Here is a 102,988-nt window from a genome sequence, read left to right as displayed (position 1 = left end):
TGTTCATATGAATGGGGATTTGGCTTTGTACATGTTAACACGTGCCCGTGTCGAAAATGATGTCCGATGCAATTTTGACTTGTACCATGTGTTCCCATGTTTTGTTTTGTTTTGCAGGTGAACAATTGATTTGCCTTTTTTGTGTTTGTGACGAGTGTCATCGGTAGGACAGGATACGCTCACCTCTTCGCGAACACATGGTATCATTACTAACTGATAGTGATTCATAAACACATGCTCATGATATAGTCGGAATTGTACAATCGACTCTGCTTTATGCAGCGATTTCTAGTGGATATGTGAAGGGTTTTGTCGCTTTATTTATAAGAACAGTAGGCCTAAGATGTGAGGATTCCATGGAGAGCTGTTTAAATATTTGAACATGAGCAAGTCTTTGACCCAGGCTAATTACCTTAGTACATAACCACTAAAGTCTAGTCTACCCACTGTGAGTTACATGGTTACAGGATTTCACCAAACGTCTCAGATCAGCCTCACGATTTAACTGAAATACTGTTCAAGGTCGTATTAAACCAAACGCATGTACTCACAACACAGTTATTGAGGTATAGCTGGACCAAGTTTTGAAATGAAACAACATAAAGATAAAAAAACCACTTTATTTCCCTTTGTGGAAACTGACAAACATATATAAACATATATAAGAATAATTATGACACATATAAATTTACGTCTCATTAAATTATAAGATTCAAAGGTCACCGTTTTAAAGTCATAAAATAAAATTAACTGTTGATTTACCGAATACTTTTCTGTGAAAGCATCGACAACTGAGTAGTCAAAGCATGGCACAAAAGGTTGTTTCTTTACTTGATATTACAGCAAAGATGATTCACATCAAGGTGCTAAATGAAGGAAAAAACTCTAAAATAAACGGAAATACATTTGTATAAATACACAAACAATTCAATAACAAATTTGTTAACCAAACAGTGGAAAGAGTAGAGTTCCTCCAAACAAAAGTAGAGTAAAAGATGTTTGCATCTTAAAGTTACTGTCAACGACTGTAGTGATATATAAATGTTTATTACCAGTTAGTATATATGAAGGTGCAAGGATGAATTCTCACTTCATATAACAGCTGCCATGTCACCTACATGTGACCACACACAGCCTTGCTAACTGCTAATTGTTTTCACAGTGATAATTATGTAGCTCTAACAAAAGAGTAATAAAAAATTTAAAAAATAAAAATATTTGTTAGTTGAAGTAAACCTGTTACCTCATCTACATATAACAATAATTATTAATCATATAAGAGGATGATGCTGTATATCCCCAGAGAAGATGTGCATGTATGCAATACTACATGAGTCTTTTGTACAAAATATAAATGGACGGGTTCAAACGTGGACAATGCTGTCGGTGGACGATGACAGGGGATATACATGATGTGTATAATGGAATGTATTGGATGATTAACTGTATCTGGACAAAAGATTCACAACACTTCAGCCCTTCTCTGATTGTTCGTGTCCATTATCACATGGGTGACATGGAGAATGTTTTATTGTTGGAGAAATATAATTTGAAATGTCAAAAGATTTTTGGTCCAATTAGATATTTAAGTTTACAATGTCTATGATGCATTTTCATGAAACATCCCTGTCAGACATGGTTGATGATGGAAGGAATTCAGATTTGTTATACATGTAATGACAACTGAGGGACCGATTTAAGTATGAATAAATATTTTGCATCAAATTTAATTTTTTGGGCAAATTCTGAAACAGGATAAAACAAGAAATACAATTAGCGAAGAATTCCTTCTCCTTTTTAAGAAATAAACATAGAATCTAGTTTTTATGGAGCTGAGCTTGATACAGAGTGAGTGAGTTTGGGCTGACGCCACTTTGAACAGTATTCCAGTTATATCACAGCAGGTCAGCTTGATGTGGGAGGGAAGCCTGATGTGATGCAGGCCTCAGACATTTAACACTACCTAATGTAGGAACAAGATTCAAACATACCTTTCAGTAGTGATAGGATTAACAAAATGGAGAATCGAAAAATCACAGTTTTTGTCATATTACATTATGATATGGTTGCATAACTTGAGTATGACGAAGGTTAAAATGTAATAGTGAAAAGATGGCAAATTGGTTAATAAGTTTAATACTAATAACAGTAAGTTTATGTTCCTAAACAACATCACAATGATAAAAAAAACAATGAGTGAATATGATGAGGGTAAAACTGTAACTAGTGAAAAGATTCAGTTAATAATACTAATAACAGTAAGTGAACAATATCTCAAATAAGAAACCCACGTGCATCCATCCTTATAATATTTTAGATATTTTAGATTTTAGATATTTTGAGTAGAGGCAGGCAAGTCGTTTGATGTAATATCCCCAATACAAAGATTCTTTAGACATTAATGAAGATGTGAGTCAATTTTCAATGTCAACACATTAAACACAATTGAAGGAATATTGATATTCGACACAACAAATAACAATAAAATAAATTTCTACTGAAACATTTCCCATACTCCCAATGAAGATATGGAAGTAAGATTCTACATACTAATAGGAACTCATTTTGGCAATTTAATAGAGTCGTTCAAAAGAACAGAACACGTGTTTTCGTACAATCCTTGTTTAACAAAGTAAGTAATGTCATCATAAGATTCTGAGTTTAGGGACAGAGTTCAGGGTCCAACATCAACATAGTTAAAATATAAATGAAAATATATACATATACATGTTGCACATGATAAACTCAGTGAGACACATCTAATATAATACACTGTGAAAGACATGCAAGTTGACAAAGCACACAAACATTATTGGCACATCCGAAGAATACAAACAAACATGGCACTACAGAAATAGTGATTATTTTATGTTGCTTTTAGCAAAAATCCAATCAAATTCCAGCACGGGACACCAAGAATCAGCTTCAAACCCATGGGAATCAAACTCGGACCCAGGCCATATGAGCATTGCTTGACCCATCATCCTACCCCAGCGCCTCCACAACAGATGTAAGTGCATCAGCTGCATGTATCAATATTATTAAATACCGTTTTCGACGTAATAAGCGTCCAGCTCTAATAAGCGCCCATGGCGATATTTGCTAATATATTGGCTAGTGAACAATCCAAATTAGCACCCCTTCCGATTGATCAATGTACACAAGACTTATTTATTCTTGTATAATACGCATTCGTGTGTTCCAAATTCTTGAAACATATATCTGTCGCATATAAACATTTCAGACTGTCAGCATAAACCACGAAATTTATCTTTAAACTCTGGTTTTTTTCATCAAAATTATATTCTATAAGAGCCCCCTATTTCTAATTTTGAGAGCGCCCTGGGCGCTTATTACGTCAAATACGGTATGTATGACACATGTAAAAGACCTTTTACCAGACTGGACTACATAAGGCTCACATGCAATGAAGATCGATATCACAGTTATGGCCTGTTGATATTATAGTAAAACAAAAACATAATCATAAAAATTCATGTTAAGACCAGCACTTTTTAAAATATAGAAGTTGATCTTATAAGACATTTACATCACACACAATGGCATACATATGCTTCACTGACATGTTTCTTGCTCCAAATTAGTTGTGGTAGTTTAGAATCTGGTCACACAAACATTTGCTATCTTCAAGCTCATCCAGTGCAACACAGCAATTACCCATATTGAAACCCAATCTCGGTTTCACACTGGACACATAATGCAATGCCTACAAACAAAATTGTTTTTTTTGTCATTCTTTTTATTGGGATGCCAGGAGGAAAGAATGGTATCTGTACTGCGAAAAGACTTTGTCATTGGATATTTTACAAAAAGGGACATTTTTTTTTATCATTTTGTCATGGATTAGAACAAAGAATGAGTTTTGTCTTGCAGTGAAAGCATTATCATACATGGTGATGGACACACTGAATGCTTCACACTCTATATATTTGTGGCAAGAGTGAGTGAGTGAGTATGGTTTTTGCAATATTCCAGCAATATCACGGCGGGGGACACCAGAAATGGGCTTCATACATTGTACCCACGTGGGGAATCGAAACCAGGTCTTTAACCACCTTTGTGGGAATAGAACCTACACGTTTGATATGTCAAGTCAACCACAAGGCTACCCCACCACCCCGAGGGATGCTCATTCGGTACAAAATGTCTTTACGTCATGATTGAGATGATCACTTGGTACAGTGTATATATTTACATTTTGAGTGAGATGCTACAAAGATATAGTGAATATATTTCGGTACAAAACTATAAAAAGGCTCTGGAGGAATATACATATCTTTGTGCAAGATTGTTCATAGCAGTGTATGAAAACTATAAAATGTGGCCTTGCTTGAGGGGCTGACCATTTCTCAAGGGAGATTACAAGTAGGGATGTCACGATTCACCGATTGTACCAATGCATTGGTAGATAATTCTCACGATACGATATGAGATACATGTAAATATATATTGATACAAAATTTTATTGAAATCAGTATCCATTTGTTCGCGTATCGATTGATTTTTCTATTCGAATCGAAATATCATCATATTTTCCAAATTTGACACATACGAAAATTTGTTAGTTTCTGACACTTGTTTGAATAAACAGAATCAACCTTTTCTAAGTATTATTATTTTACAAAATAATCAACTGATAGTGGTTAGAACACATAATTGTGAATGTGATATGTAATTAAAAAGGTTGCTTCTAAATATACTCATATAAAGTCGGTATTGCTGTATTGAGATACGTATCGTATCATGGGGAACCTGTATCGTGACACCCCTTATTACAAGGACGCCAAGAGTCGTAACAAGTACCCACTGAGAACAGATGGCAAGATCCAGTACAATAAGAAACATATGTCAAAATTATGTACAGTTACATCATCATGTCAACCAAATAATAAATGGTGTGACATCCATTTTCATTACAAAGGCTTTATGGTGTTATGGTGTTTACAAAAAGTTGGAATACATACATGTGTATATTTATATAAAGAAGTATTTTACAACAAATATTGGCCCCAAATGCATATGAAGATTCAACATGTCTAACAAAAAAAACTCAATCAATGATCCTGACGTAAATATTTCAGTCTAAATGATCAGTCATGCCTTTGAAACATTCTTCGGAATACTACAGAAAATAAGGGAATATTTAGCACAAGTCTGATAATGTGCCAGTAGATTATTGACCCATCTGCGTGTGTGTGTGTTTGTGCGTGTGTGTGTTTGTGTTCTATTCTGGTTGCCAAGATACCTGACATACATGTGTCTACCATGTTCTCTAAATAGGCAAATGGGGCAGGCTTCTACAATACATCAAAGTTTACTCACAAATGTACATATTTACACAACAATAATAAAAATTAAAATAAGTAAAATATATATTTTACAAATTGCATTTTGGACCCAAAACTGTCAGATGATATTCAAATCACTTGACATTCACTAGATATTTAAAACACAATAACAGTGCATGCAGATGTTTGTAACGGTAATAGAAATAAAACAAATAGCACTAAAATGTTGAATACACTAAGACAAAAATGTTCAGTCATTGATAGCAGATTCACAACACAGCCATGAAATGAATTCTTATTCATTTTACAACAGGACTGTTTGAATGTTCAGTTGCTTCAGCAAGTGCAGCACTTAAGCTGTTTTCCACTCCAATCCTGGAACCGGAGGTCGTCGTCTTTGATGATCTCGCCGGTATCTCCGCGGAAAGTCGCTGCCATCTACCAGACATCCCTGTTTCTCGTACTTCTCGATCAGTCTCTTGAAGATCTTGTCACTTCGCAGCAAGTTCTCATTACCTGTAAATGAAGAAATCCCATCATTGTCTTTACATCACCTTGTGCATCTACTACATCTACTACAACTACTACTACATCTACTACAACTACTACTACACCTGCAATTACATTTTCTATTTACAACTACAACCATATCTATTGTGTAAGATATAGGCTATTTGCTTGTCTCAAAGTATGTGATTCATTCATTGACATTGAGTTCATTATGTCAAAACATTCCTTCAAGTTTGAGATTTCATCCTTACCAATGATGATGAGTCCTCTACGAGATCTGGTGAGCGCCACGTTAACCTGGTTGGCATCAGTGATGAAGCCGAGGTTGTGTTTGCTCCAGCCCAGTGTAGGGTTCTTCTCTATCTTGTAATGGGGCAGAGAGCGTACCGTGCTGAAGATCACGTAGTGCCACTCGCCTCCTGTGGGACAAATATGGAATGGGTGAGTTGGGTTAAGTGCTGTTTTAAACAGTAAGGGATGAGGAAGTCCCAAATTGTGGCTTCAGGTTAGAATAATGATGTTTATGCTTCTGAAAGCAGTAACCTTGACCTTGCCAACACCATCACTGTGCCTGTGCATGTCCATGTTGCTAATGCATGTGCGTGTGCGTTTGTGGGTTAGATACCATGCCAGTTCAACAGGGATACCCCACTCAGACACAGAATACCGACTCCGAGCCGACCAGTTCTTGCATGTTTCAGGCAGGGTAACAACAGGGCACCATACGCATTGCCACTCTATCCACTGGACAACAGAGGTGGCCTTCTTTCATTTAACTTAATATTGCAACTGGAATGGCCATTGATGGATTCATTTGATAGTGATTCAGAAACGCATGCTTATGATATTGTCAGAATCATACAATGGACTCCTATTAAAATCTTATGATTTTGGAAATTGCACGTACTAGGTCTGGGACGGGTAGCTCGGGTACTTGGCTCAGGTGCGTCCTGAGTAGTACCAACAGTACTACCCAGACCCATGTGATATAGTATTTAATGACAAAAGTTACCCAGAACTCCATAGTTACATTACAAGTCACTTATGAGACTCTTTCTGACGATGTACACATTAGTCAACTTCACTGTATGCATAACCAAATCGTTTATACATGTATCTGAATACTTTTTGGAAAACGATACCCAAGCATACACTTTGAACCCAACTCTTGAGACCTACAGCGGGTACCTGGGTAGGGTCAGGTACTAGGGGGTAGGGTACCCAGGTAGGTTCAGGTACTAGGGAGTAGGGTATCCAGGTAGGTGCAGATGCTAGGGGGTAGGGTCCCACGGGTAGGTTCAGGTACTAGGGCTAGGGTACACAGGTAGGGTCAGGTACTAGGGCTAGGGTACAGAGGTAGGGTCAGGTAGTAGGGGTAGGGTACACAGGTAGGGTCAGGTACTAGGGGTAGGGTACACAGGTAGGGTCAGGTAGTAGGGGTAGGGTACACAGGTAGGGTCAGGTACTAGGGGTAGGGTACACAGGTAGGGTCAGGTACTAGGGGGTAGGGGGTAGGGTACACAGGTAGGGTCAGGTACTAGGGGTAGGGTACAGAGGTAGGGTCAGGTACTAGGGGTAGGGTACACAGGTAGGGTCAGGTACTAGGGGTTGGGTACACAGGTAGGGTCAGGTACTAGGGGTAGGGTACACAGGTAGGGTCAGGTACTAGGGGGTAGGGTACACATGTAGGGTCAGGTACTAGGGGGTAGGGTACACAGGTAGGGTCAGGTATTAGGGGTAGGGTACACAGGTAGGGTCAGGTAGTAGGGGTAGGGTACACAGGTAGGGTCAGGTACTAGGGGTAGGGTACACAGGTAGGGTCAGGTACTAGGGGTAGGGTACACAGGTAGGGTCAGGTAGTAGGGGTAGGGTACACAGGTAGGGTCAGGTACTAGGGGGTAGGGTACACGGGTAGGGTCAGGTACTAGGGGTAGGGTACACAGGTAGGGTCAGGTACTAGGGGTAGGGTACACAGGCAGGGTCAGGTACTAGGGGGTAAGGTGCCCAAGTAGTGTCGGGTACTGGGGGTAGTGTACCCGGGTAGGTTCAGGTACTAGGGGAAGGGTACAGAGGTAGGGTCAGGTACTAGGGGGTAAGGTACCCTGGTAGTGTCGGGTACTAGGGGGTAGTGTACACGGGTAGGGTCAGGTACTAGGGGGTAGGGTACCTGGGTAGTGTCAGGTACTAGGGGGTAGGGTACCTGGGTAGTGTCGGGTACTAGAGGGTAGTGTACACGGGTAGGGTCAGGTACTAGGGGGTAGGGTACCTGGGTAGTGTCGGGTACTAGGGGGTAGGGTACCTGGGTAGTGTCGGGTACTAGGGGGTAGTGTACAGGGGTAGGGTCAGGTACTAGGGGGTAGGGTACCCGGGTAGGGTCAGGTACAAGGGGGTAATGTACCCGGGTAGTGTCGGGTACTAGGGGGTAGGGTACACAGGTAGTGTCAGGTAGTAGGGGGTAGGGTACACAGGTAGTGTCAGGTGCTAGGGGGTAGGGTACACGGGTAGTGTCAGGTACTAGGGGGAAGGGTACCCGGGTACTCTCAGGTACTAGGGGGTAGGGTACACGGGTAGGGTCAGGTACTAGGGGGTAGGGTACCCGGGTAGGGTCGGGTACGAGGGGGTAGGGTACATGGGTAGGGTCAGGTACTAGGGGGTAGAGTACACGGGTAGGGTCAGGTACTAGGGGGTAGGGTTCCCGGGGAGTGTCGGGTACTAGGGGGTAGGGTACACGGGTAGGGTCAGGTACTAGGGGTAGGGTACACAGGTAGGGTCGGGTACTAGGGGGTAGGGTACACAGGTAGGGTCAGGTACTAGGGGGTAGGATGCACGGGTAGCGTCAGGTACTAGGGGGAAGGGTATACAGGTAGGGTCAGGTACTAGGGGGTAGGGTACAGAGGTAGGGTCAGGTGCTAGGGGTAGGGTACACGGGTAGGGTCAGGTAGTAGGGGTAGGATACACGGGTAGGGTCAGGTACTAGGGGGTAGGGTACACGGGTAGGGTCAGGTAGTAGGGGTAGGGTACACGGGTAGGGTCAGGAACTAGGGGTAGGGTACACGGGTAGGGTCAGGTAGTAGGGGTAGGGTACAGAGGTAGGGTCAGGTACTAGGGGTAGGGTACACGGGTAGGGTACACAGGTAGGGTCAGGTACTAGGGGGTAGGGTACCCGGGTAGTGTCGGGTACTAGGGGGTAGGGTACCCAGGTAGTGTCGGATACTTGGGGGTGGGGTACATGGGTAGTAAGTTTGGACTAGCCCCAGCCCCAGTATTTACCTTGGCTGGCCACAACAGTGTTGACGTTGAGACTCTGATGGTGGTACTTGGACAGAGCCTCGCGTATCTTGGTACACTGGGCGTTGTACTGCGACATGATGTTGATGTAGCGAGGGGAGATTCCACCCTTCTGAACCAGCCAGCTGAACACCTCAACCTGAACAACCAAGGCAAAGGGTTAAGTAAATAGTAAGTAATTCACAGACCACTTCCTACGTTCTTAGTTTACACATATATGTAATTATTAGGTCAGAGCACTGACCACTTTCTTTGTCTTAAGTTTATGAATAGTAAGTAATGCACTGACCACTTTCTTTGTCTTAAGTTTATGAATAGTAAGTAATGCACTGAACATTTTCTTTGTCTTAAGTTTACATGTATATAAATAGAAAGTAATGCACTGACCACTTTCTTTGTTTTAAGTATATAAACAGTAAGTAATGTACTGAACACTTTCTTTGTCTTAAGTTTACATTATTTAAATAGTAAGTAATTCACAGACCACTTTCTTTGTCTTAAGATTATAAATAGTAAGTAATGCACTGAACATTTTCTTTGTCTTAAGTTTACATGTATATAAATAGTAAGTAATTCACAGACCACTTTCTTTGGCTTAAGTGTACATTATCTAAATAGTAAGTAAAAAGTAATTATGTAATTATTAAGTCAGAGCACTGACCACTTTTTTGTCGTTAGTTTTGTCTATGAAATTATTGTACTGACCACTTTGTCCACCTCTGCCTTGTTGGACTTGGACTGTTCATTGCCCTCCTCTGTGGACACACTGAGGCTGTCCTCCACCCCCTCCACATGGCACAGGACATGGGGAACCTCCGGCACCGGCCACACGGCCAGGGGCTCACACTTCCATGTCCAAGATGGACCTGTGGTAAGTTTACCATCGTAGAACTCTTCTGATGGGAAGTCACAGAGGCGAGGGTGCTGTAACAAAACAAACACTCCTTGAGGGCATGTGGACAATATGACATTCTTTGGTTAAATATATATGAATTATGACTGTTTCAGGTTCAAAAAGGGTAGGCCAGATGATTCTGTGGTCAAACTATAAGGGTCCAGCACTATATTTGCTAAGTTCCATTTCTTAATAGGACACAAAAATATAATAGTCTTGGTTCTCAGGCACCGCCTGCATTAAAACATTCACCGCACGTTTAGTTTTTATTTCCATTTTTTTTTTTTTTTAAACAAAAAAATCCTTAAATATTCCAAGTCTAACAGTGGTCAAATACTGAATTCCAGTAATATACTCATTAAGGAATACATCTATGTAGGGAGGCCCTTTCCCAGTTAATTGTATTTGGTTACACAACTGTCTATTTGGTTACATTAAAGTTGAATAACTAAGAAAAAAACCCAAAAGCACCGCCTGCCCGCAGTATGATTTCAATAGCCATTGCCGAAGAAGCAAGTCTTTTATTTTTTTAAGCCTTATTTCAGGATGTGCTGGTCATTGGTTTAAATTTCCGATGTAAATTGATGTACAGGCATCATTTATGGTTGTGAGTTTCACAAACCTCTACAACCTGACAAGTCATGACATGTACCAGACATAGTTGACACACATCTTTTTATGAGACCGCCCCCGTGGTCTAGTGGTAGAGCGTCCACCCGGAGAGCGGAAGTTCCGGGGTTCGATCCCCGGCCGAGTCATACCAAAAGACGTTAAAAGATGGTACTTGTTGTTACCCTGTCTGGCGCTCGGCATTTAGGGGCTAAACAAGGACTGGTCGTCTCGTAGTCAGTATACTGTGTCTGAGTGGGGTATTGGCTACAATAAAATAAGTTATTCAATTGTTGCCATGATGCAACTGGAATATTGTTCACTGCAGCGTAGATTTAACCATTTCTGACTCACACAGGTAAAATGACAACTTACCATCCTGTACTGAGTGTTGAGGAATGTAGCCTCAGTAGCAAACCTCTCAAACAGCGACTGATCCAGCCCCAATTCTGCAGCCTGCTTGCACTGAACAATTGGCCGCAGCTGCTTGTGATCTCCTATCAGGACAACCTGCTTGGCCTTGGTGGCAATGATAGGAATCATGCTTTGTGGTTCTGGACTCATGGCACTCTCATCGATGATGAGCTGGAAGATGCGTGTTGACTGGACCACCTTCCTATTCCCACCGACTGGGCAGGTACAGAGGATCACATCGCACTTCTTGAGTTCTTCACATGAGGCCATGTACACCAGCTTCCCATACTTCTTGATGTGGCCCGGAGTGACGGCTTCTGGATTGGTCTTGAACAATACATCATACATCCTTATTTCCTCGGCATGAGGTTTGCCTGACTGTCGTATCATGTGGTGGAGAGACACATCGAAGAGTCTGGGGTCAGATCGCAGGCCTCGCATGCTCCTCTTGGACATGAAGTTGCGTTTGGGCACAGGGTAGTCCTGAGCCACGATGTTGCTGCCGTAGAGGCGGATGATGTTGGGACAAGCATCTCCAAGTCGACATAACAGCAGAACTAGGAATAAATGTTTCAATAAAATACTATTTGCACTGTTAAACAAGATATCAACAAAGAAACAACAAACATTTCCATTGTCATAAGAAATCTCTACTTAAAAGCAGAGTCAACTGTAGAATTGTACGACTATAGATCATAACATGTGTTCAAGATTTACTATCAAGTCATGAAGAGTTTCAAAATCATGAAGCCAAACATGAAAATTTGATATTTGTTTTCAGATGGAAAACTGGCAAGCATACACCTGATTTTCAGTGGTCCATTCATATAATTTTCACAGCTTTTGTGCCCTTAATGCCAAACGGAATCTGTTTTCGGCAGATAATCTAGGCTGGTTATTCTCTTGCATTGACAACTGATATTACCCAACATCAAAAGCATTAACTCAGTGCAAACTTCTCCCAATGCTTTATTAAATGTAATACCAGCATTTCACCTTCCATTAAAGAGTCAGTCTCATTAAGAAACAATAAATATATTTTTAACATTCTGACTTACATGCTACAAGATCCACAGCTTTGTTGGACGGCCCACAGAAAAGCACCTGTTTCTTCTGGTCGTCTACACCCTCCAGGTGAAGGAACTTGTTGATCTTGTTGAAGAGGTACACCAGCTTGATCCCAGTGTATGTCTTACCTGTACCTGCAGGATATATAGCAACGCATGATTGGAGAAATCCAATGGTATGATCTGCTTTTTAATATAATGTGCTGATATAAAAAATATCTCAGAATCCGGTGGCAGATTGAGACAAAGACAGAAGTGACAAATAATGAAAACATGACAGCAAATGATGCAATGTCAGGAAGTGAGACCAGACAGGAAGTGAGACCAGACAGCAAGTGAGACAAGAGAGCAAGTGAGACCAGACAGCAAGTGAGACCAGACGGCAAGTGAGACAATAACAGGACGTGAGACGAGACAGCAAGTGAGACAAGACAGCAAGTGAGACCAGACAGCAAGTGAGACCAGACAGAAAAAGAGATAACAACAGGACGTGAGACCAGACAGCAGGTGAGACCAGACAGCAAGTGAGACAAGACAGCAGGTGAGACCAGACAGCAAGTGAGACCAGACAGCAGGTGAGACCAGACAGCAAGTGAGACCAGACAGCAAGTGAGACAGCAAGTGAGACAAGACAGCAAGTGAGACAAGACAGGAAGTGAGACAAGACAGAAAGTGAGACCAGACAGCAAGTGAGACAAGACAGCAAGTGAGACCAGACAGCAAGTGAGACCAGACGGCAAGTGAGACCAGACAGCAAAAGAGACAATAACAGGACCTGAGACCAGACAGCAAGTGAGACCAGACAGCAAGTGAGACAAGACAGCAAGTGAGACAGCAAGTGAGTCCAGACAGCAAGTGAGACATTACAGGAAGTGAGACCAGACAGCAAGTGAGACAAGATAGCAAGTGAGACAAGACAGCAAGTGAGACAAGACAGCAAGTGAGACCAGACGACAAGTGAGACAATAACAGGACGTGAGACCAGACAGCAAGTGAGACCAGACGGCAAGTGAGACAATAACAGGACGTGAGACCAGACAGCAAGTGAGACAAGACAGCAAGTGAGACCAGACGACAAGTGAGACAATAACAGGACGTGAGACCAGACAGCAAGTGAGACCAGACGGCAAGTGAGACAATAACAGGACGTGAGACCAGACAGCAGGTGAGACCAGACAGCAAGTGAGACCAGACAGCAGGTGAGACCAGACAGCAAGTGAGACCAGACAGCAAGTGAGACAAGACAGCAAGTGAGACAAGACAGGAAGTGAGACAAGACAGAAAGTGAGACCAGACAGCAAGTGAGACAAGACAGCAAGTGAGACCAGACAGCAAGTGAGACCAGACGGCAAGTGAGACCAGACAGCAAAAGAGACAATAACAGGACGTGAGACCAGACAGCAAGTGAGACAATAACAGGAAGTGAGACCAGACAGCAAGTGAGACAAGACAGCAAGTGAGACCAGACAGCAAGTGAGACAAGACAGCAGGTGAGACCAGACAGCAAGTGAGACAAGACAGCAGGTGAGACCAGACAGCAAGTGAGACCAGACAGCAAGTGAGACAGCAAGTGAGACAAGACAGGAAGTGAGACAAGACAAAAAGTGAGACCAGACAGCAAGTGAGACCAGACAGCAAGTTAGACCAGACAGCAAGTGAGACAAGACAGCAAGTGAGACAGCAAGTGAGTCCAGACAGCAAGTGAGACAATAACAGGAAGTTAGACCAGACAGCAAGTGAGACAAGACAGCAAGTGAGACCAGACGACAAGTGAGACAATAACAGGACGTGAGACCAGACAGCAAGTGAGACCAGACAGCAAGTGAAAAAAGACAGCAAGGGAGACAGCAAGTGAGACAATAACAATAACAGCAAGTGAGACCAGACAGCAAAAGAGACAATAACAGGACGTGAGACCAGACAGCAAGTGAGACCAGACAGCAAGTGAGACAATAACAGGAAGTGAGACCAGACAGCAAGTGAGACAAGACAGCAAGTGAAAACAGACAGCAAGTGAGACAAGACAGCAAGTGAGACCAGACAACAAGTGAGACATTAACAGGACGTGAGACCAGACAGCAAGTGAGACCAGACAGCAAGTGAGACAAGACAGCAAGTGAGACCAGACAGCAAGTGAGACAATAACAGGACGTGAGACCAGACAGCAAGTGAGACCAGACAGCAAGTGAGACAATAACAGCATGTGAGACCAGACAGCAAGTGAGACCAGACAGCAAGTGAGACCATACAGCAAGTGAGACAGCAAGTGAGACAAGACAGGAAGTGAGACAAGACAGAAAGTGAGACCAGACAGCAAGTGAGACAAGACAGCAAGTGAGACCAGACAGCAAGTCAGACCAGACGGCAAGTGAGACCAGACAGCAAAAGAGACAATAACAGGACGTGAGACCAGACAGCAAGTGAGACATGACAGCAAGTGAGACAATAACAGGAAGTGAGACCAGACAGCAAGTGAGACCAGACAGCAGGTGAGACCAGACAGCAAGTGAGACCAGACAGCAGGTGAGACCAGACAGCAAGTGAGACCAGACAGCAAGTGAGACAGCAAGTGAGACAAGACAGGAAGTGAGACCAGACAGCAAGTGAGACCAGACAGCAAGTGAGACCAGACAGCAAGTGAGACAAGACAGCAAGTGAGCCAAGACAGCAAGTGAGACCAGACAGCAAGTGAGACCAGACAGCAGTTGAGACCAGACAGCAAGTGAGACAAGACAGCAAGTGAGACCAGACAGCAGGTGAGACCCGACAGCAGGTGAGACCAGACAGCAAGTGAGACCAGACAGCAGGTGGGACCAGACAGCAAGTGAGACCAGACAGCAAGTGAGACAGCAAGTGAGACAAGACAGCAAGTGAGACAAGACAGGAAGTGAGACAAGACAGAAAGTGAGACCAGACAGCAAGTGAGACCAGACAGCAAGTGAGACAAGACAGCAAGTGAGACAGCAAGTAAGTCCAGACAGCAAGTGAGAACAGACAGCAAGTGAGAAAAGACAGAAAGTGAGACAGCAAGTGAGCCAAGACAGAAAGTGAGACCAGACGACAAGTGAGACCAGACAGCAGGTGAGACCAGACAGCAAGTGAGACCAGACAGCAAGTGAGACCAGACGACAAGTGAGACAATAACAGGACGCGAGACCAGACAGCAAGTGAGACCAGACAGCAAGTGAGACAAGACAGCAAGTGAGACCAGACAGCAAGTGAGACAATAACAGGACGTGAGACCAGACAGCAAGTGAGACCAGACAGCAAGTGAGACCAGACAGCAAGTGAGACAGACAGCAAGTGAGATCAGACAGCAAGTGAGACCAGACAGCAAGTGAAACAAGACAGCAAGTGAGAACAGACAGCAAGTGAGACAAGACAGCAAGTGAGACAGCAAGTGAGCCAAGACAGAAAGTGAGACCAGACAGCAAGTGAGCCAAGACAGCAAGTGAGACCAGACAGCAAGTGAGACAATAACAGCATGTGAGACAACGTAAGGATGTGAGACCATAAAGCAAGTGAGGCAATAACAGGACGTGAGACCAGACAGCAAGTGAGCCAAGACAGAAAGTGAGACAATGACAGCAAGTGAGACCAGACAGCAAGTGAGACCAGACAGCAAGTGAGCCAAGACAGAAAGTGAGACAAGACAGCAAGTGAGACAATAACAGCATGTGAGACAACGTAAGGATGTGAGACCATAAAGCAAGTGAGGCAATAACAGGACGTGAGACCAGACAGCAAGTGAGCCAAGACAGAAAGTGAGACAATGACAGCAAGTGAGACAATGACAGCAAGTGAGACCAGACAGCAAGTGAGACAAGACAGCAAGTGAGACCAGACAGCAAGTAAGACAAGACAGCAAGTGAGACCAGGCAGAGAGTGAGACCAGACAAGAATTGAGACCAGACAGCATAAGTAAGTGAGACAGCGTAAGGATGTGAGACAAAGCCGCCTACCTGGTGGCCCCTGGATGAGGGTGAAGCTGGAACTGAGGGCCCGGTCTATGGCCTCGTGCTGCTTGGTGTTATTGAGAGGCAGACCCTGGACTGGGACCTCTTTCTCCATCTTCTTGCCATAGTCCAGTCTGTCCTTGTCTGTAGTGATAAGAGTTACATATGCATTACGATTGGTTGCAAAAGCAGCTGGAGCCTGATAGCTAATGGGTTACTGGTTACCATCAAGGACAGTTGTATCTGTGATATACCAATTGTAATAGTTTTCTTCTGTTTTTTAAAAGAAAATATTTATGTTTAATATTTACTCACCCAGTTTAGGAGGCCTCCTGTGCAATGCAACACAGCTTGCTAAATCTAACTTGTCTCCACTCAAGCTTTGTATCATTCTCATTGTACGTCTGAAACAGAGTTAACATTATTACTGACCATTACAGTCACTTGGTCATATACCTTAACATGCTGTGTGCATGTCACTTGGTGTCACTTGGTCATATATACCTTAACATGCTGTGAACTGAGAAGATTGCTGAGGCAGAGTAAAGCAATAATCACTCACTCATACACCCAAAGGACACTCCTGAAAAAGTCAGATACTGAAATAATTTATTGTGAAAACTAGTTACTGTTACAAATCAGAACAACACAATCATATTCTTACCTGTCAACTTCTGACTTGAAGATGACCTCTACAGTGCCTGTACTCTTGGGATAGAGTTCGTCTGGCACAGGACCACTGTTGGCATTTAAGCTGAATGTGACCGTCACATAATCTGATTCCATGTCCTTGTCTTTCTTTCTCCTCACTTTCATGATCTGAGCATGACCGACCCACGTGTAGGTGTCTGCCTGTGAACAGACATCAGCTCCACATCCTTCAGACACCTTCCTCTTCTTCAAGGCACACTCAACAGCCTCTGCTTTCCTCCTAGACCTCCTCCTTTCTGATGACTTACTCCTCTTTGAGGATTTCGTTTGCCTTCCTTCTTTTGTCAGTGGGCAAGGGACTTCAATGACCTTGTTTGAGATCTCCTCATCATAGGTTTCCCGTGACTCAGGTCTATTTTGGTCAATCTTGATTCGTATGCAGAGATAGTCAATTGAGGAGAACTCCCTTCGCCCAAAGTTGTCCCTTTCATCATCATCGTCGTCTCCCTCTTCTTTCAACTTCTCCAAAGGTTTGCCTCCAAACTCAATGCACCTTTCATGCACAAAACTAGATGGAAAAGTGAATGTCCCTTTGTAGAAGGTTTTTGTTTTACCTTGGTTGCGTTTGAATTCGATGTTGACATTGTTGATGATGATGTTCTCTTCACTACGAACTGCAGATGTCGCAGATTCCATTTCCAGAAGAGGCAGCCATGTTCTCTGATACTCAGATATTGACTCAATGTTCTTTTTGGTCGATTCTGTAGCATACTTACTCAACACACCAACTGGATCTTCCATGTGACTGAGACACAGACTGAGGTTCTTGCAAACCTGAAACAATCTCACTTGTGGAGTGAGTAAACCCTTCTCTGGATTAGCAACCATCTGAACTTTGATGACACGTCCGGGTGTAAAGCAGAGAGTAAACTTGCAGTGGTGGAACTTGATGGAACCATCTCCATGCTCTGAGGTGACCATGTCCCTCACTGGTGCTCCAGTGGGCAAATCTTGTCCTTCTCTGGGTTGACTGTTGACCATTTTCTTCAATGCTTTGTGGTCCTGGCTGAACAATGCATTCAACATCTTTGCCCAGGTCTGTGTGTCCACAAAGTACACATGCTGATTAGGATTCACAATAGACACGACTTGTTTTGGCCGTTGCTTCTGTTTGAATCCTTGCTGCTTTTCCAGCATCTTTGAATACATCAGCTGGCTTGGACATCCAGTACAGTCATACAGCCTTTTCTTCCATTTTCCTGTAACGATTGTCTTTGTTGACCAAGGATCTTGTTTCTCCTCTGGTTTCTTACTGAAGTCCATCAAGTTGAAGGGTAATTCCTTGCTTCTGCTGGACAAATGCTTCAAAGAGGGGATACAGAGCTCTGCTCCACTGTCCGAGACCTTGTCCACCACAGCATTAAATACCATTGGCCTCTGCGAAATCTTTGCAGCTCTCTTCAAAGCCTGGCACCCATTGCTGAAGTGTTTCTGTCTGGAAGTGGCATCATTGATATAGGCACAAATGTCAGCTATTTCTGATGATGAGTAGGGACAGGATTTCCCATCAAGAGCTGCATGCACCAGTCTGTGTACAATAAGGTCCACATATCTCCGGATAGGGGATGTGAAATGTGTATATATCTTTGTATTCAGAGAGAAGTGATCCAGCTCTTTTTCAGAGAGCATTGAACATTTGTATTCTGCAGATTCCATATGTCGCCAGTGTTGAAGAGCAATTGTTTGGAAAGGGTGGACCTCATCTTTGCACATATTCCTTACAGCTTTAGTCAGGGTTTCATCATGAACCCCATCAAGAATCTGAAGCCAGATGTTCTTCTGGACTGGCAAAGGCTCTTTTCTCACTGTGTTGCCCTTGGCTACCCAGTTTCCTGATGCCACCGTCCTGCCAGGTAAGACTTCTCGTCCCTGCAGGTTCACAACAAGGTCCAGGAACTTATCCTCATTCTGGACAAATTTTTGGATATCCTCAATAGATGGTGGAGACTGACATCTGATGGGGATGGAATTTGGGAACTTCTTTCTCAACCACTGAGCAATGGATGTATTGGCTTTGATCATGAACTCTTCAATGAGTGCATGGGCTTCAATATTCTGCTCTATGATTTCAGTCTCAATAAATCTTGGATCTTCAAATGGAACAGCAAACCTAGAATCTTTAAGTCTGTCCTTTCTCAAGTTCTGGGCAATTTCATGAAGCAGTTTGATATTGTCTTTCAGAGTTTGTGAAACATGATCCACTTCCTCATTTTCAATAACTTTCTGAGCATCTTCATATGACAACTTGCAGGAAGATTTAATCTTTGTTTTCATGACTGTTGGTTCCTTTACAAGCTTTCCTGATTTTTCAATGTGAAAGAAAATGGACAATGCAAGTCTTTCTTCATTTGGTAGCAGACTACACATGCCCTCACTCAATGGTTCAGGCAACATGTTGTGAGTCCTGGACTCGCATGGATAGAAGCTTGTGGCTCTCTTCTGTGCCTCACTGTCAACAGGGTCCCCTTTCTTCACCACTGAGGCCACGTCAGCAATGTGGACTCCAATCAGATAGTGGTCATCCTTGGCAGAGATACTCAAAGCATCATCTAAATCTTTTGAATATGCAGAATCTATTGTGAAAACTTCAAGCCCTGTGCAGTCAACTCTGCCGTCAGCAAGAACAGTGTCTCTCTTCTTCAGAATTTTACCAATATGAGCAACTGTGTCTTGAGAAAAGTAGGTTGGAACCTGATATTGCATTTCCAGGATCTTGAGACCTCCATTGAAGTCGGTGCCACACTCAATGATGTCTACCACTGCTCCAAGAGGGTACACATAGTGGATGCCCCAGGTGAGATAGACGACCAGGAACACATACCTTCCTCTAAGTCCTGGTTTCACATCAAAATATTTCTTGTATCGGAGTCCACTCTCATTGATTTCATATGTATCAATCCTGTATTTGGACAAGGAAGGGTATTTCTTCTTTGTAACACCATTCAAGGCATGAATCTTTGGCACAGTTTTGCAAAGGGGATGCATGAGAAACCCTTCATCATCATCACACGTACAGGCCATGACTGTATGGCTCTCTTCCCTGAAGTTGCTTTTAAGGACACCAACAACACGTCCATACGCCTTGTCATCTTCCTCAGTCACATGACCAGACGCAGGATGGGAGTGAGGCTCTGACAGAACCTCCACACAAACCTCATCATTATTGAACGTCTGGCCAAACTTGGACCTCCCGTGAATCTCAATATCATTGTAGGTTTCCCCTCCTGACAACACTTTACACACAGCCTTGTGAGATGACTCAAACCGTATCTTACACTGCTTGTACTTCTCAGGCATGGCTGCCATGAGTCGTCTCAACTCAAAGTCGGGTTCCAGCGGCCTATAGAAAGGAGCCCTGCTCTGTTGCTTGGCCTCGATGCTCTCAGTCTCCACATCCATCCCCATGCCACAAGTAATCTTTGTGTCCACATCACCATTGTCATACATTTCCTTACTTTCTTCAAACCATGTCTTGTCCGACTTTTCAGCCTTGACTTTGGTCACCTCTGGCTCTTTCTCTTCATGTTGAGAAGAGGGTGATCCTCGAAGCTCGAAAGCATCCTCAAGATCCGATCCATCATCCCCACTCGATGTGTCCCAGGCTGTGTACTGCAGAAGAGGGTTGCTGTCAACATTGAGCTGTGAGGGGTCCTTGCCTGCTTGTCCAGCAAAAGGAAGTGACAAGCCATTAGACGTTCGGTATCCTGGTTCACCCTTCTGCATTGCTCCACCTTTGAGCCAGTCAGTGTGACTAACCTGGATGGGTTCCACGTGTTCTCGTCTTGCTGTTAAAACAAGAAGCGGAGAGTTGTTTGTGAACCAGGAGCAAATCTTGTTCTAGTCTGCAATACTACAGATATATCAATCAGCCTATTACTTATTTCTTAGTCCTACATCAAATTTTACCAGCAGCATCATTTTTAGTCTTAGCATACACCAAAGTCTTCTGATGGCAAGCAGATAATTAAGTCTGGGGAAGGCAGATATGGGGTTGATAACATGAGCAATAATCACTGAGTTCAGTTCAGATGGCTCACTATCAGACAGGAATTACGTTGTAAACACTAAATACTTATTATGGTTGGCTCCTACTACTGTCATAATTCATACACTTCTACATATATTTGTGATTGTCATGTTGCTATGACTTTGCAAAAGTGGGCCCCATTCCAGAAACATCTTACAATAAGCATGGGCAATACAAATATTATTCAACAGAATCTCACATGGGTCCATAGAGAGTCCATAACTATACTATTTAAACAGAGTTAAGGACTCATTCATATAACTATAACTAACCTGTAATGACATCACAGATTAACTATAGTTATTTGAAAGAATTGGGTGGTCCTTAACTTTTTGTTTGTCGTATAGATATAAATCTATCTTCATTGTGACAATATCTTATTGACAGATTATATGGTCCATGTGTCTTCCTTGACAGGTCATAAAATACATAGAAGATACAAGGATAACAGTATGACTCTAAAGTTTCAGTACATATTTAGATCACAAAACAGTTTTAAACTTACGTCTGGATTGCCTTTTCTTCTTGACGTGAGCATTCTTTGCCTGTTGCGCCCGTGCTTGCTGCAACTGTAACACAAGTAGGTTCTGGTCATGTGACAACAATAATGACTTCGCAGATCCACAGGGGGTGCAGACACATGCAGACACATCATAGGTGAGCAGGTATCCCATATTTCCTCCATTAAATGCCCAATCATATATTTCTGTCAGACACTCCTTACCCCTGCTCTTAATCAAGGCCTGCCATCTATTCTGGGACCGATGTTTATCATTTTAATATCCAACTAAAGATTCACCCAGACCCATCATCGGTACTGTACACTTCTCTGGAACAAAAGAAGAATCTGTCAGCTCTAGACATTGAATTTCCACGTGATTCTGTCAAGGAGTAAAAGTATAGCTTTCAATCATTACTCAGAGATTATAATGGGGAGAATTCATGCCAAAAAATACCCAGCCTTTAAACAAGGCCTGCCCTTTAATCAAGCTTGGAGTTTAACCGAGGAAATACGGTACTATGAGTAAACATATAACTGACTGACTAACACATATGTTGACATCTTTTGAACAAACTTACATGGTTACTGAATGCAAATTATCAAAATCACAAAATGCGTGCTACTCCATGTATAACTCTGTAATGTCATATACTGAATTGAATAAAAAAAAAAATTTAAAATAAAAAACACACAAAATGCAACCCTCTTTTTCAAATAAAGTCGTTCCTATGCTTATAATAGTTAAAACATCAGCTTAACCTGTCAAGAAACTTACTGTTTCTATAACATGAAATACTGCAAAGCAGTTTCAACATGACCACAAGGATTACCGACAATAGTGTGAAACACGGAGTATGGATGATGTAGTATTGACTGACAGAGGAGGGACATCAGGTGGACTGACACCAGTTCATCAGTTAATGGCTCAGCTGGTCATACTATTGTAGCAATGCTACTCAACGTTTAATAAGGATATTGAGATCCTTCATACCACTAACAAATACAGTCTTTGTTAGGCATTTAAAAGGAGGGAGAACATGAACATTGACAAATATATATAAGCAATCAGTTTGATGTATCAAGCAATATCCTTATCAATAGTTGAATGGTATATATCCAGTATACTACATTCATTATTGCCAAACAAAAACAGAATTACTATTCTTATTTGCCACAAGAAGATGAGGTCAATAACTTGAGCATCATCCAGGTCAGGATTACGAATTAATTCATGTGTTTATCATCTCATCACTTGATTGAGTATTTAGAGACTGTCGTCAAATAGCCAGAATTGTGCTAAGTGATACACATTCATTAACATGTAAACATGTTTGTAAACAGACATGAATACAATCAGATAATTACGTAAAATGTGACGTTGAATATCGATTACCTGTGTGGTTCTGATGTTGGTCCCCGTCAACAAATCAGCATCTGTCTCCATCGTCGGCTGCTGCGTAGAGGTGAACATCTCCTGGTGCAGCTGGTCCATGTACTTCTGAAGATACTGTTTTATTTTCTCCTCCTAAATAAATGTTAACATGCATTAGTCTCTTAAAGAAAAACCTTCAGATTAAACATGAGCAGAACCTCCATATATTAGAGAACATCCAGAAAATCTAAACTAACCTCAAAAAACATTTGTATGTGCGGCGCCAAAATAATTTTTTAAAACCTCAGTAAGACACATGGTTGACCAAGTTGTCTAAGGCCCTGTAATTCACTGTGCAAAGTTCTGTCCGTTTGGTGTGCCAGAACACTATGGTCATGGGTTCGAATCCCAGATAATGTTTATAAGTTTGTCTTCCCCATACCCGAACTAATAGGTTTCCCTCAAATATAAAGACGACATATCATGACATAACTGCAATACTGTTCAATGTGCTAAGCCCAACTGGCCCACTCACTCACTCACTCACTCAAACATCAGTCATTCATATGTAGTTTGAATCTATAAAAACATAACTTCAGTAGGAAATTGCGATATCTGTCATAGAACTACAACAACAACCTAGAAGTACTTATAGTCACACAAACTTGAAATGAACCTGAGTCACAATGTCAATTTCCCATATATTCTTATGACAACATCCCCAAGCAATAAGTCACTTTCACCTTTACACCGAATATCTCTTTTAAATTTGGAACATATCTGAGTAAGGCTTAAAAAAATAAAAGAACTGGCTCTCAGGCAATGGCTTTTGAAAATATAGTGCAGACGTGCAGTGTTTTTTGTTGTTGTTCAAACTTGTATGTAACACATAAACAGCATGTAAAGGGCAGTAACTGCACGCTATATTGGAGTAACTTGTTTTTAAGTATTGTAGCATTTCACTGCTGGGGTCGTGCGTTCTTAATACGGAATAGTTAAGAATGTTTTATTGTTCTTTTAAGATTAGAAATATAAATGAAACATGCGGCAGACTTCATGATAATGCGAACAGTGCCTTAGAACCAAGACTATAATTTGTTATACCTAACTTATGATGTAACCATACCTGAATACAGTTTTTAGCCCAATCCACTTTGTCGAGTGCCGCTCTGTATTGTCCGTTCTTGTGAAGAGCTCGTGCCCAGAGCTCGTAGGGAATGTAGCTGCCGCAGTCAAAGAGCTCGCAGGCTGGAAACAGAGGACACAGGTGGAATAAACATGATATAACCTGCATTACATTACACAGGGATGTGACACAGCTCGCAGGCTGGAAACAGAGGACACAGGTGGAACAAACATGATATAACCTGCATTACATTACATGGGGATGTGACACAGCTCGCAGGCTGGAAACAGAGGACACAGGTGGAATAAACATGATATAACCTGCATTAGATTACATAGGGATGCGACACAGCTCGCAGGCTGGAAACAGAGGACACAGGTGGAATAAACATGATATAACCCTCATTACATTACAAAGGGATGTGACACAGCTCGCAGGCTGGAAACAGAGGACACAGGTGGAACAAACATGATATAACCTGCATTACATTACATGGGGATGGGACACAGCTCGCAGGCTGGAAACAGAGGACACAGGTGGAATAAACATGATATAACCTGCATTAGATTACATAGGGATGTGACACAGCTCGCAGGCTGGTAGCAGCGGACACAGACAGGACGGACAGAGCCCAAACCTATATCCCCCTCCCACACTGTGACATGACATACACCGATACAACCAGCATACCACTGCATTGGTATGTCACACAATGGTGGCTCTGATTCTAGTTCCACCAACACTTATGTTTCCCCTCTCCCTATGAATAGAGACTGGGGAGTCTCAGTAACAAGCTGTCTGGTACACATATGAAGAATAGCCTCCTTAAACTTGGTTTTATTATTAGTCAATATCCTTTTCTTTTTAAGGAGACATTTTTGCACACTTAAAACATGAGCGATTGAGTATGGTTTTACGCTGCATTTAGCAATATTCCAGCAATATCACAGCGGGAGACACCAGAAATGGGCTTCGACATTGTAACAATGTGGGGAATCGAACCCGGGTCTTCGGCGTGACGAGCGAATGCGACAACTAATAATAGACATGCTTATCTTATTTAATATACCATACAAGTACATATGTCTCTGTCTCTGTCTTTCAGCATTACCAACAAATTATTTGATGTCTAATATAAAATCTGAATGTTTTAGCCATTTGTAACTGTCATATTTCTTCCTCAAAAGATTTGGCCTAGTGGTATATCAAAACGTTTAAAGACAAATTATCCTTGATCAGTTACAAGGGTACATGATAAATAGCTGTTGCAGAAAATATATATTTGTATTAACAGAACAGCACTTTGTTTCTCTAGGCCGAGTGCACTAGCATATGAGGTACAAACTATTTTACATGGCAGGTTAACCGGAGGTTTTTATAATCTTTATTATAATGTTAACAAATTTACATAGTTTCTCTGGGACAGCTATCTCATGGCAGTTAAACAATTGCTGCAATTGTAGCATATTTTGGTCTTCTTGAAAAGTGTTTTGAGATGTACATGTCCCTTTGTTCATCGAAATATTTACATTTGAAGATATAGTGGAATTCATCTCCAATGTCGAAACTGTCACACAACTTGCATAAACGTTCATTCAACTGAGTTTTATTCCATCTTCCGGTTTCTATTGGCATTCGAAACAATTACAATTTGAGAAATCAGAGACTTACTAATAGGAACTTACCCTCTTTACAGTGTCTGGTACAAAGTCTGTACTGCCCCTACAACAGGCAAACCACATGACAAGTTACTAGTTATATGTCTATCTTATAATAAACAACATAAATAAATGGGGAAAAATCATTTGATCATTTCTTTAGTAAACATTAGATGATTTTATTAATGTAATCAGTATAAAAGTAAACACTCTATCAAAGATTTGCATCTATCCTAAAATTAGCTACTTGTATGACATCTGCACCGTCACATAACATCCCCACCAGCAATACTAAATAATTTATCCACTAAAAAGGATTATTTCATCTAAAAAAGCTGCATCAGAGGGACTACAATTATGGATATTAGGATGTAAACATAAGTCTGAAGAAATTTTTTTTTAAATGATCTAACACCAACTTACACAATATCCGTGACTTACCGCTTGGTAGCAGCACTTGGCCAGCAGGTGAATAAGATCGCCTCTTATCCTTGTCTTTTGTTTTTGGGAGAACCCTCTTCCAATGACCGTGTATGCTCGGAGAAGGTCGAGGCACAGAGAGTAGGAGAATGCTGGATTCTCCTTCGTATACTCGAAAGCTAACTCTCTCAAGTCCCGCAGCAGCCCTTGTGTGCTCTGTTCAGTAATAATAATAATGATGATGATGATGATGATGGTGGTGGTGGTGGTGGTGGTGGTGGTGGTGGTGATGATGATGATGATGATGATGATGATGATGATGATGATGATGATACGAAAATCACAATCAGGGTGACCTGGGACCAGGAGTATGGATCGCCTAGGGACTCAACACTAGATCTTGAAAAGCAGCACTTACTACTACCTCCAAACAACATTTATCATTTTTATAACATGGTAATTATTCAACCTAAATCGTAAATATATTAATGTTAATTAAGCATGTGATGAAAATGTAAGGTGAAGTATTGTATATTACTGATTGATTTATGCTGCATTTCCGGGTGGCAATAAACAGAGTCTTCCATAGGGAGGCTGCAGAATTGGCACAGTCGACGTTTAGAAACAGTGCTCGGCCAGGCAGTGTGCCATCAAGGCTAGCAGTGATGTCCAGTAGAATCATGACTGTAACACAACACACACAGAGTTACTGCAGTAGAATATTAGGGTGCCTGAATTAAATAGACGATTCTGTCCTGTCAATGAACTTGACACTAGAATGTTTTCAAGCCAAGAAATGATGCTGTATACAACAAATAAACACCATTTACTTACATGTACATGTTGTACATACTAACCAGGAATACATGTATCTAAGCCAAGTGACTAAAATCGGGTTTTATCACCTTCCAGACCAAATAGTTGAGTCAATGTACACACAAATTAAAGAAATCCTCATTTTTAAGCCCATGGGCTAAAAGGTGAAAGGAACCATTTACTTTTATAGTTTTATAGTTTTATAGTTATAGTGATAGCAAGGTTAACTTAGACTTAGAAATCTGTGGCTACAGTATTATACAATGTTACTTACTTCTATAGAAATATTGGAAGGCTTGAAACATGTCACACCTCTGAAAACAACACAAATACATTAGTTATCACTAATACCATAAATATGATAAACAAACCACTCAACACTTGTCTGCCACAAAGTAATGTACATATGAATAATACATAAGTATCCTAAAAGCTGAGTAGTATATAGTCACTTATTTTGAACATATAATCCTAACAACTCTGAGATTGTTTCCCAACTTCAGTTTTTACTAATAAGAAAAGGCATGTCATGTTTTCAAGTCTGTGGCCACGATAACATACCTGTGTCAAGGCAAATTTGGTGAAGTTGCAGGTGAGTCTGATGGCCTGAGTCTGGAGTTCCGGGGATGGTGGAGTTCCTGTTGGACTCAGACAGAGTCTCATGGAGGTCACCAGTGTATTGCATTCTCCCGGGGTGAACTCTGAGTTTATGACCTTCTCTATCCCCTCCTGCAGGAGGGCGTTCATGTCCTTGGTCTCCGACATCATGTGCTGGATAGCCTGGCCAATAGAGGAGTCCAGTTAGTAGATGCCTTGACACTATTGCAGCAGCTATTGACAACTGTTAATATTTCAGCAATATTAGGCAGGGGATACAACAGTGGGATTCACATATGGTTTACATGTGGAGAATCAAACCTGGGCCATTAGCTGAATGAGGGAACACTTGAACCCCTAGGCTACCCTATCCCCTGACAAATGACAGGTGTGTCACAGTGAGAGAGTTCCACTTTGTATATTCTATATGACAGTGGGAGATGTGTTTGGATCTTTACCATGTTATCAGCAGCCCAACACAACATGTAACTAAACCTGTGGCTGACAAATAAAGTGAGAGCATGTGTCACACTACGTCATCCAGAAGTGAGTGAGTGTGTTGGGATTAGTGGTTCTTCGAACAGTTTTTCAGTTACAGTATTTGAAGGCAGCTTAATGTGGGAGGAAACCCCAAAGGGATACACGAGGTAGACCCGTGAATAGGTCTTCAGCAACCCATGCTTGCCGTAAAAGGCGACTATGCTTGTCGTAAAAGGCGACTAAAGGGATCGGGTGGTCAGGCTAGCTGACTTGGTTGAAGCATGTCATCGATCCCATTTGCTTGGATCGATGCCCATGATATCAATCACTGGATTGTCTGGTCCAGACTCGATTATTTACAGACCGCCGTCATATAGCTGGAATATTGCTGAGTGCGGCGTAAATCAACAAACAAACAAACAACATGATATCTACTTGGTGGGCAGCGACCCAGGTATAGTAGCTGATATTCATAGATTAACATTGTGTAAAGCCACTGAGAGACTCGTGATGCTGTCACAGACAGCTGCTGTCTACCAAGGTTCCGTTCTTTTTCTGCAATCATAGTGACCAACCAATCCACATCTAGGCTCGCCTTATGACAAGTATACCAGCTTGGTTAGACAACAGCTGGGAGAGTATAACCTCAATATAGCTTCACAATGCCACAAACCTTCAAGAACTCCTGTTTTCATACATTTATTTTGTAGAATAAGTAAGGGATCTACCTGTCCCATGATGATTCCTTCTGGTGTGGAAAGAAAGGAGTGCAGCTGCTCACAAAATAATTAAAATAGTAAAAATAAATTAAATATAAGAATTATAAACAAGAAAATATTGACATCCAATAACTAGGTGAGGTAAACTGAGGTTTAATCTCGCGGGCAAGAGTATTGCACTTATTTTGGGATGTGTATGCATGCATGTGTGTGTAGGTATGTGTGTGTGTGGCTGCTTGTACTAGCCTGGAATAATGCCGGTTTTAGAGTACTATCCCACTGAGATACCATGTCGCTGTTTAACATGGATACCTAACTCACACTATACCGACTCCTTGCCGACCAGTCCTTGTTTTATTTCCTTAATGCTCAGCACCATGGAGGATAACAAGTACCATATTTTAACATCTTTTGGTATGACGCGGCCAGGGATCAAACCGCCAAGCAGACAGACTATCCACTAGACCACAGGGGCAGTCTATTAATTAACTTAACTGCAGCAAAAATACAACTAAAGCGAAACATTAAAGTAGAATGTACATACGATTTTCATTTTTTTTTTTTTTAAATAAAAATATTTTATAAACTTAAAGTGACAAACAACATTTCCATAATCCTAAGAAATCTTACAGCAGAGTCCATTAAACTGTTACATGAAGAGGGCAATATCATAAGTATGTGTCTATAAATCGCTATCAAATAGGCATGATGCCAGGTGTTCTCAAACAGGTGGAAGTCAATGGCTAAGGCAGGTAATTAGCCCGGCTATGTTACGGGTATAAATCAGGGGCGTGGAAAGCAGCTCGTCTCTCTCGCTTGTCAGCACGGCAGTAACACTGAACATAAGTGTCAAATTCTAATATGTCTCAAGACAATCCATCAACAGCGGGAAAACTTGACGCCATTTTGAAAAAAATTAAACACTAATCAAAGAGATATTGAGAGTGCTGTGGAAGAAAAAAATTCTCACCTAAGAGAAGAATTTATTCAGCAAGCCAAAGTTTTGAAGAAGTTTAAGACTGAAACAGAATATTCTTGGTCAAGGGAAGGAAATCGAATTCAGTTTAATGTTAATTCGGAAGTTTGAGAAGACTTACTTTATACCAGACAAGCCATTCAGAATGGGAATTATGATATAATGTCAAGGTGTGTGGAAGAAGCTATCGGAAAATTAGAGAAAAGAAATAAGCTGATAAAAATTGCAGATTCGTCGGAAGGCAGTTGGGAGACCGTTAAACATTATGTTTCCAATGAGTTAGCAGATGATTTGGATGATGACAAGAAAATTGAGAAAGCGGAATCAAAAGCTGTCAGAAAACTTAAATTGAAACAAAATCGCAAGAACCCTTATGGATCTCGTGCTTCTCGCAGGTCGATCTCAGCACAGCACGTACAATGGGCTCTGCCCGCTTCTTCTCCTGTTGATAGCGTTCCTATCATGCAGCCCTTTCGGGTCAAAGGTCCACGACAAGGATCGTGCCAATTTTGCGGCGAGTTCACGCACTACACCCGGGAATGTCCCAACCGCACAGGCAGCACAACCAGGGCGACAACAGGTGTCAACGCCACAGCAACCAGTGCCCCTCAGGCGGGATACAGACTTGTCAGTTAAGTGTAGTTTTCATAATGTACATTCGGAAAACAATATGCTTGATGATTTTGACATTGCCCTTACTAATGATTATTATGAATATGAACAGGGAACAGCAGAAATTATAGTGAAGGGTCGATTAAAGTCTAGCATTCAATTCTGGTACAACGTTGGTGCGTCTCAATTAATAATTGATATTATAGACAATGGATATTAAAATTCCTTTTATTTCCAGGCCTCAAAAGATGGAGTTAAGAAATAACAGGTCGGCGTTGACATGCAGAGTTTGTTAACCAAGCTATTTTAGAATTGTATAAGAAACAATTAATTATTGAATGTGAGTCTCCACCGCCATCGTTAACCCTCCTTTGGTATCTATACAGTCGTCGGGGAAAAAGCGTTTGATTTTAGATCTGTCCAGAGTTAACAATTACGTTAGCAAAAAGTCAATCAAATATGAAGATTGGAAAATTTGATATACATTCAGCATATCATCATATAGACATATTTGAAGGCCATACTGAATTCCTAGGTTTTTCATGGAAAAATGCTTCGGGTGTTAATCAATATTTCAAGTTCGTAGTCTTACCTTTCGGGTTAACTTCAGCACCTTATGTGTTTACGAAGGTTACAAGCCAGTTAGTCAAGAAATGGCGTTCTGAAGGGAAGAAAGTGGTCACCTTTTTAGATGACGGTATTTTATCAGCTCAGTCGGAACTTATTACACGTTCGTCTGGCGAGGCTATAAAAGAAGACTTGATCAAGTCTAGATTTGTACCCAAATGCGAAAAATCACTATGGTTACCTTCGCAGTCTATTGAGTGGCTAGGTCTTCACATAGATACAAACACCCTGTGTTTATAAGGCGATTGAAACTATTACATTTATTTTAGCGAATAGGCGCTCTTATCAACCAGTGCGGCGTGTTGCTGCGATTATCGGACAAATCATAGCAATGAAACTAGTTATGGGAAATGTTGTACAATTACTGACTATGTTTCTCAGCATTGATGTTTTGACAGCGTCATCGTGGAACAGCAACGTTATGTTGTCGTCACAGAGCATTGAACAGTTACAGTATTGGAGAGAAAACATTGCTCGTTTGTCGAGGACAGTACTGATAAGGAGTACAGTTGTGAGTCCAGTTGTGTACAGGGACGCCAGTGATACCGGATATGGAGGGCATTGTGTTGAAATGGATGCTGCTTATTCCCATGGTCAGTGGTCAGAGGAGGAGGCTAAAAATAGTTCAACATGGAGAGAACTCAAGGCCGTTTTTCTCGTTCTGCAAAGTTTTATCTCACAACTGAGACATCGTAGAATATTGTGGTGTCAGACAATCAAAATGTGGTTACCATAGTGGATAAGGGTGGTATGAAACCGCAATTACAAAGAATAGTTATGGACTTTTTTTAGTTGTGTTCAAGTCAAAATGTAAATCTGAATATGCAGTGGATCCCGCGTTCAGAGAATGAGACCGCAGATGTGTTGAGTAAAATTGTTGATTTCGATGATTGGTCCATTTCGAATCACATATTTAAGCATATAGATCCTAGATGGGGTCCTCAAGATGTAGATAGATTTGCATCTTGGTGGCTAATTTAACATGTTTTAATTCCAGGTATTATAACCCGGGATGTGTGGCTGTGGACTGTTTTACAGTCGGCTGGAAGGGCTTGGTAAATTGGGTTGTCCCCTCTATTGGTATGGTACCAAGAATGTGCCCGAATGGCATTCCGCATGCTTTTGGCCGCTTATCACTCGCAATTCTTCGTTTATTCCACAGGTGATAGAACACATGTACTTGCCAAATTCCAAAAAAGCTTATGTACCGTCTGGGGTTGGAGGTGGATTGTTTGGAGAACACGACTTGCTGTTTAATATGCTAGTTCTGCGTGTTGATTTCGGCATATGTTGAATGTGCAATTTCTGTTTACAGATGTGATAAGTTGTGCTTATGGAGAGGAGTTAAAGGCGTTACCTCCTGGTGTGAGGGGGTTGGCAGCAGGTTTGCCTGATCTGCTGGCGAATTGTATAGCAGATTCCACTACTAGGAAATACAGATATGGTTTTGATGCGTGGAAACGGTGGGCACATTCTTGTTTAATGGCTACGAGTTTACCGAATTCACCTTTGCACTGCGCATTATATTTGCTGTCTGTTGTTCAGCGTAGTGAATCGTTTGCCCATGTGCTAACTGCGTTTTATAGTATTCGCCATGCTCATGTGATAGTAGGATTGCAAAGCCCAACTGAGAATGGATTAGTCTAAAATGTTTTAGAAGCGGCAAAAAGAAGATTGGCCAAATGTGTTAATAAAAAGGAGCCGATTATTAGAAATTAGTTGATGTAACAATGCTTAATCCTACACTTTGTAATTTAAGGATTATGTGTATGTGCCTTGTAGCATATTCAGGATTCCTGAGATCTGCAGAACTATTATACATTAGACGATCTGACATTGTCTTTTATGAGAGTCATATAATGTTATTTATTGAACAATCAAAAACGGACATATACAGTGATGGTGTATGGCTTGTCACTGGTAGGACAAATTCAAAATTATGTCCCGTTACAAGTTTGGAAAAATACTTTGCCTTATCCGGAATATTGACTCATTCTGATGAATATATCTTTAGAGAATTGTTTATAGATGCTTTTACGCCATTTGTGTGCAACATCAAAAGTTATGGACTTAATAGCTTGCGTAGTGGTGGGGCGTCAGCAGCGGCAAACAACGGCGTACCAGATCGAATAATTAAAAGACACGGACGTTGGAGAAGTGAAAATGCCAAGGACGGTTACGTAAAAGATCATCTTCAGAGACGATTGTCGTTTCCCTGTCTCTAGGGCTATAGACTTTCTTTGAGTCTCTGCCCGTGTCGACACTGCGAACGGGCCATTGTAAATATTGGTGTTATGTTGTATTTATATATGTCTGGGTATGTGGCATTGCATAGTATGGAGAGAAGAAATGATGTTTCTGTCGGTTGAGTGCATTATGAATAAGAGAGAGACTGCTTTCTCCTTAGCGGTATGCAATGGCTAAGGCAGGTTATTATCCTGGCTATGTTACGGGTATAAATAAGGGGGGTGGAAATCAGCTCGTCTCTCTCGCTTGTCAGCACGGCAGTAACACTGAACATAAGTTTTTTGTAATTCATTATTAATATGTATGATTGAACAAAATATTTATGTATGTTTCTGTTTGCAGAATTTCAATTCTGACAAGAAAGATTGTGCGATCGGGGAAGATGTGAAGTGTGGGAATTTTCATTGAGCAGTTCCGCCCCTGTCGAGTTGGTTTATATATGTACCTAGAGACCCAATTATGTGTCTAAGTTGGCTGACGAGTCGTAAGAATACCTGAAAAAGTTATTTGTAATCCAATCAGTTTTGGAGTTTAGGCTGGCGAGCCGTCATAATACACCAACATGTGGTGTCCTTAGTATTTAGTGAAATAATTTTCTTTGCAAGGGAAATATCAGGTTAATAAAAAAGAGCAAGAAAATAGTATCTTGATTCACTGATTTTGCTTATCACAGCTAAAACAGGACCAGGCAATGACAGAGTTGCGCTGTGCATGTCAGTAGTCAGTCTGGCTGATAGAATATACTGAAGTATGCGTAATTGCTATCCCAAACACACATAAACCACAAAGGCAGTCATAGCGGCGCTTTCCAGCCTTAATTACATCATGTATATATTCTTACAGTTTTCACTTACGCTGTTTACAAAATGCCTGAATATTTCAGTCATTTTACAAATTTGAATGAAAAATGGCCATTTATTGTATTCCCAAAAAAATTTTTTGACGATTAATTTGAGCACACAGTGACTGAAAATGATAGGATTTAAAGAAAACGAAAGTCAATGACGTATATTTTTCTTCATTTTTTTACTTTCTAATCTTAGCATTATTAGTCTTTAGTTATGTTTTATAGCCTGTTTGGCCTTCTCAATACTGTCCTGTCAAACTGTCAAATAAATGGACAGTTTTCTCTGTCGATTTATAAAATGAGAGAAATATTTAGGTATTTTGTAAATTGACTAAGTGAATCACACTTTATACATTAGGAAGAGAATTTATGGATGTCATCTTCCTTATTATGGTGTTCCTCATAATAAAGAAGTTGACGTCCATAAATTCTCTTCCTTATGTGTATCACTTCTAAATGCCTTTCAAAGACTTGACACATTGACTGTAACAGCCATGACATAGACACCCTGTTCATGAAAGGAATGGACCACAGTTCTCCCAGTTAGATGACAATTAAGAATCGAAACAGTAGACAAACTACAGTCGGAAACAAGTATGATTGTGATGAATAATATCATTATACACAACACTTGCTATTATATATGTATGCAATCAGGTTCAGGGAATTAACACACATACATCGTTCCTGTCTTACTTACCCAGTGCGTGGTGGGTTAATCTAGGCTTTTCATGCAGCTAGTAGTTGATGCTTACAATACATAGGTATCCAACGAAAAACCAAACTCTCTCATTCAAACTGTTTAAGTGGCCGCAGTTCAGACGACTTAGCTTATATATATACAATGCAAATGACATCGTCGCTATAATTATCTCACGCACCACATATATATATATATAACGTTATTTTGCTTTGTCAAAAAATAAATGTTCAGTGGAACCAGAGGCAAAAATAGAAATACGGAAACACGGGAAATACCAGGAAACGCATATATTCGAGGGACACACAATGCAAGGCTATCAGCTTGCTGGAATTGTGTTGTTCGTCATTTGAATGAAAGCGAAAGTAGGGACCACTCCTCATCGATTGCTGACAGTATGGACAGGAATGTCTAAGTTTTCGCCATGTCAACACATGCGGAGGGAATATACGTGGCTTATACTACCTTACTTTGATCGAGCCTAATTTTGAACTGCCATTTTGCATGATATCCATAACAGAATATTTCAAGTTGAATGCACTTCCTGGTATCGCGTAAGAAAGGCACCTGCTGCTGCTATTTGCTTCGCTGCGTATTTTATATCTTCTGAATCCACTCCTAGTAATATCTTAGTCAACGTCCATATTGTTACTTGATAATTTTACTAATTTTCCTAGTTCCCTTTTTTAAATTTGTAGAAGTATGTACTTATATGTTTTTCCTTTAATCAGACGATAACAGCGTATATATAGTATTTTAGGGATTAGTTGTAGACAAGTAGCACATCAAAAAGGTAAATATTTTGATTGCGTAATGTGAGTGTTTTTAGATTTCTAAGAAAGCGTTGTTTATTCATGAGAAATATGTCAACACTATTAATACTCGGGTATTCCCTACAGTTTCCGTCAGGCTACAGTGGAATGCACCTGACAGATAATGTAGATCTAGGTTTTGTTTGTTTGTTGTTTAACGCCGCACTTTATGTAGATCTACATGTACAAGTAGGTTGGCTGCACAGTGAGTGAAAGATTTTTTAATACACTGCCAATGCGAAGATCTTCCTTGAAATAGCAGAGAGAGGTTAAAGGCTGAATTACTATGTAAGCTGTGATTTATTATATGAGTCTTTCACTGACTGATATCAAATTTCGAATTACTGACATGTAATTGTCGCGGCCATAAAATTCCCGAGTCCTGTGATGGGATTCGAACCACGGACCTTCTGATCCGAGGTCGGACGCCTTGTCCACTTGACCAAAGAGGCTAACCCTGTCAGCAAGCTGACACGGTAAGGATGTCATCTGAGGGATGACTCCACGCCCTGCTACATAGCAGGTTATGTGGACAAGGCGTCCGACACACATACGTATCAACACACCCAAAATACACAGGGAACTGCAATAACACAGATCTACTGAAATACCGTGTCATCCAGGGCTCCAAATACCTTTCTTGATGTCTGTTAGACCTTTTAAACTAATCCTGCATAAAACCTGTTTCAGATTACTTCTAATTTGCTTTTGTGAAATACAATTATTCTGCAAAGAAAAAAAAGAAAAGAAATATAGGTACGCAAGGTGAAAAGGCCACATCAGGTAATTACACCCAATAAGTACTTTCAATAATTAGAAGCTTATTTGGTCCATTTTCTATACAATTTAACACAGATGTCTTAAGCCACGTAGAAAAAACCCAGAATGATAACTAAGAACACGGCGACATTCTATTTAGCCTAAATTAAGTTTAATAAGCGTATAATTAAAGATAATTGGCATTGTTCACCCAACCTAAATGTAGTAGTATAAGACTTAAGGAATATGCAATAATAATGCTAAAATTCTTCCTTTGGCCTTCCTTTTAGTGGACTAAAAACGGGTTATTTATGAACAAAAGTATTATTGTATAGTATGTATATATACATTCGCAAACTTCCTGGGATAGTAAGGGAAAGTGGTTCAAGACTTTACCAATATTCCTGCAATATCTCGGCGGGGACTGGAAAATTGGCTCCACACATTTTACCCATTGCGGAATAGAATATATCGGGCCTTCGTGGTGCGCGGATGCAATAACCACGAGGCTACCACGTCGCCCTTTCTGGGAGAGGACTTGTGGACTTGAAATAACCAAATGCAGTTTACTACTGCCGGGCAAAAGAAAGTACACACCCATGTGTGATGGTGGCTAAAATGACACAAACAAGAAAAGGTCAGAAAAGAATACCGTTTAAAGTTTGTTTGCTGTCTATGTTTATGTTTCAATTGAACAGCAAACATGATAAAATCAACCGAGAGACATAGTTTCCTTAGTTCCTCAGTTTATTTGAAATGAATTAAAGTTGCGTTTCGGACCTTAACTTTGCAGTGTTTTGTCCGGCAGTTGATGTGTTTAATTCCTCAGTGTCTCACAAATAGAAGTACGCGAATCCTGCACCATGACTGTGGAATATATTTATTTTATGAAAAAAGAACAATTAAGAAACATTTACAAAAGCAAGTCTAGTCAGCTCTAACTAGCTCTATTCCACATATGAATTCAGCACAGGGATATTTTATTTTTTTATTTTTAGAGTCGAGAAGGTGATTTTGTGTAATATAAGATTTCACAGACTAAATGTGAGTCTAACTGTTACCACTGCTACTGATAATGTAACTCAAGCAAACAATAGACATTAAGAAAAGATTAGATTGTCATATTACAGTGGATGATTTAAATTTTAAAACTCCAATGGCCATCTTGTATTATTTATTCGTAACGATGACAGGAAGGAAGGTTATTGTGGATGGCCAATATCTGCTTGCTGAGATCATGGTGAAACAGTCTGGCTGTGCATTGTCATGTTACGTGTTATTTATAGGCCATAAAAGATCTATGTAAGGCCAAAACAAACGAATGACGCGTTCGTTAGACTGGTCTGTTCGTTCCCCTGTTCGTTCAGGAACCTGTTCAAGTATTCATAGCTGCTTGACAACACACTTTGATATATTTGCTTTTGTCGTGTTCCAAATAGGGATAACTGTCGTTAAAAACCACTTGATACAATTGCAGTAAACTACGGTTATAACGAACTCAAAGGGACAACTAAATTTAGTTTGTTATAACCGTAGTTCGTTATAAGCATATATACAGCATTTATACAACAAATGACCGGGACTAAAAATCCGGTCTTTTCGTTATAAGCGTGTTCGTTATAAACGTATTTTACTTACACAAATTCAATTGTCTAGCTGTCCACATGTAAATTGTTGCTGCTCGGATATTAGAGTGAATGTTGTTTTACATCACAATCATCAATATCACGTACATTATCCACTATAGGACGGACAAACCAATGGATGACGACATGGCCAACAGTCAATGTCGACAGGTAAGAGTGCGTTTTGTTTGAACTGTATTCCAGTTACATTACCGCGTGCCAGCTTGATGCAGAAGGAAAGTCTGAAGTGATGCAGGTCTCAAACGTTTACCATTTTGGTGAAACCCACGAGCTCGGGTATGATGCCATCTTCCTGAGGCAAGGGAGTTAACTGACTGTAACAATCTAGTGGAAATATTCAGTTAACTCCCTTGTCTCGTGAATATGGCATGGGGCTTACAAACTCAGAAACATAATCGGGGCGAACCAGAATTCGAAACAACAATTTGGGCTTACTTACTCAGTGGGCTGAGTGGGTTAGATCGCTGACTTTGTGTGCTGGCGATTAGGTGCCTCACACTGGCAGTGTGGTTTCGAATCCCAGACGGGACTCAGATATTTCGGTAGGGTATGTACAGTGACCGGCCAATATGACCTATGAGCTCGAGACACTAGCGTCTTTAAAATAAAAAGGAAACACTAAAAAATGCTTTTAAAACCTAATTAAAAATATATCAATACAAGCACACCCAATCACCCAACCCAAAGTCAGCACGTCCTCCCATTTATCCAAACTCGTACTAATCAAACAGCAAACTAAAACTGGGGGTGAGGGGGTGAGGGGGTTGAGAGTCCACTGTAGGTCGTAGGACATCACTTTCATCAGCTGTCTGAGTTTTAAGTCGTTTCCTTAGGGGCCTCTCCATTATCAGGGCACCAGGACCTGACATGACGCTGGAGGTCATCACTATTTTCAAACACACATTCATCACAGGAAGGCATAGCTGTATCACTTGTGTCGTCCTCTGATTCACTGTCCACTGGAGCGGCTACTTCTGAGATGTGATCTGTTCTAGGGACTGACTTCAAATGATACTTGTTGACAGCATGCTCATCTTTTAAAGGGTGTGGGGTGTTAACTGCTTCAAGTACAGTAGGTTGTAGTCTTACAGATTCTAAGGTAGTAGGACGCAGGTCGATTGTCAGATTACCATAGGGTTTTTCATCAGCTTCTTTATACACTGACATAAACCGATCAGTATTGTTTGGATAGATGCGCCTGGCAAACATGTTGACTTGATGTCTGTCCACAGGGGAATTAAAGAGGGTCGCATAATGAGAATTCAAAGCAATATCACGTGACTCCTTGCCTCTAGGAAACAGATTTTGCAACAGTAGGAAGATGATGACATTTTTATTGTGGGAGGTTCGGGTAAACAGTTGAGAGATACGCTTATCTGATGAAAGAACATTGGGCGTTCTGCCCCAGGATCGCACCCATTGACCCGAGTCACGGAGGTATAAGAATGACGTCACGCTAAAAATAGCTTACCAGCGTAGTAGATTACAGGTTGTGTTGCAATCTGGGAAAACCTTGGCTTAAGATAGACCAACGGTTATACATTCAAACATAGCCTAATCAGTATAATTAAAACTAAACAATAGTATTATAAAAATTCCTTTAAAATAGAAAGGGTGCAATGTTGCCAGTTCTTCTATGTTTACATTAGTTGCATAGGTAAAGGAGAATTGTTTTGTTACTGTAAACACGAGGACGAACTAGGTCACATAACAGTCTTCTCCACTGAGGCAAACAGTTGTGTAAACAAACCTTGGAGGAAGGCAGTCCTCTGTATCCACGGGTTAACATAAACACACAAGCACGTTTGTTATTGAAGGTAACCTAGGCCCGTCTCTGTAGTTATGATAGGCTATGAAGTGGATAAACATATAAGCTCTATTTACATCGTGTAGGCTTCATTTCTCGTGTAAGAATGCCTGCTGACGGATGGAAAGCATATTTGTCTAGTATTTATTTGAATCCCAAACACCCAGCCTCCTTTTCTGGGCCTGCTAAGTTGTATCACATTGTGAAAAAGGAGAGGAAATTTGATATTAGTTTGCATCACATAAAGAAGTGGTTGACATCCCAAGATGCCTATTCGCTTCAGCGACCTTTAAGATACAAGTTCAAGCGGAACAGAGTGGTGGCTTCAGGCCTCAATGCTCGATGGGATATTGACTTGGCTGATGTATCTAATATAGCCTCGGACAATGATGGTGTGAAATACTTACTCATAGCTATAAATGTATTTACACGTTTTCTGTGGGTTGAGCCCCTTAAAAATAACACACTAGATGCGGTCATTAAGGCCTTGGAGAAGATATTTTCCCGTGCTACCCTGCCACAAATTATACGATCAGACAAAGGGCGAGAATTTGAAAATAAGAAAATGAGGTCTTATTTAAGAAACAAGGGCATCACTTACTATGCCACACAGAATGAAACCAAGGCTTCTTATGCCGAGAGAGTGATACGGACCCTCAAGACCACGATGTACAGATATTTCACCTACAAACAAACGTATCATTATTTGGATATTTTACAAGACCTCGTCCGGGATTATAACCACAGACCTCACAGATCATTGAATGAAAGATCACCCTCAGATATTAATCAAACGAATGAAGCTCTGGTATGGAAAGAACAATACATTGACACTTTGACGAGACCGGTCAAATCAAAAGCTGAAATCAAACAGAAGTCAATGAAGAAACCCTTTAAATTTAAAGTGGGCGATCAAGTGAGACTCTCTCATTTGAGACATACATTTCAAATAGACTATCAAGAAAAATGGACTGAGGAAATCTTATTATCAGAAGAAGGTTCTATCGTGATGGTATGCCTATCTATCTGTTGAAAGATATGGCTGATGATCCGGTTCAAGGCAGTTTCTATGCAAATGAACTACAGAGAGTAGACAAGCCTGCAGACACTGTATGGAGAGTGGAGAAGGTTTTAAAGAAACGGAAGCGAGCTGGTGTTAAAGAGATGTTTGTGAAATGGATGGGCTATCCTAAAAAGTTTAACAGTTGGATCCCAGAGACTGACCTGGAAAATATATAAGGGTCTTCCTCTTATTCCAGTGTCAGTTGCATTTCTATCGTCATGGAGTCCACATCGTGTCCTGATTGTGGGAGACAGTTCTCTAGAAATGATAATATGCATAGACATAGGAGACAGATGCATTCATATCCTCCTCCTCCTCCTGGAACCTCACCTCCTCCTCCTCCTCTGGGAACCTCACCTCCTCCTCCTCCTCCTCCTCCTCCCACGTCTCCTCCTCCTCCACCTCCTCCAGCACTAAAAGAACAGTTCTACTTTACCATTCCATCCAATACTGTGTTGGTGGGTCCAAGTGGAAGTGGCAAGACTATGTTTGTGTACAACATTTTACTACAGAATCGCATCCAACCTGTACCCAATAACATTATCTGGTGTTATATGGAGTGGCAGCCTCTGTATCAGATAATCAGTGAACAGCTACCCTATGTGACGTTTGTGAAGGGGATTCCTTACAACCTGCACGAGGATAACTATCTGGATGCACGGAATAACAACATGATTGTACTGGATGACCTCATGTCAGAGGCTAAAGATGATAAACGCATCTCCCAACTGTTCACCCGAACCTCTCACCATAAGAATGTCATTATTTTCTTACTGTTACAAAATCTGTTTCCCAGAGGTAAGGAGTCAAGTGACATTGCTTTGAATTCTCATAACGTGACACTGTTTAATTCCCCTGTGGACAGACATCAAGTCAACTTGTTTGCCAGGCGCATCTATCCAAACAATGCTGATCAGTTTATGTCTGTGTATAAAGAAGCTGTTGAAAAACCCTATGGCAATCTGCGATCGATTTGCGTCCTACTACCTTGGAATCAGGAAGACTACAACCTAATGTACTTGAAACAGTCATCACCCCACAGCCCATAAAAGAGGAGCAGGTTGTCAATCAGTATCATTTGAAGCCAGACACCAGAAGAGATCACATCTCAGAAGTAGCCGCTCCAGTGGACAGTGAATCAGAGGACGACACTGCAACTATGCCTTCCTGTGACGAGTGTGGTATTGTGTTTGAAAATAATCATGACCTTCAGCGTCATGTCAGATCATGGTGCCCTGAGAATGGAGGGGGACCCCTAAGGAAACGAGTTAAAATGGAGACAGCTGATGAAAGTGATGTTCTACAGCCTACAATGACCTCTAAATTCAGTGAAGCTGATAAAGAGTGAGAGGTGAAAGGCTTAGAATACATGTGGAAACACACTCTAAAGCACTGTCAAGATGATGTCTTTAAGAAGAAAGAGGAGTATGAAGATCAGGGGAAAAGTGAGAGATGGATTGAAAACAAGCTCAAGAAATGCTGGGAAGCTACCTTTCTAGATCGAATGGCAACAGCTATCCGATATGTGAGTTACTTTGGATATGGACCCCTCTTCAAGCCTATCCTGGAGAAAGTGAGAGCTATGGATCCCGATATTGATTCCAAAGGATTGTCTGCTAAAATCAACAAGTGGAGGAAACCTGTTGTCAAAGACATTCTGTCTCATGTAGATCTTTCTGAGGCTGAAGATCAAGAGCGTGAACAGTTAGATGTTGATGATGATGATGACACAGACACTGAATAATCACTCCATGTACATTTTTACTGTTATTGTCTTAATATTTGATTTTTGTGTTTTAATGAAATAAACCGTGTGTTAACAGTTTTACATTTCTGTCTGTTTTTCATATGTAATTACATCAATCCTTGTGATGAAACTGATACAGAATAGCTGTAGGATTATCATTGCAGTAAGAAATTCCCTCAGCAAGTGTTCAACAACAACAAAAATAACAGACAATCGACGTTTAATGTGTATATTTATTCACATATAAGTCATTCAAAGGTACAACAAGCAACATAATGTTTTAATCACATAAAGTCCATAGACCCTCAGTACAGTAAACGTTACCTTCCCCAGTAACAGCATTCACAGCAATGTTGACACAGTACATAGTTTTATTGCAACTGGGGAAGGTAACGTTTACTGTACTGAGGGTCTATGGACTTTATGTGATTAAAACATTATGTTGCTTGTTGTACCTTTGAATGACTTATATGTGAATAAATATACACATTAAACGTCGATTGTCTGTTATTTTTGTTGTTGTTGAACACTTGCTGAGGGAATTTCTTACTGCAATGATAATCCTACAGCTATTCTGTATCAGTTTCATCACAAGGATTGATGTAATTACATATGAAAAACAGACAGAAATGTAAAACTGTTAACACACGGTTTATTTCATTAAAACACAAAAATCAAATATTAAGACAATAACAGTAAAAATGTACATGGAGTGATTATTCAGTGTCTATGTCATCATCATCATCAACATCTAACTGTTCACGCTCTTGATCTTCAGCCTCAGAAAGATCTACATGAGACAGAATGTCTTTGACAACAGGTTTCCTCCACTTGTTGATTTTAGCAGACAATCCTTTGGAATCAATATCGAGATCCATAGCTCTCACTTTCTCCAGGATAGGCTTGAAGAGGGGTCCATATCCAAAGTAACTCACATATCGGATAACTGTTGCCATTCGATCTAGAAAGGTAGCTTCCCAGCATTTCTTGAGCTTGTTTTCAATCCATCTCTCACTTTTCCCCTGATCTTCATACTCCTCTTTCTTCTTAAAGACATCATCTTGACAGTGCTTTAGAGTGTGTTTCCACATGTATTCTAAGCCTTTCACCTCCCACTCTTTATCAGCTTCACTGAATTTAGAGGTCATTGTAGGCTGTAGAACATCACTTTCATCAGCTGTCTCCATTTTAACTCGTTTCCTTAGGGGTCCCCCTCCATTCTCAGGGCACCATGATCTGACATGACGCTGAAGGTCATGATTATTTTCAAACACAATACCACACTCGTCACAGGAAGGCATAGTTGCAGTGTCGTCCTCTGATTCACTGTCCACTGGAGCGGCTACTTCTGAGATGTGATCTCTTCTGGTGTCTGGCTTCAAATGATACTGATTGACAACCTGCTCCTCTTTTATGGGCTGTGGGGTGATGACTGTTTCAAGTACATTAGGTTGTAGTCTTCCTGATTCCAAGGTAGTAGGACGCAAATCGATTGTCAGATTGCCATAGGGTTTTTCAACAGCTTCTTTATACACAGACATAAACTGATCAGCATTGTTTGGATAGATGCGCCTGGCAAACAAGTTGACTTGATGTCTGTCCACAGGGGAATTAAACAGTGTCACGTTATGAGAATTCAAAGCAATGTCACGTGACTCCTTACCTCTGGGAAACAGATTTTGTAACAGTAAGAAAATAATGACATTCTCATGGTGAGAGTTTCGGGTGAACAGTTGGGAGATGCGTTTATCATCTTTAGCCTCTGACATGAGGTCATCCAGTACAATCATGTTGTTATTCCGTGCATCCAGATAGTTATCCTCGTGCAGGTTGTAAGGAATCCCCTTCACAAACGTCACATAGGGTAGCTGTTCACTGATTATCTGATACAGAGGCTGCCACTCCATATAACACCAGATAATGTTATTGGGTACAGGTTGGATGCGATTCTGTAGTAAAATGTTGTACACAAACATAGTCTTGCCACTTCCACTTGGACCCACCAACACAGTATTGGATGGAATGGTAAAGTAGAACTGTTCTTTTAGTGCTGGAGGAGGTGGAGGAGGAGGAGACGTGGGAGGAGGAGGAGGAGGAGGAGGAGGAGGAGGTGAGGTTCCCAGAGGAGGAGGAGGAGGAGGAGGAGGTGAGGTTCCAGGAGGAGGAGGAGGATATGAATGCATCTGTCTCCTATGTCTATGCATATTATCATTTCTAGAGAACTGTCTCCCACAATCAGGACACGATGTGGACTCCATGACGATAGAAATGCAACTGACACTGGAATAAGAGGAAGACCCTTATATATTTTCCAGGTCAGTCTCTGGGATCCAACTGTTAAACTTTTTAGGATAGCCCATCCATTTCACAAACATCTCTTTAACTCCAGCTCGCTTCCGTTTCTTTAAAACCTTCTCCACTCTCCATACAGTGTCTGCAGGCTTGTCTACTCTCTGTAGTTCATTTGCATAGAAACTGCCTTGAACCGGATCATCAGCCATATCTTTCAACAGATAGATAGGCATACCATCACGATAGAACCTTCTTCTGATAATAAAGATTTCCTCAGTCCATTTTTCTTGATAGTCTATTTGAAATGTATGTCTCAAATGAGAGAGTCTCACTTGATCGCCCACTTTAAATTTAAAGGGTTTCTTCATTGACTTCTGTTTGATTTCAGCTTTTGATTTGACCGGTCTCGTCAAAGTGTCAATGTATTGTTCTTTCCATACCAGAGCTTCATTCGTTTGATTAATATCTGAGGGTGATCTTTCATTCAATGATCTGTGAGGTCTGTGGTTATAATCCCGGACGAGGTCTTGTAAAATATCCAAATAATGATACGTTTGTTTGTAGGTGAAATATCTGTACATCGTGGTCTTGAGGGTCCGTATCACTCTCTCGGCATAAGAAGCCTTGGTTTCATTCTGTGTGGCATAGTAAGTGATGCCCTTGTTTCTTAAATAAGACCTCATTTTCTTATTTTCAAATTCTCGCCCTTTGTCTGATCGTATAATTTGTGGCAGGGTAGCACGGGAAAATATCTTCTCCAAGGCCTTAATGACCGCATCTAGTGTGTTATTTTTAAGGGGCTCAACCCACAGAAAACGTGTAAATACATTTATAGCTATGAGTAAGTATTTCACACCATCATTGTCCGAGGCTATATTAGATACATCAGCCAAGTCAATATCCCATCGAGCATTGAGGCCTGAAGCCACCACTCTGTTCCGCTTGAACTTGTATCTTAAAGGTCGCTGAAGCGAATAGGCATCTTGGGATGTCAACCACTTCTTTATGTGATGCAAACTAATATCAAATTTCCTCTCCTTTTTCACAATGTGATACAACTTAGCAGGCCCAGAAAAGGAGGCTGGGTGTTTGGGATTCAAATAAATACTAGACAAATATGCTTTCCATCCGTCAGCAGGCATTCTTACACGAGAAATGAAGCCTACACGATGTAAATAGAGCTTATATGTTTATCCACTTCATAGCCTATCATAACTACAGAGACGGGCCTAGGTTACCTTCAATAACAAACGTGCTTGTGTGTTTATGTTAACCCGTGGATACAGAGGACTGCCTTCCTCGAAGGTTTGTTTACACAACTGTTTGCCTTCAGTGGAGAAGACTGTTATGTGACCTAGTTCGTCCTCGTGTTTACAGTAACAAAACAATTCTCCTTTACCTATGCAACTAATGTAAACATAGAAGAACTGGCAACATTGCACCCTTTCTATTTAAAGGAATTTTTATAATACTATTGTTTAGTTTTAATTATACTGATTAGGCTATGTTTGAATGTATAACCGTTGGTCTATCTTAAGCCAAGGTTTTCCCAGATTGCAACACAACCTGTAATGTACTACGCTGGTAAGCTATTTTTAGCGTGACGTCATTCTTATACCTCCGTGACTCGGGTCAATGGGTGCGATCCTGGGGCAGAACGCCCAATGTTCTTTCATCACTTATCATCCTTAGCTTCAGACATCAGATCATCCAGTACAATCATGTTGTTATTACGAACATCCAGATAGTTATCCTCATGCAGGTTGTAAGGAATTCCCTTCACAAACTTCATATAGGGTAACTGTTCACTGATCATCTGATACAGTGGCTGCCACTCCGTATAACACCAGATAATGTTATTGGGTACTGGCTGCATGCGATTCTGCAGTAAACTGTTGAAGACAAACATAGTCTTTCCACTTCCACTTGGACCCACCACCACAGCATTGGAGGGAATGGTACAGTATAACTGTTCATTTAGTGTTGGAGGAGGAGGAGGCGAGGTTCCCGGAGCAGGGGGAAGAGGGGCAGGAGGAGGAGGATATGAATGCATCTGTCTCCTATGTCTACGCATATTATCATTTCTAGAGAACTGTCTCCCACAATCAGGACATTACGAGTGGAGAGTAAATGAACATTTTCTCAAGAGGAAGATCCTTATATACCCTGAAGATCAGTCTCTGGGATCCAACTGTTAAACTTTTTCGGATAGCCCATCCATTTCACAAACATCTCTTTTACGCCAGCTCGCTTCCGTTTCTTCACAACTTTGTCCACTCTCCACACAGTGTCTGCAGGCTTGTCTACTCTCTGTAGTTCATTTGCATAGAAACTACCTTGAACCGGATCATCTGCCATAGCTTTCAACAGATAGATGGCTATACCATCTCTGAAGTTTCGTCTCCTAATAATAAAGATTTCCTCAGTCCATTTTTCTGATAGTCTATTTGAAATGTATGTCTCAAAGGAGACACTCTAACTTGATCGCCAACTTTAAACTTAAAGGATTTCTTCAATGACTTGTGTGTGGTATCAACTTTCGATTTAACTGTTTTCGTCAAAGTATCAATGTATTGTTCCTTCCATACTAGAGCTTCATTAGTCAGATTAATATCTGAGGGTGATAGTTCATTTAATGATATGTGAGGTCTGTGGTTATAATCCCGGACGAGGTCTTGTAAAATGTTCAGGTAATGATACGTTTGTTTGTATGTGAAATATCTGTACATTGTGGTCTTTAGGGTCCGTATCACTCTCTCGGCATAAGAAGCCTTGGTTTCATTCTGTGTGACATAGTAAATGATGCCCTTGTTTCTAAAATGAGACCTCATTTTCCTATTATCAAATTCACGACCTTTGTCAGATCTTATAATTTGTGGCAGGGTAGCATGGGAAAATATCATCTTCAAGGCCTTGATGACCGCATCTGGTGTTTTCTTTTTAATCGGCTCCACCCACAGAAAACGTGTAAATACATTTATAGCTATATGTAAGTATTTCACACCGTCATTGTCCGAGGCTATATTAGATACATCAGCCAAGTCAATATCCCATCGAGCATTGAGGCCTGAAGCCACCACTCTGTTCCGCTTGAACTTGTATCTTAAAGGTCGCTGAAGCGAATGGGCATCTTGTGATGCCAGCCACTTCTTGGTGTGATGTAAACTAATATCAAATTTCCCCTCCTCTTTCACAATGTCATGCGTTTTTACAGGGCCAGAAATGGAGGCTAGATGTTTGGTATTAAAATAAATACTAGACAAATATGCTTTCCATCCACCAGTAGGCATGGTTATATGAGAAATGAAGCCTACACGATGTAATTAGAGCTTAAATATTTATCAACTACATAGCCTATCATAACTACAGAGACGGGGCTGGGTTACCTTCAATAACAAACGTGTTTGTGTGTTTATGTTAACCCGTGGATACAGAGGACTGCCTTCCTCAAAGGTTTGTTTACACAACTGATTGCCTTCAGTGGACAAGTCTGTTATATGACCCAGTTCAACACCGTGTTTACAGAAACAAAACAATTCTCCTTTATCTATGCAAATAATGTAAACATAAAAGAACTAACTACATTGCATCCTCACTATTTCAAAGGAATTTCATACATACTGTTCTACAGATTTCATACTGGTTAGTGGTTAGGTCACGTTTGAATGTATAGCCGTTGGTCTATCTTTAGCTCGGGATTTCCCCGATTGCACCACGGGCTGTAATACATGCTTACACTGGTGAGCTATTTTTAGCGTGACGTCATGCTTTAGACCGTTTAACCAATCAGAACCTTCGGATCCTTCGGCTCCTGGGACATAACCGGCCTTCTTATATCATCAATTCGGGAACTGAACCCCCATGCTATGACACTTCGGGAGTGAGAGGGCGGTCGTTGTATTCAGTGTATACAAAATGAATACTTTAATCTTTAAAGGATTTTATTTAAGGATTGACTGTATTTTTTCGGTTCATTGAGGTATGAATCGAAAAACCGATGTGCAAACTGTATGAATCCGCGTAGCGGATTCTTACAAAAGTTTGCACAGGCGGCTGTTTCAAATACAAGGCGGCTGTTTCAAATAACATGGTCATTTACTTCGTGATTCACACATTACTTCCCTGATTACGTAAAGCACAGTTGGAGAAATGCTTGTCAGAAATGAAACCCAAAGACATGAAAGTTGAACCGAGGCGAGCGGGAAAAAAACATGCGAGCGAGCCTGCACGTTTGCTGTTTCATTCATTCTCGGCCTTCGGTTTCAAAGGGTAGTTTGGACCATGAATATGCATGAAAGTCGCATGACGATCAACGTAAGCAGAAAGGGAATTCCCTCGACTGTGATATTGGGATTCCCCGACATTCCGCAGTAATAAAAGTAGTGCGCCGCGGTGGGCGTGGCTTAATTTTTTACATTCATTGGGAAATGAATGCAATAACACGTGACCAATTCAGCTAATCAGAATGCAGGATTTTCCATGAACATAACGAAAATTTAATTATAACTACATAAACCACTGATGCCACAAAGAAGTCAGCGTGATATGTTAATGTTTATACATGGTATGTGTGTGTGTGGTGGAGGAGGGACACAACTGTAGTGTTGTATTGAGACTAGATATATTGTTCACCCGCGAGTTCACCAGAGAGTCTTTTCAATTAAAACAAAGAGCCTTAATTATTGTTTGAAAATCAAACATCAAACAACTATGTTTTTTTGTGGCTGACAAATTCCCTTTTCGTCAACATTATTTTTATTTTAGCATTTACTGGCACAGTTTATTTCAATGCCACCCTCGAGCTCCTCAGCGCAACCCCCAGCCCAGCACAATCCCCAGCCCACCTTAGAATATCAAATGGTAGGTCCCTTGGTGATGACAAAAAATAAGACGTACCCGTAATTGTAATTAAACCTGCTTTCCAGCTATAAGGTAAGTATCAGTGACAGCTTCTGCGAGATGTGCTGCCGTACACCAGTGATCCCATGGTCATATGTCAAGAGTGGACATCACAGAATATATCCGTATCGGAAATCGAACCAAGTGCGACAGCATCTGATGAAGCAATCAACCATTTAAGTGCTTCCATTATCTTCAAAAAAACGTTGTTCGGTCACACCTTTACATGTTGGCAACAAAAGCGAATCTACTTTTCGGTTCACATCAATAACGCAGAAACCTGTCAATTATAACCAAAACTTGTAAGCAGTGCCTTGGAATTTAAAACGAAAGTAGAATTAAATAGTCTAAAGAAACACTTCAGTTCAACTGTTTGAAAAGAGGCGTAAGTGTGTCAGATATAACAGACGTTTGTAACGGCCCCTAGAAAAATTGGTCCGGTTAGTCAAATTGGTCCTCTACAGTCGTGTGCATACACAAGCCACGCCCACTCATGAATATTGTAGACTTAAGACCATTGTAGGTTTAAGGGCACAACAGACGTTGATATTTGTATCAGGTAATGCGTTTCCATTTGATAGTGACTCATAAACACAAGATTATGATACAGTCGGAATCGTTCAAGGGACTTTTATTGTAATTTGTCAAAAGTCATTCCTGGTTGTATCCATCTATAACGCTTGCATATGGGACGATGGTGAAGGTGTGGTGATGTTACTGTCTGGGCAACCAGTCCGCACATACAGATAAAAATACTGATTGTATCACATATAACTGTACCTTAATACCGGCATGTACAATTAATACTTGTTTGTAAATCAAAGAGTACCTTAATGAAGCGACAGCCATTCTAAAAGGGATCCTGTTTGTAAAAGGAAGTCCTGGGCCCACTTGCACAAAACGATCTTAGCGCTAAGTCTATTGTAAGCCTATGTTAAAGTATGGGAGTTAAGATCATCTTAGCACTAAGATCGCTTTGTGCAAGTGGGCCCTGGTTGACTTTAACAAAGCGCCTACGTTGTCGCATAAGAGCTATTTTTAGCCATGACTATATCTGTATCACTTATTTATCTCGTGATTGGTCTTTCAAATAATTCAAGGCGATCAGGTGAAAAGTCGATATTGTTGTCTTGTTGAAACGACAGTAGGAACGCGAGCCTTTTGTAAATGAATGTGAGAGGGTGACTTTGAATCAGCTCTTTCTTGCTTAACTGATTCCTGCCATAATGATGATGTACGCCTCTCCGGGGGGCCTAGATGGGGAGGATTTATTCCCCTGAACTAAATGCACATCGCCATGTTTGGGCTGAACCACGAAACTGGTTCAAAAACTGGGTTACAGAAAGCCAAGGAAAAAATCAGCTTTCAACTCAGCCCAGTCAGCCTCCCTCCGGTATACAAACCAACCAAACTAGAGATGGGACTTGCCCCAGGGAGAGGGGGGAGGAGGTGCGGGGGGGGGAGGGGGGTATGGGCACAGAACCTGCCCAAGAATATCATAGACGCAACAACTGAAGTCCATATCTCTTGAGTGTGCAAAAGCAACAGGGTGGCCAGAAATGCACGTGTAAACGGCAAATTGTTCAAGCAGCATTGAGACAAAGCCATGCCAATGTATGCATTTCTAACAGTACAAAACATCCGTGACCAGCTCCGGCGCTCAAAATATATATGAACCTGGTAAGCTAACAGCCAACACTCGTCAGACGCCTTTGCATGAACCATCAGTTCCAACAGTAGCAGGCCCGAAATTGCAGATGAACGTTGCATTATTCTCCCTCAATTGCCTGATGCTGTTGTCACTGACACATAGGCTCACAAAATGAAATTCCTGATGGTGGCTTGGAAGATTTTGAGTTTCTCCCGATTCTGACCTCTCTTCTGGCAGTGATCTGTCTGATGATACCTTGTATATTTTGTTTATGTCATTCTATTATCAAATCTGTGATTTACCGGTTGAGAAACGGAGACCCAGTCGTCCAAGGCTCCGCGATTCGCTGTGCAGAGTTGCATCCCTTGGGCACGCCAGAAACCTATGATTGTGGGTTCGAATCCCGGTTTGTCCCGATTATGTTTCTAGGTTTGTCAGCACCTTACCCTTGCTCCTGGGTGTGACCAAATTGGTAAACGTCTGAGGCCTGCATCACTTCAGGCTTTCCTCCCACATTAAGCTGACATGTCGTGATATAACTGGAATACTGTTAAAAGCGACGTAAAACCGAACTCACTCACTCCACAGAATCAACTTGATGAATTAAGTGACATTATTTCTGTCACTATCAATGCGGACTGTTCTTTGCAGGACATTAACTGTTGCGTGTATGCTGCTGCTCGAACATTGGAGGAACTCCACACAGTTCCAAAGACAATGAACCACACAAGGGTAATAAACAAAATTTTATACCAAATAAACCTTAATGAACCAAGGAAAAGTCAAAGCCACAAATACGTTTGCTTTACCCATCCTTTCGTATTCCTTTAGTGCTGTTGATTGGATGAAACAAGCATTCAGGGTACTGACACCCTCACACGAAAAATCATGTCAGACAATAGATCCCACCACCCTCGTTCTTCCCTCAATCGCTTTTCTTTACTAATCGTAATGGGAGGGCGCGGGGGCTCTTCGTGATAGAATTCGTGATGTACACTTTTGCATGCATTTATTTGTCTGAAGATCCTCTTGTGAAGCATGTCAAGACTCATGATGAAAACAAGGCATTCCACAGTTTTCTTAAACGAGCCACGGATGTGGGACCTAATCTCAATCTCAATGTAAATTTTGTTGATGGTTCTGTACTGCTGGAAGGTACAGAAATGAGTGTCAACCAAACCACTGAAGCGCCAAACCCAGACTCAGTTTTTCAAGGAGAGGCAATCTGAACGACCACTGCATCGAGTTTATGCGCAGTGTGTTGAGAAGGTCAGCAACCCTACAGAGTCCTTCGCTTGGATGAGGTCGGCTGGTCTGCAAAGTGAAACAGAAGGCTTTCTGTTTGCTGCTCAGGAACAGTCACTTCCCACTCGAAACCGTCAGTGTGTGATTTTGCATCAAAATGTAAATATGAAATGTAGATTATGTAATGAATTTAATGAGACTGTCCAGCACATTGTCATTGGATGCACAGCTATGGCACAAACACAGTATCTTTAGCGACATGATGGAGTGGCTCGATCATTATATTACCGTCTTCGCCATGCTTGTTGTTTTGACACAGAGGTCCATCCATGGTACGACCCAGAATATGTGGAGGGCGTCATGGAAAATGATAAATACAAAATTCTTTGGAATAGGCCCGTATACAGCCTCAGATGTATCCAGGCCAACAAATCTGATCTTGTCCTTTTTGATAAATCCAATGAAATCATTTGAATTTTCTGTCCTTTTTTACACCAATGTCATTGCCAAGATTCAGGAAAAACATGGCAAATATGCGGACCTCGCTTTCTAAATGCCACGCCAATTGTTGAGAATCGATCCACGCAATTGGCACACGATGACAGGCATCAATTCAGTCAGTGAGCGTGACCACCCAATCCATAAGTCGCCTCTTACGCCATGCACAGTCGGCTCTATGGCTGGCATGGGTTGCTGAAGACCTATTCTACGCCGGATTTTTCACGGGTTATCCACATACAACGAGGTGCCTCACAACTAGGCTCTACAGCTCAAATATCCCTGGTCGCGATGACTGGGGCTGACACATAACAGTGGATGTCAGAGGACTTGAAGATATATTAGGCAGAGCACATATTCCATTAGTGTGAAAGACACTTGCCCAATTTCCAGACTCAACTTGATTTTAATCAGCAGCTAGCGACCCCAGTGCCAGTTTACGTCCCATCACGTATTGTGTAGGCCTTAATAGATTATTTCTTGAAAAAGTCATGCAATTTTATAGGTTTGTATGCACAATATCCCACTAGTTATTTCGGAGCGTGACTGCATATTGTAGGGAATGTGTGGTACGTGCACATATAGAGGTTATCACGCGAGTGTGTTTGGGGATGGGAAATATCCTGCATTAGGGACGTTTATTCCTAATACAGGATATTTACCACCCTCAAACACACAAGAGTGATAACCTCTTTATCATCTAATGTCATTCTTTAACTCTGTGCCTTAAAATCGCTTTCCCTCTCTCACAAACATTACCGAAACATTGCGTTTTTCTGGAATGCGCGCATTAATATTTATTACGTCATAGGGTAAGTGATGTGTCAGTCGGACAGTGACAATAGCCAATATAGTTCGAACTGAAATCTATTTCTTATCCACTGGCGAAGCCACTATACGCAAAACAACAATTGCTTTTTATTGCCTTTCGCGGCAACCCATCGGTCTGTCCTCTAGAGTAACTGCCCTTTGTCAAAGGGAAGCTACTCTAACCCTAGTCTATGAGACGTCACGGACACAGTCAGACGTTGTTGACAGTCGGTCTGTCCTGTCATAACGTTAAGAAGTGCAATCAGATGTACACACAGCGACAAAACGAAACAAGGTAACAATTCAAATATATTTCGGCCAAATCCAACTATTTTAATTTGTGGAGAAGGTTTCAAGCCGCAGAGGTCTACAAGCACAGATATGGCTACTGATCCCGCTTGGCTAGGCCTAGCGCCCTCGCAAAATTGTTTCGAAATTTATATCTCCAAACTTGCCAAAACTTATGAAATGCCTTATCTACGTCACAGTTAGACACGGATTTTCAGTATATTAGACCGTTCTCTTGATAATGATAGCAATTATCCCTGTAGTTTATCCAGATTCACGATGGTTAATTCTGACTCGATCGCCGAATGACAAGGGCGACGCCATGTTTGTTTATAAACAGTGAAAGTAGTCCCTACTTGAACTTTTGATATTTGCATCTCTATCCGCATATGACCACAACGGGTATCGTTTTTATCCGTTGGCTTTATCCTGCCGAGAAACCTACCCATTATATGATAAAGGTTTGTAGCACAATATCTCACTAGTTATTTAGGAGCATGTATATTGTAGGGAATGTGTGGTACGTGCACATGTACTGATGTAGCTATAGACACCTTGAACTGAACACAGGCGTTTATTATCTTTCTGTTTCTGTCAATCAAATCGATACTAGATCATAAATATCAATATGCCAACACGCTGTTATAGGGGCGGTCGTGTAGCCTAGTGGTTAAAGCTTCGCTCGTCAGGCCAAGACCCGGGTTCCATTCCCTACATGGGTACAATGTGTGATGCCTATCCGGTGTACCTCGCCGTAAGATTGCTTGAATATTGATAAAGCCGGCGTAAAACCATACTCATTCACTCACATACTGTTATACCAACTGCTCACTATTCAACACGACTGCTACGTTGTCACAATTGCTGTGTGAACACCTACGGTTATAGTTGATATTTTTAAAGATGCACTTTCATTGCTTTTTCTCTACCCAAATTCCAAAATATACTATGTAAACAAAACTAATCTATCAATAACTGATTATCCTCGTTACACAGACAAAATATCATCATCTCATACAAAGTACTAATTGACGTCTAAGCCAGTATGAACATACCGTGGAGAATGTCCCTTTAACAAAAGCCCCACGCTCTCATCTAAGGGTTCACATTGTCAACCGCCTCTGCATGACATGTGTTGTAAACAGCCATGACGTTAGGGGTAAACATATTGATTATACAATGAGCGTGATATTTTAGATGTACTAGCAGCTGAAGCTATTCCGTGAACCACTATAATTGACTGAGAGTTCAATGACAAATCTATTTATCATTCTTTTGTCAACACAACACCTTTCACAACACGACCAGTTTCTAACAGTCAGATAATACACGACAGCTTGCAGTGTATTTGGAATGTAGGGTGCGCCAGTCATGCAGGGGTCCAGTCTGCAGAAGGTTCGAATCCCAGGATTTCAGATTTGGTTCATGCTTCTATCTTTGGTTTGTTTGTTGATTAACACCGTACTCAGCTATATTCCTGCTATATGACGGCGGTCTGTAAATAATCGTGTCTGGTCCAGACAACAACAAATCAACAAAAGTACATGCACGTGACAACAGTACAAACATGTAAGCAATCATTGGATACAGACTTGCTCACACTTGACAGTTTCATTCATTTCAGATACACTTATGTAAATGTCCAAAAACTGCCAATTGCAAGAAAGAACAACAGCTGCTTGTCATTGAACATTTCTGATTATTTTCGTCTGAACATTTCAGTGTTTTGCAACTTTAAACGTTAACATTTCCAGCAGAATGAAAGACGCCCTCATCCTACACCTACTCACTGAGTGAGTGAGTATAGTTTTCCAGGAATATCACGACTGGGGACACCGGCAAATGAACTTTACACATTGCACCCATGTGGTGAATCAAAACTTGGGCGTGACGAGCCAACGCCTTAACCCACTAGATCTAGTCTACCCACTGTGAGTTACATGGTTACAGGGTTTCAAAAAACGTCTCAGATCTGCCTCACGATTTAACTGAAATACTGTTCAAGGTCGCATTAAACCAAACACATGTACCCACAACACAGTTATTGAGGTATAGCTGGACCAAGTTTTGAAATGAAACAACATGAAGATGAAAAAACTTTATTTCCCTTTGTGGAAACTGACAAACATATATAAACACATATAAGAATAATTATGGCACATATTTACTTCTCATTAAATAATAAGATTCAAAGGTCAATGTTTTTAAGTCATAAAAGAAAATTAACTGTTGATTTCCCGAATACTTTTCTGTGAAAGCATCGACAACAGAGTAGTCAAAGCATGGCACAAAAGGTGGTTTCTTTACTTGATATTACAGCAAAGATGATTCACATCAAGGTGCTAAATGAAGGAAAAAACTCTAAAATAAACGGAAATACATTTGTATAAATACACAAACAATTCAATAACAAATGTGTTAACCAAACAGTGGAAAGAGTAGAGTTCCTCCAAACAAAAGTAGAGTAAAAGATGTTTGCGTCTTAAAGTTACTGTCAACGACTGTAGTGATACATAAATGTTTATTACCTGTGAGTATATATGAAGGTACAAGGATGAATTCTTACCTCATATAACAGCTGCCATGTGACCTACATGTGACCACACACAGCCTTGCTAACTGCTAATTGGCATAATTGTTTTCACAGAGATAATTATGTAGCTCTAACAAAAGAGAAATAAAAAATAAATAAATATTTGTTAGTTGAAGTAAACCTGTTACCTTATCTACATATAACAATAATTATTAATCATATAAGAGGATGATGCCGTATATCCCCAGAGAAAATGTGCATGTATGCAATACTACTTGAGTCTTTTGTACAAAATATAAATGGACGGGTTCAAACGTGGACAATGCTGTCGGTGGACGATGACAGGGGATATACATGATGTGTAGAATGGAATGTATTGGATGATTAACTGTATCTGGACAAAAGATTCACAACACTTCAGCCCTTCTCTGATTGTTCGTGTCCATTATCACATGGGTGACATGGAAAATGTTTTATTGTTGGAGAAATATAATTTGAAATGTCAAGATTTTTGGTCCAATTAGATATTTAAATTTACAATGTCTATGATGCATTTTCATGAAACATCCCTGTCAGACATGGTTGGTGATGGAAGGAATTCAGATTTGATATACATGTAATGACAACTGAGGGACCGATTTAAGTACGAATAAATATTTTGCATCAAATTTAATTTTTGGGGCAAATTCTGAAACAGGATAAAACAAGAAATACGATTAGCGAATAATTCCTTCTCCTTTTAAGAAATAAACATAGAATCTAAGGCAGTCATTTTCAACACAACAACCATCAAGTTTTTATGGAGCTGAGCTTGATACAGAGTGAGTGAGTTTGGGCTGACGCCACTTTGAACAGTATTCCAGTTATATCACAGCAGGTCAGCTTGATGTGGGAGGGAAGCCTGATGTGATGCAGGCCTCAGACATTTACCACTACCTAATGTAGGGAACAAGATTCAACCATACCTTTCAGTGGTGATAGGATTAACAAAATGGAGAATGGAAAAATCATAGTTTTTGTCATATTACATTATGATATGGTTGCATAACTTCAGTGTGACGAAGGTTAAAATGTAATAGTGAAAAGATTCAGTTAATAATACTAATAACAGTAAGTGAACAGTATCTCAAATAAGAAACCCACATGCATCAATCCTTATAATATTTTAGATATTTCAAGTAGAGACGGGCAAGTCGTTTGATATAATATCCCCAATACAAAGATTCTTCTGACATTAATGAAGACAATTGAAGGAATATTGATATTCGACACAACAAATAACAATAAAATAAATTTCTACTGAAACATTTCCTATACTCCCAATGAAGATATGGAAGTAAGTGAGTGAGTGAGTTTGGTTAAACACCGCTTTTAACAGTATTCCATTTATATCACGGCGTGTCAGCTTAATGTGGGAGGAAAGCCCGAAGTAATGCTGGTCTTAGACGTTTACCACTTCGGTGAAACCCTTTAGCACGGGTATGGCGCTGATAAACTTAGAAACATAATGGGGGCGAACCGGGATTCGAACCCACAATCATAGGTTTCTGGCGTGCCCGAGGGACGCAACTCTGCACATCAAAATGCGGCGCCTTAGACAACAGGGCCACCCGTGCCCCCGATATGGAAGTCAGATTATACATACTAACAGGAACTCATTTTGGCAATTTATTGGAGTCGTTCAAAAGAACAGAACACATGTTTTCGTACAATCCTTGTTTAACAAAGTAAGTAATGTCATCATAAGATTCTGAGTTTAGGGACAGAGTTCAGGGTCAACATAGTTAAAATATAAATGAAAATATATACATATACATGTTGCACATGATAAACTCAGTGAGACACATCTAATATAATACACTGTGAAAGACATCAAAGTTAACAAAGCACACAAACATTATTGGCACATCCGAAGAATACAAACAAACATGGCACTACAGAAATAGTGATTATTTTATGTTGCTTTTAGCAAAGTTCCAATCAAATTCCAGCACGGGACACCAAGAATCAGCTTCAAACCCATGGGAATCAAACTCGGACCCAGGCCATATGAGCATTGCTTGACCCATCATCCTACCCTACCGCCTCCACAACAAATGTAAGTGCATCAGCTGCATGTATCAATATTATTAAATATGTATGACACATTTTAAAGACTTTTTACCAGATTGGACTACATATGGGTCACATGCAATAAAGATCGATATCATAGTTATGGCCTATTGATATTATAGTAAAACAAAAACATAATCATAAAACTTCATATTGAGACCAGCACTTTTTAAAATACAGCTGTTGGTCTTATTTACATCACACACAATGGCATACATATGCTTCACTGACATGTTTCTTGCTCCAAATTAGTTGTGGTAGTTTAGAATCTGGTCACACAAACATTTGCTATCTTCAAGCTCATCCAGTGCAACACAGCAATTAACCATATTGAAACCCCATCTCGGTTTCACACTGGACACATAATGCAATGCCTACAACAAAAATTATCATTTTTGTCGTTCTTTTTGGGGGGATGCTAGGAGGAAAGAATGATATCTGTACTGCGACAAGACTTTGTCATTGGATATTTTACAAAAAGGGACAATTCTTTTCATCATTTTGTCATGGATTAGAGCAAAGAGTGAGTTTTGTCTTGCATTGAAAGCATTATCATACATGGTGATGGACACACTGAATGCTTTACACTCTATATATTTGTGGCAAGAGTGAGTGAGTGACTATGGTTTTACGCAGCCTTTTGCAATATTCCAGCAATATCACGGCGGGGGACACCAGAAATGGGCTTCATACATTGTACCCATGTGGGTAATTTGAAACCGGGTCGTTGGTGTGATGGGCAAACGCTTTAACCACCTTTGTGGGAATAGAACCTACACCTTTGATATGTCAAATAAAACACAAGGCTATCCCACCACCCCGAGGGATGCTCATTCGGTACAAAATGTCTTTACGTCATGATTGAGATGATCACTTGGTACAGTGTATATATTTACATTTTGAGTGAGATGCTACAAAGATATAGTGAATATAAGTTCTGTACAAAACTATAGAAAGGCTCTGGAGGAATAAACATATCTTTGAGCAAGATTGTTCATAGCAGTGTATAAAATGTGGCCTTGCTTGAGGGGCTGACCATTCCTCAAGGGAGATTACAAGTAGGGATGTCACGATTCACCGATTGTACCAATGCATTGGTAGATAATTCTCACGATACGATATGAGATACATGTAAATATATATTGATACAAAATTTTATTGAAATCATTATCCATTTGTTCGCGTATCGATTGATTTTTCTATTCGAATCGAAATATCATCATATTTTCCGAATTTGACACATACGAAAATTTGTTAGTTTCTGACACTTGTTTGAATAAACAGAATCAACCTTTTCTAAGTATTATTATTTTACAAAATAATCAACTGATAGTGGTTAGAACACATTATTGTGAATGTGATATGTAATTAAAAAGTTTGCTTCTAAATATACTCATATAAAGTCGGTATTGCTGTATTGAGATACGTATCGTATCTTGACCTTAAAGTCGAGATACGTATCGTATCATGGGGTACCTGTATCCTGACAGCCCTAATTACAAGGATGGCAAGAGTCGTAACAAGTACCCACTGAGAACACAGCTGGCAAGATCCAGTACAAAAAGAAACATATGTCAAAATTATGTACAGTTACATCATCATGTCAACCAAATAATAAATGGTGTGACATCCATTTTCATTACAAAGGCTTTATGGTGTTATGGTGTTTACAAAAAGTTGGAATACATACATGTGTATATTTATATAAAGAAGTATTTTACAACAAATATTGGCCCCAAATGCATATGAAGATTCAACATGTCTAACAAAAAAACCTCAATCAATGATCCTGACGTAAATATTTCAGTCTAAATGATCAGTCATGCCTTTGAATTATTCTTCAGAATACCACAGAAAATAACTGTGTTTGTGTGTGTGTGTGTGTGTTCTATTCTTGTTGCCAAGATACCTGACATACATGTGTCTACCATGTTCTCTAAATAGGCAAATGGGGCAGGCTTCTACAATACATGAAAGTTTACTCACAAATGTACCTATTTACACAACAATAATAAAAATTAAAATAAGTAAAATATATATTTTACAAATTGCATTTTGGACCCAATATTGTCAGATGATATTCAAATCACTTGACATTCACTTGATATTTAAAACACAATAACAGTGCATGCAGATGTTTGTAACGGTAATAGAAATAAAACAAATAGCACTAAAATGTTGAATACACTAAGACGAAAATGTTCAGTCATTGATAGAAGATTCACAACACAGCCATGAAATGAATTCTTATTCATTTTACAACAGGACTGTTTGAATGTTCAGTTGCTTCAGCAAGTGCTGCACTTAAGCTGTTTTCCACTCCAATCCTGGAACCGGAGGTCGTCGTCTTTGATGATCTCGCCTGTATCTCCGCGGAAAGTCGCTGCCATCTACCAGACATCCCTGTTTCTCGTACTTCTCGATCAGTCTCTTGAAGATCTTGTCACTTCGCAGCAAGTTCTCATTACCTGAGAATGAAAAAATCCAATTTAAAAAAGAATAAAAATTCCTAACTATTTCGTGTCACGAACACACGACCTCGGCAGTGAAATGTGACAATACTTAAAATCAATGCGATCCAATAAAGTGTGCAGTTACTTCCCTTAACATGCTGTTTATTTGGTTACATACTAAAAAATGGTATCTGACAGACACTCACGTATGTATCTCTAAAGTTAGAGATCCCATCCTTACCAATGATGATGAGACCTTTGTGAGATCTGGTGAGCGCCACGTTAATCTGGTTGGCATCAGTGATGAAGCCGAGGTTGTGTTTGCTCCAGCCCAGTGTTGGGTTCTTCTCTATCTTGTAATGGGGCAGAGAGCGTACCGTGCTGAAGATCACGTAGTCCCACTCACCTCCTGTTAAACAAATATGGAATTGGTGAGTTGGGCTTAATGCTGTTTCAAACTGTAAGGCATATAAATTAAATATGGGAGGAAGTCCCAAAGTGACGCAGGTCGTAGATGGTTTACACTTCGATGAAATCCATGACTATCCCTTTCTCTAAACCCCATACATCTGGTATTTGTACCCCACACCCCTTGTTATTAGACCAAGGTTTCACGCATCTTCCCAAGGCAAGGGAGTTAACTGACTATAAAAGTCCAGCTTCCACCCTTGCCGAACTAGGCTGGTATTAAGGAGTTACAATTTGGCTGGACTAACGAGTCTATGCATAGTGCAATCAAAATCGCGTACTGAAATCGATTCTGGTTCGTAAACTGTCATGCAGATTTCGAGCGATTGCACGATTTGCACAACATGTGCACCGCCAACTCGTCAACAGATATTTTCCAAATCTTTTCAAGTTTTTAATCAAAGGGCTCACGTGATTTGATGCACTTCGCGATGTAAGACCCGTTTTCTCACAATTTAGATCTGATTGTCGATCAGATCGTCCTGACTGGGCACCTCCATTTTGTTTGAATCAAATGCAAGTGATACAAGAGGTGGAATCTGATTGGTCAATAGGAGAGGCATAAAAGGGACTTAACTCATAACAGCCACTGGTGGCGCTTCGATCGAGCCCATGAATTCCAGCCTGGTTAGGCAAGGGTGGAACCTGGACTTTTAAAGTCAGTTAACTCTCTTGCCTTGGGATGATGGGTTTTACACGACCCACAATTGTGTCTAGTATGCACAAATGTAGAAAATGGACGCAGAAAAAAATATTCTGCATCCCAAGAGACGCACAAGAATATTCACAGTTCCAACATGTACAGCGAATCAAGAGCAGTTATAGTGTGTTATTTCAGTCATCAACCATGACCACTCTCCACATGATCATTGATTCATACCTGAGGCTCCAAAGTAATTATCAAAATGTACAGTACACATACTACACTACACCATTCCAGTACTTTACAGGACCCTCATCTTGCCTGCAAGAACCCTTAAAATTAATTACTGGAGCTCCCCTGGAGCCCTACTATTGTGACAGCATGTGACAGTGGTACAAGCATGCCCTTTTCTCTGATTAAGTTGAGGCCAAATGGGGTTCAACATAACATTCAAGATTATTGCACTCATATAGTGCTATGCATGCATGTGTGTGTGTGTGGCTGCTTGTACTAGTCCAGACTAAAGATCTTTTATAGTGCTATCCCACTGAGGTCCAATGCCACAGTTCAAAATGGATACCCCCACTCAGACACATTTTACTGACTCCAAGATGAGGCCTTGTTTTATGCCCTTAGTGCCAAGCGCAAGGCATGGTAACAACAAGTACCATATTTAAAGTTTTTTTGGTGGCCAGGGACCCAACCACCGACCTTCTGCTCTCCAGACAGATTCGCTATCCACTAGACCACAGAGGCGGTCTTCTTAATTTAACTTAATGTTGCTACTGGAATGGCCATTGATGACTTTACCTTGGCTGGCCACAACAGTGTTGACGTTGAGACTCTGATGGTGGTACTTGGACAGAGCCTCGCGTATCTTGGTACACTGGGCGTTGTACTGCGACATGATGTTGATGTAGCGAGGGGAGATTCCACCCTTCTGAACCAGCCAGCTGAACACCTCAACCTGAACAACCAAGGCAAAATAGTAAGAAATGCAGGGACCACTTTCTTTGTCTTTAGTTTTAATACAGGTATATGTAAACAGTAAGTAATGCAGGGACCACTTTCTTTGTCTTTAGTTTACAGGTATATGTAAATAGTAAGTAATGCAGGGACCACTTTCTTTGTCTTTAGTTTACAAGTATATGTAAACAGTAAGTAATGCAGGGACCACTTTCTTTGTCTTTAGTTTGCAGGTATATGTAAACAGTAAGTAATGCAGGGACCACTTTCTTTGTCTTTAGTTTACAGGTATATGTAAATAGTAAGTAATGCAGGGACCACTTTCTTTGTCTTTAGTTTACAAGTATATGTAAACAGTAAGTAATGCAGGGACCACTTTCTTTGTCTTTAGTTTGCAGGTATATGTAAATAGTAAGTAATGCACGGACCACTTTCTTTGTCTTTAGTTTGCAGGTATATGTAAACAGTAAGTAATGCAGGGACCACTTTCTTTGTCTTTAGTTTACAGGTATATGTAAACAGTAAGTAATGCAGGAACCACTTTCTTTGTCTTTAGTTTGCAGGTATATGTAAACAGTAAGTAATGCAGGAACCACTTTCTTTGTCTTTAGTTTACAGGTATATGTAAACAGTAAGTAATGCAGGAACCACTTTCTTTGTCTTTAGTTTACAGGTATATGTAAATAGTAAGTATTGCAGGGACCACTTTTTCTTTGTCTTTAGTTTACAGGTAGATGTAAATAGTAAGTATTGCAGGGACCACTTTTTCTTTGTCTTTAGTTTACAGGTAGATGTAAATAGTAAGTAATGCAGGGACCACTTTCTTTGTCTTTAGTTTACAAGTATATGTAAACAGTAAGTAATGCAGGGACCACTTTCTTTGTCTTTAGTTTACAAGTATATGTAAACAGTAAGTAATGCAGGGACCACTTTCTTTGTCTTTAGTTAACAGATATATGTAAATAGTAAGTAAAGCAGGGACCACTTTCTTTGTCTTTAGTTTACAGGTATATGTAAATAGTGAGTATTGCACGGACTACTTTCTTTGTCTTTAGTTAACAGGTATATGTAAATAGTAAGTAATTCACTGACCACTTTCTTTGTCTTTAGTTTACAGGTATATGTAAATAGTAAGTAATGCAGGGACCACTTTCTTTGTCTTTAGCTTACAGGTATAAGTAAATAGTAAGTAATGCAGGGACCACTTTCTTTGTCTTTAGTTTACAGGAATATGTAAATAGTAAGTTTTGCACGGACCACTTTCTTTGTCTTTAGTTTACAGGTATATGTAAATAGTAAGTAATGCAGGGACCACTTTCTTTGTCTTTAGTATACAGGTATATGTAAATAGTAAGTAATGCAGGAACCACTTTCTTTGTCTTTAGTTTACAGGTATATGTAAATAGTAAGTAATGCAGGGACAACTTTCTTTGTCTTTAGTTTACAGGTATATGTAAATAGTAAGTAATGCAGGAACCACTTTCTTTGTCTTTATTTTACAGGTAAATGTCAATAGTAAGTAATGCAGGGACCACTTTCTTTGTCTTTAGTTTACAGGTAAATGTAAATAGTAAGTAATGCAGGGACCACTTTGTTTGTCTTTAGTTTACAAGTATATGTAAGTAGTAAGTAGTGCAGGGACCACTTTCTTTGTCCTTAGTTTGCAGGTATATGTAAACAGTAAGTAATGCACAGACCACTTTCTTTGTCTTTAGTTTACAGGTATATGTAAATAGTAAGTAGTGCAGGGACCACTTTCTTTGTCTTTAGTTAACAGGTATATGTAAATAGTAAGTAATGCACGGACCACTTTCTTTGTCTTTACTTTACAGGTATATGTAAATAGTAAGTAATGCAGGGACCACTTTCTTTGTCTTTAGTTTACAGGTATATGTAAATTGTGAGTAATTCATAGACTACTCTCTTTGCCTTAAGTTTACATATTTATTGTACTGACCACTTTGTCCACCTCTGCCTTGTTGGACTTGGACTGTTCATTGCCCTCTTCTGTGGACACACTGAGGCTGTCCTCCACCCCCTCCACATGGCACAGGACATGGGGAATCTCCTGCACCGGCCACAGGTCCAGTGGCACACCCTTCTCCCATGCGACGGATGGACCTGTGATGAGTTTACCACTATAGAACTCTTCTGATGGGAAGTCACAGATGCGAGGGTGCTGTAACAAAACAAATATTTCTTGAGAGCATGTGGACAATATGACATTCTTTGTTTACATAAATGTGCATTTATGACTATTTCAGGTTAAGAAGGGTAGACTGGATGGTTCTGCAGTCTAACTCAGCACTAAGGTTCCAGCACTAGATATACAGAGTTACATCCTGCATATATCTTAGGATCCACTGGTCATTGGTTTCAGATGTAAACTGATTATGTAACAGCACAATACCCAGTTGTGGATGCATACACCTCTACAACCCAAAAGCCATGATACACATGTATATCTGACACAGTTGACACAATCTTTTAATTAGCAAAATACATTACAGATCAGGAATGACAACATTATTTATTTGCTGCCATGATGCAACTGGAATATTGTTCACTGCAGTGTAGATTTAACCATTTCTGACTCACACAGGTAAAACGACAACTCACCATCCTGTACTGAATGTTCAGGAAAGTTGCCTCAGAAGCAAACCTCTCAAACAGCGACTGATCCAGCCCCAATTCTGCAGCTTGCTTGCACTGAACAATTGGCCGCAGTTGCTTGTGATCTCCTATCAGGACAACCTGCTTGGCCTTAGTGGCAATGATAGGAATCATGCTTTGTGGTTCTGGACTCATGGCACTCTCATCGATGATGAGCTGGAAGATGCGCGTTGACTGGACCAGCTTTCTATTCCCACCGACTGGGCAGGTACAGAGGATCACATCGCACTTCTTGAGTTCTTCACAGGAGGCCATGTACACCAGCTTCCCATACTTCTTGATGTGGCCCAGAGTGACAGCTTCTGGTTTGGTCTTGAACAATGCATCATACATCCTTATTTCCTCAGCATGAGGTTTGCCTGACTGTCGTATCATGTGGTGGAGAGACACATTGAAGAGTCTGGGGTCAGATCGCAGGCCTCGCATGCTCCTCTTGGACATGAAGTTGCGTTTGGGCACAGGGTAGTCCTGAGCCACGATGTTGCTGCCATAGAGGCGGATGATCTTGGGACAAGCATCTCCAAGTCGATTTAACAGCAGAACTAGGAATAAATGTTTCAATAAAATACAATTTGCACAGTTAAACAAGATATCAACAAAGAAACAACAAACATTTCAATTGTCATAAGAAATCTCTACTTAAAAGCAGAGTCAACTGTAGAATTGTACGACTTTAGATCATAACATGTGTTCAAGATACACTATCTAGTCATGAAGAGTCTCAAAATCATGAAGCCAAACATGAAAATTTGATATTTGTTTTCAGATGGAAAACTGGCAACCTGTTAACCACCCAAACTCAAGGAATTAAGTTTGCTTACCCTATTTTCAGCTTTTGTGCCCTTAATGCCAAACAGAATCTGTTTTCGGCAGATAATCTAGGCTGGTTATTCTCTTGCATGACAACTGATATTACCCAACATCAAAAGCATTAACTCAGTGTAAACTTCTCCCAATGCTTCATTAAATGTAATACCAGCATTTCACCTTCCATTAAAGAGTCAGTCTCATTAAGAAACAATAAATATTCTGACTTACCTGCTACGAGATCCACAGCTTTGTTGGACGGACCACAGAAAAGCACTTGTTTCCTCTGGTCATCTACACCCTCCAGGTGAAGGAACTTGTTGATCTTGTTGAAGAGGTACACCAGCTTGATCCCAGTGTATGTCTTACCTGTACCTGCAGGATATATAGCAACACATGATTGGAGAAATCCAATGGTATGATCTGCTTTTTTATATAATGTGCTGATGTTTTAAAAAATATCTCAGAATCCGGTGCCAGATTGAGACAAAGAAAGAAGTGACATATAATGAATACATGACAGCAAATGATGCAATGTCAGGAAGTGAGATCAGACGGCAAGTGTGACAAGACAGGAAGTGAGACAAGACAGCAAGTGAGGCAATAACAGGACGTGAGACCAGACAGCAAGTGAGCCAAGACAGCAAATGAGACAATAACAGGAAGTGAGACCAGACAGCAAGTGAGACCAGACAGCAAGTGAGACAAGACAGCAAGTGAGACAATAACAGGAAGTGAGACAAGACAGCAAGTGAGACAACGTAAGGAAGTGAGACCATACAGCAAGCAACACAATGTTAGGAAGTGAGACCAGACAGCAAGTGAGACAATGTTAGGAAGTGAGACCAAACAGCAAGTGAGACCAGACAGCAAGTGAGATAATAACAGGAAGTGAGACAAGACAGCAAGTGAGACCAAACAGCAAGTGAGATCAGACAGCAAGTGAGACCAGACAAGAATTGAGACAATAACAGCACGTGAGACAACGTAAGGAAGTGAGACCATACAGCAAGCAAGACAATGTTAGGAAGTGAGACCAGACAGCAAGTGAGACCAAACAGCAAGTGAGACAATGTTAGGAAGTGAGACCAAACAGCAAGTGAGACCAGACAGCAAGTGAGATAATAACATGAAGTGAGACAAGACAGCAAGTGAGACCAAACAGCAAGTGAGATCAGACAGCAAGTGAGACAATGTTAGGAAGTGAGACCAGACAGCAAGTGAGACCAAACAGCAAGTGAGACAAGACAGCACTTGAGACAATTTTTGTAAGTGAGACCATACAGCAAGTGAGACAATGTTAGGAAGTGAGATCAGACAGCAGGTGAGACCAGACAGCAAGTGAGACAAGACAGCAAGTGAGACCAGACAGCAAGTGAGACAAGACAGCAAGTGAGACCAGACAGCAAGTGAGACAATGTTAGGAAGTGAGACATGACAGCAAGTGAGCCAAGACAGAAAGTGAGACAATGACAGCAAGTGAGACCAGACAAGAAGTGAGACCAGACAAGAAGTGAGACCAGACAGCAAGTGAGACAGCATAAGGAACTGAGACAATGTAAGGAAGTGAGACAGCATAAGGATGTAAGACAAAGCCACCTACCTGGAGGCCCCTGGATGAGGGTGAAGCTGGAACTGAGGGCCCGGTCTATGGCCTCGTGCTGCTTGGTGTTATTGTGAGGCAGACCATAGACTGGGACCTCTTTCTCCATCTTCTTGCCATAGTCCAGTCTGTCCTTGTCTGTAGTGATAAGAGTTACATATGCATTACCATGGGTTGCAAGAAAGGCAGCTGGAGCCTGATAGCTAATGGGTTAGTGGTCAGTACCATCAAGGACAGTTATATCTGTGATATACCAATTGTAATAGTTTTCTTCTGTTTTTTAAAAGAAAATATTTATGTTTAATATTTACTCACCCAGTTTAGGAGGCCTCCTGTGCAATGCAACACAGCTTGCTAAATCTGACTTGTCTCCACTCAAGCTTTGTATCATTCTCATTGTACGTCTGAAACAGAGTTAACATTATTACTGACCATTACAGTCACTTGGTCATATACCTTAACATGCTGTGTGCATGTCACTTGGTGTCACTTGGTCATATATACCTTAACATGCTGTAAACTGAGAAGATTGCTGAGGCAGAGTAAGCAATAATCACTCACTCATACACCCTAAGGACACTCCTGAAAGAGTCAGATATTGAAATAATTTACTTCAATTTACTGTGAAAACTAGTTACGGTTACAAATCAGAACAACACAATCATGTTCTTACCTGTCAACTTCTGACTTGAAGATGACCTCTACAGTGCCTGTACTCTTGGGATAGAGTTCGTCTGGCACAGGACCACTGTTGGCATTTAAGCTGAATGTGACCGTCACATAATCTGATTCCATGTCCTTGTCTTTCTTTCTCCTCACTTTCATGATCTGAGCATGACCGACCCATGTGTAGGTGTCTGCCTGTGAACAGACATCAACTCCACATCCTTCAGACACCTTCCTCTTCTTCAAGGCACACTCAACAGCCTCTGCTTTCCTCCTAGACCTCCTCCTTTCTGATGACTTACTCCTCTTTGAGGATTTCGTTTGCCTTCCTTCTTTTGTCAGTGGGCAAGGGACTTCAATGACCTTGGTTGAGATCTCCTCATCATAGGTTTCCCGTGACTCAGGTCTATTTTGGTCAATCTTGATTCGTATGCAGAGATAGTCAATTGAGGAGAACTCCCTTCGTCCAAAGTTGTCCCTTTCATCATCATCATCATCTCCCTCTTCTTTCAACTTCTCCAAAGGTTTGCCTCCAAACTCAATGCACCTTTCATGCACAAAACTAGATGGAAAAGTGAATGTCCCTTTGTAGAAGGTTTTTGTTTTTCCTTGGTTGCGTTTGAATTCGATGTTGACATTGTTGATGATGATGTTCTCTTCACTACGAACTGCAGATGTTGCAGATTCCATTTCCAGAAGAGGCAGCCATGTTCTCTGATACTCAGATATTGACTCAATGTTCTTTTTGGTCGATTCTGTAGCATACTTACTCAACACACCAACAGGATCTTCCATGTGACTGAGACACAGACTGAGGTTCTTGCAAACCTGAAACAATCTCACTTGTGGAGTGAGCAAACCCTTCTCTGGATTAGCAACCATCTGAACTTTGATGACACGTCCGGATGTAAAGCAGAGAGTAAACTTGCAGTGGTGGAACTTGATGGAACCATCTCCATGCTCTGAGGTGACCATGTCCCTCACTGGTGCTCCAGTGGGCAAATCTTGTCCTTCTCTGGGTTGACTGTTGACCATCTTCTTCCATGCTTTGTGGTCCTGGCTGAACAATGCATTCAACATCTTTGCCCAGGTCTGTGTGTCCACAAAGTACACATGCTGATTAGGATTCACAATAGACACTACTTGTTTTGGCCGTTGTTTCTGTTTGAATCCTTGCTGCTTTTCCAGCATCTTTGAATACATCAGCTGGCTGGGACATCCAGTACAGTCATACAGCCTTTTCTTCCATTTTCCTGTGACAATTGTCTTTGTTGACCAAGGATCTTGCTTCTCCTCTGGTTTCTTACTGAAGTCCATCAAGTTGAAGGGTAATTCCTTGCTTCTGCTGGACACATGCTTCAAAGATGGGATACAGAGCTCTGCTCCACTGTCCGAGACCTTGTCCACCACAGCATTAAATACCATTGGCCTCTGCGAAATCTTTGCAGCTCTCTTCAAAGCCTGGCACCCATTGCTGAAGTGTTTCTGTCTGGAAGTGGCATCATTGATATAGGCACAAATGTCAGCTATTTCTGATGATGAGTAGGGACAGGATTTCCCATCAAGAGCTGCATGCACCAGTCTGTGTACAATGAGGTCCACATATCTCCGGATAGGTGATGTGAAATGTGTATACATCTTTGTATTCAGAGAGAAGTGATTCAGCTCTTTTTCAGAGAGCATTGAACATTTGTATTCTGCAGATTCCATGATTTGTCTCCAGTGTTGAAGAGCAATTGCTTGGAAAGGGTGGACCTCATCTTTGCACATATTCCTTACAGCTTTAGTCAGGGTTTCATCATGAACTCCATCAAGAATCTGAAGCCAAATGTTCTTCTGGACTGGCAAAGACTCTTTTCTCACTGTGTTGCCCTTGGCTACCCAGTTCCCTGAGGCCACCGTCCTGCCAGGTAAGACTTCTTGTCCTTGCAGGTTCACAACAAGGTCCAGGAACTTATCCTCACTGTGGACAAACTTCTGGACATCCTCGGTAGATGGTGGAGGCTGACATCTGATAGGGATGCAATTTGGGAACTTCTTTCTCAACCACTGAGCAATCGATGTATTGGCTTTGATCATGAACTCTTCAATGAGTGCATGGGCTTCAATATTCTGCTCTATGATTTCAGTCTCAATAAATCTTGGATCTTCAAATGGAACAGCAAACCTAGAATCTTTAAGTCTGTCCTTTCTCAAGTTCTGGGAAATTTCATGAAGCAGTTTGATATTGTCTTTCAGAGTTTGTGAAACATGATCCACTTCCTCATTTTTAATAACTTTCTGAGCATCTTCATATGACAACTTGCAGGAAGATTTAATCTTTGTTTTCATGACTGTTGGTTCCTTTACAAGCTTTCCTGATTTTTCAATGTGAAAGAAATTGGACAATGCAAGTCTTTCTTCATTTGGTAGCAGACTACACATGCCCTCACTCAATGGTTCAGGCAACATGTTGTGAGTCCTGGACTCGCATGGATAGAAGCTTGTGGCTCTCTTCTGTGCCTCTCTGTCAACAGGGTCCCCTTTCTTCACCACTGAGGCCACATCAGCAATGTGGACTCCAATCAGATAGTAGTCATCCTTGGCAGAGATACTCAAAGCATCATCTAAGTCTTTTGAATGTGCAGGATCTATTGTGAAAACTTCAAGCCCTGTGCAATCAACTCTGCCATCAGCAAGAACAGTGTCTCTCTTCTTCAGAATTTTACCAATATGAGCAACTGTGTCTTGTGAAAAGTAGGTTGGAACCTGATATTGCATTTCCAGGATCTTGAGACCTCCATTGAAGTCGGTGCCACACTCAATGATGTCTACCACTGCTCCAAGAGGGTACACATGGTGGATGCCCCAGGTGAGATAGACGACCAGGAACACATACCTTCCTCTAAGTCCTGGTTTCACATCAAAATATTTCTTGTATCGGAGTTGTCCATTCTCATTGATTTCATATGTATCAATCCTGTATTTGGACAAGGAAGGGAATTTCTTCTTTGTAACACCATTCAAGGCATGAATCTTTGGCACAGTTTTGCAAAGAGGATGCATTAGAAACCCTTCATCATCATCACACGTACAGGCCATGACTGTATGGCTCTCTTCCCTGAAGTTGCTGTTGAGGACACCAACAACACGTCCATACACCTTGTCATCTTCCTCAGCCCTCTTGTATATCACATGACCAGACACAGGATGGGAGTGAGGCTCTGACAGAACCTCCACACAAACCTCATCATTGTTGAATGTCTGGCCACACTTGGACCTCCCGTGAATCTCAATATCACTGTAGGTTTCCCCTCCTGACAACACTTTACACACAGCCTTGTGAGATGACTCAAACCGTATCTTACACTGCTTGTACTTCTCAGGCATGGCTGCCATGAGTCGTCTCAACTCAAAGTCGCGTTCCAGGGGCCTATAGAAAGGAGCCCTGGTCTGTTGATACTGCTTGGCCTCGATGCTCTCAGTCTCCACATCCATCCCCATGCCACAAGTAATCTTTGTGTCCACATCACCATTGTCATACATTTCCTTACTTTCTTCAAACCATGTCTTGTCCGACTTTTCAGCCTTGACTTTGGTCACCTCTGGCTCTTTCTCTTCATGTTGAGAAGAGGGTGATCCTCGAAGCTCAAAAGCATCCTCAAGATCTGATCCATCATCCCCACTCGATGTGTCCCAGGCTGTGTACTGAAGAAGAGGGTTGCTGTCAACATTGAGCTGTGTGGGGTCCTTGCCTGCTTGTCCAGTGAAAGGAAGTGACAAGCCATTAGACGTTCGGTATCTTGGTTCACCCATCTGCATTGGTCCACCTTTGAGCCAGTCAGTGTGACTAACCTGGATGGGTTCCACATGTTCTCGTCTTGCTGTTAAAACAAGAAGCGTAGAGTTATTTGTGAACTAGGGGTTAGTCTTGTTCTAGTCTGCAATACTAAAGCTATATCAAGCAGCTTATTAGTCCTACATAGAAAACAAATCTTCCAGCATCATCAGTTTTAGTCCTAGCATAGTCTTCTGATAGCATGCAAATAATCAATCCTGGGAAGGCAAACCAGGGGTTGATAACATGAGCATTAATCCACTGAGCTGGGTTAGATGACACACTAACAGACAGGAATTACATTGTCAGCACTTAATCCTCATTATAGTTGGCTCTTATGTCTCAAAATCCATACACTTCTACATATGTTGTGATTGTCCTGTTGCCACGACTTTGTGTAAGTGGGCCCTCGTCTAGAACAAGCAAACCAGTGACTCCTAAGCCCCATTCCAGAAACATCTTACAATAAGCATGGGCAATACATATATTATTCAACAGAATCTCACATGGGTCCACAGAGAGTCCATAACTATACTACTTATAAAGAGAACACCTGACTCATTCATATAACTATAACTAACCTTTAATGACATCACAGATTAACTATAGTTATACGAAAGAATTGGGTGGTCCTTAACTTTTTGTTTGTCGTATAGATATAAATCTATCTTCATTGTGCCAGTATCTTATTGACAGATTATATGGCCGATATGTCTTCCTTGACAGGTCATAAAATACATAGAAGATACAAGGATAACAGTATGACTCTAAAGTTTCAGTACATGTTTAGATCACAAAACAGTTTTAAACTTACGTCTGGAATGCCTTTTCTTCTTGACGTGAGCATTCTTTGCCTGTTGCGCCCGTGCTTGCTGCAACTGTAACACAAATATGTTCTGGTCATGTGACAACAGTAATGACTACGCAGATCCACGGGGGGTGCACACACATTCAGACACATTATAGGTGAGCAGGTATACCATATTTTCTCCAGCTTAACCAGTCAAGAAAGTTACTGTTTCTGTAACATGAAATACTGCAAGGCAGTTTCCACACGACCACAAGGATTACCGACAAGAATGTGAAAGACGGAGTATGGCTGATGTAGTATTGACTGACAGAGGAGGGACATCATGTGGACTGACACCAGGTCATCAGTTCATGGCTCAGCTGGTCATACTATTGTAGCAATGCTACTCAACGTTTAATAGGGATATTGAGATGCTTCATACCAGTGACAAATATAGTCTTTGATTGGCATGGGATGGGAGAACATGAACATTGACAAATATAGGGAGTGAGTGAGTGAGTTGGGTTTAACACCGCTTTTAACATTATTCCAGTCATATCGCTATGTGTCAGCTTAATGTGGGAGGAAAGCCCGAAGTGATGCAGGTTTCAGATGTTTACCACTTCGGTGAAACCCACCAGCATGGGTATGGTGCTGACAAACCTAGAAACATAATTGGGGCGAACCAGGATTCGAACCAACAATCATAGGTTTCTGCCGTGCCCAAGGGACGCAACTCTGCACAGCGAATCTCGGTGCCTTAGACAACTGGGCCACCCTTGCCCCCAACAAATATAGTCTTTGATAGGCATTTAAAAATTGGGAAACATGAACATTGACAAATATATATAAGCAATCAGTTTGATGTATCAAGCAATATACTTATCAATAGTTGAATGGTATACATCCAGTACACTACATTCATTATTGCCAAACAAAAACAGAATTACTATTCATATTTGCCACTTCAAACTCATCTTCAGGTATATCCAAGAAGATGAGGTCAATAACTTGAGCATCATCCAGGTGAGGACCCATTTTTAGATTCCATATTAAATGATGTGTTTATCATCGCATCACTTGATTGAGTATTTACAGACTGCTCAAATGTGCAGCACATTCATTAACATGTAAACATGTTTGTAAACAGCAGGGATGTGAGCAGGTTTTCCCAAAAAAAGATGAAAAGGCTAGGGGGTTCTGTAGTCCAAGTAGTTGTGATAGAAAACGTATGATGTCCGAAAACCTATGCTGCTGAAAGCTCTGATCGAAAACAGGATATTCTGTGCGGTTGTCTGGTTTTCGATCACATATATTCTGTGCTGTTGTCAGGTTTTCAATCATATTTTTCAGAGTAATTTTTTTTAAATCTTTGATCATAATTTTACAAGGAAGATAAAAAAAATTCCGAGGACTACTGTTTTATAAAAAAGCAAATTTTCACGTTTCCACGGGGAGATTCCACATCCCTGGAACAGACATGAATACAATCAGATAATTATGTTAAATGTGCATTAAATATCAATGACCTGTGTGGTGCTGATGTTGGTCCCCGTCAACCAATCAGCATCTGGCTCCATTGTCGGCTGCTGCGTAGAGGTGGACATCTCCTGGCGCAGCTGGTCCATGTACTTCTGAAGATGCTGCTTTATTTGCTCCTCCTGAATAAATGTCAACTTGCATTATTTTTTTAAGGAAAATTGAACAAGGGTAAAACCTCCATATATCAGAGAACATCCAGAAAATCTTAACTAATCTTAATAAACATTTTCTAAAACCTTACTGAGACATATGGTTGGCAAAGTTGTCAAAGGCCCTGCTATTCCCTATGCAGAGTTGTGTCCCTTTGGTGTTCTGGGTGCAATTCCCAGAAAATGTTTCTAAGTTTGTCATCTCCATACCCGTACTAATTGGTTTCCCTCCAATATAAAGACAACATTGGTTTCCCTCCAATATAAAGACGACATATCATGACAACTGGAATACTGTTCAATGTTCAACTGGCCCACTTACACACTCACTCAACCAAACATCAGTGATTCATATGTAGTTTGAATCTATAAAAACAGAACTTTAGTAGGGATATTGCGATATCTGTCATAAAACTGGAACAACAAATAGTCACACCAACTTGAAATGGACCTGTGTCACAATGTCAATTTCCTATATATTCTTATGCCAACATCCCCAAGCAATCAGTCACTTCCACCTTTACACCAAATATCTCTTTTAAATTTGGAACATATATGAGTAAGGCGTAAAAAAATATAAGAATTGGCTCTCAGGCAAGGCTTTTTGAAAATATAGTGTGTGGGCAGGTGTAGCTTTTTGTTGTCTTTTGTTGTTGTAATTGTTGTTGTTCAAACTAGTACGTAACCAAATAAACAGCTTGAAAAGGGAAGTAACTGCACGCCAGATTGGATCACATTGTTTTTAAGTATTGTCACATTTCACTGCCGGGGTCATGTGTTCAAGACATAGTTTAGCATTTTTTATTCTTTTATATGATGATGCTGGCTGTCCCTGAGAACCAAGACTATTATTTTTTTATACCTAACTTAAGATGTGACCATACCTGAATACAGTCCTTAGCATATTCCACTTTGTCGAGTGCTGCTCTGTATTGTCCGTTCTTGTGAAGAGCTAGTGCCCAGAGCTCATAGGGAATGTAGCTGCTGCAGTCAAAGAGCTCGCAGGCTGGAAACAGAGGACACAGGTGGAATAAACATGATATAACCTGCATTATATTACAAAGGGATGTGACACAGCTCGCAGGCTGGTAGCAGAGGACACAGACAGGACGGGCAGAGCCTAAACCTATATCCCCCTCCCACACTGTGACATGACATACACCGATACAACCAGCATACCACTGCATCGGCATGTCACACAATGGTGGCTCTGATGCTGGTTCCACCAACACTTATGTTTCCCCTCTCTCTATGAATAGAGACTGGGAGGTCTCAGTAGAAGCTGCCTAGTACACATATATAGAATAGTATCCTTAAACTTGGTCTCTTATTAGTCAATATCCTTTCTCTTTATGGAGACGTTTTTCACACTCAAAACATGAAAAAGCAGAGACAACTAATACTACATATACTATCTTATTTAACTTGCCATACATATTTCCTTGTCTCTGTCTTTTCCTCCAAAACAGCATCACAAACCAATTATTTCATGTCTAATGTAAAATCTAAATGTTTTCAACCATTATCAACTGTATTTCTTCCTAAAAAAATTGGCCAACTGGAATGTCAAAACATATAAAGACAAGTTATCTCCCTTGATCAGTTAGAAAGGAACCTAATAAATAGCTGTTCCAGAAAATATGTGTATTTGTATTATCAAATGACTGATTTCTGGCAAACTTCAATTTGCTTGTTTCTGTAGTAGATTCATATCCTGATTAAAATCATTTGGCATAAACACACACTACTCTCAGACGACATGTTAACAGCCTTGTTTGAGGTGAAGCTACTCAAATGTACAGAATGTCTTTACAATTTAATATTTTCAAACAGTCGGATTCCTAACAATTACAATTTGTGAAATCAGATTTATTTGAAAGGAACTTACCCTCTTTACAGTATCTGGTGCAAAGTCTGTACTGCTCCTACAACAGGCAAGCCACATAAGTTATTCATCCTATATTTCTCTTATAATAAACAAACATGAATACATGGGGAAAAATAGTTTTTTCATTTCTTTAGTAAACATTACATGATTTTATTAATGGAAATTGGGTTCAAAGTCGCGTCTAAGATTATTGCACTTATATAGCGGCGTTCATGTGTGTGTGAGTGTGTGTGCATGCGTGCGTGAGTGTGGGTGCATGTGTGGCTGCTTGTATAAGTCCGGACTGATGCAGATTTATAGTGCTTGCCCACTGAGATACCATAGCGCAGCATAACATGAATACCCTACTCAGATACAGTATATTAACTCCGAGCCGACCAGTCCTTGTTTTAGCCCCTTAATGCCAGGCACCAGACAGGGTAACAACAAGTATCATCTTTTGATGTCTTTTGGTACGACGCACCCGGATATCGAACCCCGGACCTTCTACTCTCCGGGCGGATGGTCAACCACTAGACCAAAGAGGTGGTCTTATCAGTATCAAAGAATAAACACTTTCAAAGTTTTGCACCTAGCCTAAAATTGGTTACTTGTATGACATCTGCACCGTCACTTAACATCCCCGCAAGCAATACTAAATGATTTATCCCTAAATCAGATTATTTCATCTCAAAAAGCTGCATCAGAGGGACTACAATTATTGATATTAGGATGTAAATATAAGTCTGAGGAAATTTTTTTTTAAATGATGTAACATCAACTTACACAATAGCCGTGACTTACCGCTTGGTAGCAGCACTTGGCCAGCAGGAGAATGAGATCGCCTCTTTTCCTTGTCTTTTCTTTTTGGGAGAACCAGCTTCTAATGAACATGTATGCTCGGAGAAGGTCGAGGCACAGAAAGTAGGAGAATGCTGGATTCACCTTCATGTACTCGAAAGCTAAATCCCTCAAGTCCTGCAGCAGCCCTTGTGTGCTCTGTTCAGTAATAATAATAATAATAACGATGGTGGTTATGATGATGATGATGATGATGATAATGGTGGTGGTGGTGATGATGATGGTGATAGTGGTGATGGTGATGATGACACAACTTATAGCAATATTCCTGATGGGAAACACTATGAATTGACTTCACACATTGACGCATTGACCCTGATCTTATCAAACTTTCTGTATCAAATCATAAAATGTATATCATCGTGACCATATTCAAAAAAATATCAGATATTACACTTCTGGGCTGGGACCAACAATCAAAGGAGCATGGATCGCCTAGGGAATCAACACTAGATCGTGAAAAGCAGCACTTACTACCAGCCCCTAACAATATTAATCATTTTTATAACATGGTAATTATTTAACCTAAATTTGATAAGGAGATAAACATACTGTGTTTTCAATGTAGAGCTAGGTTAGCTGTAGATTTAAACCCGCTAAATTGAATTTGGAACCGAACGCGCAGCGTGAGGTTTCAAATGTTAAATTTAGCGCGGTTATAATTATTTAAATATGCCTACCGACACTGACTGAAAATAGTACTATTCTATGAATATTAGCTTCCGCGGTGGTGCAGCCGTCAAACCAGCTGTTTCAATCAGAGGGGGTTTATTGTGATTAAATAGCCTCTGATTGACCAATCAGAATCGAGTAAATTCCAAATTCATGGTAGAATAATAAATTAATGTTGATTAAGCATGTGATGAAAATGTAAGGTGAAGTATTGTATATTACCGATTGATTAATGCTCCATATCTGGGTGTCAATGAACAGAGTCCTCCATAGCGAGGCTGCAGAATAGGCACAGGCCATGTTTAGAACCAGTTCTCGGCCAGGCTCTGTGCCTTCAAGGCTAGCAGTGATGTCCAGTAGAATCATGGCTGTAACACAAGGCACACAGGGTTACTGCAGTAGTATCTTAGAGTGCCTGAATTAAATGGACGCATCTGTCCTGTCAATGAACTTGACACTAGAATGTTTTCAAGCCAAGAAATGATGCTGTATACAACAAATAATCACCATTTACTTACATGTACATGTGGTAAATACTTACCAGGAATACATGTATCTAAGCTAAGTGACTAAAATCGGGTTTTATCACATTTTGGGACCAAATAGTTGAGTCAATGTACACAAAAATTAAAGAAATCCTCATTTTTAAGCCCATGGGCTAAAAGGTGAAAGGAACTATTTACATTTATAGGTTTATAGTTATAGTTAAAGAAAGGTTAACTTTACACCTAATACATAAAGCAAGATTTAGAAATCTGTGGCTACAGTATTATACAATGTTACTTACTTCTATAGAAATATTGGAAGGCTTGAAACATGTCACACCCCTGAAAAAACACAAATACATAAGTTATCACTAATACCATAAACATGATAAACAGACAACTCAACTCTTGTCTGCCACAAAGTTATGTACATATGAATAATACATAAGTTTTGGTTTGGATTGTTGTTTAACGCCGCACTCAGCAATATTCCAGCTATATGACGGCGGTCTGTAAATAATCGAGTCTGGACCAGTGCGCATCGATCCACGCAATTGGGATCGATGACATGCTTCAACCAAGTCAGTGAGCCTGACCACCCGATCCTGTTAGTCGCCTCTAATAACAAGCATAGTCGCCTTTTACAGCAAGCATGGGTTACTGAAGATCCATTCTACCCCAGAACTTCACGGGTCAATACATAAGTATCCTTATCAAAGCTAAGAAGTATATAGTCACTTATTTTGAAATTATAATACTAACAACTCTGAGATTGTTTCCCATCCATTAACAAAAACTTTAGTTTTTACTAATAAGAAAAGGCATGTCATGTTTTCAAGTCTGTGACCATGGTAACATACCTGTGTCAAGGCAAAGTCGGTGAAGTTGCAGGTGAGTCTGATGGCCTGAGTCTGGAGTTCCGGGGATGGTGGAGTTCCCGATGGACTCAGACAGAGTCTCATGGAGGCCACCAGTGTCTTGCACTCTCCCAGGGTGAACTCTGAGTTTATGACCTTCTCTATCCCCTCCTGCAGGAGGTCCTTCATGTCCTTGGTCTCCGACATCATGTGCTGGATAGCCTGGCCAATACAGGAGTTACAGTTAGAAGATGCCTTGACACTTTTGCAGCAGCTATTGACAACTGTTAATATTTCAGCAATATTAGGCAGGGGATACAACAGTGGGATTCACATATGGTTCACATGTGGAGAATCAAACCTGGGCCATTAGCCGAATGAGCGAACACTTGAACCCCTAGGCTACCCTCTCCCCAGACAAATGACAGGTGTGTCACAGTGAGAGAGTTCCACTTTGTATATTCTATATGACAGTGGGAGATGTGTTTGGATCTTTACCATGTTATCAGCAGCCCAACAAAACATGTAACTAAACCTGTGGCTGACAAATAAAGTGAGAGCATGTGTCACACTACGTCATCCAGAAGTGAGTGAGTGTGTTGGTGCTTCGAACAGTATTTCAGTTACAGTATTTGAAGGCAGCTTAATGTGAGAGGAAACCCAAAAGGGATACAAGAGGTAGACCCGTGAATAGGTCTTCAGCAACCCATGCTTGCCGTAAAAGGTGACTCTGCTTGTCGTAAAAGGCGACTAACGGGATTGGGTGGTCAGGCTCGCTGACTTGGTTGAAGCATGTCATCGATCCCAATTGCTTGGATCGATGCCCATGATATCAATCACTGGATTGTCTGGTCCAGACTCGATTATTTACAGACCGCCGTCATATAGCTGGAATAGTGCTGAGTGTGGCGTAAATCAACAAACAAACAAACAACAAACAAGATGTAGATATCTACTTGGTGGGCAGCGACCCAGGTATAGTAGCTGATATTCAAAGATTAACATTGTGTAAGCCACTGAGAGACTCGTGATGCTGTCACAGACAGCTGCTGTCTACCAAGGTTCTGTTCTTTTTCTGCAATCATAGTGACCAACCAGCTGGGAGAGTATAACCTCAATATAGCTTCAAGCGGCAAAATGCCACAAACCTTCAAGAACTCCTGTTTTCATACATTTATTTTGTAGAATAAGTAAGGGATCTACCTGCCCCATGATGATTCCTTCTGGTGTGGAAAGAAAGGAGTGCAGCTGCTCACAAAATAGTTAAAATAGTAAAAATAAATTAAATATAAGAATTATAAACAAGAAAATACTGACATCCAATAACTAGGTGAGGTAAGCTGAGGTTTAATGTCGCGGGCAAGAGTATTGCACTTATTTTGGGATGTGTATGCGTCTGGAGTTCCGGGGATGGTGGAGTTCCCGATGGACTCAGACAGAGTCTCATGGAGGCCACCAGTGTCTTGCACTCTCCCAGGGTGAACTCTGAGTTTATGACCTTCTCTATCCCCTCCTGCAGGAGGTCCTTCATGTCCTTGGTCTCCGACATCATGTGCTGGATAGCCTGGCCAATACAGGAGTTACAGTTAGAAGATGCCTTGACACTTTTGCAGCAGCTATTGACAACTGTTAATATTTCAGCAATATTAGGCTGGGGATACAACAGTGGGATTCACATATGGTTCACATGTGGAGAATCAAACCTGGGCCATTAGCCGAATGAGCGAACACTTGAACCCCTAGGCTACCCTCGCCCCAGACAAATGACAGGTGTGTCACAGTGAGAGAGTTCCACTTTGTATATTCTATATGACAGTGGGAGATGTGTTTGGATCTTTACCATGTTATCAGCAGCCCAACAAAACATGTAACTAAACCTGTGGCTGACAAATACAGTGAGAGCATGTGTCACACTACGTCATCCAGAAGTGAGTGAGTGTGTTGGGATTAGTGGTGCTTCGAACAGTATTTCAGTTACAGTATTTGAAGGCAGCTTAATGTGAGAGGAAACCCAAAAGGGATACAAGAGGTAGACCCGTGAATAGGTCTTCAGCAACCCATGCTTGCCGTAAAAGGTGACTCTGCTTGTCGTAAAAGGCGACTAACAGGATCGGGTGGTCAGGCTCGCTGACTTGGTTGAAGCATGTCATCGATCCCAATTGCTTGGATCGATGCCCATGATATCAATCACTGGATTGTCTGGTCCAGACTCGATTATTTACAGACCGCCGTCATATAGCTGGAATAGTGCTGAGTGTGGCGTAAATCAACAAACAAACAAACAACAAACAAGATGTAGATATCTACTTGGTGGGCAGCGACCCAGGTATAGTAGCTGATATTCAAAGATTAACATTGTGTAAGCCACTGAGAGACTCGTGATGCTGTCACAGACAGCTGCTGTCTACCAAGGTTCTGTTCTTTTTCTGCAATCATAGTGACCAACCAGCTGGGAGAGTATAACCTCAATATAGCTTCAAGCGGCAAAATGCCACAAACCTTCAAGAACTCCTGTTTTCATACATTTATTTTGTAGAATAAGTAAGGGATCTACCTGCCCCATGATGATTCCTTCTGGTGTTGAAAGAAAGGAGTGCAGCTGCTCACAAAATAGTTAAAATAGTAAAAATAAATTAAATATAAGAATTATAAACAAGAAATTACTGACATCCAATAACTAGGTGAGGTAAGCTGAGGTTTAATGTCGCGGGCAAGAGTATTGCACTTATTTTGGGATGTGTATGCATGCATGTGTGTGTAGGTATGTGTGTGGCTGCTTGTACTAGCCTGGACTAATGCCGGTTTTAGAGTACTATCCCACTGAGATACCATGCCGCTGTTTAACATGGATACCTCACTCACACTATACCGACTCCTTGCCGACCAGTCCTTGTTTTATTTCCTTAATGCTCAGCACCATGGAGGATAACAAGTACCATATTTTAACATATTTTGGTATGACGCGGCCAGGGATCAAACCGCCAAGCAGACAGACTATCCACTAGACCACAGGGGCAGTCTATTAATATACTTAACTGCAGCAAAAATACAACTAAAGCGAAACATTAAAGTAGAATGTACATACGATTTTTATTTTTTATTAAAAAAATAAACATATTTTATAAACATAAAGTGACAAACAACATTTCCATAATAATAAGAAATCTTACAGCAGAGTCCATTATACTGTTACATGAAGAGGGCAATATCATAAGTATGTGTCTATAAATCGCTCTCAAATAGACATGATGTTTCTCTCGGTTGAGTGCATTATGAATAAGAGAGAAACTGCTTTCTCCTTAGCGGTATGCAATGGCTAAGGCAGGTAATTAGCCTGGCTATGTTACGGGTATAAATAAGGGGCGTGGAAAGCAGCCAAATAAAAAAGTACTCGGCAAACCACTAACCAAACCAAAAATTCACCATCCATCAAAAGAAATCGACAGAGTAATCACTAAACTCCAAACAGGACACACCAACCTAAATAACCACCTAAAAAAAATAAAAAAACATACTACAGGTAACTGCCCACACCTAACAACTAGAAACCCCAGAACACGCACTCATCCACTGCACACACTACCTAACACATCGAACCGCATTACAAACCACCCTCAATCTAAACAAGGCTCTCACTCTAGAAGCAATAACTAAACCCACAAAATAAACTAGAAACCTTCAAGGCCTTAGGCGTATTCTTAATCAAAACGGAACTAATAAAACGCATCTAAAAACACTATAATCCACCAATCAAAATTACATAAACACACAAACATCCTCCATACCCAGCTCCCTTAGTTCTCCTCCCCTACCCCATCGGCATCTATTCCAAATCTCAAAATTCCCAAATTCTATATAAGCAACCCCTAAAGCCCCCTCTTGGGTTGCACACACCACGTTCGCCCCTTTCGGAAACACATTAAATGGCCTGGCCGGGCCCGTGTGCGAAATACGCATCAGTCGGAAAGCGCACGTTAAATCTCCAAAGTAAGTAAGTAAGTAAGCAGCTCGTCTCACTCGCTTGTCAGCACGGCAGTAACACTGAACATAAGTGTCAAATTCTATTATGTCTCAAGACGATCCATCAACAGCGGGAAAACTTGACGCCATTTTGAAAAGATTGGACACTAATCAAAGAGATATTGAGAGTGCTGTGGAAGAATGGAATTCTCACCTAAGAGAAGAATTTATTCAGCAAGCCAAAGTTTTGAAGAAGTTTAAGACTGAAACAGAATATTCTTGGTCAAGGGAAGGAAATCGAATTCAGTTTAATGTTAATTCGGAAGTTTTAGAAGACTTACTTTATACCAGATAAGCCATTCAGAATGGGAATTATGATATAATGTCAAGGTGTGTGGAAGAAGCTATCGGAAAATTAGAGAAAAGAAATAAGCTGATAAAAATTGCAGATTCGTCGGAAGGCAGTTGGGAGACCGTTAAACATTATGTTTCCAATGAGTTAGCAGATGATTCTGATGATGACAAGAAAATTGAGAAAGCGGAATCAAAAGCTGTCAGAAAACTTAAATTGAGACAAAATCGCAAGAACCCTTATGGATCTCGTGCTTCTTTCAGGTCGATCTCAGCACAGCACGTAAATTTGATATACATTCAGCATATCATCATATAGACATATTTGAAGGCCATACTGAATTCCTAGGTTTTTCATGGAAAAATGCTTCGGGTGTTAAGCAATATTTCAAGTTCGTAGTCTTACCTTTCGGGTTAACTTCAGCACCTTATGTGTTTACTAAGGTTACAAGCCAGTTAGTCAAGAAATGGCGTTCTGAAGGGAAGAAAGTGGTCACCTTTTTAGATGACGGTATTTTATCAGCTCAGTCGGAACTTATTACACGTTCGTCTAGCGAGGCTATAAAAGAAGACTTGATTAAGTCTAGATTTGTACCCAAATGCGAAAAATCACTATGGTTACCTTCGCAGTCTATTGAGTGGCTAGGTCTTCACATAGATACAAACACCCTGTGTTTATAAGGCGATTGAAACTATTACATTTATTTTAGCGAATAGGCGCTCTTATCAACCAGTGCGGCGTGTTGCTGCGATTATCGGACAAATCATAGCAATGAAACTAGTTATGGGAAATGTTGTACAATTACTGACTATGTTTCTCAGCATTGATGTTTTGACAGCGTCATCGTGGAACAGCAACGTTATGTTGTCGTCACAGAGCATTGAACAGTTACAGTATTGGAGAGAAACATTGCTCGTTTGTCGAGAACAGTACTGATAAGGAGTACAGTTGTGAGTCCAGTTGTGTACAGGGACGCCAGTGATACCGGATATGGAGGGCATTGTGTTGAAATGGATGCTGCTTATTCCCATGGTCAGTGGTCAGAGGAGGAGGCTAAAAATAGTTCAACATGGAGAGAACTCAAGGCCGTTTTTCTCGTTCTGCAAAGTTTTATCTCACAACTGAGACATCGTAGAATATTGTGGTGTCAGACAATCAAAATGTGGTTACCATAGTGGATAAGGGTGGTATGAAACCGCAATTACAAAGAATAGTTATGGACTTTTTTGAGTTGTGTTCAAGTCAAAATGTAAATCTGAATATGCAGTGGATCCCGCGTTCAGAGAATGAGACCGCAGATGTGTTGAGTAAAATTGTTGATTTCGATGATTGGTCCATTTCGAATCACATATTTAAGCATATAGATGCCGGATGGGGTCCTCAAGATGTAGATAGATTTGCATCTTGGTGGCTAATTTGCCATGTTTTAATTCCAGGTATTATAACCCGGGGTGTGCGGCTGTGGACTGTTTCACATTCGGCTGGAAGGGCGTGGTAAATTGGGTTGTCCCCTCTATTGGTATGGTACCAAGAATGTGCCCGAATGGCATTCCGCATGCTTTTGGCCGCTTATCACTCGCAATTCTTCGTTTATTCCACAGGTGATAGAACACATCTACTTGCCAAATTCCAAACAAGCTTATGTACCGTCTGGGGTTGGAGGTGGATTGTTTGGAGAACACGACTTGCTGTTTAATATGCTAGTTCTGCGTGTTGATTTCAGCATATGTTGAATGTGCAATTTCTGTTTACGGATGTGATAAGTTGCGCTTATGGAGAGGAGTTAAAGGCGTTACCTCCTGGTGTGAGGGGGTGGGCAGCAGGTTTGCCTGATCTGCTGGCGAATTGTATAGAAGATTCCACTACTAGGAAATACAGATATGGTTTTGATGCGTGGAAACGGTGGGCACATTCTTGTTTAATGGCTACGAGTTTACCGAATTCACCTTTACACTGCGCATTATATTTGCTGCCTGTTGTTCAGCAGAGTGAATCGTTTGCCCCTGTGCTAACTGCATTTTATAGTATTCGCCATGCTCATGTGGTAGTAGGATTGCAAAGCCCGACTGAGAATGGATTAGTCAAAAATGTTTTAGAAGCGGCAAAAAGAAGATTGGCCAAATGTGTTAATAAAAAGGAGCCGATTATTAGAAATTAGTTGATGTAACAATGCTTAATCCTACACTTTGTAATTTAAGGATTATGTGTATGTGCCTTGTAGCATATTCAGGATTCCTGAGATCTGCAGAACTATTATACATTAGACGATCTGACATTGTCTTTTATGAGAGTCATATAATGTTATTTATTGAACAATCAAAAACGGACATATACAGTGATGGTTCATGGCTTGTCACTGGTAGGACAAATTCAAAATTATGTCCCGTTACAAGTTTGGAAAAATACTTTGCCTTATCCGGAATATTGACTCATTCTGATGAATATATCTTTAGAGAATTGTTTATAGATGCTTTTACGCCATTTGTGTGCAGCATCAAAAGTTATGGACTTAATGGCTTGCGTAGTGGTGGGGCGTCAGAGGCGGCAAACAACGGCGTACCAGATGGAATAATTAAAAGACACGGACGTTGGAGAAGTGAAAATGCCAAGGACGGTTACATAAAAGATCATCTTCAGAGACGATTGTCGTTTCCCTGTCTCTAGGGCTATAGACTTTCTTTGAGTCTCTGCCCGTGTCGACACTGCGACCGGGCCATTGTAAATATTGGTGTTATGTTGTATTTATATATGTCTGGGTATGTGGCATTGCATAGTATGGAGAGGAGAAATGATGTTTCTGTCGGTTGAGTGCATTATGAATAAGAGAGAGACTGCTTTCTCCTTAGCGGTATGCAATGGCTAAGGCAGGTTATTATCCTGGCTATGTTACGGGTATAAATAAGGGGGGTGGAAATCAGCTCGTCTCTCTCGCTTGTCAGCACGGCAGTAACACTGAACATAAGTTTTTTGTAATTCATTATTAATATGTATGATTGAACAAAATATTTATGTATGTTTCTGTTTGCAGAATTTCAATTCTGACAAGAAAGATTGTGCGATCGGGGAAGATGTGAAGTGTGGGAATTTTCATTGAGCAGTTCCGCCCCTGTCGAGTTGGTTTATATATGTACCTAGAGACCCAATTATGTGTCTAAGTTGGCTGACGAGTCGTAAGAATACCTGAAAAAGTTATTTGTAATCCAATCAGTTTTGGAGTTTAGGCTGGCGAGCCGTCATAATACACCAACATGTGGTGTCCTTAGTATTTAGTGAAATAATTTTCTTTGCAAGGGAAATATCAGGTTAATAAAAAGAGCAAGAAAATAGTATCTTGATTCACTGATTTTGCTTATCACAGCTAAAACAGGACCAGGCAATGACAGAGTTGCGCTGTGCATGTCAGTAGTCAGTCTGGCTGATAGAATATACTGAAGTATGCGTAATTGCTATCCCAAACACACATAAACCACAAAGGCAGTCATAGCGGCGCTTTCCAGCCTTAATTACATCATGTATATATTCTTACAGTTTTCACTTACGCTGTTTACAAAATGCCTGAATATTTCAGTCATTTTACAAATTTGAATGAAAAATGGCCATTTATTGTATTCCAAAAAAAATTTTTTGACGATTAATTTGAGCACACAGTGACTGAAAATGATAGGATTTAAAGAAAACGAAAGTCAATGACGTATATTTTTCTTCATTTTTTTACTTTCTAATCTTAGCATTATTAGTCTTTAGTTATGTTTTATAGCCTGTTTGGCCTTCTCAATACTGTCCTGTCAAACTGTCAAATAAATGGACAGTTTTCTCTGTCGATTTATAAAATGAGAGAAATATTTAGGTATTTTGTAAATTGACTAAGTGAATCACACTTTATACATTAGGAAGAGAATTTATGGATGTCATCTTCCTTATTATGGTGTTCCTCATAATAAAGAAGTTGACGTCCATAAATTCTCTTCCTTATGTGTATCACTTCTAAATGCCTTTCAAAGACTTGACACATTGACTGTAACAGCCATGACATAGACACCCTGTTCATGAAAGGAATGGACCACAGTTCTCCCAGTTAGATGACAATTAGAATCGAAACAATAGACAAACTACAGTCGGAAACAAGTATGATTGTGATGAATAATATCATTATACACAACACTTGCTATTATAAATGTATGCAATCAGGTTCAGGGAATTAACACACATACATCGTTCCTGTCTTACTTACCCATTGCGTGGTGGGTTAATCTAGGCTTTTCATGCAGCTAGTAGTTGATGCTTACAACACATAGGTATCCAACGAATAACCGAACTCTCTCATTCAAACTGTTTAAGTGGCCGCAGTTCAGACGACTTAGCTTATATATACAATGCAAATGACATCGTCGCTATAATTATCTCACGCACCACATACATATAACGTTATTTTGCTTCGTCAACAAATAAATGTTTAGTTGAACCAGAGGCAAAAATAGAATAACGGAAACACGGGAAATACACACAATGCAAGGCTATCACCTGGCTGGAATTGTGTTGTCCGTCATTTGAATGAAAGCGAAAGTAGGGACCACTCCTCATCGATTGCTGACAGTATCGACAGGAATGTCTAAGTTTTCGCCATGTCAACACATGCGGAGGGAATATACGTGGCTTATACTACCTTACTTTGATCGAGCCTAATTTTGAACTGCCATTTTGCATTATATCCATAACAGAATATTTCAAGCTGAATGCACTTCCTGGTATCGCGTAAGAAAGGCACCTGCTGCTGCTATTTGCTTCGCTGCGTATTTCATACCTTCTAATTCAGCTTCTAGTAATATCTTAGTCAGCGTGCATAGTGTTACTTGATAATTTTACCAATTTATCTAGTTCCCATTTTATAATTTGTAGAAGTATGTATTTATATGTTTTTCCTTTAAGCAGACGATAACAACGTATATATAGTATGTTAGAGATAAGTTGAAGACAACTAGCACATCAAAAAGGTACATATTTTGATTGCGTAATGTGTGCTGTGTTTTTTGACTTCTTAGAAAGCGTTGTTCATTCTTGAGAAATATGTCAACACTATTAATACTCGGGTATTCCCTCAGTTTCCGTCAGGCTACAGTGGAATGCACATGACAGATCATGTAGATCTATGTTTTGTTTGTTTGTTGTTTAACGCCGCACTTTATGTAGATCTACATGTACTAGTAGGTTGGCTGCACAGTGAGTGAAAGATTTTTTAATACACTGCCAATGCGCAGATATTCCTTGAAATAGCAGAGAGAGTTTAAAGGCTGAATTACTATGTAAGCTGCGATTTATTATATGAATCTTTCACTGACTGATATCAAATTTCGAATTATTGACATGTCATTGTCGCGGCCATAAAATTTCCGAGTCCTGTGATGGGATTCGAACCACGGACCTTCTGATCCGAGGTCGGACGCCTTGTCCACTTGACCAAAGAGGTTAACCCCGTCAGCAAGCTGACACGGTAAGGATGTCATCTGTGGGATGACTCCACGCCCTGCTACATAGCAGGTTATGTGGACAAGGCGTCCGACACACATACGTATCAACACACCCAAAATACACAGGGAACTGCAATAACACAGATCTACTGAAATACCGTGCCATCCAGGCCTCCAGATACCTTTCTTGATGTCTGTTAGACCTTTGAGAAGACATTTTAAACTAATCCTGCATAAAACCTGTTTCAGAATACTTCTAATTTGCTTTTGTGAAATACAATTATTCTGCAAAGAAAAAAAAGAAAAGAAATATAGGTACGCAAGGTGAAAAGGCCACATCAGGTAATTAGACCCAATAAGTACTTTCAATAATTAGAAGCTTTTTCGGTCCATTTTCTATAAATTTAACACAGATGTCTTAAGCCACGTAGAAAAAACCCAGAATGATAACTAAGAACACGGCGACATTCTATTTAGCCTAAATTAAGTTTAATAAGCGTATAATTAAAGATAATTGACATTGTTCACCCAACCTAAGTGTAGTAGTATAAGACTTAAGGAATATGCAATAATAATGCTAAAATTCTTCCTTTGGCCTTCCTTTTAGTGGACTAAAAACGGGTTATTTATGAACAAAAGTATTATTGTATAGTATGTATATATACATTCGCAAATTTCCTGGGATAGTAAGGGAAAGTGGGTCAAGACTTTACCAATATTCCTGCAATATCACGGCGGGGACACGAAAATTGGCTCCACACATTTTACCCATCACAGAATAGAATATATCGGGCCTTCATGGCGCGTGGATGCAATAACCACGAGGCTACCACGCCAGCGTTTCTGGGAGAAGACTTGTGGATTTGAAATAACCAAATGCAGTTTACTACATGTATACTGCTGGGCAAAAGAAAGTACACACCCATGTGTGATGTTGACTAAAATGACACAAACAAGAAATGGTTATTCGATGGTGATGTAAAGTGAGAGTCAAAAGAAAGAATACCGTTTTAAGTTTGTTTAAAGTATTGTTTGCTGTCTATAATTATGTTTCAATTGAACAGCAAACATGATAAAATCAACCGAGAGTCATAGTTTCCTTAGTTGTTCAGTTTATTTGAAATGAATTAAAGTTGCGTTTCGGACCTTAACTTTGCAGTGTTTTGTCCGGCAGTTGATGTGTTTTAATTCCTCAGTGTCTCACAAATAGAAGTACGCGAATCCTGCACCATGACTGTGGAATATATTTATTTTATGAAAAAACAACAATTAAGATACATATACAAATGCAAGTCTAGTCAGCTCTACCTAGCTCTATTCCACATATGAAATCAGCATAGGGTTATTTATTTTTTTTATTTTTGGAGACGAGAAGGTGATTTTGTGTAATATAAGATTTCACAGACTAAATGTGAGTCTAACTGTTAACACTGCTTTTGTTAATGTAACTCAAGCAAACAATAGACATTAAGAAATGATTAGGTTGTCATATTACAGTGGATGATTTAAATTTTAAAACTCCAATGGCCATCTTGTGTAATTTATTCGTAACGATGACAGGAAGGACGGTTATTGTGGATTGCCAATATCTGATTGCTGAGATCATGGTGAAACAGTCTGGCTGTGCATTGTCATGTTACGTGCTATTTTTAGGCCATTACAGATCTATGTAAGGCCACAACAAACGAATGACGCGTTCGTTAGACTGGTCTGTTCGTTCCCCTGCGGTTTCAGGAACCTGTTCAAGTATTCATAGCTGCTTGACAACACACTTTGATATATTTGCTTTTGTCGTGTTCCAAAAAGGGATAACTGTCGTTAAAAACACTTGATACAATTACAGTAAACTACGGTTATAACGAACTCAAAGGGACAACTTAATTTAGTTTGTTATAACCGTAGTTCCTTATAAGCATATATACAGCATTTATACAACAAATGACCGGGACTGAAAATCCGGTCTTTTCGTTATAACCGTGTTCGTTATAAACGTAGTTTACTTTCACAATTTCAATTGTCTAGCTATCCACATGTAAATTGTTGCTGCTCGGATATTGGAGTGAATGTTGTTTTACATCACAATCATCAATATCACGTACATTATGCACTATAGGACGGACAAACCAGTGGTTGACGACATGACCAACAGTCAATGTCGACAGGTAAGAGTGCGTTTGGTTTGAACTGTATTCCAGTTATATTACCGCGTGCCAGCTTGATGCAGAAGGAAAGCCTGGAGTGATGCAGGTCTCAGACGTTTACCATTTTGGTGAAACCCACGAGCACGGGTATGGTGCCATCTTCCTGAGGCAAGGGAGTTAACTGACTGTAACAATCCAGTGGAAATATTCAGTTAACTCCCTTGTCTCGGGAAGATGATATGGTACTTACAAACTCAGAAACATAATCGGGGCGAACCAGAATTCGAAACAACAATTGGGGTTACTTACTTACTCAGTGGGCTGAGTGGGTTAGATCGCTGACTTTGTGTGCTGGCGAATAGGTGCCTCACTCTGGAAGTGTGGGTTCGAATCCCGGACGGGACTCAACCAAAAAAAGTACGAGAATCTGTACTAAGAAAGTGTAATCCCAAATGTAACATTTGTTGTATATAGTTTATGCTCATGTAGCACCGATGGTGGTTGTTTTAGAGAATACACCGAATCCGACTCTGATAATGGGTTAGGCTGATAGTGTCACAAAATGTCCTACACGAGAGATGACAAGATTAGTGCTGTTTGCTTGACTTTCCTTTGGCGGACCATGTTGATAATTATGTTAGGGGGAGATATCACGTTTATACCGAAGCTGTTTTAGTTTCTTTTTAATGTTTGAACTTACTTTTAATTTGTTTGTTTTTCAATTGTGTGTGTTCATGAGGACAATGGCCCCTCTCCGCTGTTGAAATGTGTATGAGGATCAGTTTATACATAACTGGTTCTAGGACAGAATTTGTCTTCTTAGGGTTTAATTCATCTGATAAAACGTAGGACTAGTAGAATATGGTCGCTGGTGATGAGTTTCATTATACATTTGAAAGTAGTAATTTTCTAAATGGGCGTTTATGTTATTTAAAGAAATACATGAATGTCAAACCTAATTATCATACGATGCAGCAAATGATCTGTATATTCATGTAAAAATAACGGCGACAAAAGAAAATTCATTAGAAATCACCACTGAAATTGTTGACTGTATGGTTCCGACTGTATCATAAGCGTCATCCATCATAAACACATGCAAGGGCAAGTCAATTGTTCACTTGGGAAAACATGGGGACAAACGGTACAAGTAAAATATTTCTAGTTCAGCTGGGTAAATCAGTGGAAGGGAATGGCTATTTGATCATCATTGACATTATCAGATAAACAAATATACCAGATGTTTAAGTTACACTTCTCAGCCAAATTCCCTTGTTTTGGTTTTGCCTATCAAAGCAGTAATTCCAATTCATATGCATAGAGAAACAGATCGGCAAGAAGGGGAGCACAATTTGAGCCCACAGAGATGCCTACTTCTTGCTTATATGTCTTATCTTCACAATTTCTTATAGATCTTATCAATAATAATAATAATTATAATAATAGTAGTGGTAGTAGTAGTAGTAGTAGTAGTAGTAGTAGTAGTAGTAGTAGTAGTAGTAGTAGTGTCTATATTTAAATATCAAGCAAAGTTACACCCACCGGACCTCACAGGGCCTAAAAGACACTTTATATTTAGAACCTTTACATAAAAGCATTGAGCACTGAAAAGAAAGAAAGAAAAAAGATTCGTGTACACTTCACACATAAACGGGCACACCCATCCATCCACCCAAAAGCTACTCCCATCCAACACTATCTGCATTGACATCCCTTTCATCTACGAGGACCAGATGACGTGAGAAATCTTAGTAATGTATTTCTAGTATTTTCTGTGATGTGATGTTACAGCTATGTTGCCTCTGCAGATATGTCATACCAATTTATGTGTTCCATGTACCGCTGTGAGTGATGTTTTGGAAAAATGAAAGCAGGGGAAGAAGAAGAAGAAGAAGAAGAAAAAGAAGGTGAGAAGGATGAGAGAAGGAGAAAGAAAAGGAGAGAAGGAGAAGAAGTAAAAAATATAAAGAAAAAGAAAAGAAGGAGAAGAAGAAGATGTATTATTTATTTTTTACTAGATATTTCGGTAGGGTATGTACAGTGACCGGCCAATATGACCTAAGAGCTCGAGACACTAGCATCTTTAAAATAAAAAGGAAACACTAAAAAATGTTTTTAAAACCTAATTAAAAATATATACTCTGACATAAACCGATCAGTATTGTTTGGATAGATGCGCCTGGCAAACATGTTGACTTGATGTCGATCCACAGGGGAATTAAAGAGGGTCGCATAATGAGAATTCAAAGCAATATCACGTGACTGCTTGCCTCTAGGAAACAGATTTTGCAACAGTAGGAAGATGATGACATTTTTATTGTGGGAGGTTCGGGTAAACAGTTGAGAGATACGCTTATCATCCTTAGCTTCAGACATCAGATCATCCAGTTCAATCATGTTGTTATTACGAACATCCAGATAGTTATCCTCATGCAGGTTGTAAGGAATTCCCTTCACAAACTTCACATAGGGTAACTGTTCACTGATCATCTAATACAGTGGCTGCCACTCCGTATAACACCAGATAATGTTATTGGGTACTGGCTGCATGCGATTCTGCAGTAAACTGTTGAAGACAAACAAAGTCTTTCCACTTCCACTTGGACCCGCCACCACAGCATTGGAGGGAATGATACAGTATAACTGTTCGTTTAGTGTTGGAGGAGGAGGAGGAGGAGGAGGAGGAGGAGGCGAGGTTCCCGGAGGAGGGGGAAGAGGGGCAGGAGGACGAGGATACGAATGCATCTGTCTCCTATGTATACGCATATTATCATTTCTAGAGAACTGTCTCCCACAATCAGGACATAACGAGTTGAGAGTAAATGAACATTTTCTCAAGAGGAAGATCCTTATATACCCTGAAGATCAGTCTCTGGGATCCAACTGTTAAACTTTTTCGGATAGCCCATCCATTTCACAAACATCTCTTTTACGCCAGCTCGCTTCCGTTTCTTCACAACCTTGTCCACTCTCCACACAGTGTCTGCAGGCTTGTCTACTCTCTGTAGTTCATTTGCATAGAAACTACCTTGAACCGGATCATCTGCCATAGCTTTCAACAGATAGATGGCTATACCATCTCTGAAGTATCGTCTCCTAATAATAAAGATTTCCTCAGTCCATTTTTCTGATAGTCTATTTTCTGATCGCCAACTTTAAACTTAAAGGATTTCTTCATTGACTTTTGTGTGGTATCAACTTTCGATTTAACTGGCTTCGTCAAAGTATCAATATATTGTTCCTTCCATACTAGAGCTTCATTAGTTTGATTAATATCTGAGGGTGATAGTTCATTCAATGATATGTGAGGTCTGTGGTTATAATCCCGGACGAGGTCTTGTAAAATGTTCAGGTCATGATACGTTTGTTTGTAGGTGAAATATCTGTACATTGTGGTCTTTAGGGTCCGTATCACTCTCTCTGCATAAGAAGCCTTGGTTTCATTCTGTGTGACATAGTAAGTGCTGTCTATGTTTCTAAAATGAGACCTCATTTTCATATTATCAAATTCACGACCTTTGTCAGATCTTATAATTTGTGGCAGGGGTAGCATGGGAAAATATCATCTTCAAGGCCTTGATGACTACATCTGGTGTTTTCTTTTTAATCGGCTCCACCCACAGAAAACGTGTAAATACATTTATAGCTATATGTAAGTATTTCACACCGTCATTGTCCGAGGCTATATTAGATACATCAGCCAAGTCAATATCCCATCGAGCATTGAGGCCTGAAGCCACCACTCTGTTCCGCTTGAACTTGTATCTTAAAGGTCGCTAAAGCGAATGGGCATCTTGTGATGCCAGCCACTTCTTGATGTGATGTAAACTAATATCAAATTTCCCCTCCTCTTTCACAATGTCATGCGTTTTTACAGGGCCAGAAATGGAGGCTAGATGTTTGGTATTAAAATAAGTACTAGACAAATATGCTTTCCATCCACCAGTAGGCATGGTTATATGAGAAATGAAGCCTAAACGATGTAAATAGAGCTTAAATATTTATCAACTACATAACCTATCATAACTACAGAGACGGGGCTGGGTTACCTTCAATAACAAACGTGTTTGTGTGTTTATGTTAACCCGTGGATACAGAGGACTGCCTTCCTCAAAGGTTTGTTTACACAACTGATTGCCTTCAGTGGACAAGTCTGTTATATGACCCAGTTCAACACCGTGTTTACAGAAACAAAACAATTCTCCTTTATCTATGCAAATAATGTAAACATAAAAGAACTAACTACATTGCATCCTCACTATTTCAAAGGAATTTCATACAAACTGTTCTACAGATTTCATACTGGTTAGGTCACGTTTGAATGTATAACCGTTGGTCTATCTTTAGCTCGGGATTTCCCCGATTGCACCACGGGCTGTAATACATGCTTACACTGGTGAGCTATTTTTAGCGCGACGTCATGCTTTAGACCGTTTAACCGATCAGAACCTTCGGATCCTTCGGCTCCTGGGACATAACCGGCCTTCTTATATCATCAATTCGGGAACTGAACCCCCATGCTATGACACTTAGGGAGTGAGAGGGCGGTCGTGTGTATTCAGTGTATACAAAATGAATACTTTAATCTTTAAAGGATTCTTACAAAAGTTTGCACATCGGTTTTTCGATTCATACCTCAATGAACCGAGAAAGATATACAGTCAATGCTTATAATTAAATTCGACAACGTAAAACATGTTTTATCTACAATAGTTTAACCCAAAACAGTTGCATATATCAAAACACAAAAATGACGACATTGATAAACATTCCAGGTGTAGGAATACAAACAGTGGCGTGACATGAATCAGGTGATCGTTTAATTTATGCACATAACTTGACACGCCTACACAGTCAGTAGCCAATCAACGGAGAGTGGGATTAAAACAATATTCATTGGACCTGTCAATTAAGGCAAGAGGCGAAAAGAACTGCAACAGTCAGACTGTAACGAACCGGAAGAAATATGTCCTAGAGAAGGTGGCTGTTTCAAATAACATGGTCATTTACTGCGTGATTCAAACATTACTTCCCTGATTACGTAAAACACAGTTGGAGAAATGCTAGTTAGAAATATAACCCGAAGACATGAAAGTTGAACCGAGGCGAGCGGGAAAAAAACAGGCGAGCGAGCCTGCACGTTTGCTGTTTCATTCATTCCCGGCCTTCGGTTTCAAAGGGTAGTTTGGACAATGAATACGCATGAAAGTCGCTAAATGTCCTGTGCATGACGATCCACGTAAGCAGAAAGGGAATTCCCTCGACTGTGATATTGGGATTCCCCGACATTCCGCAGTAATAAAAGTAGTGCGCCGCAATAACACGTGACCAATTCAGCTAATCAGAGTGCAGGATTTTCCATGAACACAACGAAAATTTAATTATAACTACATAAACCACTGATGCCACAAAGAAGTCAGCGAGATATGTTAATGTTTATACATGGTATGTGTGTGTGTGGTGGGGGAGGGACACAACTGTATTGTTGTATTGAGACTAGATATATTGTTCACCTGCAACACCAGAGAGTCTTTTCAATTAAAACAAAGAGCCTTATTATTGTTTGAAAATCAAACCTCAAACAACTATGTTTTTTTGTGGCTGACAAATTCCCTTTTCGTCAACAGTCTGAAGCATAATTATTTTTATTTTAGCATTTACTGGCACAGTTTATTACAATGCCACCCTCGAGCTCCTCAGCGCAACCCCCATCCCAGCACAATCCCCAGCCCACCTTAGAATATCAAATGATAGGTCCCTTGGTGATGACAAAAAATAAGACGTACCCGTAATTGTAATTAAACCTGCTATCCAACTATAAGGTAAGTATCAGTGACAGCTTCTGCGATATGTGCTGCCGTACACCAGTAATCCCATGGTCATATGTCAAGAGTGGACATCACAGAATATATCCGTATCGGAAATCGAACCAAGTGCGACAGCATCTGATGAAGCAATCAACCATTTAAGTGCTTCCATTATCTTCAAAAAAAACGTTGCTCGGTCACACCTTTACATGTTGGCAACAAAAGCGAGTCTACTTTTCGGTTCACATCAATAACGCAGAAACCTGTCAATTATAACCAAAACTTGTAAGCAGTGCCTTGGAATTTAAAACGAAAGTAGAATTAAATAGTCTAAAGAAACACTTCAGTTCAACTGTTTGAAAAGAGGCGTAAGTGTGTCAGATATAACAGACGTTTGTAACGGCCCCTAGAAAAATGGTCCGGTTAGTCAAATTGGTCCTCTACAGTCGTGTGCATACACAAGCCACGCCCACTCATGAATATTGTAGACTTAAGACCATTGTAGGTTTAAGGGCACAACAGACGTTGATATTTGTATCAGGTAATGCGTTTCTATTTGATAGTGACTCATAAACGCAAGATTATGATACAGTCGGAATCGTTCAAGGGACTTTTATTGTAATTTGTCAAAAGTCATTCCTGGTTGTATCCATCTATTACGCTTGCATATGGGACAATGGTGAAGGTGTAGTGATGTTACTGTCTTGGCAACCAGTCCGCACATACAGATAAAAATACTGATTGTATCACATATAACTGTACCTTAATACCGGCATGTACAATTAATACTTGTTTGTAAATCAAAGAGTACCTTAATGAAGCGACAGCCATTCTAAAAGTGATCCTGTTTGTAAAAGGAAGTCCTGGTTGACTTTAACAAAGCGCCTACGTTGTCGCATAAGAGCTATTTTTAGCCATGACTATATCTGTATCACTTATTTATCTCGTGATTGGTCTTTCAAATAATTCAAGGCGATCAGGTGAAAAGTCGATATTGTTGTCTTGTTGAAACGACAGTAGGAACGCGAGCCTTTTGTAAATGAATGTGAGAGGGTGACTTTGAATCAGCTCTTTCTTGCTTAACTGATTCCTGCCATAATGATGATGTACGCCTCTGGGGAGGGCCTAGATGGGGAGGATGTATTCCCCTGAACTAAATGCACATCGCCATGTTTGGGCTGAACCACGAAACTGGTTCAAAAACTGGGTTACAGAAAGCCAAGAAAAAAATCATCTTTCAACTCAGCCCAGTCAGCCTCCCTCCGGTATACAAACCAACCAAACTAGAGATGGGACTTGCCCCAGGGAGAGGGGGGAGGAGGTGCGGTATGGGCACAGAACCTGCCCAAGAATATCATAGACGCAACAACTGAAGTCCATACTTCTTGAGTGTGCGAAAGCAACAGGGTGGCCAGAAATGCACGTGTAAACGGCAAATTGTTCAAGCAGCATTGAGACACAGCCATGCCAATGTATGCATTTCTAACAGGGCGCCTTTGCATGAACCATCAGTTCCAACAGTAGCAGCCCCGAAATTGCAGATGAACGTTGCATTATTCTCCCTCAATTGCCTGATGCTGTTGTCACTGACACATAGGCTCACAAAATGAAATTCATGATGGTGGCCTGGAAGATTTTGAGTTTCTCCCGATTCTGACCTCTCTTCTGGCAGTGATCTGTCTGATGATACCTTCTATATTTTGTTTATGTCATTCTATTATCAAATCTGTGATTTACCGGTTGAGAAACGGAGACCCAGTCGTCTAAGGCTCCGCGATTCGCTGTGCAGAGTTGCATCCCTTGGGCACCCCAGAAACCTATGATTGTGGGTTCGAATCCCGTTTCGCCCCGATAATTTTTCTAGGTTTGTCAGCACCTTACCCTTGCTCCTGGGTGTCACCAAATTGGTAAACGTCTGAGGCCTGCATCACTTCAGGCTTTCCTCCCACATTAAGCTGACATGTCGTGATATAACTGGAATACTGTTAAAAGCGACGTAAAACCGAACTCACTCACTCCACAGAATCAACTTGATGAATTAAATGACATTATTTCTGTCACTATCAATGCGGACTGTTCTTTGCATGACATTAACTGTTGCGTGTATGCTGCTGCTCGAACATTGGAGGAACTCCACACAGTTCCAAAGACAATGAACCACAAAAGGGTAATAAACAAAATTTTATACCAAATAAACCTTAATGAACCAAGGAAAAGTCAAAGCCACAAATACGTTTGCTTTACCCATCCTTTCGTATTCCTTTAGTGCTGTTGATTGAACTAAACAAGCATTCAGGGTACTGACACCCTCACACGAAGAATCATGTCAGACAATAGATCCCACCACCCTCGTTCTTCCCTCAATCGCTTTTCTTTACTAATCGTAATGGGAGGGCGTGGGGGCTCTTCGTGATAGAATTGTAATGTACACTTTTGCATGCATTTATTTGTCTGATGATCCTCTTGTAAAGCATGTCAAGACTCATGATGAAAACAAGGCATTCCACAGTTTTCTTAAACGAGCAACGGATGTGGGACATAATCTCAATCTCAATGTTAATTTTGTTGATGGTTCTGTACTGCTGGAAGGTACAGAAATGAGTGTCAACCAAACCACTGAAGCGCCAGACCCAGACTCAGTTTTTCAAGGAGAGGAAATCTGAACGACCACTGCATCGAGTTTATGCGTAGTGTGTTGAGAAGGTCAGCAACCCTACAGAGTCCTTCGCTTGGATGAGGTCGGAAAGACACTTGCCCAATTTCCAGACTCAACTTGATTTTAATCAGAAGCTAGCGACCCCAGTGCCAGTTTACGTCCCATCACGTATTGTGTAGGCCTTAATAGATTATTTCTTGAAATAGTCATGCAATTTTATAGGTTTGTATGCAAAATATCTCACTAGTTATTTCGGAGCGTGACTGCATATTGTAGGGAATGTGTGGTGCGTGCACATATAGAGGTTATCACGCGAGTGTGTTTGGGGATGGTAAATATCCTGGATTAGGGACGTTTATTCCTAATGCAGGATATTTACCATCCCCAAACACACAAGCGTGATAACCTCTTTATCATCTAATGTCATTCTTTAACTCTGTGCTTCAAAATCGCTTTCCCTCTCCCACAAACATTACCGAAACAATGCGTTTTCCTGGAATGCGCGCATTAATATTTATTACGTCATAGGTTAACTGATATGTCAGTCGGACAGTGACAGTAGCCAATATAGTTCCAACTGAAATCTGTTTCTTATCCACTGGCGAAGTAACTATACGCAAAACAACAATTGCTTTTTATTGCCTTTCGCGGCAATCCATCGGTCTGTCCTCTAGAGTAAATGCCCTTTGTCAAAGGGAAGCTACTCTAACCCTAGTCTATGAGACGTCACGGACAGAGTCAGACGTTGTTGACAGTCGGTCTGTCCTGTCATAACGTTAAGAAGTGCAATCAGATGTACACACAGCGACAAAACGAAACAAGGTAACAATTCAAATATATTTCGGCCAAATCCAACTATTTTAATTTGTGGAGAAGGTTTCAAGCCGCAGAGGTCTACAAGCACATATATGGCTACTGATCCCGCTTGGCTAGGCCTAGCGCCCTCGCAAAATTGTTTCGAAATTTATATCTCCAAACTTGCCAAAACTTATGAAATGCCTTATCTACGTCACAGTTAGACACGGATTTTCAGTATATTAGACCGTTCTCTTGATAATGATAGCAATTATCCCTGTAGTTTATCCAGATTCACGATGGTTAATTCTGACTCGATCGCCGAATGACAAGGGCGACGCCATGTTTGTTTATAAACAGTGAAAGTAGTCCCTACTTGAACTTTTCATATTTGCATCTCTATCCACATATGACCCCAACGGGTATCGTTTTTATCCGTTGGCTTTATCCTGCCGAGAAACCTACCCATTATATGATAAAGGTTTGTACGCACAATATCCCACTAGTTATTTAGGAGCATGACTGCATATTGTTGGGAATGTGTGGTACGTGCACGTGTAGCTATAGACACCTTGAACTGAACACAGGCGTTTATTATCTTTCTATTTCTGTCGATCAAATCGATACTAGATCATAAATATCAATATGCTAACACGCTGTTATAGGGGCGGTCGGGTAGCCTAGTGGTTAAAGCGTTCGCTCGTCAGGCCGAAGACCCGGGTTCCATTCCCTACATGGGTACAATGTGTGAAGCCTATCTGGTGTACCTCGCGGTAATATTGCTTGAATATTGATAAAACCGGCGTAGAACCATACTCATTCACTCACATACTGTTATACCAACTGCTCACTATTCAACATGACTGCTACGTCGTCACAATTGCTGTATGAACACCTACGGTTATAGTTGATATTTTTAAAGATGCACTTTCATTGCTTGTTCTCTACCCAAATTCCAAAATATACTATGTAAACAAAACTAATCTATCAATAACTGATTATCCTCGTTACACAGACAAAATATCATCGTCTCATACAAGGTACTAATTGATGTCTAAGCCAGTATGAACATACCGTGGAGTTTCCCTTTAACAAAAGCCCCAGCTCTCATCTAAGGGTTCACATTGTCAGCCACCTCTCCATGACATGTGTTTGTAAACAGCCATGACGTTAGGGGTAAACATATTGATTATACAATTAGCGTGATATTTTAGATGTCCTGGTACTAGCAGCTGAAGCTATTCCGTGAACCACCATAATTGACTGAGAGTTGAATGACAAATCTATTTATCATTCTTTTGTCAACACAACACCTTTCACAACACGACCAGTTTCTAACAGTCAGATAATACACGACAGCTTGCAGTGTATTTGGAATGTAGGGTGCGCCAGTCATGCAGGGGTCCAGTCTGCAGAAGGTTCGGATCCCAGGATTTCAGATTTGGTTCATGCTTCTATCTTTGGTTTGTTTGTTTGTTGATTAACACCGCACTCAGCAATATTCCTGCTATATGACGGCGGTCTGTAAATAATCGTGTCTGGACCAGACAACAACAAATCAACAAAAGAACATGCACATGAGAACAGTAAAAACATGTAAGCAATCATTGGATACAGACTTGCTCACACTTGACAGTTTCATTCATTTCAGATACACTTATGTAAATGTCCCAAAACTGGCAATTGCAAGAAAGAACAAAAGCTGCTTGTCATTGAACATTTCTGATTATTTTCGTCTGAACATTTCAGTGTTTTGCAACTTTAAACGTTGACATTTCCAGCAGGATGAAAGACGCCCTCATCCTACCCCTACTCACTGAGTGAGTGAGTGTGGTTTTCCAGCAAT

General features: G+C 40.6%; 3 protein-coding genes across 3 annotated transcripts; all 3 read right to left on the bottom strand.

The window, feature by feature from the left end:
• Window positions 1-604: 604 nt before the first annotated feature.
• LOC125371714 (helicase with zinc finger domain 2-like) lies at window positions 605-22,786 on the bottom strand. Its single transcript, XM_048400439.1, has 11 exons — window positions 22,682-22,786; window positions 21,292-21,355; window positions 16,713-20,544; window positions 16,364-16,452; window positions 16,055-16,192; window positions 12,084-12,227; window positions 10,987-11,582; window positions 9,813-10,031; window positions 9,090-9,246; window positions 6,071-6,238; window positions 605-5,825 (listed from the first exon to the last, which is right to left on the bottom strand). Exons 1-11 carry the CDS (start codon window positions 22,778-22,780, stop codon window positions 5,662-5,664), a joined length of 5,670 nt encoding a protein of 1,889 aa, XP_048256396.1. The 5' UTR covers window positions 22,781-22,786; the 3' UTR covers window positions 605-5,661.
• Window positions 22,787-23,315: 529 nt separating this feature from the next.
• LOC125381993 lies at window positions 23,316-80,248 on the bottom strand. Its single transcript, XM_048399403.1, has 7 exons — window positions 79,970-80,248; window positions 79,412-79,451; window positions 78,847-78,992; window positions 25,886-26,080; window positions 25,472-25,508; window positions 23,787-23,908; window positions 23,316-23,336 (listed from the first exon to the last, which is right to left on the bottom strand). The coding sequence occupies exons 1-7, from the start codon at window positions 80,174-80,176 to the stop codon at window positions 23,316-23,318; spliced, it is 768 nt and encodes a 255-aa protein (XP_048255360.1). The 5' UTR covers window positions 80,177-80,248.
• LOC124134585 (helicase with zinc finger domain 2-like) lies at window positions 58,309-77,144 on the bottom strand. The gene is made up of 13 exons (XM_048400438.1): window positions 77,113-77,144; window positions 76,109-76,230; window positions 75,063-75,194; window positions 73,558-73,621; window positions 68,934-72,789; window positions 68,576-68,664; window positions 68,261-68,398; window positions 66,889-67,032; window positions 65,797-66,392; window positions 65,135-65,356; window positions 63,022-63,178; window positions 61,342-61,509; window positions 58,309-61,115 (listed from the first exon to the last, which is right to left on the bottom strand). Exons 3-13 carry the CDS (start codon window positions 75,159-75,161, stop codon window positions 60,952-60,954), a joined length of 5,697 nt encoding a protein of 1,898 aa, XP_048256395.1. The 5' UTR covers window positions 75,162-75,194; window positions 76,109-76,230; window positions 77,113-77,144; the 3' UTR covers window positions 58,309-60,951.
• Window positions 80,249-102,988: the final 22,740 nt, after the last annotated feature.

The sequence above is a fragment of the Haliotis rufescens genome, unplaced genomic scaffold, assembly GCF_023055435.1.
Source record: "Haliotis rufescens isolate VD_foot unplaced genomic scaffold, xgHalRufe1.0.p SCAF_2, whole genome shotgun sequence".
In the NCBI taxonomy this organism is placed as follows: Eukaryota; Metazoa; Mollusca; class Gastropoda; order Lepetellida; family Haliotidae; genus Haliotis; species Haliotis rufescens.
Note: the sequence above shows the minus strand (reverse complement) of the source record. Positions and strands in the feature narration are given on the sequence as shown.

Excerpts from the sequence above, each read along its gene's own strand:
- LOC125371714 (XM_048400439.1), bottom strand. The coding sequence starts at position 22,780 with ATGGACCAGCTGCACCAGGAGATGTTCACCTCTACGCAGCAGCCGACG. Across the intron at positions 12,228-16,054 it reads CCTCATCCAGGGGCCACCAG|GTACAGGTAAGACATACACT; the intron begins GTAGGCGGCTTT and ends TATATCCTGCAG. Across the intron at positions 11,583-12,083 it reads AGCTGTGGATCTTGTAGCAT|TTCTGCTGTTATGTCGACTT; the intron begins GTAAGTCAGAAT and ends ATTTATTCCTAG.
- LOC124134585 (XM_048400438.1), bottom strand. The coding sequence starts at position 75,161 with ATGGACCAGCTGCGCCAGGAGATGTCCACCTCTACGCAGCAGCCGACA. Across the intron at positions 72,790-73,557 it reads GAAGAAAAGGCATTCCAGAC|CAAGACGAGAACATGTGGAA; the intron begins GTAAGTTTAAAA and ends TTGTTTTAACAG. Across the intron at positions 68,665-68,933 it reads TTCAAGTCAGAAGTTGACAG|ACGTACAATGAGAATGATAC; the intron begins GTAAGAACATGA and ends ACTCTGTTTCAG.
- LOC125381993 (XM_048399403.1), bottom strand. The coding sequence starts at position 80,176 with ATGATGTCGGAGACCAAGGACATGAAGGACCTCCTGCAGGAGGGGATA. Across the intron at positions 79,452-79,969 it reads CCGACTTTGCCTTGACACAG|GGGTGTGACATGTTTCAAGC; the intron begins GTATGTTACCAT and ends GTGTTTTTTCAG. Across the intron at positions 26,081-78,846 it reads TATGGAGCATTAATCAATCG|AGCACACAAGGGCTGCTGCG; the intron begins GTAATATACAAT and ends ATTACTGAACAG.